Source organism: Capricornis sumatraensis, chromosome 20, assembly GCF_032405125.1.
Source record: "Capricornis sumatraensis isolate serow.1 chromosome 20, serow.2, whole genome shotgun sequence".
In the NCBI taxonomy this organism is placed as follows: Eukaryota; Metazoa; Chordata; class Mammalia; order Artiodactyla; family Bovidae; genus Capricornis; species Capricornis sumatraensis.
This window is the reverse complement of record NC_091088.1, coordinates 32,004,754-32,146,983: the sequence shown is the minus strand read 5'-3', so window position 1 is coordinate 32,146,983 and position 142,230 is coordinate 32,004,754. Positions and strand designations below refer to the sequence as shown.

The 142,230-nt window shown below is 44.2% G+C and overlaps 3 protein-coding genes and 3 non-coding genes across 15 annotated transcripts; 3 read left to right on the top strand and 3 right to left on the bottom strand.

Moving 5' to 3' along the window:
- The first annotated feature begins 27,702 nt into the window (after window positions 1-27,702).
- Window positions 27,703-84,149, top strand: CNOT1 (CCR4-NOT transcription complex subunit 1). 2 transcript variants are annotated; one of them, XM_068992683.1, is made up of 48 exons: window positions 27,703-27,917; window positions 33,563-33,670; window positions 34,569-34,667; window positions 35,013-35,081; window positions 35,169-35,223; window positions 35,678-35,881; window positions 37,770-37,938; window positions 38,954-39,080; window positions 39,223-39,333; window positions 41,880-42,050; window positions 42,456-42,583; window positions 44,777-45,017; window positions 46,681-46,800; window positions 47,538-47,660; window positions 47,831-47,982; window positions 52,495-52,645; window positions 53,824-54,025; window positions 55,009-55,140; window positions 56,194-56,318; window positions 56,740-57,026; window positions 57,896-57,974; window positions 59,910-60,140; window positions 60,456-60,596; window positions 61,644-61,823; window positions 63,268-63,384; window positions 63,714-63,824; window positions 64,169-64,246; window positions 64,425-64,602; window positions 65,366-65,496; window positions 66,122-66,418; window positions 67,103-67,243; window positions 67,342-67,446; window positions 68,034-68,153; window positions 69,486-69,677; window positions 70,252-70,394; window positions 70,747-70,855; window positions 70,952-71,121; window positions 71,768-71,999; window positions 73,951-74,199; window positions 75,268-75,431; window positions 75,614-75,731; window positions 76,851-76,952; window positions 78,608-78,781; window positions 79,660-79,809; window positions 80,486-80,666; window positions 81,965-82,097; window positions 83,413-83,547; window positions 83,724-84,149. In XM_068992683.1, the coding sequence occupies exons 1-48, from the start codon at window positions 27,816-27,818 to the stop codon at window positions 83,800-83,802; spliced, it is 7,116 nt and encodes a 2,371-aa protein (XP_068848784.1). In that variant the 5' UTR covers window positions 27,703-27,815; the 3' UTR covers window positions 83,803-84,149. The 2 variants fall into 2 exon arrangements, with proteins under 2 accessions (XP_068848784.1, XP_068848783.1); XM_068992682.1 differs by having other exon boundaries at window positions 55,009-55,155.
- LOC138097240 (small nucleolar RNA SNORA50) lies at window positions 52,933-53,068 on the top strand. The gene has a single exon (XR_011146446.1). It is a non-coding gene; the product is annotated as a small nucleolar RNA SNORA50 (small nucleolar RNA).
- On the top strand, window positions 62,339-62,477 carry LOC138097239 (small nucleolar RNA SNORA46). Its single transcript, XR_011146445.1, has one exon. It is a non-coding gene; the product is annotated as a small nucleolar RNA SNORA46 (small nucleolar RNA).
- A 949-nt stretch (window positions 84,150-85,098) lies between the features above and the next one.
- Window positions 85,099-88,903, bottom strand: SETD6 (SET domain containing 6, protein lysine methyltransferase). Its single transcript, XM_068992786.1, has 9 exons — window positions 88,852-88,903; window positions 88,538-88,630; window positions 88,313-88,457; window positions 88,098-88,239; window positions 87,767-87,961; window positions 87,526-87,646; window positions 86,334-86,514; window positions 86,073-86,215; window positions 85,099-85,914 (listed from the first exon to the last, which is right to left on the bottom strand). Exons 1-9 carry the CDS (start codon window positions 88,876-88,878, stop codon window positions 85,612-85,614), a joined length of 1,350 nt encoding a protein of 449 aa, XP_068848887.1. The 5' UTR covers window positions 88,879-88,903; the 3' UTR covers window positions 85,099-85,611.
- A 3,238-nt stretch (window positions 88,904-92,141) lies between these two features.
- Window positions 92,142-113,759, bottom strand: NDRG4 (NDRG family member 4). 9 transcript variants are annotated; one of them, XM_068992319.1, is made up of 16 exons: window positions 113,673-113,759; window positions 107,853-107,901; window positions 100,114-100,269; window positions 99,722-99,842; window positions 99,571-99,633; window positions 99,356-99,416; window positions 97,965-98,051; window positions 97,597-97,653; window positions 97,128-97,231; window positions 96,224-96,280; window positions 96,070-96,121; window positions 95,062-95,109; window positions 94,880-94,915; window positions 94,714-94,765; window positions 93,064-93,102; window positions 92,142-92,296 (listed from the first exon to the last, which is right to left on the bottom strand). In XM_068992319.1, exons 1-16 carry the CDS (start codon window positions 113,742-113,744, stop codon window positions 92,142-92,144), a joined length of 1,209 nt encoding a protein of 402 aa, XP_068848420.1. In that variant the 5' UTR covers window positions 113,745-113,759. The 9 variants fall into 9 exon arrangements, with proteins under 9 accessions (XP_068848420.1, XP_068848422.1, XP_068848421.1 ...); XM_068992321.1 differs by having other exon boundaries at window positions 100,114-100,219; window positions 107,857-107,901; XM_068992320.1 differs by lacking the exon at window positions 93,064-93,102.
- Window positions 113,760-126,105: 12,346 nt separating this feature from the next.
- On the bottom strand, window positions 126,106-126,178 carry TRNAG-CCC (transfer RNA glycine (anticodon CCC)). The gene has a single exon. It is a non-coding gene; the product is annotated as a tRNA-Gly (tRNA).
- Between the last annotated feature and the right edge of the window lie 16,052 nt (window positions 126,179-142,230).

Sequence of the window (142,230 nt, the reverse complement as noted above, 5' to 3'; positions counted from 1 at the left end):
CTGTGTAACAAATCTTTGTTACTCAATACTATGGAAGAGAATTTATCTACAGTAATTTAAATTGGATGCCCAGATTTTTCAAGACACTTATTTTTGGTAAGATGTTTATGATTCTTGAATTAACAAAATTTGGAGAAGGCAGTGGCACCCCACTTCAGTACTCTTGCCTAGAGAATCCCATGGATGGAGGAGCCTGGTGGGCTGCAGTCCATGGGTCGCTAAGAGTTGGACACAACTGAGCAACTTCACTTTGACTTTTCATTTCCATGCATTGGAGAAGGAAATGGCAACCCACTCCAGCGTTCTTGCCTGGAGAATCCCAGGGACGGGGAGCCTGGTGGGCTGCCATCTATGGGGTCACACAGAGTTGGACACGACTGAAGCGACTTAGCAGCAGCAGCAGTACCAGTCATAAACTTGGTTTGTTTGTTTGTTTGTTTGTTTTTGGTAAGAGAGCAAAACTAACTTGTAAGTCATTAAAAAAATACTGGTTGAAGCATTTCTTAACTGGCCCTCTTTCCAAACTGAACTTCCTGTGGGGAAGTTTCAAAATGGCATCCTACTGAGTCTTATTTTAAGACCTTATATAAAGAAAGATCATGCAGTTCCTTTCCTATTTGCTCACAATGTTTAAGAAGCATAGTTCAAAGCTAAAATGGGCTCAAATCCTTCATCCTTTTATGTACACAATAGTTAATTTTAAGGTACTTTTCATTCATGTATTTGCAAGAATGTAGCAAAGCAGATAAAACAAATTATTCATTGAAAAACTCGTTTGAGAAGTCAGTAGAAGTGTAGACTTAATTTGAAATCCTGTGTTGAGATTTGAAGGAAATACAGCCTTTGGGAGTATGGAGTATAGGTTTGAGAAATGCATTTCTGGAAAAAAAAAATGCATTTCTGCCTCTAGGCTAAATTAGAATGTTGAAAGAGATGTTAAAGTGTCTGCAGTGGAGGTGTAGGTTTTGTTGTTGTGGGTTTTTTTGTTTTTGTTTTGTGGTGTTGGACTAATTATATGAAATGTAAAGTGAAAGCATTATTTTGAAAGATACCATTTTATTGCTCTTAAGCTTCCTATTAAGAGCTCAACACTTCCCCTTTTAGATAATTAGTTTGAAAGTTTGTCACCTTGGATTTAGAGCTCTTAGGTTTGAAATGCAGTGGTACTGTTAATTTTTTTGTGAACTCATAATCAGAATAGTTACTTCTTTGTTTCAGACAGACCCTGTCTTTTTTGCATTAGCTTTCTAACTGATCTCCAGTGTTTTTTGTTTATTGGATTTCTTTATTACATAAATAATACATGAAAATGTTGTAAATGTAAATGATTCCAGGAATGTAGTTTGTTTTTTATATTAAAGACAAATTGTCTACCAAGTCATTGGTTTGAATCTAGGCATTCTGTACTCAAGTTTTTCAGTACTTTGACCTACCACTGTGTAAGTATTGACCCCTCTGTACTCAAAGCAACAGGTTACTAACTTATGGTGTAGTTAAAAGGTTGTTGCAGAGTGGTTCCCAAATGCATTTTTGCCCCTATTATCTGGAGTGTCATCATCTGTAGTTAATAAAACATTACCATTCCAATTTATATCCACATGTACTGTCTATAATCTTTTCCCTGATTTCCCTAAGCAAAATTAATTTCTTCTTCCTCTTGGCTAGTTTCACTTACCTGGACCATATATTGATTTGTAAGTTTTCTATTCTACTTTGTAGTAGGTAAGGAGTCTCTCATCCTCCAAACATACAGTTGTCCTGAGTTGTAATTGAATAGTGCTTCCATTTGTTACACTTGGGTAGATTTATTGAACATGGCGTTCTTGGAAAACCATACACCCTGGTGTTTGTTCTTTGAGGGCACAGGCTGTTTCTCTTCGAGCTATATATACTTAAAATTCAGTTGACATCTTTTAGAAAGTTAAACTTTGAAATCTAGTCATACAGAATTAATGCTATGTTTAGAAAATTGAAGCCCAGGAAATTGAAGTGACTTCCTTAGATTAGTGTTAGACCAGATTTTCTTACTCTAGCCCACTGTTGGTTCTGTCTTGCCATACTACTAAAGTACAAGGAAAACTTTGATCATTCATCAAAAAGGTGAGGATAATCTATGATCAACCACTTATTTTTGGAGGACAAGATACAAAATTTGAGTTTTTCATCTCTTCAGTGTGAAAAAATATAAAACTCAAGTATGACAGAAAAGATAGTCTTTTCTCTTACAGTTATTGAAAGTGGGCATTACTGAACTTCAGTGTAGTAAAGTTACATTTATTTCTTTTGAGGCCTTCAAAGGATGAGTGGCTTAAAAAAATTTCTTTTTTTTACTTAAATTTTAAAATGTTCTTCACTGTAAATTGAATTGTGACAGACACTTGAGTAAGTTTTCTCTTGGTGTAGTTAGTTTTAAGGTATAGCTCTAAGAAGAGTTCTCTTATTTTTTCGCAGTCTTAAATATATGGCATAGCTTTGTAATTTTGCACATGTTACTGGGAAGATGCTTCTGAATATTTGATTTCAGATCAAGAACTGATTCTTTTCTGATTTTGGAGTAAGCATGCTTTTTGAGCTCTTCACTTTTTATAAATAAATTGTTATTTGCTAACACTGAATGAACAATTGTTTAAAGTATGCTGATGTATGGATTGTAGTCTCTTAAAAGTGTGAAGAGACTTTCCTGGTGGTCCAGTGGTTGAGACTTTACGCTTCTACTTTAGGGAGAGCTGGTTCAGTCTCTGGTTGGGAAACTAAGATCCCATGTGCTGCATGGCCATAAAATAAAATTGTGAAGCTATCCACACAAGGCTATTAAATGTTTTTTAAGTTAGTATTAAGGTTCCATTGCCTTGAGTAAAATTGGCATATTTGAAGTAAGTCAACTCTTGATCAATTTGTTTTTATCCTTGGCAGAGCTTTCATTTCAAACCAATTTATTACCTGTCGACTCTTATGCCCTTGAATATTTCCTTATTCCTTGCCAGGTGGGTTCTCAGAAAAAGTTTTACACTAAACCTTTCTAAGCCTGGAAATACATAATTTGGGGGTGTCCACAATTTGAATTATTCATGCTGGTGCTCTTTGTTCTTTAGGTAATGAAGAGATATGTATACCATGTATAGTCATTATTATGACATGAGTATTTTAGGAATAATCCTCTTCCCTTTTCAGACAGTTATGCTAGATGTTACAGAAGTTGAGATTGTCTGTCCAAAGGTAAACTTTAAAAATTCCTTGAAAGTATTTGATTTTTGTCTTCTCCAATCAAAGCCCTCAAGGACTGGCAACTACAAAATGTTGGTATGATAAATTGCTTTAATATACTAACCTAGTTTTGGGATATGTGTATAGCTTTTTAGAGTTCTTCTGTGTTTGGGGTTCAGTCACTAATTCTCTTAATGTGCTGTTATCTACTTTGCTTTCTACCCTTGGCTCCCCTATGGTTTATTCTCATCTAGAGTGATTCTTATATTTTTATTTTATTTATTTATTTATTTTTATTTTACTTTACAATACTGTATTGGTTTTGCCATACACTGACATAAATCTGCCACGGGTGTACATGAGTTCCCAATCCTGAACCCCCTCCCACCTCTCTCCCCATATCATCTCTCTGGGTCATCCCAGTGCACCAGCCCCCAGCATCCTGTATTGAACCTAGACTGGCAATTTGTTTCTTACATGATAGTATACATGTTTCAATGCCATTCTCCCAAATCATCCCACCCTCTCCCTCTCCCACAGAGTCCATAGAGTGATTCTTATATTTTTAAAACTAAGGTTGTGTCTTCTGTTCAAACTGTTCATTGATTCTCCATTTGTCTTTAGTAAAAGCCAAAGAAAGTCCTTTCATCATTAGCCCTGCCCTGTATCTTCTCATATATTCCACCTTCCCCCGCCAACTTACTCTCTCCCTCCCTAAGTTTACTTCAGCTGCAGTTGACCTACATGTCTTTCTTTTCACACATTTTTCCTCTCTGAGGAAGCCTTTGCATTAACTGACAAGTCTCTCTGCCTGGAACATTCTTTTCTCAGATGTGTTCATGGCTAACTAAACCCTTCAACTCCTTAAAATCTGCTTAAATAACTGGTTTCTCCATAAGACTAACTGACCACCCTACTTTAAAATCTATGGCACCCTACACCCCCTTCCAACTTGGTTCACTTTACTTTGCTATTTTTCCATAGTATGTAGTGTCTTTTAAAATATGTTTGATAATTTTTTATGATTTTTGTTTCCCTCCCACAGTGGGAATGCAGGGATATATGGCTGTTCACTGGTGTAGCTCAAATACCTGACACATAAACTGTTTCTTGGATAAGTTTTGGTAGCCACATCACATTAGCCATATACTATTTCCTACCACTTGGTGGATATGAGTTGTGCTTGACTTTATGTCGACTTTGTGGAAAGCCAAACTTGAGGTGTTCACATTCTAGGGCCCACCCCGCAGAAAGTGGATGGAAAGCTGTTTTTTGAACAAGGGCACTATTTATGTTTGGGCAAAATAGTTTATTGGTGGTGCTGTTCTCCTTTGCAAGATGTCTACTGCATCTCTCCTTCGCACTGAATTCCAATGACTGTCTCATTCACCTTTCAAAATGCTTTTGGAGACAATATTGCTTCCTAGTTTATTCCAGTGAATACCCTTTTGGGGTTCAGGTTTGTTGTCAGGGTTATTTTGCTTACTTTGTATTCATACATTGTTGGGATAAGTCACAAGTTTACTTAAAATTAATTTTAATTTTAGACTGGCATATGTGAAACACTACATATAGAAAAGGAATACCATGTTTCACTGATTCTAAAACATTTTTAACATTTTAACACCTCTGGAATTGAGATGTATCATGTCAGAAGAAATATTACCAAATAAACTTTGTAAGTGATAACATAATGATCACAATTGTTATCACAATTGAAGACAAACCAACCTAGAATGAGATTATGGAAAATTATCTCCACCTTTGATGGGTGATGAAGGTGGAAGAAATGCAAATTTTTAATACATTTTATTTCCTGATAAGTCTAGTCAAATTGTATTTTAGAAACCTAGAAATGGAATACTGGTTTTGGACTTAGAAGGGTTATGGAAAATTTTTGCTGCCCTCAAAGCTAGTTGTTTGGTTAGGAGTGGAGGCAAAGAAGAGATAGGAAGCAAACCCAAGGTCTGTCCTCAGGAACTGATGAAAAGATAATACACATGAAACAATAGTGAGCAATGTGATTAAATTTTAACAGTACGCAGCATGCCTACTGAAGGGAAGGGGAGATGGGTCAGCACTTCAACTTGTAGACCATCTGATGTATTTGGAAGGGTTTGGAGGGACTGGGGCTTGGGCCGGGCCCTGGTCTTATTACCTAATGGTTTTATCCTCTTTATGGAGGAGTCTTGGCCTGTCTCCTGGTGACCACTAATGTCCCTCTCATGGAGGTCATTAGTGATCTCCTAGTAATTTTGATAATTTACAATAATTTCTTTTTTATGCTGCCAAATATATGTCATAAAACCCCTTCTCCATGGTTTTCATAGACTACTATTGATGTGTTGTTTATTGGTTGCTACACGATGAGTTTAGAAATAGCTAAACTCCCAAATTTACCTATTTTTAAAAAATTTTTTGGCTTTTTATTCAGAGGCACAGCCTGGCTAGATGCTTCTGACAAAGTGTTCTCACAAAGTTGCAGTGCAGGAATCCATAGGCCGTAATCATCTTGTGCCTGAAGGATAGTAAGAAGGGTCTGAAGGGTACAAGCTTACTCATGTAGCAGTTGTCAGATCTCAGATCCTTGCTGGCTGTTGTTTAGGAGGTATCAGTTCCTCGCCGTATTGCCTCTCCACAGGGTTACTCACAACATGACAGCTTGCTGCTTTCTCTCAGAGCACAGGTTTAGAGAGGTAAACAAAGCTGAAGTCAGTCTTCATGTAACTTAATCTTGGAAGTAACTTTCTAGTCTCTTATTTTGAAGTCACACTTAAGGTCCAGCCCACATTTAAGGGAGCAGATTACTTAAAGATGTAAATATTAGGCAGAAAATATTGGGGTTATTTTACAGGTTGCCTGCCGCAGTGGACAGATTCTTCCTGGGAGCTCTCTTACGGATGTTATCTGTTGCTAGGTTTTAGTTATTACCATTAAGTAAAGAACTCTCCTTGGTTTCTGATATTAACAACTCTCAAGTTTCTTCCACCTCTCTGTCCACTTGTCCCTTTGTGAGTTCCCCTCTTTTTGTCCTTATGGAAGTATAGTTGAGTTATAGTGGTAGTCTGTTTCAGATGTACAACATAGTGATTCAGTATTTTTATGGGTTATACTCTATGTAAAGTTATTATAAAATATTGGCAATATTTCCTGTGCTGTACAGTATATCTGCATAATAGCTTGTACCTCTTAATCCCTTGTCCCTATCTTGCCCCTCCTCCCATTCCTCTCCCCCATTTAACCGCTAGTTTGTTCTGTGAATCTGCTCCTCTTTTCTTATATTCACTTTTTTCCCCCCAGATTGCACAAGTGGTAACTTACAGCATTTGTCTTTGATTTTACTAGGCATAATACCCTCTAGGTCCATCCACATTGTTGCAAATGGCAGAATTTCATTTTTTTTTAAATGGCTGAGTAATAGTCCATTATATATATATATTTATATATGTCCATTATATATGGGTGTGTCTGTATATATGTAAATGGACACATCTTTATCTGTTCCTCTGTTGATGGACATTTAGGTTGCTTTGATAATCTTGGCTATTATAAATAATGCTGCAGTGTGCATTGGGGTATATGTTTCTTTTCAAATTAGGGTTTTAATTTTCATTTGATACATACCTGGGAGTGAAATTGCTGGATCATATGTAGTTCTGTTTTTTAGTTTTTGAGTTCTTTTTTTTAACCTTTCCATAAGTTCTAAGCTTCCTTAGGACTCTTTGTAGGCCTGTCTTATGCTCATTTCTGTAATTCTCCTATGCTATCATCGAAAGCATCACAACGAACAAAGCTAGTGGAGGTGATGGAATTCCAGTTGAACTATTAAAATCCTGGAAGATGATGCTGTGAAAGTGCTGCACTCAATATGCCAGCAAATTTAGAAAACTCAGCAGTGGTCACAGGACTGGAAAAGGTCGTTTTCATTCCAATCCCAAAGAAAGGCAATGTCAAAGAATGCTCAAACTACCACACAATTGCACTCATCTCACTCTCTAGTAAAGTAATGCTCAAAATTCTCCAAGCCAGGCTTCAGCAATACATGAACCGTGAACTTCCTGATGTTCAAGCTGGTTTTAGAGAAGGCAGAGGAACCAGAGATCAAATTGCCAACATCCGCTGGATTGTGGAAAAAGCAAGAGAGTTCCAGAAAAACATGTATTTCTGCTTTATTGACTATGCCAAAGCCTTTGACTGTGTGGATCACAATAAACTGTGGAAAATTCTGAAAGAGATGTGAATACCAGACCACCTGACCTGCCTCTTGACAAACCTGTATGCAGGTCAGGAAGTAACAGTTAGAACTGGGCATGAACGGACTTTTGGACTCAGAGGGAGAGGGAGAGGGTGGGATGATTTGGGAGAATGGAATTGTTAACATGTATACTGTCATGTAAGAATCGAATCGCCAGTCTATGTCCGACGCAGGATACAGCATGCTTGGGGCTGGTGCACGGTGATGACCCAGAGAGATGTTATGGGGAGGGAGGTAGGAGGGGGGTTGATGTTTGGGAACGCATGTACACCCATGGGGATTCATGTCAATGTATGGCAAAATCATACAGTATTGTAAAGTAAAATAAAGTAAAAATAAAAGACAAAAAAAAAAGAACTGGGCACGGAACAACAGACTGGTTCCAAATAGGAAAAGGAGTACACCAAGGCTGTATATTGTCACCCTGCTTGTTTAACTTCTGTGCAGAGTCCATCATGAGAAACGCTGGGCTGGAAGAAGCACAAGCTGGAATCAAGATTGCCGGGAGAAATATCAATAACCTCAGATATGCAGATGACACCACCCTTATGGCAGAAAGTGAAGAGGAACTCAAGCCTCTTGATGAAAGTGAAAGAGGAGAGTGAAAAAGTTGGCTTAAAGCTCAGCATTCAGAAAATGAAGATCATGGCATCTGGTCCCATCACTTCATGGGAAATCGATGGGGAAACAGTGGAAACAGTGGCAGACTTCATTTTTTTGGGGTCCCAAATCACTGCAGATGGTGATTGCAGCCATGAAATTAAAAGATGCTTACTCTTGGAAGGAAAGTTGTGACCAACCTAGATAGCATATTGAAAAGCAGAGACATTACTTTGCCGACAAAGGTCCGTCTAGTCAAGGCTATGGTTTTTCCAGTGGTCGTGTATGGATGTGAGAGTTGGACTGTGAAGAAATCTGAATGCCGAAGAATTGATGCTTTTGAACTGTGGTGATGGAGAAGACTCTTGAGAGTCCCTTGGACTGCAAGGAGATCCAACCAGTCCATTCTAAAGGAGATCAGCCCTGGGTGTTCTTTGGAAGGAATGATGCTAAAGCTGAAACTCCAATACTTTGGCCACCTCGTGTGAAGAGTTGACTCATTGGAAAAGACTCTGATGCTGGGAGGGATTGGGGGCAGGAGGAGAAGGGGACGATAGAGGATGAGATGGCTGGATGGCATCACCGACTCGATGGACATGAGTCAGTGAACTCCGGGAGTTGGTGATGGACAGGGAGGCCTGGCGTGCTGTGATTCATGGGGTCGCAAAGAGTCGGACACAACTGAGTGACTGAACTGAACTGATCATCTGTATGTTGATTCTGAGATCTGTTATTTGCATCCCACACTTGCTGTGCTCCTGGCTGTAAGTACAACTGTCCAGTGGATTTTATCTGTATGCCTCACTTCAACAATCCTCATTATCTTTCTTGCCCTTCACACTTTCTTCCTCAGTTGTTTCATGTCAAGAGTAAGTGGAACTCAGGTGCTTAGTCTAGAAAGGTGAATATTTGATTTTTCTGCTTTCTTCACTGCTTTCCTTACTCTCCACAGTTAAGAGTCCTTGCAGTTCCCTCTTGAATGTATTCACATCTTTTTCTCACTGATAGCCTTAATTTCTCTGACTTCTTCTCAATTTTTCACATTGTCAAAAAGTAACTTTTAATTTCACCCATTCATGTCTGTTAGTAGACAGAGCAAGCTAAGATTGTAACTAATAACCCCAAGATATTAGTGGCTTAGCAGGGTAGACATTTGTATCTTTCATTGAGAGTGTTCATTTAGGTTACCTTCTGTGTAGTAGTAATTGAAGAACCCAGGCTCCTTCCATCTTGTGATGCCACCTTCCTCTAGGTCCTGGGAGTTCTATTCATTCACCTGGCAGTTGGTAGAAGAATCAGAGGATCATGCGTATGAGGTTTTACGGACTGGCTCTGGAAGTGGCTGATAATCATTTTTGGCCTACATTTCATTGGGTAGAGCTTAGTCTGTTTGCCACACCTGTGCAGGGGCCTGAAAAATAAGTCTAGCTATTGAGCCAGGAAGAGAAAACAGATTTGGTGAGCATTTAACCAGAATCTGTCACTTCCTTCTTCCCTAAAACATAGTTCAGTCACTCAGTCATGTCCGACTCTTTGCGACCCCATGAATCACAGCACGTCAGGCCTCCCTGTCCATCACTAACTCCCAGAGTTCACCCAAACCCATTTCCATCGAGTCGGTGATGCCATCCAGCCATCTCATCCTCTGTCGTCACGTTCTCCTGCCCTCAATCCCTCCCAGCATCAGAGTCTTTCCATTGAGTCAGCTCTTCGCATGAGGTGGCCAAAGTACTGGAGTTTCAGCTTTAGCATCATTCCTTCCAAAGAACACCCAGGACTGATCTCCTTTAGAATGTGCATATCTAAGCCAATCTGAATAGCTTCCAGAATTGTCTTTATGATAAAATGTAAAATTCTCAAATGGATTCTGCACATTCTAGAGAAGAGACCCACAAATTGAGTCCACTTACCTTCAGAAGGCATTTCTTCTTGGCTAGTAACAGAATGAATGTGTTGGGAGGTGGGTGCCCAGTAATTCTGTAGAAAGACTCACAGGACTTGGCATATGGCTCTACTCAGGGCTGTGATTTATTACAGCAAAAGGATACAAAGCAAAATCAGGAAAGCAAACATGCCGAAGAGTCCACCTGTCAGTGCAGGATATGCAGATTTGATCCCTGGATCAGGAATATTCCCTGGAGAAGGAAATGGTGACCCATTCCAGTATTCTTGCCTGGGAAATCCCATGGACAGAGGTTGGAAAAGAGCTGGACACAACTTAGTGATTAAACAACAGCCAAGGAAAACTAGGGCTTGTTCTCCCGTGCCTGAGCCTCTCCCAGTGGGAGTCACACAGGACTCACTTAATCCTCTAGCACTTGTGACAACACATGTGTATGAAATGTTGCCTGGCAGGGAAGCTCATAGAGACTCAGTGCCTCGGTTGGTTATGAAGGCACCTTCTGCCTACCACATAGAAAAATTTCAGATTCCCAGAGGGAAAACAGCTGTTCAGCATAAGCCACATTTCTGGGTACAGTTTAGGCACAGTGAGCCTCATTCTGGGAATGGCAGTTCTCTCAAAATCCAAGTACTGACAACAGCCAAGAGCCAACCTGGCAAGTCTTCCTAAGGAGAACCGATCTCAGGCCTTCTCTGTTAAATTAACTCTTTTCTGCACAGGGAATGAGGTTCAGACCTCTGTAGATTGGGATTTCTATATAGAGAATCTTGGAATATGCAAAAAAATTTTATTGACCTTAACTTTTGTTTTTGAAAATTACTTTTTTATCAGTGGGGATGAAAAGGTTAATTGCCATCTTAGCTTCTCTCATCTAACTTTTCATGTATGGTTACTGTTTGTATTCTTCTAGATAGTCCACATATAAGGATATATACACACATGTAGCTTGCTTTTATCCCCTAATAGATATTTCCAGTCTTTCTAGGTAGCTCTTTTTTTTAGTATTACATAATATTCCAGTTTTTTATGTGCTTAACCAGTGCCCTTTTGGTGGATCCCAGGCAGTTCTCAGTAAGGTTTTTAAAGAGTTGGTCATTTCCTGGATGAAGAAGGAATCAATTAAAAGACAAAGTGCAGAGATAGGGGGCTTAGGGCCCTAAAGCTCTTTTTTTTTTTTTTTTAATATGATGTATTATTTATCTGAAATTCAAATTTAGTTATCTATCCTACTTTTTTACTTTCTGGCCACACTGCAGCATATGCTCTTATTAGTCATCATTTTCTGTAAGATTGGCGATACTTATATCAGGAAATGGCATTAAAACAATTAGATTCTTTAAAATACTTATTTGGAAGTTATAATGCAAGTTGTGTTTTTTAAATCCTGTATCTAAAGAAATTAAGGAAACAATTCCATTCACCATTGCAACGAAAAGAATAAAATACTTAGGAATATATCTACCCAAAGAAACTAAAGACCTATATATAGAAAACTATAAAACACTGATGAAAGAAATCAAAGAGGACACTAATAGATGGAGAAATATACCATGTTCATGGGTCGGAAGAATCAATATAGTGAAAATGAGTATACTACCCAAAGCAATTTACAAATTCAATGCAATCCCTATCAAGCTACCAGCCATATTTTTCACAGAACTAGAACAAATCATTTCAAGATTTGTATGGAAATACAAAAAACCTCGAATTGCCAAAGCAATCTTAAGAAAGAAGAATGGAACTGGAGGAATCAACTTGCCTGACTTCAGGCTCTACTACAAAGCCACAGTCATCAAAACAGTATGGTACTGGCACAAAGACAGACATATAGATCAGTGGAACAAAATAGAAAGCCCAGAGATAAATCCACACACATATGGACACCTTATCTTTGACAAAGGAGGCAAGAATATACAATGGAGTAAAGACAATCTCTTTAACAAGTGGTGCTGGGAAAACTGGTCAACCACTTGTAAAAGAATGAAACTAGATCACTTTCTAACACCGCACACAAAAATAAACTCAAAATGGATTAAAGATCTAAATGTAAGACCAGAAACTATAAAACTCCTAGAGGAGAACATAGGCAAAACACTCTCCGACATAAATCACAGCAGGATCCTCTATGATCCACCTCCCAGAATTCTGGAAATAAAAGCAAAAATAAACAAATGGGATCTAATTAAAATTAAAAGCTTCTGCACAACAAAGGAAAATATACGCAAGGTGAAAAGACAGCCTTCTGAATGGGAGAAAATAATAGCAAATGAAGCAACTGACAAACAACTAATCTCAAAAATATACAAGCAACTTATGCAGCTCAATTCCAGAAAAATAAATGACCCAATCAAAAAATGGGCCAAAGAACTAAATAGACATTTCTCCAAAGAAGACATACGGATGGCTAACAAACACATGAAAAGATGCTCAGCATCACTCATTATCAGAGAAATGCAAATCAAAACCACAATGAGGTACCACTTCACACCAGTCAGAATGGCCGTGATCCAAAAATCTGCAAGCAATAAATGCTGGAGAGGGTGTGGAGAAAAGGGAACCCTTCTACACTGTTGGTGGGAATGCAAACTAGTACAGCCACTATGGAGAACAGTGTGGAGATTCCTTAAAAAATTGCAAATAGAACTACCTTATGACCCAGCAATCCCACTGCTGGGCATACACACCGAGGAAACCAGAATTGAAAGAGACACATGTACCCCAATGTTCATCGCAGCACTGTTTATAATAGCCAGGACATGGAAACAACCTAGATGTCCATCAGCAGATGAATGGATAAGAAAGCTTTGGTACATGTACACAATGGAGTATTACTCAGCCGTTAAAAAGAATTCATTTGAATCAGTTCTGATGAGATGGATGAAACTGGAGCCGATTATACAGAGTGAAGTAAGCCAGAAAGAAAAACACCAATACAGTATACTAACACATATATATGGAATTTAGAAAGATAGCACTGACGACCCTGTATGCAAGACAGGAAAAAAGACACAGCGGTGTATAACAGACTTTTGGACTCAGAGGGAGAGGGAGAGGGTGGGATGATTTGGGAGAATGGCATTCTATCATGTATACTATCATGTAAGAATTGAATCGCCAGTCTATGTCTGACGCAGGATACAGCATGCTTGGGGCTGGTGCATGGGGATGACCCACAGAGATGTTATGGGGAGGGAGGTGGGAGGGGGGTTCATGTTTCGGAACACATGTAAGAATTAAAGATTTTAAAATTAAATAAAATATTAATTAAAAAATAAATCCTGTATCTCCTACCCTATTTTTACCATGTCTTCATAATTCTTCTACTTAGTAGCTGCAAGTTCAGCTATTTCTCTTTAAAGTTGGGATAATATCTTCCTCAACAAGTTACCAGATTTAAATAAACTGACATAGTTGACCCTTGAACAATGTGTGAGCTGGGGCACCAACTCCATTGCGATAAAAAACTCTTGGGCAGCTTTACAGTTTTTATCTGTAGGTTCAACCAACTTTGGGTGTGGTACTGTAGTATGCATTTATTAAACAGAAATCCACATATAAGAGGACCCTCCCAATTCAAACCCTTGTTTAAGGGTGAGCTATAGGTAAAATGCTTAGAATAATTCTAATATTAAAGTATTTGTTGTGATTATGCTTCTGTAAGTTATCCTATTATGTACACGGTAATTATAACTAGAATTTTAATAAATGAGCCAACATTTTGGATGAATGACTTGGAGCTGTACACAGTAAATTTAGAGTCCCTGCCTACTGGAGAAGTATTAAACATCAGGATATATATTTTAAGTTAGGGCGGGTTTGATCCCTGCGTTGGGAAGATCCCCTGCAGAAGGAAATGGCAACTCCAGTATTCTTGCCGGGAAAATCCATCGCACAGAAGAGCCTGGCAGGCTACAGTGAATGGAATTGAACAGAGTTGGACTCAACGTAGCGACTGAACAACAGCAATAAGGGTTTAGTTGGTCATGAAGTGAGCTCTTGTAAGGAAACCAAAGTGAAAAGGGGGACATCTGGGAAAATTAGTATTGGTTGCTTCTGGATGCAAGAGTAGATACTTGCTCTGATTCATATGGGCCATAGCACTTTACAGCGTTGTCCAGTATGGCTGGTCCAGTGTGGCTGCCCACATACGGCTTAGTGTGGCACAGGGGAACTTCGTTTCCCAGCCAGGATCAAACTTGAGCCCACTGCACATGAAGTGCATGATTTTAACCAGTGGACTGCCAGGGGAGTCCCTAATTTTGACTAAGATTAGTAAAAGTTAAGTAATATTTTAGAAATTGAGCCTTTTGGTCACTAGTCACATTTCAGTAGCCGCATGTTTGTAGCTGCCATATTGAACTGTGCAGTTGTAGAACATTTTCATAATCGAAGGAAAGGAATGAGAAAAGAAGGCTCAACTCAGCCTCTTTTAGTCAGAATGCTACTTTTAAAGACTTAGTAAAGAGAACAGACTTGTAGACACAGTCAGGGGAGGAGAGGGAGGGACATTTGAAAGAGTAACATTGACACAAACCTTTGTTGTTGTTCAGTCCTGTGGGATTGTTTGCCACCCCGTGGACTGCTGCATGCCAGGCCTCCCTGTCCTTCACCATCTCCTGGAGCCTGCTCAGACTCATGTCCATTGAGTTGATGATGCCATCCAACCATCTTGTCCTTTGTCATCCCCTTCTTCTGCCTTCAGTCTCTCTCAGCATCAGGGTCTTTTCTAATGAGTCAGCTACCATATGTAAAATAGCCAGTGGGAATTTGCCGAATGATGTTAACTGGTGCTCTGTGACAAACTGGAGGGGTGGGATGGGGGTTCAGGAGGGAGGGGACATATATGTATCTGTGACTGATTCATGTTGATACATGGCAGAAACTAACACAATATTGCAAAGCAGTTATCCTCCGATCAAAGGCTATCACAGGCAGAGCCTAAAAAAAAAAGACTTAGAGAAGAATTTTCAAGGTCAGACTTTGGTATTAGTAGAGTATACCTAAGAATTCTGTGTGTTTTTAATAATGGAAGTTGGGGGTTCAGTAAACCTGATAGTCTTGGGCCTAGTCTATTTGGCTTTTTTCGGGGGGGAGCTTCTCAAAGTACCTATTGATACCATATTTAAACCTAGAGCAAGCAAGTTAGGTGATACTGTGAAGGTTGCTGGCCTCTGCTATGAATAACCAAATTACCTTTACAAAGATGTCTCTGGTCTAGCCAAAAAAGGAATCAGTGGGAGGGACTTTCCTTATGTTACAACAACAGACTGTGTCAAGTTATACTTTTCTTAAACTAATCCCAGAGCTATTTGTAAAATCGGTGGTTTTGTAATTTTAAAATTCACAAAAACCCATCTCCAGAGTTTAAAACGTAATGTTCTGTTCTCTTTGCCCAAAGATTTTGACGCTTTTGGTGTAAGGTAATGTTTAGGAATCATCATTTTTGGCCAAGCCATGCAGCTTGCATGATCTTGGTTCCCTGATTAGGGACTGAACCTGGGCCCACAGCAGTGAAATCTTGGGAGTCCTAACCACCGGACTGCTAGGGGATTCCCAGGAATCAGCTTTTTAAAAAAGAATTCCATTTATTTCTGGCGTGCTGGGTCTTCCTTGATGTGCGAGCTACTCTGTAGTTGTGTGCAGTCTTTTCATTGTGATGGCTTCTCTTATTGTGGTGGCTTCTCTTCCATGGAGCTTAGGCTCTGGGGTGTGTGGGCTTCCGTTGTGGCATGTGGGCTCAGCAGCTGTAGCTCCCGGGCTTTAGAGCACAGGCTCAGTAGCTGTGGCAGATGGACTGACTTGTTTCTCGACATGTGGGATCTTTCTGAATCAGGGATGTCTCCTGCATTGGCAGGCAGATTGTTTACCATTGAGCCACCAGGGAAGCCCCAGGAATCAGCATTTTTTCCCCTCCCACTCCTTATATATGATTGCCTTGTTGCAAGCATCGCAGTAAATTCTGTATTCTGTTAAGCCCCTTGAGGTCAGTGTTTATTTTTATGTTTTCTGTAGCATCTAAAGTATGCACATGGTATATGGTTAGGCTCAACTGTGAATTAATAGGAAGGCCATCTCTAGAAGATGATTCTTATGGTATAGTATAGTGGAGTAAACTGCAAAAGTATCATTTGACATTTTGTATAATCCTGATAAAAAAGGAATAATAATAGTGAAACTTTACAATTAAAAATACTTTCAAAGTTTAATGAACTTGATCTTGTTTCTGTAGTAAGATTTATGTTGGTTTTATGCTTGAAAGAGCTACACATACTTTAATCTCCAAATTATTGACAATCATCATCAGCAAGAAGTTTCACTTACATAAATATATGATACATTCAGAGCATTTTTTTCAAGACATTAAAAATTTTTAAATTGAAGTGCTTAAAGATAAAGGCTTGTCTTTTTTATTTAGTACTGACTTTTAGAAAAATGTGAATGTATTTTGAGCCCAACATTAAAAATAATGATGTAAAAGTAAAGATGTCGCTTTAATTTGAGAATTTGTGTGCATAGCAGCATTGCAGCTGTCTTGGATGCCATTTGAACAGAGAAGACAAGAGATTTAAGGGTTTCAGTTGCTCCTGTGAGGAGCCAGCGACTCAGCTTTACCATATCATCATGGAGACCAGTCAGTCACAACTTGGTCTGCCTGTTTACCCTTCTTGGCATGTGGTATGTAAACTTCTCCAGCAGCTCCACCAAAAAGATTGACAGTTGCTTACTTTTCAGCTAGCTGTTAAAGCTGATGTTGAGGTGAAAGAGCATCATCTACTGTGCTTGTGATGGGTACCTTCTGTTGTTCCCATGAGGGCTCTGGAAATCCTTATTTCTGCTATACCTTAAGGATAAACCCTTTTGGGAAGCTTTGGTATAGCTGAGAGATTCCCAGGTGGTGCAGTGGTAAAGAATCCACTTGCAAGTACAGATGGGGCTTCCATCCCTGGGTTGGGAAGATCCCCTGGAGGAGCAAATGGCAACCCACTCCAGTATTCTTGCCTAGAAAATTTCCATGGTCAGAGGAACCTGTAGTCCACAAGGAGTCAAACAACTGGAGAGAGAGAGCGCAGGCTCAATACTTGGAGCAAATGGACTTAATTGTTCCTTGACAGGTAGGATCTCCCCGAATTAGGGATTGAACCCATGTCTCGTGCATCATTGGCAGGCAGATTCTTTACCACTGAGCCACCAGGGAAGCCCTAGGAATCAGCATTTTGAGTACTGCAGATAAACGCACACACGGTATAGCTGAGGCCTCATTTTACACATCGGGAGGGGGAAGCATATATGTTTAGTCACTTTTACACATCGGGAGGGGGAAGCATATATGTTCAGTCACTTATTCAAGGTCATTTACCCTTTACTGGTCTTAATGGTTTTAAATTTTGAATTTTTAAAAATAATTGCTTAAACTTACCTTAAAATTTTTACTTTGTAAAAATTACCATGTACTTGTAAAAATTTATTTATTTATTTATTTTTTTGGTAAAAATTTAAATACAACTTGAGTACAAAGTCAGTTTTTGGAAATCTCATCATATGGTAGTAATTCCTGCTTATAATGATGAAGGTAATACATGCCCCCATCCCCAGTTTTGTTAAGAAAAATTCTTTCACATGTACAGAAAAAAGAACAGTACAGTGAACAACCCTGTAACGTCTTCCTAGATTCAAGTTAACATTCTGCCATGTTTATTTTCTCTACATTTCTATATTTTTACTGAAGTATTTGATCACAAATATTTCAGCATGCATCTCCTACAAATTAAGACTTTCTGCCATATGCATGTGTACATGCTCAGTTGTGTCCAATGCTTTGTGACCCCATGGACTATATAGCCTGCCAGGCTCCTCTGTCCATGGGATTTTCTGGGTAAGAATACTGGAGTGGTTTGCCATTTCCTTCTCTGGGATTTTCCTGACCCAGGGATGGAACCTGCGTTTCCTGCATTGCAGGCAGATGCTTTATTGCTGCGCCACTGGGTAAGCCTTATACTATTGGTGGTTCTTGCCTGAATTGGTTTTTATACTGGGCAGCGTTATTACAAAATGGCAACTTAATCTTTTATACTTTTAAAATTTGTTAGCCAGTACCTTTCTGTACGAGGTACATCTTGTCCTTCCTCTTTAAGTGTAATCATGGATTCAGGAATTCTCATTCACTGTGTTACAGTCATAGGCAATTTTTTTTTACCCTGTGATTTATTGGAAGGAACTTTTACCCATAGTAGCTTACTGCAATTACAGGTTGGATAATCTTCTAACTATGTCAGAATGCTTAACTGCTTAACTGTTTGGATTTTATTTTCATCTGCACACATGAAGAACTTAGAATTCATAGAAAGAAATTTGTGGCTGCCAAAAGCAAATTTGATCACCAGGGTGGATTCAGAAATGTGTGTTCGATGTTCTGTTCCCTCAAGCATTTCTAAGTGATGTGGCATTTGGGGTAAATTATAGAAACATTGTTCGTAAGTCCCTTCTAGTGCTCAAATAGACCTAGCATCAGTAACAGTCCTTTTAATTGGCTCTTGTGTCTTTCTGACATTATCCCCCTGAAACTTCTGAGTGTTTCCCATTTTTGTCACAGGATGATCCAAACTCACCTTGGGTCTTCCTTGTTTAAAAATCCTGGAATTAGTCATATCTCCAAGGAATCTTTATTCTTTTTAGTATTTAGAAACCAAGATCCAGAAGTTAGATGAGCTCCTTGCTTCTGGGGTATCATTGTTTCTAGGACTTGTAAAAAATTGAGACAGAATTGATACATAACATTGTAAGTTTAAGGTGTATAACATACTGGTTTGATACATTTATAATGTAATATGATTGCCTTTGTAATGTTAGCTAATACATCTGTCAACATCATATAATTATTTCTTATGGTGAGAACAATTACTGTCTTAATAAGTTTAATGTTTATTATACAGTTTTGTTGTCCATAATCACTGTACTGTGTATTAGATCCCTAGGACTTATTTGCTAGTTGCAAGTATGTACCTTTTAAACATACATTCCCTCACCCCCTGGTAACCACCATTCCACTGTGTTTTTTCAAGTTTGATTTTTTAACATTTTAACTTATTTTTTATTGAGTTATACTCAACATAATAGTTTCAGGCATACATCAAAATGATTTGAAATTTGCATATATTTCAAAATGATCACAAGTCTAAATGTTTATTATTACACATAGTTGTTAAATCTGTTTTTTTCCTTTTTTCCTGACTTCTCAGATTTATTCTATTAATCACTATAGTCAGCATGTTGTATATTATATCCCCAGGACTTAAACTTCATAACTGGAAGCTTGTACCTTTTGACCACCTTCACATACTTAATGCATACACCTCTGGCAACCATCGGTCAGTTATCAATTCTCTGTATAAGTTTGATGGTAGTTTTTTTTTTTTTTAAGATTCCACATAGAAGGGAAGTCATAGTCTTTGACTTATCTCACTTAGCATAATGTTCTCAGACCCAACCACATTGGGACAAATGGCAGGATATTTTTCCCCCTCGTGGCTGAAGAGAATTCCATAGTATACAGAGTTGACCCTTGAATGATATGGAATTAAGGGCATGAATTCCCATGTATAACTTTGTAGTTGGTATCAGCATGTGCAGTTTGGCATCCAGCCACAATCATATAATGCCATAGTACATATTTAGTGTAGAAACCTCTGTGAAACCTTCGTTTGGTGGACCCACTCGGTTCAAGCCTGTGTCTTTCAAGGATCCATCGTATGTACTACATCTTCATATGTTCGCCCATTGACAGAAACTTACGTTATTTCCATATTGGCTATTGAAAATAATGCTGCAGTAAATACAGGAGTACAAATATCTTTAATAACCTGTTTTCATTACTTCTGGATGTATATGCAAGTGAGATTGTTGGCTTGTATGGTCGTTTTATTTTTAATATCTTGAGGAACCTCTACATTGTTCTCCATAGTGGCTGAACAAGTTTATAATTCCACCAGCAGTATATAGGGCTTCTTTTTTCTCCACATCCTTGCTAACCCCTCTTGTCTTCCTGTTGATAGCCATCCTTATAGATGTGAGGTGATACCCTGGTTTTGATTTGCATTTCCCCCAAGGAGTGGTGATGTTTAGCACTTTAAATGTTGGCTAGCTGTTTTGGTGTCTTCTTTGTCCACTTAGTTCCTCTGCTCATTTTAAAATCAGGTTTGGAACTTACCTGGTGGTCCAGTGGCTGAGACTCAGAGCTCCCAGTGCAGGGGTAGGGGGTTCAATCCATGGTTGGGAAAGTAGATTTTAGATGCTGCAACAAAGAACTCCCACAGTCTAAATATTTTTTAAGTCATATTTGTTTTTCTTACTGAATTGTATGAGTTCTTTATAAACTTTGGATATTAACCTCTTGATACATGACTTGCAGATATTTTCTCTATTCTATAGGTTGTCTTTTCATTTTATTCTTTGGTTGTACTGAAGCTTTTAAGTTTGTTGTGGCCTGATTTTGTTCTTTTTTATGATTGCCTTGGCTATTCAGGATCCTTTGGTTACATAAAAATTTTAGAATTTTTTCTTTCTATGAAAAAGGCCATTGGAATTTTGATATTATGTTGAATTTATTGATCACTTTGGGTTGCTTGGACATTTTAACAGTATTAAGTAACACTGTCCTTCCTGTGTTTATTACTATTTTTCTGATGCTTGCTTTCAACAAAGTCTTGTAGTTTTTGTTGTACAATCTAATATATTTTATTAGACTCAGGAAATTTTTCTTTATTTGGCTGCATTAGGTCTTAGTAGCATGTGGGTCTTAGTTAAGACCTAGTGGCGCTAGGTTTTAGTTTGCAGCATGTGGGACCTAGTTTCCTGACCAAGGATTGAACCTGGGCCCACTTTGTTGGGAGAATAGAGTCTTCAACCACTGGGCCACTATAGAAGTCCCAGAAATTTTTCAAATGAGTTCCTGTTGATACTTAAATGTCAAATAAAATATTTCAGGTTTTAAAAACTTTTATCTTTTTTAAAAATTTATTTTTTAATTGAAGGATAATTGCTTTATGGAATTTTTGTGTTTTCTGTCTAACTAAACTTTGATCTTTACTACATTGATCTGTAATGATTCTGGATGCCTATTTATTTACTTACTGTATCCAGTAATATATAAATGTAGCATAAAATTGCAGTAAAATATTAACTGCTGAAAGTAAACCTGTTAAGTCAAATTTCTTTGATTTCTTTCTGTCCTTAAAAATATATCCCACTCTACATCAAGAATGTTCAGGATACTGTGTTAGTTGAAATATTTGTTTTTACTGTGTTCTTTATTATCAGCTTGATACTCAGGTTCATTTATTCTTTTTGTTTGTTTTTTTCTTATTAAATATCAAAGATGTAAATAATGGTTCAGAAGTCAAAACCATATAAAAGGTATAATCAGTGAATTTTTGTTCTGATTCCTGTCTACTACCCACTTCTCACCCACTCCAGTGTAGGTAGCTTTTTATTAGTTAATAGCTGATCTTTCCATGTATTTTTTGCAAAAAAAAAAAAAAAAAAGGCAACTGTGTTTATGTGTGCATATATACAAAATAAAAAGTAGCATTTATAGAAATTAAAGCTTTAAACAAAGAGTAGAATACTTTGTACATTATCCGAGATGTTTGTTCTCCAGTCACCAACTCATGACCATTCCTTTGCTATGATAAATATTGCAGTGAATAATATTGTGTATGTGTTATGTTACATGTGTGACATGTATAGATTTCTTAGTGGACTTTTAAAAAATGGAATTTTAAATGAAAGCCTCTCTGTAATCTCTGTTAATCTGTAGCTTGTTTTCTCTGCACATGTAAACATAGGTGTGTTTATGCGATGGCATCATGCTATTCAGAGTACTGCAGCTTTTCACTCAGTGTCATGAATATTCTTTTATGTTAACACTTAAAAGATTAACTGTAAACCACAACTGCCTGGTATTCCTTAGATTGGATAGTCAGGAAACAATTTTTAATATTGTGTAGTGTTTTTCAGTTAAAATGTGAAATAATTTTATATAAGTTGGACTTCTACGTACCATTTTATAAGCTTTTCTTCATTCTGCACTGTGTAGTGGATGTTTATAGCAGAACTACATTTTAAATGTCTATTTCACATGTTGGGTGGGATTCCATTGGATGTAGGTAGATAATCCTTTTACTGCTATATGTGTGTGTGTGTGTAAAAGATACTATAGACAATATACATATATACTTTGAGCAATATATATACATATGTAATATATACATATATTGTTTCTAATATCTTTAATATTAGGAAAAATACCAAGAATACACTTTAAAAATGTTTGTCTTCCAAAGTTGCTGTTTTAATCTTTACATAGCCATATCCTTGGTAGATTTTTAAAAAATTAATTTGCTGTTTATTTGGCTATACCCAGTCTTAGTTGGCAACATGTGGGATCTACAGTCTTTGCTGCAGCATGTGGAATCTTCTAGTTGTGGCATTTGGGATCTTTTTTAGTTGCAACATTCAAACTCTTACTTGAGGCCTGCATACTGTTAATTGCAGCATATGAGATCTAGTTCCCTGACCAAGGATTGAACCTGGGTCCCCTGCATTGGGAGTGTGGAGTCTTAGCCACTGCAGCACTGGAGAAGTCCCTGAAGTTAGTAGTTATTTAGCAGTTTGAGTCCCTGATATATATGGAGACCAAAACTAGGCACTGGGTATGCACATGAAATGCTCCTGGGCCACAGATCCCTTACAGTTGAGTATCTTAGACTCTCAGATTTAGTGATCTTGAAATAATTTAACATCTAAACATTTTGAAGGAAAACTGTTGGAAGACACTTTATTGTTTTGCACTTATCTATTTCAATAAAGATGGCCTATAAAGACATTGTGACCCAGTTTATATATACATCATGATGCTAAAGGTTAATTGGAAGGGTCTTAACTTAATAGTGCAGTTACTGAGGCAGTTAAATTAAAAATTATCTATCATTTACTCGCATGTGATTGTACTTCTGACTAGGAAAATTTCAATGGATTGTCATACCTTTTGGTAGAGTTGGAATATAAGTGCAAAATCCTAAGCTTCAGTTTATAGTTTTTCAGATATGCAGTGAACTAACTCCTTGTATGGGCCATGTAGTGCTTGTAATAAGTTGATGAACAGTATAACAATTATGATCACTGCTTTCGTGGAACTTTCATGTGAAGGGATAGGCAAATATGTTACCTATGTTTGGTGATATTTGGTGGAAAGAAAAAAGACTGGTGCGGAGGGCGGGGCGGGATTGCAATTTAGACAGGGTAATACTCACTGAGAAGGTGACATTTGTGTAGACTTGAAGTAGTTAGCCATATTGGCATCTGGAAGAAGATGGTTCCAGGCAGAGGAATCTAAGGTAAGAGTATGCTGGAGAAGCAGCCAGGAGGCCACTGTAGCTAAAGGGAACTGAGCAGAGGGGAGTGAAGAAGAAGGCTAGAGCAGCACCAGTGGCTGGGTTCCCTCAAGCTGTGTTTATTCATAGGCCATTGTAAGGGCTCAGGCTTCCATTCTTAGTAATTGGAGGGTTTTGAGCACAGGATGACCTGAGTGTTTTATGTTTGAAAAGTCTTTTTCTCGTGTTGAGAATAGACTGGTGTGGAGCAAGGGTGGAAACAGGGAGACTAGTTAGGAGGTTAACATAGTAATCCCAGTGAGAGGTGATGATTCTTGGTTATAGCTGTGGTAAGAAATGAATAGCTTCTGCATATATTTTATAAGTGGAGCCAAAAGAATTTTTTGACTGATTACAGTGAATGGGAAATCTAAAAATTTGGCCTGAGTAACTTAAGGAAGGAGTTGGTATCAACTGAGATGGGGAAAACAGGTGCAAGGATCGAGCCCATGCCCCTTGCAGTGGAAGCATGGAGTCTTAACCACTGGACTGCCAAGGAAATCCCAGGGGCTCAGTTTTGAACACGTTTTTCATTAGGAAATTATATAACACAGTTTTAGATATATGAGGGAAATTTGGGTTGGAGATAGAATTTATAGAAGTTATTGCTATATATAGTTTCTAACATTGTAAGACTGAAGTATATCAAGAAAGTAAATGTAGAGAAGTCCAAAGATTCCAATACTGTGAGGTCAGAAGAGGAAGTGCTGGTAAAGGAGACTAAGGAAGAGACCAGTGACATGGCATTTTAGAAACAGATTAACACAAGTGTAACTTGGACAGACGGATCAGTTTCTCTAAGGCTTCTGGATGGCTAAGGTGATCACATGTCGTAGTTTATACCTGTTGTCTTGGTGTAAATTGTTAATGGTACCCCTTTATTTTCAGAAGCATCCTAGTTTGGTTAATAAATGATGTCACCCTACTAATAGATCTCATAAAGTGAGGGCTCAATTGGGCATTAGTTTAATGCATTAACTTGCTTATGTAATGAAGACTGACTTGTTGAAAAGTGTGTTAGAGTAGTATTTTTATCCTTTGCAGTTCTTTTTTTTTTTTGGCCATGCCTTGCAGCTTCAGGATCTTAGTTCCCAGACCAAGGATTGAACCCAGGAACTGAACCCTGGCCTCCGGCAGTGAAAGCACCAAGTCCTAACCCTTGGACTGCCAGGGAACTCCCTCCTTCGTAGTCTTTAGGTGTTAATGCGAAAAAGTTGTAACCCTTGTTACAGAGCTCATGTCAGAAGAGAAGATATAGTTTGAAGTGCCAAAGTAAGCAGGAATTCATTTTATTGGAAGGTCAGTGAACACTTACTTTGCTGGATTTGTGCTGTACCACAGGTAAACCTGCTTCCCAAGTGGCGTGAGGGGTAAAGAATCTGCCTGCCAAAACAGGAGATGCAGAGAGAGACACTGGTTTGATCCTTGCATTGGGAAGATCCTCTGAAGTAGGAAATGGCAACCTGCTCCAACAGTCTTGCCTGGGAAATCTCATGGAGCTGGGTGGGCTTCAGTCCATGGGGTCACAAAAAGATTTGGACATGACTTAGCAACTAAACAACAATACAGTGTAAAGTAACTACTGTTCATACGAATACTATACTTTGAATAATACAAATTTAGGGTTCTTTTTGGCTCTGCTGGGTTTGCATTGCAGCTTAAGGGCTTCTCTTGTTGCGGAGCACAGGCTCCAGAGCGTGAGGTCTTGGTAGTTGCGGCGTGTGGGCTCTATAGTTGTGGCTTGAGGGCTTAGTTGCCCCATGGCGTGTGGGATCTTAGTTCTCTGACCAGGGATTGAGCGTGTGTCCCCTGCATTGGGAGGCAGATTCTTAACCACTAGACCACCAGGAAAGACCTTGAATAATACAGTTTTAACTGAACACAACTTATAAAAATTAAAAATACTTTGATTTATACTTGCCACTAAAAAGAAGCATTTTATTTTACTGTTATTATTATTTGGCTGTACTATGCAGCTTGCAAGACCTTTAGTTTCCTGACCAGGGATTGATACTGGGACCATGGCAGTGAAAGTGATAGGTCCTGACCACTGAATTGCCAGAAAAATCCCCCAAAATGAGCATTTTAGATTTTTAATAAAGAGGTCTTCTTTTGACCCCTTTTATTCACACAGTTCTGATGATAATGTTATCTGAAGGCATCTTAGCCAAGGACTTTCTGACTTAGAGTTTTTATTTTGAACTTGGGAGGTTATTGAGTGGTTTCTTGGACACTTTTTTTTTTTCCCCCTGGAAATGACCTGTATATAAGCTGCCTGGTTTAGCTTGGATGTGAAGATTCTTGAAACAACCAGTGGTATATATGTGTAGCTCTGTTCATTTTTCCTCTAGTTCCTTTGGCTGATATTTTAGCAAAATCTCAAGTAATCTACTTATTCTAAACTTACCTACCCTTCTGATGGGTTTTCCCCCCGTTTCTTTGACTTTTCTTTAAACATTTCTTTGAAAAAGAAAGGTGGAAAATAAAATACATACTTATGTGAAAACAATGTTAGAAACTAAAGAAGATATAAAAGGCAGTCTTCCACACTTTACCTTCTTACTCAGAGGTAGCTATTAAATACTTATTCAACAAAAATTCCTATGTCCTCATCCCCACCTGCAGGATCTTAGTTCCCTGACCTGGGATGAAACCTGGGCCTCTGCAGTGAGAGTCCTAACCACTGGCCTGCCAGGGAATTCCCATCTGTGTCCCTTTTTTTTGTCTTAATAAGTGTCTTTCCTGCACAGTTTTGCTTCATTTCTGTTTAACAGCTGCCTTGTTTCAATATACCATAATTTATTTCTTCTTGTATTTCTTCATATTTAAGCAGTTACTTTTTGCTCTACTTTTTCTATTTGCTGTGATACACAGTATTTCACTGAAAATCTGTTTCCTTTGAGTTCTTGAGGTAATATACATCAAAAGATACAGTCTTACTGATGGAATTATGGTTTCCGGAGTAATGCAAAAATCACTTTCTACAGTATTGCCAATTTGAGTTTCAGAAAAGGTTGTACCAGTTAATAATGTTAACAGTCTTGGTGAAATATGCCATCATCATAATATGAAGGAAACAACTTGCTCTAAGAATTTATAGCAAGCATGTTAGTTACATATAATGGATAGATAGCATCAGTTTATCTTTGACTTCTTATATGGCATTACTTTAGAATAAACAAAAATGCCTTGCTACGTCCCCAAGATTCTCTTACTGTTTTTTTCTTTCCCCAGAAAGATGTAGAGAAGAATAGCATAGGTAGAAACAAAACAGAACAAAGCAGGGTAGGCTTTCTACATTGTTAAGAAGTTATTAAAGGTTTTAATGCCCTTACCAAGGGGATTTTTATTTTTATTTTTTTCCCAAGGGGATTTTTAATCTTCATGAATTTCCTTTACCTTACGTAGTAAGTTCTGATGGTAATGAAGTTATGAGCAGATTTCTGATGGTGAAGCTGTGGATAAGCTCAGCTCCTTGCATTCAGAGATTCTTGTGTCAGCAGTGGTACTTGGTGAATTCTTAAAAACTTGGAGTGGGGTGTGTGTGTGTATGTATATGTTGTGATACAGAATAGCCCTGTGTGTGTTGTGATACAGAGTAGTTCCTGACTCAACAGGTGGTTGGAATTAATAAAATGATAAGCATCCTGTCATTTTAGCTATATTGCTGCTTTGAGTTTCCTTTCTAAATTCTGTTACTGAGAAGTTTGAACAGTGCAGGAAGAAATTTGGGTTCTAGGGCCCTTAATTTACTTTTAAGTCAGCTGTTCAAATACTGAAACATATATCCTAAAATACAGCTTTAAAACCAAACTACTGTCTGATTCTGAAGCAATACATTAGTAGTAAGGTGAATAAATGGAATCTGTAAATAAGTTGTAGACAGTGTGGGAAGAGGGATTGAGAATGTCAGATGAATGTTTCTTTCCACGAGCCCTAATTTTAGGGTAATACTTTCTTGTGGCTTCTGAAGGATGTAGTGTAAATTATCATTGAAATTGTTAAAGGAGAAGCCTCGTGTTATAGGACATCTTGCTAAAAATACAATCTTTTTTGAAGAGGATGGATGTATTTTCTTTTTATACTGCCCCTACCTAATTTTTCAAACTTGGCATCTTTTTATCAGTAACGGTTGAGACATCATAATTTTTTAAAAGGTCCTTGGTGGTATTTCAGGTCTTAAGATGGAGAGTTATTTAACCTCTTTTAATCCTAATAAATTACCTAATTAAATTTTTTTTATTCTAAATAGGTACCATGTTTCAGAACAGAGTAAGACTCCTGGTAAAAAAGAACTGAAGACACTGTACAGACACCAGATACAGGCTGATTACAAAGAAAGCAGTAACCTGCCTCTGAGGTGACTAAAGGGGAATAATGGTGATTTTGCGCCGGGCTCGGCCGCCTGCTTCCGCCCCAACCAGCAATGAATCTTGACTCGCTCTCGCTGGCCTTGTCTCAAATCAGCTACCTGGTGGACAATTTAACCAAGAAAAACTACCGAGCCAGCCAGCAGGAAATACAGCATGTAAGTAAACTAGTGAGAAAGCAAGCATCATTAAAGGAATGAATGAAGGAAATGAGTAAAGGAATACAGTGAAGAAAATTGGAAATTTATGTGGGTATGCTGCATGAAAAATAACTTTGTCTCTTATTTCTAGTGATTTCAGATTAATATATAGAGGAGATCTTACTTCATTGCTTTTTTCCACATTTTAGGATTCACAGATTTTGATTTTTCTATAAAGCTTAGGAATGTGGTCTGTTTCATTTTAGTCGGTCCCGTTTTCTTTTCTGCCTTAAAAAAAGTGAGATATACTTCACAAACTATGAAACTGCTCCTTTTAAAATGTAAAATTTGCTAGTTCTTAGTATATTCATAAAGTTGTTTGGCTGTTGCCATCTAACTCGAGAATGTTCACATCACCCCAAGAGGAAACACCTGAATCCATTAGCAGTTGCTTTCCATTTCTCCCTACCTCCAGCCATTGGCAACCACCAACCTACTTTGCCTCCATGGGTTTGCCTTTCTGAACATTTCATATAAATGGAATCATACCATATGAGGCATTTTGTTTCTGCCTTCTTTCACTAGCGTAAGTTTTCAAGGTTAATTCATGTTGAAGCATGCATCTGGATATTTAGGTTTGGTTCCACTTTTGGCTGTTGTAAATATTGTGGCTGTCAACATTCATTTACACGTTTTGGGTGGATGTTTATTTTAAATTTTTGAGAGTATATACCAAAGAATGGAATTGCTGGGTCATATGGTAATTTAGGAGAACTGTGGTGGAAACTCAGTAAAAATCTTGGCCAGCTCCACAGGGAAAGCTGGAATGGATATCACAGTGGTCCCCTGGGGGTCCCAGATGGCTTGGCCTTTGTATCCGTGTTGTTGTATGAGGGCTGCCTCAGAAAGACCATGTGTTCTTGGGTAATACGATTCAGCTTAGACGAACACGGAAGGAGCCAATTGCAGGGGTACCTACAACTTTACCTTGAAGTGGGAAATATGGTGGCACTGCCTGGATTTCCCCCAGCAAGGCTCAATGTGGTCAGCTTAATAGTATATTATAATTGGTTTGATCGGCTTCTCTACTCTGAAGACCTCAAGGTGTGGGACTGTCCTTTAGTCTCTATCTCCTATACCTAACCTTTAGTGTTCAAGTGCATTTGAATTGAAATAAAAGAAGGAATAAATTATTTAATAATTAATTTTGAATGTCGATGCTAGAATGTTTGGTGTTAGCCTTGGGCTGAGGTTTTCAGTGTGTACAGATTTTCTTAAGACAAGTGTGGCCTCACTGGTACCTTTCAGATAACCCCCCTATTTTACTTTGAGAATGGTAAGAAATTTGGAACTGGGATGGGAATAGGGTTCTAGTTCTTGACTCTGGATTTCCTTTGGTGATAGGTAAAGGCTTACTGCAGTTCTTAGCTGCCTAGTATTTATTTTTATAAACATTTAGGGGCTTCCCTTGTGGCTCAGACAGTAAAGAATCTGTCTGCAATGCAGGAGACCCTTGTTCAGTCCCTGGGTTGGGAAGATCCCCTGGAGAAGGGATCTTCTCCAGTATTCTTGCCTGGAGAATTCCATGAACTGAGGAGCCTGGTGGGCTGTATAGTCCATGGGGTCACAGAGAGTTGGACACAACTGAGTGACTAAGACTTTTCACTTGTTGTGGCTTAAATAGGTTGACTGGAATTGTGTTCCGTTTGTTTTCTTCTGCTGACAAGTAGGAAGAAGGAATATTTATCAGATTTTCTTTAGATGTATGAAATCTGTAAACGTGAATGAGCTGGCTAGTATTACTATGCTATAGGTGAAAAAGCAACTTGAGAATTTAATTTGCCCCCTTAGTCAGGATTTTACAATGTCCCTTAGAGAGTAACTCCTATAGTTGTTATTTTCTTTGAAAATATTTGTTGTCATTATTAAAAAGATATGAGGACTTTGCTGGTGGTCCATTGGCTAAGACTCCACACTCCCAACGCAGGGGTCCTGGTTCGATTCCTGGTCAGGGAACTAGCTCCAACATGCTACAACTAAAGATCAAAGATCCCTCATGCTGCTGCTAAGACCCGGTGCTGCCAAATAAATTAGTAAATATTTAAAAAGGTACTATATGAGTAAAATATAGAAAAATAAAATCAAGCCTGATTTTCCTACTCAGCTTTTTAATACTTGAGTAATTTTTGGTTTGCATTAAAAGTATTTTTATTATAAAAACATTTTATACTGTTCTTTAAATGATAGTCTCAATAAATTTAAAAATTTTATTAAAATTTCAATTATTTCATTTATAAAATGTAATAATACAGTTTTAAGATTTTATTAAAGATGATCTCAATCACACATGAGTAGGTATAATAGAACCCCCATGAATCTGTCATCTGGTTTCATTTACCATAAACCTAATCTCAATACCATTATCACATCTTTTTTTAAAAAGCTAAGTAAGTTTTTTTTTTTTTTAATGTTATTAGAGTATAGTTGATTTACAGTGTTGGTTAATTTCTGGTGTACAGCAGAGTGATTCAGTTATGTGTATGTATATTATTTTTTGTATTCTTTTCCATTATTGTTTTATTACAGGATACTGAATATAATTCTCTGTGTTGTAGAATAGGATGTTTATCCAGTAGGATGTGTTTATCCATTCTGTACAATAGTTTGCACCTGCTACTCTCAAATCCCAATCCTCCTCCAAACACTTCCCCCCCGGCAGAATAGTTCTTAAGCATCAAATATCCAGTTAACATTAGCATTTTTTCAGTTGCCTCATTTAAAAAAATGTAAAAACTGTTGACTTGAGTCAGGACTGCCCCCCCATAGTTTGTTGCATTTTTATTAAATCTCTTTTAAAATCTATGGTTAATCCTTCTCTTCCCACCCCCTGCAGTTATTTTGTTAAATCAGATTGTCCTGTAGTTACCCACTGTCTGAATATTGCTGATTACATTCCCGGGGTGATATTTTACATGTTCTTTACTTTCCTATAAATTGATAATTAAATTTGGGAACTTAATCAGATTAAGTTTTTTTCCTCCCTTAGGACAATTTTATGGGTGGCAGTGTATATTTAATTAGGAGGTTCATAATGTCTAGTCTCTATTTTTGTGATTGTCAGGCATTGTTCATTGACTGGATTTCATTGATTATTAAGGATTGCAAAGTGGTAACATTCTAATTGTTAGCATTTTTTATTAGTTGAAATAATTCTGTAAATGGAAACTTGCCCTTACCACCTGTAATTATCTGGTTGCCTGAAGTATGATTTATATAGAGGAAGGGCTTGATTCTGTTTGCTAGTTTTCAAAATGACTTATTTCCTAGCCTCCAAAATAAGACCAATGAATGATTTTTTAATATTAGAAATCTGCATATTTTTTTAACATATTTGATGTGTTTGAATCCATTGAAAGGATTCTTGATATTCATCCATTATCCTTCTTGGCCAGTGAAAGCTTATTCTTATTGGCTTCCAAGTCCTTTGACCCTATTTTAAATTAAAAAAAAAAAAATTTCCTCCTTCCTTCCTTGAGCCTTCGCTGCTGCATGGAATTTTTCCAGTTGCAGTGTCCCGGCTTCCCACTGTGGTACTTCTCTTGTTGCAGAGCACAAGCTCTAGGTGCACAGGCTTCAGTAGCTGGGGCACATGGTATCAGTTGCTCCATGACGTGTGGGATCTTCTGGGACCAGGTATTGAGCTTATGTCCCCTGCATTGGTAGGCAGATTCTTAAACCACTGGATGGCCAAGGAAGTCACTGAAGGTTTTTTTTTTTTTTAATATGAGAGGCTAGAATAGGAAAAAAGTAGTCTTAGTTCCACCATCTTTTACTTAGGAGTTTGACAGTTTTGTCCTTAAATTAATGTCTTTTGTGTTAAAAGTAATCTTTTATGTCTCCTGCAAAAATTTTTCATGTTCTTTTCAATATGTTAAACTGTTTGAATAGGTGCACTGTTTTTTATAAAGTAATCCGAAGCATTCATACAGATAATACACTAAAAACCCAGAACAAATCTTTTGGTTCATGGAGTCTGTTAATGTGCTGTTTAATAGACAGATTATTACTCTACATATACATTGTGCTAAGCTCTTTTCAATAACCTCAGATATGCAGATGACACCACCCTTATGGCAGAAAGTGAAGAGGAACTAAAAAGCCTCTTGATGAAAGTGAAAGAGGAGAGTGAAAAAGTTGGCTTAAAGCTCAACATTCAGAAAACAAAGATCATGGCATCTGGTCCCATCACTTCATGGGAAGTAGATGGGGAAACGGTGGAAACAGTGTCAGACTTTATTTTTTATATAATCACTGCAGATGGTGATCACAGCCATGAAAATAAAAGATGCTTACTCTTTGGAAGGATAGTTATGACCAACCTAGATAGCATATTCAAAAGCAGAGACATTATTGCCAACAAAGGTCCGTCTAGTCAAGACTGGTTTTTCCAGTGGTCATGTATGGATGTGAGAGTTGGACTGTGAAGAAAGCTGAGTGCGGAAGAATTGATGCTTTTAAACTGTGGTGCTGGAGAAGACTCTTGAGAGTCCACTTGGACTGCAAGGAGATCCAACCAGTCCATTCTAAAGGAGATTAGTCCTGGGTGTTCTTTGGAAGGAGTGATGCTAAAGCTGAAACTCCAGTACTTTGGCCACCTCATTCAAAGAGTTGACTCATTGGAAAAGACTCTGATGCTGGGAGGGATTGGGGGCAGGAGGAGAAGGGGACAGCAGAGGATTAGATGGCTGGATGGTATCACCGACTCGGTGGACGTGAGTCTGAGTGAACTCTGGGAGTTGGTGATGGAGAGGGAGGCCTGGTGTGCTGTGATTCATGGGGTCGCAAAGAGTCGGACATGACTGAGTGACTGAACTGAACTGAAGATCTTTTCTTGACTAGATATGACATGAGCACAGACACATAAATTCCCAGTTCTCACTTATAGTCTAGTGAGCCGTAGAAGATAGAAAATTATCTGGTGATTGTAAGTACCATGGAGAGAAGTAAAGCAGGGTGAGGGGTGATGATGGCAGGTCATATTGCTATTTTAGGGAGGGTAATTAGGAAATCTCTCACTGATGAAGTGACTTTAGAGCAGAAACCTAAAGGAGGTGAGAAGACAAACCATTTTTAGATACCTGGAGTTTTTTTAGTTAGAGGGAATAGCGTTGGTAAATTTCAGCAACAGCCAGAAGCTCAGGGCTAGTACTAATAATCAGATCAGTTCCTTTAGGGCTGTTCCCTGTGGGCTATTATTATAAAAGTTGCAGTTGTGTTAGATTTCAGGTTATACTCTTTAGGGTAAAAACAACAATGGACAGAAAAAGTGAGGCTCCCACGAGTGCAGTTTGTTATAAAATTGTTGCCTTACAACTTCAGTGTGTCATTTGTGCTGTTTGATATTTTTGGTGTAGAGGGGAATCAATGTACACAATTAGGTGGGGCTAATTCCTGATAGTTTCTGTTTTTCTTTCCTTCTTGCTAGTGCCTGTAGGAAGCATTTTAAAAATACGTAATCACAAAATATTGGCACCTCCATCTCAATTCCTAGAACTCTTATTCCAGAATGAACAGTTATGTAATTTGGGATGTTGTCCTAGAGGTGAATTAAAAAAAAAAATCACTCAGTTTTGACTACAAACTCGTATTTTTGGTCTTTTTAGATTGTGAATCGGCACGGTCCTGAGGCAGACAGGCATTTGTTACGCTGCCTATTTTCGCATGTGGATTTCAGTGGCGATGGTAAAAGCAGTGGCAAAGATTTTCATCAGGTATTTGGGGCTTACACAGTATATATTTGCTTAGATCCAATTGTTCCCTGAGTTGCATTTTGGGCATAGTTGCATAGCAGATCACACATACAAATAGGATCCAGAAATAATCTTAGCTGAATGGCTTAAAGATAGAGGGACTTCTCCTTTCCTTGTCCTTCTCTTCTCTTGCCTGGCTGAAGAAGGCAATGGCAACCCACTCCAGTACTCTTGCCTGGAAAATCCCATGGACGGAGGAGCCTTGTAGGCTGCAGTCCATGGGGTCGCAAGGAGTCAGACATGACTGAGCGACTTCACTTTCACTTTTCCCTCTCATGCATTGGAGAAGGAAATGGCAGCCCACTCCAGTTCTTGCCTGGAGAATCTCAGGGACGGGGGAGCCTGGTGGGCTTCCGTCTCTGGGGTCACCCAGAGTCGGACACGACTGAGGCGACTTAGCAGCAGCAGCACCAGCAGACCATTATAGCTACACAATTCAGGCTTAGAGAACTGGAAATGAGACCTGCTTGAAGGAAGCGGGACTGTAGGGCAGTCCGCAGAAAGAAGATCTCTTGTCCTAGATCGAGTTCTATGGCTTGATTCTTAATCTGGGAGCAGTTTGTCATGATATTATGGTGACCTTGTCAATGGACTCTCTCCTGCAGAGGTTTTGGTTAACACTTATTGTTAATAGACTTTGGTAGTTTCAGTGGGATTTTTTTTTGCTTTGCTTTTTTTTGTTGTTTGTTTTTTATTTTTATTTTTTTGTTTTTTCAGTGGGATTTTTAAAGAGCTGATTTTGATAATGTAGGAACAGTATACAGTATCAGGTTACCCTTTAATATTCTGAGCAATACTGCTTCTGTTTATGCAAGATAATGACTGAGTGCTAATGAAATTTTATTTTTTATTTTTAAAGACTCAGTTTCTGATTCAGGAGTGTGCGTCACTGATTACGAAGCCAAATTTTATCTCAACGCTGTCCTATGCCATTGATAATCCATTGCACTATCAGAAGGTTGGTATTCCTTTTAGTAGCCCTAAGATGTAATTTCTTATTAGATGTTGTAAAAAACCCTTAATCCTTGATCTCGTATCATATTTTAATTTAAAAACTTCAAATACCTACTTTGGGGGGTTTTATAGCTTTCTAACAAAGTCAGGGTAGTTTGATAATAATTAGAACCTTAATAAAACCAGGTCATATCAAGGCTTAAGCTTGTCAGAACACAGTTCCACAACTGTTGCCAGCCTCACTGCAAGTTTGTCACTCCTCTGCAGCACCATCATTGGGTGAACAGATGCTTTTATAGATCTGAAGATTGTATGCTCCTATTTTAAAATAAAGTTTGGTTTGTTTCAGAGTTTAAAGCCTGCACCCCACTTATTTGCCCAGCTGAGTAAAGTTCTCAAGTTAAGCAAAGTACAAGAGGTAAGTGATTTAAGAAAAGAGATATGCAGAATTAGCAATAAAACAACTATTTGTACTCTTTGGTCAATCTGACCCTTCTTGTTTCAGGTAATTTTTGGCCTTGCCCTCTTGAATTCTTCCAGCACAGATCTCAGAGGTTTTGGTAAGTTCTTCTTTCCTGTAGTGAGGTTAGAGTCTTTAAAATCTGTGGATTTCTGAATCTTGAATTTCCATAGTTTAGAGAGTATGATTATTTTTGTTTGATCTCCTTTGTGTGTATAGTAAAAACACATTAAAATTTGCCTTCATAACCATTTTCAAATGTATAATTCAGTAGGGTTAACTGTTCACATTGTTATGTAGTGGATGTCTGGAACTTCTTTGTTCTGAAAAACTCAAGCTCTGTACCTGTTCAGAAATTCTCTACCCCCTCACCAAACCCTTGGCAATTGGTCTTTTGTTTTATGTCTGCCAGCTAGAGCTGTGAAAACACAGAGGGTGAAGGGTGAGTTGGTGAATGAGAACGATGGTCATCTATCTACATTTTGATGGTATGTGACTTCTGACCTGTTGTGGTGCAAAAATAACTTTTGTTTGTTTGTTTACTTCCCTTCTAGCTGCCCAGTTTATCAAACAGAAGCTTCCAGATCTTCTGCGTTCTTACATTGACGCAGACGTCAGTGGAAATCAGGAAGGTGGCTTCCAAGATATAGCAATAGAGGTCCTACACCTCCTCCTGTCCCATCTCCTCTTTGGGCAGAAGGGAGCCTTTGGAGTTGGACAGGAACAGATAGACGCCTTTCTTAAGACGCTGCGCAGAGGTAAAAAGACTGTCTGTAGCCTATAAAAGATGATACAAAAGATGGTTTTTTTGGATGAACACACATGGCAAAGGGATTTTAGAATACAAATGAAGACAGTGATTTACCTTTCTGTTAAGTTGATAATCTTTGAGAAGGAAGAGAGTATTTTATAATTTAATATACAAAAGTGATAAAAGCCTTGTTATAGAAATAGTATAATGTGAAGAGTACTTCACCGACAATCTTGTTGTCTAAGTGCCACCTCAGTTTGGGCTTGGTGTATTTCCATGTGGTCAGATTTTTCCCTTTAATGGGAGACAGAGACTGCGGTATTGTGGCATGTTCTTTTTGGTTTGAAAGAAATTGATCACTCTTGATATACCCACTTTGGCTCTTTGGCTGCTGGCATTGTGCTCAGATAACTCCTGGTTCTGTTGTTGCCATCTTCCTTTCAGAGATCTTTAAAACAAATCTTATAGTGGACTAGCCACTATCCATTTTTACTGTTATTATTGTTTTCTTAACGTTTATATAATTTATATTAAAATTTATATAATTTTAAACTGCATTAACTTTCTCAGTAATAGGAAGTTTTCCACTTGTCAGTGAAATGAAGAGACATGGATGTACCAGTTGTTTCTGATGCCTTCCTTGCATGGGAATTGATAGCTCTGTGTGACATTTTAGAGTGATATATAGGGTGTGAAGTATATAGTGATATATAGGAACAACAGACTGGTTCCAAATAGGAAAAGGAGTACATCAAGGCTGTATATTGTCACCCTGCTTATTTAACTTATATGCAGAGTACATCATGAGAAAACACTGCGCTTATGGAAGCACAGGCTGGAATCAAGATTGCTGAGAGAAATATCAATAACCTCAGATATGCAGATGACACCACCCTTACGGCAGAAAGTGAAGAAGAACTAAGGAGCCTCTTGATGAAAGTGAAAGAGGAGAGTGAAAAAGTTGGCTTAAAACTCAACATTCAGAAAACTAAGATCATGGCATCCAGTCCTATCACTTCATGGCAAATAGATGGGAAAACAGTGGCTGACAGTTTTCTGGGCTCCAAAATCACTGCAGATGGTGATTGCAGCCATGAAATTAAAAGATGTTTACTCCTTGGAAGGAAACTTATGACCAACCTAGACAGCATATTGAAAAGCAGAGACATTACTTTGCCAACAAAGGTCCGTTTAGTCAAGGCTATGGTTTTTCCAGTAGTCACGTCTGGATGTGAGAGTTGGACTGTGAAGAAAGCTGAGTGCAAAGAATTGATGCTTTTGAATTGTGGTGTTGGAGAAGACTCTTGAGAGTCCCTTGGACTGCAAGGAGATCCAACCAGTCCATCCTAAAGGAGATCAATCCTGGGTGTTCATTGGAAGGACTGATTTTGAAGCTGAAACTCCGATACTTTGGCCACCTGATGCAAAGAATTGACTCATTGGAAAAGACCCTGATGCTGGGAAAGATTGAGGTCAAGAGAAGAGGATAACAGAGGATGAGATGGTTGGATGGCATCACCGACTCAATGGACATGGGTTTGGGTGGACTCCAGGAGTTGGTGAATTGCGTGCTGCAGTTCATGGGGTCGCAAAGCATCGGACACGACTGAACTGAACTGAACTGATAGGGTGTGACTTGGTCAATAGATAATGGGATCTAAAAGAATTAAAAATATACTCACGACAGTTATATATGACAAAGGAACATTCAAATTTTAGAATTGGTGTTGAAGTCATAGTTTGGACTGGGCTAGCCGGGTTGGAAAAAACTGAATAAACTTTGCTTTGAGTATGAACTTGTCAAAGACTCAGGTTTGAGGGACTTTTAAAGAGTAAAAGAGGACAGTTCGTTTTTAATCAATGTAACAGTTATAATTATCTTCTTCCTTTTTCAGATTTTCCCCAGGAACGCTGTCCGGTGGTGCTTGCACCACTTTTATACCCTGAAAAACGGGACATTCTAATGGACAGAATCCTGCCTGATTCCGGAGGGGTAGCTAAAACCATGATGGAGAGCTCTTTGGCTGATTTTATGCAAGAAGTGGGCTATGGCTTTTGTGCAAGGTTGGTAGTAAGGCATTTTAAACCTCTGATTACTCTTAGGACAAGTACAATGTCATTTTTTAAAGCAAGTTCCTGATGATTCCTTGATGTGTTTTCTTTGCCTCTCAAGAATTTTGCTTCTAAATTCAATCTTCCACATATTAGTTTTGCTGCCACCTATTAGTGTTTTGGTGGCTAAATTTCTACTTCTCCACCCCCCTAATTGCTCACATTTATGATTCAGGGGTTCCTAGCCTAGTTGGCATGTTAGGCATTTTTAGCTTTTGAGAGAGAAAGGGCATTGCAGCAAGTGTTAATGGGACTGTGTCCCATCCAGCATGCCTGATTTGCTCCTGCCTGCTCCTACCCTCAATTTCCTCACTGTGCCTTGATTTTTACAGTCTTCCTTTTCTGGCCTTTCATACCCTGCCTCTCAAATATTTTCCCCACCTGCCAGGGGCATCAGAGGAAATTGCTTACCCTAATGGTAGCACTTAGACTGTTAAACAGTGGATCATTAATGTTTCTTCTGAGAATATATTATTAAGGGCGTTTATGTGCTTTAGTTTGACTGTAAGTGTAACATTTAATATTTTTAAAACTCATGTAAATCACATTTCCACTTAACGTTTGAAAGTGTATTTCTTATGTGTATGTATGTGCCTGGCATAAAACTTCTGTTGGTGCAAAGTGAAAAAAAGTACATTTTCAAGGCTTTGTACATATCAGAATAACCCTTGATTGGTATAAATCAAGTTACTCTTTAAAATACTGTTATTCAAAGATTGAGGAGGATAATTTTGTTTCTTTTTGAAAGATACTACTCTTAATTCATAGTTCCTTCTTTCATCAGTATTTTAAACTTTTTTCTTAACTGGGCATTTTTTCCATTACTTGCTGTGTAAAAGTAAGAAGAAATGAAGTGTATTACTCTATGTTAGTAAAACTAGTGATTTCACTCAAAGACTCAGATGAGTGTTTATCTTAACTTTGGTGTTGAGGGTGCTATTTTTCTGAAGTTAAATTTTTGTTTCAGTATTGAAGAATGTCGCAATATAATCATGCAGTTTGGTGTTCGGGAGGTCACAGCTGCCCAGGTTGCAAGAGTTTTAGGAATGATGGCTCGAACTCATTCAGGATTAACAGACGGAATTCCATTACAGGTAAGTGTGTCAATCAACTATTTTACAAAGTGAATTAATGTCCTACCCTTTTTATTTTATTAAGTCAGTATGATTGTTCTATCAATCTGAGCTGAACACATGCAGTAGTTGGCTTTGTTTAATTCATTTTTTACTCTTACAGAGTATCTCTGCTCCTGGCAGTGGAATCTGGAGTGATGGAAAAGATAAAAGTGATGGAGCACAGGCACACACATGGAATGTAGAAGTCTTGATCGATGTTCTCAAAGAACTGGTGAGTGCATGTAATGTTGTATATTTATGATGTTAGCAAGGTATAGCCCAGAGAATGAAAATTTTAATGAGTAAAGTGCCTAGCTGAATGAGGGCTGCACTGTTCTGTAATTTCTGACTTCATTGGCTTAAATGTAATGAAACATCAGAAATAATTATGTACTGGAAATAGCGCATAGTCAAACTCTAGCTTTGTTCATAATAAATTGTTGCTATGCAGTTCTGAATCACACTGATGAGATGATTTGCTAGTGGTTACTGTGTGGTTTTTGGGGAAGGATGAATTTGTTACAAAGTAATGATTATATGAAGAATTATTGAGGATAAAGTCTGAATGTTTTCTGGAAGGTGTAACAAAAACCCTGCCAACTTTGTTTATGGTGGGTAGGAATAATAAAAATCAATACATCTCGTACTAGTTCCACTTCTAGAATATCCATAACTAAATAATTGGCTCCCAAATAAAAAGTACTTCTCCTAAAATAAAAAGTACCTCTCCTAAGATGTTGAAATGTTAAATAAAAGGGTGAAACTTCTAGTTATTAAAAGGGAGTGTGGAGTCAAGATCAAGATGTAATATTCCAGGCTTGTTCATAAAATGTCAAGAAACTACATATAAGGCTAATGACTACACACACACACACATTACATTCTTGGTAAGGTGTCAGGTCATTTATTCCATATTTCAGTTTTAGTTTTCTACATATGTACTTAGAGGCAGAACTGAATAACAAGGAATCGTACCATTCTCTGTATGACCTTAATGTCAAAGGGGTTTCCTTTTATTTTTCTTAATAGTAAATGGGTTTATGGTGTTCAAACCTATTAAAAAAATAACTTGATCATAGCAGAAAATTTGGAAAGTGAAAAGAAAGAAAAGCAAAATAAAATCACAGTTTTATCACTTATGGATAACCAGTTATTTGTTCTTAACCTGTGGTTGTCTATAAAATGAAAACATGCTTTTCTCTCTGTTTCATCGCAGTAGTTTATTGCCTTATTGACAATACTCTCTTTTTAATTGTAGACAAGGACAGTGTTCCATGTTATCTGAACCTATGTTGTTTTGATTTCAGAGTGCAAAGGCTATAAATTAAATACCTTCAGTGTGGATTTGAATAGTTGAATTAGTAATACTTTCCTCTTCCTTTTTCTTCTCATATATTTGAGTTTCTGTACATTTTTTCGTAGACAGGGAGCAGAGGACAATTTCAGACACACATAGGGTTAATAATTTATTTGTTTTTGTTGACTACCCAAGATGGAAGGAGGAAACCATAGGGGTACACCTGTGGACTTCCCAAACTTAACCTCTTTCTAGGAATGCTATTTAATAGTATATTTATGATTCTGTTCTGTCACATTCAGTCCTTGAAACCAACTGTAGAAAAAAATCTCAACTCTGAATGCTGTTGTTGCCTTAGAGTGAATATCCCAACTGAAGTTTACTCTTTGTACTGTATACAAAGCAAGTGTTCAGAGAAGTCTTCAGAGAAGTCACCTTAAAGCAAAACTAAACTGGATATGATGCTTTGGTTGGAGATTTAATTTTGAAGTATGCACATCCTTTTCTTTTCCCTTTCAAGCACAAAATATTCTTTTTTTTTTTTTTTTTCCATTTTGGCCACACAATGTGGCATGCAGGATCTTAGTCCCCCACCCAGGGATCCAACTTGTGCCATGACATTGGGAGCTCAGAGTCTTAACCACTGGGGCACCCACTTGGGACACCAGAGAAGTCCCAAGCACAAAATGTTCTTATTGCTTGGTGCAGAGTGTTTGGTAAATGATCTTCTATAAACTTGTTTCCTGTGCTTTGTGTTTCTTTAAGGAATCTCATCATGCTTTTATGAATACTTTCTCATAAAACATTTTTGAATAGAATTTTTTAGTCATTTTGACAAAGAATTTAGATCATTTTTCCTAATGCATACATTGAGATACTTTTAGGGAAGCTCTTTAAGATTGACATTTGGGATAATTGATTTATCTTTGCCACTTTGTTCCAAAGTAATGAAATCTTACTGTAAAGAAGAGGCATTATTGGGATGGGTGTGTTCATTGCACTAAGTAGAGGAAGAGAGATTTCCCCATTATGTCCTCAGATGTATTCAGAAGTATATCATGAGCTGAAAGGTTGGAGTTGCTTGCTGAAAGATTGGAGTTACTTACTAGTAGAGTTGGTTTATTTTTAATATTAAGAATTTGCTTTTCTGAGACTCCCCTGGTGGTTAAGAATCTGCCTTGCAGTGCTGGAGATACAGATTCGATCCATGGTCACTAAACTAAGATCCCATATGCCGCGGGGCAGCTAAGCCCATGTGGTGCAATGAAGACTCAGCACAGCCAAAATAAAAATAAAAAAAATTTTTGAAAAGAATATACCTCTTGTAAGACTTTTTGGTAATGCCAGAAAGATTTAGATGATTTTGTATCTATAATTAGACCATCTTAATTGAGCTAAAGATTTAATGTGACTCTTTGGATAAAGCAGTCAAAATATGTGCACTTTTGTTCTTTAAATTTTGAAGTGCTTTTCTTTTTTAGAACCCGAGTTTGAATTTCAAGGAAGTAACTTATGAACTGGACCATCCTGGGTTTCAAATTCGTGACAGTAAAGGACTTCATAATGTAGTCTATGGCATTCAAAGGGGTCTGGGTATGGAAGTGTTCCCTGTAGATCTCATATACAGACCTTGGAAACATGCAGAAGGCCAGGTAAGTGAATAGTGTTTAGCTATAGAAGAGACACAAAATAACAGCTAACATAGTGACATCTATCGTTTGATTAAAATATTGTTTTAAAGTAGAATTTGTTTTGCATTGCTCAGAAAAGCAGAGACTCCTGTTAATTTTGAAGAAACATTATTATAGTTTAATATCAGACTCAGCTGAAGTGTAGCAATCAATCGGTTTTCCCAGTATTTTAAGGATGTTTGTCTCCAGGGTCGTCATGCACCTTATTTTGTCTGAATTACCTGTGGTTTTAAAAGATCAAATAATTAAGATTTTAAAGGGAAATTTCTGATAACCTTAAGATTGAAATTAGCCTTGTTAAAATGTTTCAGTTTTTTAACATCCACAGCCATTTATGGTAGTAAGGACTTTTTTCTCTTTTTCCAGCTCTCCTTCATTCAGCATTCCCTTATAAATCCAGAGATCTTCTGTTTTGCCGACTATCCCTGTCATACTGTTGCCACTGATATTCTGAAAGCACCACCAGAGGATGACAATCGAGAAATTGCCACATGGTAAACACTCTTCATCTAGCTTTTCTTGAAAGGATCACTTCTACTTTTTTGAAATATGATTAATAGTTAGCCAACTACGTAGTTAAAGATTTAAATGAAATAGTACTTTTAGCAAGCCTGCTTACCCTAAATTTTATATAGTAGGATGTTCTTGGGTGAAAAAATCTCTATTTAGTCCCCTTATCACTAGATACATCTTTCTTCTTGTAATATCTGCCATTGTATATTTTCTGAAACTATCAGACACGTTGGAAGGAGATTTGCATTTCTCTGTTAGGGTTAAATCCCTTCCTTTTCTCTGTAGATTTTGCTTGCTTGCTTTTGTAAGTGGCTCAAAGTGGCCAACTCATGAAATCTCAAACTTTAAGTTAATTATCTATTTTCTTTGTGTTTCAATTCCAAATTTCTGAGGGAGAATCTGATTGGCTGAGTTGGTTTCTCCTGAAACTTAAGTCATTCCTTTCTGAGGGATGGGTGTGCATTACTATTACAATACACTCATGGCTATAGGGAGTGGGCATGGGCTGTTTTGGTCCTCAAAGACATCTACTTTATAATGTTTTTTCCATTTTTTCCAACCATACTCTACTGGGACACTTTCCCAACATGAACAGATAGTGTCTGGGGGGAGAGGGGAGAGAGGAGGATGTGTTGTGGCTGTTAGTTTTAGGACAGTATAAAGCCCTATTGGGCTTGCCAGGTGGCACCAGTAGTAAAAAACCCTCCTGAGAATGCAGGAGACTTAAGAGATGCGGGTTCAGTCCCTGGGTTGGGAAGATCCCCTGGAGTAGGAAATGGCAATCCACTCCAGTATTCTTGCCTGGAGAATCCCCATGGATAGAGGACCCTGGCAGGCTACAGTCCATAGGGTCACACAGAGTCAGACACAAGTGAAGCGACTTAGCATGCATGCACGCACAAAGCCCTGTTGACATCGTCTTATAAAACAAAGGATGGTAAACTGCCTGTAAAGGGTTTAACATCTGGCTTTGTAGGCGAGATGGTCTCTGTGCAACTACTTAACTCTTAAATTGTAGCACAGTATAAATGTGGGTGTGGCTCTATTCCAGCAAAACAGTATTTATAAAAATTAGGCAGTGTGAGATTGGGCCTGCGAATGTTGTTTGCTGATACCTGTTCTGAAAGAATGACCCAAGCAGTGGTCTGTTCTAAAGTGTATCGTTTCCCCAGATGTTCAGGTGTAGCCAATGTTGGATCTACTGGGTTGGTTTGTTTTTTTTTTCCTCCTGTTAAGACTAATGTGTATAGCAGTGTTTCTTCATTTTATTTTAACAGATAAAGACCTCTTTCCAATTTATAAAACTGAAATGTCATTATACATTTAATAACTCCTTGATACACCTGTATATTCAGGTTTCCCTAATTGTCTCAAAAATGGTTTGTAACAGTTTGTATGATTGGGAGTCCAAACAAGGTCTACGTACATAGTTTCTTTCATTCTATAAGTCTTCTTCCTCCATTTTTAAAAATATAATTCTTCACCATTGATTTAATGGAAAAGTAGCATCCTATAGTCTTCCCTATGGTATAGGGTATCTATTTCCTCATGGTGTTTAATTTGATCTCTATTCCATAGTTTTTATGGACTAGGATTAGTAAGATTTGAGGCTTGACTGAAGCCAAGCACATTTAGCTTCTTAGGGCAAGAATAATTCATAGGAGGTATTGTTCACTTCTGGACTTGTATGACATCAAGAGGGGCACATAAGTTAAAACTGTGTTACCAAAGTAAGTGTTACAGCTGGGTTTTCTTTTTAAATTGAAATATAGTTGATTTGCAGTGTTGTGTGAGTCAGGCTGTATTTTTATGTAGAATGTTTCTTGTGTTTATGTTTTACTGAATTTTTGACTGTTTCTAAACTCTGATACTGTTTTTTTCACTCGAATCACAAAAAGATTTTCATGGTGAGGAGGTCCATGGTTATGCAAATGGTCAGTCACATCTGCGCCTTCATCACTTATTTTGTTAATTTGGATGGCTTTTAAAGTTAGTTTGAAAGCATGCCAGCATTATATATTTGAGATGAATCAGCACCAATTTAAATATTTTTCAAATACTAAAAGATGACAGCAACTTGGTTTTGTCTTGATAGCTGGTATCATTTATTTGGAAAATGGATTTTGTGTCCTTAGATTTTCACTGACAGATTATCTTATTTCCATTCTTGTTAGGAAGAGCTTGGATTTGATTGAATCTCTGCTAAGGCTTGCAGAGGTAGGGCAATATGAGCAAGTCAAACAGCTCTTCAGCTTCCCTATCAAACACTGTCCAGACATGCTGGTATTGGCCTTATTACAAATCAACACCTCCTGGCACACCTTACGCCATGAACTCATCTCCACTCTGATGCCAATTTTCCTTGGAAACCACCCTAACTCAGCTATAATTTTGCACTATGCATGGCATGGACAGGTAAGATATGACCATTTCTTTATCTTAATAATCAACATTAAAATTTTTTTGTTGATTTGTGTTTTGGGTGTACAGCAAAGTGAGTGTTACACGTACCCATATTCACTCTCTTAGATTCTGTTCCCATACATGCCGTTACAGGGTGTTGAGTAGAGCGTCCTGTGCTGTACAGTAGGTTCTTATTTAGTTATCTGTTTTGTACATAGTAGTGTGTGTATGTCATTCCCAATCCCCGCCCCCCATAACTATGTTAGTTTCCTACCATCTCTGATTCTATTTCTGCATAATAGACATTCTTTTGATGATGTTCAACTAGAGAAATTGTCAAACTTGGAATCCTGACTCTCTTGAGAAAGTCATACTTCCATAAAATTTATTTTATCTTTTAGCATCATGTAGGTATTAAGTATAAAACTTGAAAGAGCAAGGAGGCAGGACAATTAAAAAAAAAATTTCAGTATTATGAAAACTGTATCACTAGGGTACCAGTACAGAGCTTAATAGAAACAGGAGGTTCTCGTTTTACTTAACAGCAAATGAGAGAATATCACAGATCAATTGAATTGACATAATTTTACTTTAAATTTAAATCCAGCATTTAAATTTTATTTTGGTTCCTACTGAGTCTTCAAGCCCTTGTGCCCCTCCCCCCCCAATTTTGTAGGATGTATTTGACAAGTAAATACTCTTCTGTCCATTGATCTTCCCCTCCTTCCCAGTAGCCTGCAGATACATATAGAGGCTTTAAGAAAAAGCAGTTGTTTTCCCCTTTATACCAAGTGCTCCTCTAAGATATTCCTGCTATTGTTTGTTATATACCAGATAAAACTTGAAAAACATTAGCCTTGGTCCCATTCCTTTCCTCAGGCCACCTGCATTGCTGGAGACTGAAATCACATGAGAGATAAGTTTACAAAGTGTTTATCAAACATTTAACCAGAAGTTTGCAGCGTAGGCCTTCTTAGACTTTTCTCAGTACATCTGTGAGAGAGGGCACAGTGAAGGGACATGCATCACCACTCCTGATTAGATACTTGTTCCACTTGGGCTTTCTGTCACTCTGAGACAGTTACTGAAAAGTGGTTTAGATAGTAGTAGTAATTGCTGTTGCTTCTCTGAGAGACATTAGCTAAATTATCATTCAACTGCAAAGACAGGCTGTTTTCTGCTTTAAAAAATTTTTTTTGAATAATTATAGAAAATGAGCATTATTGTTTGTGATAATAGCTAAATTTAGGATGTACAAACTCTAGTCCCAGAAATACTGAAAAAATATGGCCCTGTGCAACATGAGAGATGATTATCTGAAACTGTTTTGTCTTTATAGGCCAGTAATATGTAATTGAATTTAAAGGATCATGTAAACTTGATGCACCTTCATGTTCACATCATATTTTGCCTTTGAAAATGTTTTATAGGACAGATTTGTTGTAGTGAGTATATGACCTAAGGGTTTAGGGATAGGCATCATTTAGAAGATGTGGAAATAATACCCCTCCCCCGGCAACACAAGTCACTGTAATCAATGCTTTATTATTTGCACTGATACAGCTCAATATTACATGAGTACAGGTGAAATCAGTGTTTGTAATAGCAGTTGCAACAGCGTATCAAAATCATTAGTAGTGGTATTGCTGTTTAACTCCCTTTTTTATTTTCTTAGGGACAGTCTCCCTCAATCCGCCAACTTATCATGCATGCAATGGCAGAATGGTACATGCGAGGGGAGCAGTATGACCAGGCCAAATTGTCTCGAATACTTGATGTGGCCCAGGACTTGAAGGTGAGCTTGGAGGGACAGAGTAACACTTTATTTATTGATGATAAAAATTCCAAGTGTCTTAGGAATAAGTCATATGTAACTCTAAGCTAGAATGGATGAAATTTAGAGTTTTTCCTTATAGGTAGAAAGAGGTTGGAAGAAGAGGTTCCTTAGAGATGTAAAAATGTTTTCATTTACATTTCACTGAGTTTTGTTTGGTCTTCTATGATACTTAAAGGGCTGTTTTAAAGCAAGTGATATTGATATCTTCTTAGATGTAATCTGTGAGATACAATTTTTTGGAGAAACTGGTTGCCTGTCTACTCTTTTACAGATTTCATCAGCATAAACGGATTCTTTTGACAAATAGTCTGATTCTTGATGTCTTTGATGTACACAGTACTGGTGTTGTAGTTGTACTTAGGTTAGAGGAAGCCTGAGTTTAGATTTTTTTTTTAATGGATAAAGATAATTTTTCATGCTTTGTGTTTTGCTTTGCTTTAGGTTTATTTGAAAAAACACAGGGTAAAGTTTATTGTGAAGGTAAAGTCATGTGTTTGTCTTTGAAATGTGATCGTATAGTTAGGGACAAGTGTTACCATTGATATACACTAAGCTGTTTAAAAAATTTTGATTAAGAAAATATTAACAATGTTTTATTTAGACTTGTTTGTGAAAATAAAAACTGGAAACAGAAAATAGGACAGAAAAGTCACTCAATTGCTTGACTCGTAGTTTCTAATATTCTTTTTCTTTAGGCTTTGTCAATGCTGCTAAATGGTACTCCATTTGCCTTTGTTATTGACCTTGCTGCACTTGCTTCACGTCGTGAATACCTCAAACTTGACAAGTGGCTCACAGATAAAATTCGAGAGCATGGAGTAAGTGGGATTGTCCGTTTATTACTGTTTTTAAGTTTTGATGGTCAAGATAACTGAAGAAAATGGCAATGAAAATGTTATTACTATATTCTGGAGTTGAGTTGTAGTGCTTAGTCTGAAATCAATTAATGATGAGTTTCAAATACACTGAAAGACTTTCTCGTTTTCAGGAGCCTTTTATCCAGGCTTGTATGACTTTTTTAAAGAGACGGTGTCCTTCTATTTTGGGTGGACTTGCCCCAGAGAAAGATCAGCCCAAAAGTGCTCAACTTCCTCCAGAAACCCTGGCGACAATGTTGGCCTGTTTACAAGCTTGTGCAGGGTAAGAGGAGTATTTAATACTGGAACTGGATTGTGTGGATAATTGTTGATTTGAGAAAGAGGGTGTGAATGATTAAAAATGACAGCATTTAAGATAATCCAGTGGGTTTTAAGTCCAAAGTACTATACTACTGAAATATGAGATCTGTTTGAATTAATTTTTTAATGTGTGGTGTGAGATAGGATCCCCAATGCATGGTTTTACATGTGAATAGTCGTTTGAAGAGACTGGTCTTTCCGTTTGGAACTATCTTCTGAAAAATCAGTTGCACATAATAGTTTATTCTGGGCTCTTAGTTCTATTCCATTGATCTGTATGCCTGTCCTTATGCCAGTACCACATTGTGTTGATAACTTTCACTTTTAAGTAAATTTTTAAATTGACGTATTGAGTTCTCCAACTTTGCTGTCTACTTCTCCAAAATTGTTTTGGTCATTCTGGGTTCCTTAATTTTCATAACAATCTTAGGGTCAGCTTGTCCATTTCTGCAGAGAAATTACATAGCCCAGTGGGATTTTGATAAGGATTACGTTGAATCTTTAGATCACCTCAGGGGATAGTGCCATTTTAATAGTATTAAGTCTTCCAATTAACAAATCTAGAATATCTTCCCATTTCTTTAGCTTTCTCTAATTTCTTTCAGTGATGTTTGCATTTCTTTAATCATGCTTTTTGCTGGATATTTGATACAAGTCATGGTATCTGAATAGAGAGGTGGTTTTTTTTTTGGGTCTAATTGTTCTTGTTTGAACCTCCAGTCTAAAGTTGAATAGACGTGGTGAGAACAGACAGCCTTATCTTATTGCTGATTTAGGAGGAAAGTATCCAGTGTTTGACCATTAGCTATAATGTTAGTTATGGGTTTTATAGTTATGTTTCACATTGAAGGGAGTTACCTTATCTTCTCTTTCTAGTTAGTTTGGTTATATGTGTGTGTGCTGCATGTCTTATTTGTGGTTGAAAGCTGGAAAGTTTAATATGGCGATTCTCAAAATCACAATTCTCGAAAACCCACTCAAGGATTTTTTGTTTTGTTAATGCTCTTTTCTGAACGAATTCAGTAATATCTGTATTCTTTGTCCTCCTTGGTCACTGATATCTCTGGATAAGCTTTGTTGTTAGCTAAGATTGGAGGTTTTGTTAAACTAAACTCTGGAATCAGTAAGCTATGCTTTACCCTGTGATTCTGTGTGCTATGTCCAGGCACATCTTTAACCCTAAGGTGGTCTCTTGACAAGTCCACTTTGGTATTCACTTGCTTCTTAGTCAGAACCTGAAGGTTGGCTTGAAGTGAACTTGGGCTTGAACCTAAGAATTTGGGCCTTCTTAGGTCTTTCACGGCAGGGGCACAGCTTTAGATGCTAGCACAACCCTACACACACACCATCATGCCTTCTAGATTCCTGGGGAAATGGGAGAGCTTTTCAGATTTCCACCCATGGGAATCATCTGAAGTTTTCCTTTTAAACTTTTCGTTAGCCTGTTGTTTGGTCAAACTGTTAGGAATGTTAACATTCAGGAAGTTAAAACAATGACCTTTAAAATGTTTTCTGCAGATAACCATGGGAAAGAGTTTATTTGCCCTGAGTCAGTTCTTAGGTCCAGTATAGACAACCCGGCCATTGTGGTCTCACAGGGAATCCTCAGATAGGTGAAATAATGATTATAAATGTCAACCCACTCCAGTATTCTTGCCTGGAGAATCCCATGGACAGCGGAGCCTGGTGGGCTACAGTCCACGGGATCGCAAAGAGTCGGACGTGACTGAGCGACCTCGCTTTTCTCTGAGAATGAACTTTAAAGATGTTTCAGCCCAGTTTTGAGTCCTCTTGATCTGGTGGTTGTTGGGTTGCTTGCTGGTTTTCACTGTGATTGTGTTTTAATTCTGAGTGAAGCGTCAGAGTTGGGCAAATTAAGATGTCATAAAGCTTGCTGTTGTTACCAAGAAGTAATCATCTTTCTGGAAGAAAAATTGCCCTCTTTTTTTTTTTTTCCCCCTTGGCCACTCTGCACTGCTCTACCTGGGTTGATCCCTGGCTCCAGCAGTGAAATGAAAGCAAGAAGTCTTAACTCTTGGACTGACAGGGAATTCCTTCCCTTGACTGTTTTAAAGCCTTTTGGTCCATTTCTAGAGTTCTGGAAAAATCAACTCCTACCTTTTTTTGGCTAGTTTTTAGTGTTGTAGTTGGTTTTATGGAGGAGAGAATATTTAGAGGTCTACTCCGCCATCCTCCCTTTTGTTCTGTCCTGTATATTCTTTTTTGTAACTTCTGAAGCATAGTAAAATGAATACCTGTGTGATTCTCAAAGGGGAAAACTAGTAACATTTCAGTAGAGAACTCTGGATCTGACATTTACAACATTAATTTATTGGTCAGGGGGTTGCCAGCTCCATTCTACACATGCCTCATGATAAAAAGCCCTTGAGAAGAACATTGTGTAAATTATGTGGTAATCTCGCTGTCAGTACATGCAAAATACAAAGTAGCAGACAAACACAATCAAGGGACATTGTATAAAAACAAAAAACTGGCTTCTACGTTTTTAAAAAAAATCAAGTTTAAGAAAGAGAAATAAAAGTTGATAAATTCTTGACAGTTTAAAGAAGCAAAAGAGATGTGACAACTCAGTGCAGTGGATTCTGATCCAAGCGGTAAAAAAGAGCGTTGAGGACATTCTGGGATTAATTGATGTAATTTCAATCTGGCCTATTTTATCCTTACCCATCTTGTGTTGGATTTCATGATTGTTGCTTTACAAGGTTATGTAAGAAAATGCCCTTGTTCTTAGAAAACAGGCAATAAAGTATTTAGGGATAAAAGACACCTGATGTATCTAATCTAAAATGTTTTGGAGAGAAGTGGATATTATAGAAAAATGGTTAAATAAATAGGGTAAAATGTAGCTAATTGGTGAGTGAAGCATTTATGGGAGTTCCTTCTACTACTCTGGTCTCTTAAGTTTGGAATTTTGTCAGCTATGGCAAGTTCTGAAATAGCAAGGAATAGTATTTCAATTAACCATTTTTATCAATCATAAGATACACAGTTTTAATATTGTAACATCTTTGAAATGATAATTCATCTCATTGGTGACCTCTTACAATTAGAATTAACCCAGTTAATTTTGTAGACCATGTAAAAATGATGGTGTGGCTTACAATTGAAGGTGTTTTGTGTTGAATACAATATGATAATTATTATCTATTACTTGTAGCCATTAACCCAGGGCATGGCATAGATATCTTTAAAACAGTTTTCCTTTTAATTTAAAGGGTGGTTTTTGTTTTTTGTTTTTTTTTTGGAGAAGGCGATGGCACTCCACTCCAGTGTTCTTGCCTGGAGAATCCCAGGGATGGGGGAGCCTGGTGGGCTGCTGTCTGTGGGGTTGCACAGGGTCAGACAAAACTGAAGCGACTTAGCAGCAGTAGCAGCAGCACTCTACTAAACAGATGTTTTGTGCCTTAGTGAACTAGTACCTATTTGTGAATGTTCAGTTTGTTTTCACTATATATCACAAATAATGTTCCAATGAATAGCATTTTGGATCCATCCTCTTTGCCATTGTATTTTCGGGCCCACTAGAAGTGGAATTGTTAGGTTAAAGGGAAATGGCATATGCAGTTTTGTTAGGTGCTGTAAAATTTTTCTCCATAGCAATTTTTCCATTTATTATAACCAGAGGAAGTTGGTCTATTTCCCCATAGTTTTGTGCTTATCTGAAAAATAATTTGTTTGTTCTGGCTGTGCCTCATGGCATGTGAGATGTTAGTTCCCCGACCAGGGATTGAACCTATACCCCCTGAAGTGGAAGCTCAGAGTCTTAACCAGTGGTCCTCCAGAGAATTCTCTGAACTGTTTAATAGAGTTTTATTTGGTACTTTTAATATCCTAATCTGTCCTCTCCCTCCCCTCAGAAACAACTTTCTTGTCTGAGTGACTGCTTTTACTTTTTAGAGTCAACATTATGATTAAGAATTTAGAGGGTAAGATCTAAGACAGTAGGAAGTTTGCATAGCATTTATGAGTGCAAGTGGTTCCACAGTTTTAGGAGACAGTATCACTCTGTGATAGGAAGGTGGATTTTCCTGTCAAACATATAGCCTATTTCACATTTTAAAAGTCAGTTTTTTACATGCTTGCCTAATACAGTTACTGAATACATGTATGGCATTTTTAAAGATTGTTTATCTGTTTTCTTTGATAATGTCCACTTTTGTGCATAATTTTTGATGAAGTAGTTGAGGATATGGAATGTTTCTTAGAGCGGTATTTCAAAACATGGGCAGCACTGTACCCAAACCTGGTTAATTTCAGAGGTATTAAGAAATATTTTCACAAGAAAGGCAGTGCTCAGAAAATCCTGGTGATTAATGACAGATGCAGAGACATGGGATATGGTGGAAATTGAGCCATAGGTTCCAGCAAGTTTTCTATTTATTAGAAATCCAGGTTTGTTTGTTTAGGTGTTCTAGGGAATAATTAATATTTTTCACTTTTTGTGTCTCTTCAGGAGTGTTTCTCAGGAGTTATCAGAAACCATCCTCACCATGGTGGCCAATTGCAGTAACGTTATGAACAAGGCCAGGCAACCACCACCGGGAGTTATGCCAAAAGGACGCCCTCCTAGTGCTAGCAGCTTGGACGCCATTTCTCCCGTTCAGGTAAATGAGCACTACATTTGGTACCTTTCCATTTGGTCATAGATTTGAAATAGAATAAACTTCTGCATCATCATTAATATTCTACTCAAAGGAGCTTTTGTCTGAATTTATTACATTTTAGATAACTGCATGTCTAGTATCCACTTAAAGGAGATCTGTAAATAGGCATTGTGGTTGAGAATAGATTTGAATCATTAAACAGACTATGAGAGGAAAGATACAAAACAACTTAGTTAGGTATATGGTGAGGGCTTCTTTTTAAAATAAGAATAACAGACTTGAGAAATAAGCACTGCCTTTGAACCTGATGTGTCTTGTTTGTAGCTTCACGGGCCAAGCAACAGTGCTAGAGCATAAGGACTTGTTATAACTGGGGCTCTTCAGCTCTCAACTGAACTGCTCTTTTAAAAACAAGGTACATTTAAGTTACTCCCTGACACCAACCACCCCCTTCTCTCTGGGAGCAACATATTCCGCTTCTATTTTCAGCTGCATTGAATGGCAGGTTGGGGTTTATTTTAAAAAAGAGCATTTAGGGAACCACTTCAGTGACCACTTTATAAAAGGCATATCATATATTATTTTCTATAGTCACAGAAGTCTGAAATAATGTCACAAACTAAGAAGTTTGGAAGTGTAGTTATTAGATATTTTATAAAATCTTTTGGTATGAATAGTATACCTTGTTTTTTGTTTTTTTAAATTAGAGCTGATCTCCTCCAACCCCAAGATTCTCAAAGTTTGACAAGATTTGTTTTGACTAGATTTCTAATTTCTAATGCTTTTGTTGTATTAAAAGTTAATTTAATTGAGATTTGTTTATAATAAAGGGGCCTATTGGAAATTATAAGGATTGCCCCATGTCACTACTAAATATTTAGTAGTACAGCCTCAGAGAACTTCATCTGAAATGTTATTTTTGAAGTTTTATAGCCCTTATATTGTGGCTCTGGTTCTTTGGCAGGGACTCTTTAAACCTGCTATATTACAGATTGTGTGATATAGTTGTGATATATTAAGAAAAATGACCGGTACACTTGATTTGGGGATTAAGCATCATCATGTTTTGCAGTTTATTAAGCATTTGAAGAGCTATTGCTAAAGATTGCTTTACCTGTGTCATTTATCTGCCTTTGCTTGAAGTGTGTTTAATACGTTTTTATAATGTTTTTCTTTAGATTGACCCTCTTGCTGGAATGGCATCTCTTAGTATAGGTGGTTCAGCTGCCCCTCACACCCAGAGTATGCAGGGCTTTCCTCCAAATTTGGGTTCTGCATTCAGTACCCCACAGTCACCAGCAAAAGCATTTCCACCCCTTTCAACCCCAAATCAGACAACTGCATTCAGTGGTATTGGAGGACTTTCATCACAGCTTCCAGGTAAGAGGAGTGGTGGGTAGGGGTACAGATTATTTGTAAGCATCATTGTGCCTTAGTGTATATAAAGTGTTCTGAGTCACTGTGATAAAGGAAAAGTGCTTAAACTAAATTGTGAAAGTTGTTTTTACATCCAGAGCTGGGAAGAGAAAAACATTATTACATTAATTTAGTCAAATTGTAATGAGGATATTTATACTTATAAATTTTTTAGTTGAGTTATTCAGTAAGGATTCTATTACCACATGATACTGTAAACAGTAACAAGTTTGTTAATCATGTTCTAAAGAACTTGGGCTTAGATTAAAACTCACAGCTTTATCAATTCATATATCAGATTCAGGTATATGTCCTGCCTTTTTGCACCTACCTTGAAAATGATAGGAAATCAGTAGAACTTTCCCACATATTTTGGCTTTTAACTTAACGTGGAAGTACAGTTTACATTTTCCTCCATAGTACTGACATGTTTCTCCTAAGCTGTTTGCACCTTTTATTGCCAGAGTATAAGTTTAGAGTACTAAAACTTAATTAGTGAAATGTTGTAATAACTTGGGCTTCCCTGATAGCTCAGTTGGTAAAGAATCCGCCTGCAGTGCAGGAGACCCCGGTTTGATTCCTGGGTCAGGAAGATCCTCGGGAAAAGGGATAGGCTACCCACTCCAATATTCTTGGGCTTTCCTGGTGGCTCAGCTGGTAAAGAACCTGCCTGCAATGTAGGAGACCTGGGTTCGATCCCTAGGTTGGGAAGATCCCCTGGAGAAGGGAAAGGCTACCCACTCCAGTTTTCTGGCCTGGAGAATCCCATGGCAGCCTGACTGGTATAGAAACTGGGGCTCTTGGACTCACTGCAGTGTAATAACTCTGTAACCTAGTTGCAACTGAGTTAACAAAAGACCATGACTTTTTAATTAAGAATTTGTGTCTTTGATAAAGTCAAGAAGATGAGTAATGATAAGATTTTCGGCTGCCTTCGTTCTCTCTAGTAGGTGGTCTTGGCACAGGCAGCCTGACTGGTATAGGAACTGGGGCTCTTGGACTCCCTGCAGTGAATAGCGATCCTTTTGTACAGAGGAAACTGGGCACCTCTGGACTGAACCAGCCTACATTCCAGCAGAGTAAGATGAAACCTTGTAAGTGGTAGTGTTGTCTGTGATTGTGAAGTGTGACTGATACATATATAACTTACATGTCCAATTTATTGTCCCCAGAGATATATGGACAAGAACATTGATTTTTGTCTTAATATGTTGTTATAAGGCCATTATGTATGTATCATGAATTTAAATTTTTAAAACAAAAATTTGACGTATTACTATTCCACCTTTCATCCTGGATTGTCAGAACAAGGTGACAGTTAAGAGGTAGCATTCTTCAAGGTGTTATCCTAAGAGTGAGGAGCAAAGTAAAGAAAAAAGACTCAGTAGTTTAAATCTATGTATATAAACCTTTTTTGTTTTTTAAACAAATCAAGAGCAGCCAGGAAAATCTCAGATTTCTGTTTCAGTTTTGCCAATTTATAAAGTAAATAACTATACTTTAATGTTATAACTTTATGATATATAAGTATACATAATTATTGCCATATATGTTAAAAAAGCAAATTTTAAACTTTTAATCTCCTTTAGTAAGGTATTTAAAACTCATAGGAGTCTTTGTAAATACATACATATCATTGACTTATAAATGTCCTTGTCATTGGGACTGAATATTCATTATCCAAGGTTTGAAAGTATACAAACTGATTGAAAATGTTAGTGTGAAAGGCTTGTCTGAATGTTGTTTTGTAGCATGCTTTGTGTTTCTATCAATGTCTCATGCATATGCATTGGTAATTCTTAACATGTAAGAGGTGATAAAGTAACCGTGAATGAGGTTGTATTGAGGGTAAGTGCATTGTAAATTTGAACCTAGTGAACTTTCATGGTGTGAAAAGTCCCTATATAAAGTACTGAGATAGAACTGTGATTGTAAGGCAGTTTTGTTAAAATCTCTTGTGTCCTTAGAGCAGTTGAATATTGAAACTTGACCCCTTTAACACGTCATTTTAGGGTGTTTTTTTTTTCTTCTTAAAATTCAAACTACATTGGTCTCTCTGGCTCTGTGTGCTTAATGTGGGGGAGTAAAGGAAGAGCCTAAACGCCCACTGTTTGCTTTTCTGTTTTTAACAGCCGACTTGTCTCAGGTGTGGCCAGAGGCAAATCAGCACTTTAGTAAAGAGATAGATGATGAAGCAAACAGCTATTTCCAGAGAATATATAATCACCCACCACATCCAACCATGTCTGTTGATGAGGTGAGTGTCTAGAATGATATAATTCTTTATGGTTTAGGTAAATCTTAAATAAATGCCTCTTTCAAAGTGAAATATAACACCTAGTGTTTTGATATGTCTCTTTAATATTTATCTCAAGCTTAGTTTATTGTTAAATATTCTGCTTATCAATTAAGAATATTTGAGGAGTGCATTCCCTGGTAGTTCAGCTGGTAAAGAATCTGCCTGCAGTGCAGGAGACCCAGGTTTGATTCCTGGGTTGGAAAGATCCCCTGGAGAAGGGAAAGGCTACTCGACTCCAGTATTCTGGCCTGGAGAATTCCACAGACTATATATAGTCCATGGGGTTACAGAGAGTTGGACATGACTCAGCAACTTTCACTTCACTTTCTTAATAATGGTTTCCTTTATGTATATCTGATTTTTGTCTTGCTTTTTCCAGGTATTAGAAATGCTACAGAGATTTAAAGATTCTACCATAAAGAGGGAACGAGAAGTATTTAACTGTATGCTAAGGAACTTGTTTGAAGAATATCGGTTCTTCCCCCAATATCCTGATAAAGAGTTACATATAACAGCTTGCCTGTTTGGTGGGATAATCGAAAAAGGACTGGTCACTTACATGGCATTAGGTTTGGCCCTACGATACGTTCTTGAAGCCTTACGCAAGCCTTTTGGATCCAAAATGTATTATTTTGGGATTGCTGCACTAGATAGATTTAAAAATAGGTGAGTGGATAGGTTTTCTGTGAAGGTTCTCTCTTTTAATGAAAGAAGAAACAGTAGCTTGCTTTTCAGCTAATTCTTCTATGCCTTGTATGTTTATTAAGTAACCTTAATGACTGTATGAAGTAAAAGGAAGAAGTGAAAACAGTTCGTTGTATTTACCAAATAAGTGGTTGGAAAAATATAAAATAGCAATTTTTTTTTGGTTTGTTTACTGAACTATACTTTATAATACGTGAAAGTCAGTATTTTAGGTTAATAGGTCTTTGAAATTCAAACAGTCATGTAACCACCACCACTACCACCACAGTCAAAATACTGAATATTTTCGTCACCCTCAAGAAGTTCCCTTACTTCCCCTTTTTTAACTTTCCCACACGTCTAACCTCTGGCAATCCCTGATTGGATTTGTCTGGGTTTTCCAGAGTATTTATCTAAATGGAGTCCTACACAATGTATATGAGTTTGACTTCTTACACTCAGCATGATGCTTCTAAGATTTACCTGTGTTACTGCATGTTTCAGTTTCTTTTTATTGCAGAATAGTATTCTATCGTGTGGGTTCATTAGCAAGCTGGTTTTCTCTTCACCTGTTCATGAACATTTGGAATTCAGCTAGCTGGAAAGATAGTAGTTTTAGTGGCTTATTGTAATCTTAAGTAAAACAAATCCTTTAAAATACAAGGTTTTTTTGAGGGTGAAGTTCACATTTTCCCTCTCTTCTTTGTTCTTCCTTTTGGCATTCTCTTCAAATAAGGTATTTCAAAGGTAGAAATGGGAGAAATGGCCTAGATTAGCTTTTGAAAAATTTGAAATTGTATTGCCTCTGTTCTTACATGAAATGGTAAATGAATAAATGTTTTTGTTGACAGATTGAAGGACTATCCCCAGTATTGTCAGCACTTGGCTTCGATCAGTCACTTTATGCAATTTCCACATCATTTACAGGAGGTAAGTATCTTCAGCACCTAAGTAATTGAAGGGTTTATCTGTTTTAATTTGGATTTATTGCAGTGGCATTAAGATTGCCTAATGATTGTTCTGACATAGGTATATATATTATTTGTTGCTTGTTTTGTGGTTTAACCCTGAAAAAATAGGAATTTTATATTTTGTGAGCAGTGGTTTTGCTTGATTTGATAAAAGGCTTTTGCTAGTTCTTTTAGCTTAATAATTATATCAAGGAGTAGAAATCTTTCACTGTTAACCAAGAATCCCTGCCTGAGTCTAAAAATATAAGTTGTTCCTCTGATTTAGATGTTAATTTAGAGCTATTTGTTTCTGTTGTTGTTTGGGTTTTTTGTTTGTTTTGGTTTGGTTTTGGGGGGCTGCTCTGTGTGGCTTGTGGGATCTTAGTTCCCTGACTAGGGATTGAACCTGGCCCATGACAGTGAAAGCGCCCAGCCCTAACCACTGGTAGGAAATTCCCCAAACCTGTTGCATATAAAAGTTTTTAAATCAGTGTTTCTTAAAAATACAGCCTTCTTAAACTATTCGTTTAAATTCCTTCGAGGTTAAAAAGGAGACAGTCTGTAAGGAAATGGACCTAGAGAATATTTTAAACCATGTTATGTGACTATTCTTGAAATTTGTAAATATTTCTTTAATGGTTGATTTTACATGATTACTAAATATTCACACTTTCATCTTACCTTTGGTCAAAGTCAGCTTACAGAGAAAAAGAAAAGAAAGCTGATTAATATCTGTTAACTTTATTTTATTTTTTTCAGTACAAAGCAGATGAACTCCTTTGTAAGATCATATTTTAAGAAATCAGATCAGAATTTGAACTGATTTTAATTCTGTAGTGTAGTTTAATCCAGCACTTTCTACCTCATTCCACTGGGTTTGTTTGTAGGAGTGCAGAGTATCATTATGATGGTTTAGCCTCGGAAACTGTAGCATGGGAGGCAGGAGTATATGCATGCCTATTGAGGGGTTTTGGAGGGCCATGCCAAAATTATGGCACTGAAAACTAGACAAGAAAGGAGAATTTGAAAAGCTTGGATGGGAAGTCACAGGCTGCTACAATCAGATGAGCAGGAAATTCAGATCTGGGACCTTGAAAGACTAGAGAGGGAGAATAAGGGAGATGGTACGAAAATGATCACACTAACAGTGATCCTGAGTTCCCACTTTAACACATTTATTACCCAGAGAAGAGGAGAGAAGTCATTCTTTATATTTCAGTTTAAAGGGCTATATTTTTCCTTCTTGAAAATGTCTCCTTTTTTTAATAAAGTTAGGTATATATACATAGGTACTAGTTTTTGGTCGGGAACAAGCTGTTGGTAATAGTATCAGGAAGGCTGTGTCAGTCTTGTAATTTGTGTGGGAGAAGGAATTTTTTTGGACTGGGAAATGTGGAGGAGAGGGATGAAACTTATCCTAGAACATTGCTTACCCTTCAGTTGGCTAGGTGGTATAAATTGTTCTTGTTTTGTGCTATTAGCTTTACTGAGAGGGAACTCACACTGCAGTGTTTTTTTAGGCTGTGGTTTTTTTCATTAGCATCCAATAGAAATCAGTTTATTATATAAATTTTAGAACCTTTAAGTTTACTTATGTGAAGGAATTTAAGGAAATTTATAGGCAAGCATTTGTGGCTACCTTTTTAAAACTTGTTTTGTTAACTGGTTCTCTTATAAATACTTAAGCATAGTAACATTTCAGCTTTATTTCTTCAAAAGTTTGTGGTATCCACTTACATATTACACATATGGGGATATGCACCAGAATGGGGCAAGATATGAGGGAGATAGATAAACCAGAAGAGTGCTCTGAAATGATTTCCAGTCTCTCAGAAGTGAGGGGAGTTTAATTCAAGTATTTCAGTTTCTGTTAAGAATTCTTATTTAATGTGTTTTTATCTCTCTACCCCTATAGTATATTGAGTATGGACAGCAATCTAGAGATCCTCCTGTGAAAATGCAGGGCTCTATCACAACCCCTGGAAGTATTGCACTGGCTCAAGCCCAGGCCCAGGCCCAGGTTCCAGCAAAAGCTCCCCTTGCTGGTCAGGTTAGCACTATGGTAACCACCTCAACAACCACCACTGTTGCTAAAACGGTTACAGTCACCAGGCCAACTGGAGTCAGCTTTAAGAAAGATGTGCCAGTAAGTAGGTCTACTTTCTTTGTTGTATTTGTTGTTGCGTTGCAATATATCCAGTAGTGAGCATGTACTTTATTATAAATAACACATGCCTATTAAAAAAGCATGAAAGATCAGCATTTCTCCCTTTACCACCCCGATTTCCCACATGCAGCCCCCATGAATAGTTCAGTACATGTTCTTGCCAGCACTTCAAGTGCACAGTTGTACATACCATATGTATTCTATATACTAAAGGAATCTGTGTACATACCCCACCCCTAGGATTTGTCTAGTAAGGATTTCAGTTTGTTAATTTTATGTATTTTATTTCTTTAGCCTTCTATTAATACAACAAATATAGATACATTGCTTGTGGCCACAGATCAAACTGAGAGAATCGTAGAGCCCCCAGAAAATATCCAGGAGAAAATTGCTTTTATCTTCAACAACCTCTCCCAGTCAAATATGACACAAAAGGTGAGTCTGAAGTAATAGTTTATATATCACTACAAATGTTTTCTGTTGTTTTTCTTGATGGATTGGGGGATTCATATTTGATATTCTCTATCCTTTTTAATCTTTAAAGGTGGAGATAATAGAATCAAAATGAAGGGAACTTGGATATATAACTAGTGGTTGTAGATTCTGTAGATGTTAAATAGCACTGATTTTATTTATTTATGCCACATGGCATGACATGTGAGATCTTAGTTCCCTGACCAGAGATCGAACCAAACTCACACTCCCTTTAGTGGAAGCGCAGCCTCTTAACCACTGAACTTCTAGGGAAGTCCCAAATAGTATTGTTTTCCAGTGAGTTACAGGCTTTTTGAAGTAAGCTTGAAAATGATTTCATGATGGGAATTTCATTTGTATTTGTAGTCCCAATTCACATCCTCCCAGAGATCATTAACAGCTTGTGAAAAGAATTGATGCTTGCCTTACAAGATTATATGCTAAGATAATACTTGGAGATGTCTGTTTTCGTCAGTACTAATTAGCCTAAACAAAAGGGTTTGAAATGTAATTTATAATGCAAGTACTGTCTTTGAGAGTCTCACCATAATTGATTAGGGGAAATTTTTGAAGCATTTTGCATGGTTTTTGGAAGAAGAGTTTCAAACTTTACAAATAATTCCTAGAGATAGAAATGTAGAAAAACATAGTTCTGGCATCAGGTTTGTTAATAACAGGTTGTAGATTAGTAATTTATCTTCTTTTGTTCAAATAGAGAGTAAGTAAGATGGGGATGAAGGACTACATATTTTTCAATCTTAAAGCTTAAAGTGATCATAGATGTTTCAGTTATAATTCCAGCTTAAGAGATGATTGACTCTGTACTTACATGGACTTGAATATACTGTACTTGATAGCAACTGTGTAAAATTGGGGAGATGTAGCATGTTGCTTTAGCATCTAATTTTGCAAGGAGCCATACACTGTAGTTGTGTTCACAGAAACGAAACATAAAACTGTATTTTATCCTCTTAATTGAATACTTCCTGTGTTGTAATGGTTGGCTAGGTTGAAGAACTAAAAGAAACTGTGAAGGAAGAATTTATGCCTTGGGTTTCACAATACCTGGTTATGAAGAGAGTCAGTATTGAGCCAAACTTTCACAGCCTGTATTCTAACTTCCTTGACACGCTGAAAAATCCTGAATTTAATAAGATGGTTCTGAATGAGACCTATAGAAACATCAAAGTAAGTGTTCTGGTGTTTCTTTTTTTAATTTATTTTTTAATTGAAGGATAATTGCTTTACAGAATTTTGTTTTCTGTCAAACCTTTGTATTTCTTTTTACTACTGTTTTTAGTTTGGAAATATTTGATTGCACAGGTGGAATTAGGGGATATTGTTTTCTCCTGTATGTTGTATTTGTTACAGTATGCAGGTTGCTTTAGGCATTGTTTCAAATACAGAACTAAGTTTTCATGAAGAATTTAGTCTTATAGACCCTACTCATTTTCGTCATTCTATACCATACCATCATTTATGTCTTAAATGCCAGATATCTCAAGATTCTTGAATGTTGTAAAATAGCCATTTAAGATTCTCAGTTTCTTTTAAGGCCAAACGTTTCCTAATGGGCTAATGCTTGTTCTATAATATCTTAAGTATTTTTCTTAGGAGGAATAATTTTTAAAGAAAACAGTGTGAACCAGCATATAGCTGAAAGCATTCTTGGCTGAAAAACTTGGGATATTGGCTTAGGAACCAGCACTATATTTAAACCTGTGAATAGGAATTTTCCCTATTCTTGGTTACGCTGTAGTGCAAAAGAATTCCTGGCTCCTTTCTATTGCACAGCTGACTTCGTGCCATTCTGCTGTTGCTGTATGGAGTTAAGGAACATAACTAAATTCAGCCTTTGTCATTTGATAGCAGGGATTGTTGGGATATGAAAATCTCCACATGATTTGGATCAAAAGATTCTTTCTTTTAGACAAAAGTATAAATTTAAACTAATAGCCATAAAAGGTATTATGTAGGAAATGAACGTATGAGTGTATGCAAGACACTGGAGTGTTGATTCTGTCTCCCTTAAGAAAGTTAAAAGTAGAGAATTGATGAAATGGATTAGGTCTTCTCGAAGTGTGTAAGCGATATTACAGTGTATTCCAGAAAGTAATCTTAGTTGTTTCCAAAGATAATGCTAAAAATCACAACAGAGCACTGCAGTCTTCTTATACTCCTTAGTATGCCTGCTGTCTGGGAAGGACTTAAAAATCATAGCGGTAGTCTTCATTTGAATTGAATTTAGCTCTTCAAAACAGATTTGCAGTTGGGTCACTGCTTCAAACTTAGCTAAAATTTTCAGTTTTAAAATACTTTGCTGTGGGACCATACGTGATACGTGGTGTTATTTCACGTCAATATGATGTATTTTATATTTTTTACCTTCTGTAAAATTTAGTTTTGTAAATTTTTTTTTACTTTTTTTTAAATGTAAAGACGTTTGAAGGTAAAAATGTCACTGAACACAACAAAATATTGCAGTGATAACGTGGACAGGATCTACCTTGGGGCATGTTCTCAGTATTGACGGCTTGTTTTTAATGTAGAATAATGGAATTCTTAAACATTTAGTTGAGAATTTTTTTTATAAGCGCATTTTCATGCTTTCTTTAATCCTACACTGTTTCAGGTACTCCTGACCTCTGATAAAGCTGCAGCCAATTTCTCCGATCGGTCTTTGCTGAAGAACTTGGGACATTGGCTAGGAATGATTACACTAGCTAAAAATAAACCAATCTTACACACTGTGAGTTTTAACCAAAGGCTCATGTAAAACTTGAGAATGTTCATACAGCATATTCTACCTAAAAATCTTGACGTTATTTGGGGCTGTTGTGACGGGTTGTCTGTGAAGGTTTGGCCCATGTTTTGAATCCCTAATTGCATGCCCATGGCCTTAACAATGTTTAGCAAGATAAACAAAAGGTATGATTGTTACCCCTGGCTTTTCATAAGGTGAGGGTCAATTATTGATTCCAGTTTTGGGGATGAGTGTGGCAGAGTATAATTGGGGATGTTGAATAAGGAATTTTCTAATATATTCCCAGCATTTAAAAAATGTGTTTGTTTTTCTAGGACTTGGATGTAAAATCTTTGCTGCTAGAGGCTTATGTTAAAGGACAGCAAGAGTTGCTCTATGTAGTGCCCTTTGTTGCCAAAGTCTTAGAATCTAGCATTCGTAGTGTGGTGAGTAAATTTTAATATTTTATTGAAGACTGATTTGAGTCATCTAATGAGAGTTCGTTTGTTTTGGCACAAGGTCAAGAGGCTATATCCTCAGTTCTTAGCAACATAGAGCTAGTTCAGTTAGTTTTCTTCAGGGAAGCTTGGGATTTCCAAATTGAGAGGCTCAGTAGTATACAGGACTCAATTTAATGGGTGGCTTTGGGTTTTGGTGTTTTTCTGAAATATGATTTGTGGGAAGGCTAGGGATTTTATTATGGCCACATGGGTGTGAGTGCTTAACTGTTTTAGATAATACATATTAAAGAGTGAGTTTGGAGCAAGCTTAACATAATGGTTTTCTTCAGGTTTTTAGGCCACCCAACCCCTGGACAATGGCTATTATGAATGTATTAGCTGAGCTACATCAGGAACATGACTTAAAGGTAAGTTTGTTGCTCTTTATCCTTAGGAACACTGTCTTCCTTTACATTATTAAAATTTACAGGAAAAAGAGGGTATTTAGTGGGGGGAGCACTATGACAAATGGGTGAGAATACTGTCTATTATTATGAAGCTGGATATTCATTTTTAATATTCTCATTGAATATTGGAATTACACAGTTAAACTTGAAGTTTGAAATTGAGGTCCTCTGTAAGAATCTTGCATTAGACATCAATGAGCTAAAACCTGGAAACCTCCTAAAGGATAAAGATCGCCTGAAGAACTTAGATGAGCAACTCTCTGCTCCAAAGAAAGATGTCAAGCAGCCAGAGGAGCTCCCTCCTATCACAACCACAAGTAAGTGTGATAATTAACCCTCTATTTATCATTCTCTTCAATGGTACATTTGCATGCATACAGCCAATTGTAATTTTCTATGTAATGTGGGGTTGCAATTTTGTGTATTCTGGTGAGCCTTCTAAATTTTTACGGAAATGTTAGTAATGTCTAGGCATTGTCTTAGTGTATCTGTCTGGTAATTCTGTCTGTGGTATTTGTAACTAATATCATTAATCAGTTGTTCCTCATATTCTCCTTCAGCCAGACTGTTACATTGTTTGAGGTCTTAAGAGAAAGAAGTGCTCTGGCATGAAGACCTGTGTTATTCCTTAAATCTGGGGATGGCCAGATTGGCTCAACCCATTAGGCGAGTGGGTTATTTAACCTGCATTAAGAGAACCTGGGAGCTTTAGGAGGTGTGGTTAGAATAAACCAGCTTTTCTTTTTTCTCAGCCTTCAAGAATCCCCAGGTAAAACTAGGAAACAGAATAGGTTGAAAATTGATATACATTATATATAGATAATGGGACATGGTTTGTGCCAGCTAATGTGGGAAGACCCCTCAATTCATTCCTGTGCCCAGGTGCACGGCCAGTGACTGAGTTTCACATGCTTTGTTCAGATTGTGATAATTCAGGGTGGGAAAATGTGACCAATGCCACCCTTCCACCCCCATTCAGTCAGTTTAGTTAGATTAAAACCACATGATGCCCTGCTGATTTCATAGTACAGTCAGGAAGTGTGCTTCTTTCATTAGCTTTTATTTTTTCTCTACATTTAGCAACTTCTACAACACCAGCTACCAGCACCACCTGTACAGCCACCGTTCCACCACAGCCACAGTACAGTTACCATGACATCAATGTCTATTCCCTCGCAGGCCTGGCACCACACATTACTTTAAACCCAACAGTAAGTAAACTGTTACTTTGTGACGAGGTCAACTGGTTAACTTTCCCTTTCCTTTGTTACTTCCTTATCTGGATTCCTAAGTTATATGTAGGCTTTTGTTGCAGAGAGTAGGAATTGCTATGTATAGTATAAGTTCATCATGAATATTTTTTAAGTTTCTTAAAAATTCAGTAAATACCCGTAAATAGTCTTTCAAGTAAAGCAAAATATTTCAATGTAATATTTTTTTAATAAAATGCTTGCTATTTTGAAAATAATAGTTTTTGTAGAAAGCCTTTTTTTCTATTATCTTGATTATTTTTGCATTTCCCCATGATACTAAAGAAGTTACTTTCTTTAGGAGTACTCAAGCCACAAATTTTGACTAACCAGGGTAGTGTCTTTAAGCATCTTGTAATGAACAGTTTGCCCATTAAACTTTATGTGTAATCATGTATCACAAGATACAGTGACTACTGTGCTCTCTTTGGAGCCCAGCTTCTGATTTCTGAGCTTTTCATTATTTAAAGTAGAAATTGGTAGTTCATGGTTAACTTGGAAGTAATTCAAAGACAGGGGTGTGATTACTGATAGAAATTTGGTTGTTTTATTTAAACAAATTGTTGACTTCTCTTTTCCTCCCTAGATTCCCTTGTTTCAGGCTCATCCACAGCTGAAGCAGTGTGTGCGCCAAGCAATCGAACGGGCCGTCCAGGAGCTGGTCCATCCGGTGGTGGATCGATCAATTAAGATTGCCATGACTACTTGTGAGCAAATAGTCAGGAAAGATTTTGCTCTGGATTCTGAGGAATCTCGAATGCGAATAGCAGCTCATCACATGATGCGGAACTTGACAGCTGGAATGGCCATGATTACTTGCAGGGAACCTTTGCTCATGAGCATATCAACCAACCTGAAAAACAGTTTTGCCTCAGCCCTTCGTGTAAGTTTACTATTTTCTTGTAGTATAAAACTCATTGCTTATCTGAAAAAGCTCATTTTCATGTAGTGAGCATTCCACGTACTCTTAATAGTCACCATATGTGTTTGATGTCTTCCTCTTAGATTTGTCAGTTCTGTCAGGTGGTGGTTATTTTTGTTTATTTTATCCTCAGCAGTGTTTGACAAATAGTAGATACTCCAGATACTTACTGGTTTAAAGAAATGAAGGATTTTTTGAAAACTGCCTAGGTTAACACTCTTGATTCTGTTTACCATGAAGAATTTAGATTTAAAGCACTTTGGAGTAGGACAGTACAAAACAGTTTAAAGTGACTGTGCCGGCGTGCACACATATATAAGCACATAGTCTCTTCAGATAATTCAGTTACTCATTTGGGGTCTCAGATGTCATGGTTAATAATACCTTTGTTTACTGCTTTATTGCTTTCATAGTGTTCACCATCTTCGTAACAACCTGGTAAGATGTTTCAGTTGAGTAGTGTATCATCTTACAGATGAAGATGATTGTTAGATTACTTCATGGTCACAGCTAATAAGTCATAAGTAGAGTTGGAACTTCTAAAATTAATTTGCCCAAACATTGCATTTTACATTATCCCATCTATCTGTTTTGTCTACCCACAGAAAACTTTAAATTTTTTTCTGTCTCTTCTCCTCCCAATAGACTGCAAGCCCACAACAAAGGGAAATGATGGATCAGGCAGCTGCTCAGTTAGCTCAGGACAATTGTGAATTAGCTTGCTGTTTTATTCAGAAGACTGCAGTAGAAAAAGCAGGCCCTGAGATGGACAAGAGATTAGCAACTGTAAGTGTTTAGCATTTGCCTTTTAAGTATTTGTTTTTCCATTTAAGAAAGTGCCTCATAACAAGAACCTCAGTGATTTTTTGTTTGTTTGTTTGCAGGAATTTGAGCTGAGAAAACATGCTAGGCAAGAAGGGCGAAGGTATTGTGATCCTGTTGTGTTAACATACCAAGCTGAGCGGATGCCAGAGCAAATCAGGCTGAAAGTGAGACTTGGGGCTGTGTCTCTCTCTGCCCTGTCTTTGTTTTCTTTCTGAGGACTAGGATAGGGGTTAAATTCTGTTTCTGAGAAAGCATGTTATTTCTCTTAAAGGCTGCCTGTGGGGAAGACAAAGAAATAGCTTAGATGTATCCCCTACCCCTATTGTTGAAGTGCTGCTGTTAAAAGTTCATATGCCTTCTAGTTTTTGTTTCTGAGCTTGGTCTTCCCTTCTGATACTTGACTTTTTATTACTAGTTGCTTGTTGGTGAGAAGACAGTGTTGAGAAATCTTACCAATTTTACAGCTCCATTGGAGAACTGCACTGGCTGCATGGTTCTACTTGAGGCATTTGCCAGTGGAAAAAGTCTTTATAAATGAGGGTGGCTCTGACAGGTCTCAGGGAAAATAGGAAACACTGAACTGTGTGTGTGCACATGCATGCCTGTTCAGTCATGTGTTAAATGTTGTATAGACTCCTGTGTCCCTTCTCAAAACCCTGGTGCTTACTCCTGTGCGAAGTTTCCACTTTGATAAAAAGGTTTCCCTTGATTGTGAAGAGGATCCTGTTAAAACAGGTTTTCTTTTTCCAAGGTTGGTGGTGTGGACCCAAAGCAGCTGGCTGTTTATGAAGAGTTTGCACGCAATGTGCCTGGCTTCTTGCCCACAAATGATTTAAGTCAGCCCACAGGATTTTTAGCCCAGCCCATGAAGGTAAGTACTTGTCTTGGATTAAATTAAGGAATTTACAGTTTAATTTGAATGTTTCTGTCAGTTAATCTGTCACTTGTTCCCAGGAGCTTAAGTTACAAGGAAAAAAAATTACCCACAGCTGTTGCATTATGGAGTGTAGCTCCCCTTTGTATCACATCAGCATGGCATTCAGGAATTTTTTTTTAATCCATGAGGTTGATTTAACCTTCATGTTTGACATTACTAAAGGAATTTACTTGGTGACCTCATGGTTTGCCCTGTTCTTTGTAAAAAGATTTTCTAAAAATTTGAAATGTTATAAAAGTTGAAAATGTGAGGAGGAAACATTTTCTTCTGAACCATTTGAACATAGGTGCTGTCCTTGATGTCCCAGTCACTCTTGTATCCTTTAGTCTGTGTTTCCTACAAAGACATTCTATGTGACCATAGTAAAACCATTGAAATCAGAGTTAACACTAATATGTTAATATCATCTAATCCTTAGACCTCATTCAAGTTTTACGAAGTGTCCTAATATGGTCTTTTTATAGTAAAAGAATCTAAATCAGAATCACACACTTCAGAGAATTCCTTAGTGGTCCAGCGGATAGGATAGGACTCCTCACTGCCACTGCAGGGCCCCGGGTTTTGTTTCCTGTCAGGGAACTAAGGTCTCACAAGCTGCATTCCCCAACTCCAGCCCCCCAAAAAGAACTGCATTTCATTTACTTGGACATATTTAAAATTTTTCCCCCAAGTCAGTCTAGCCTAGCTCCTTTTCTCATCTTCCATGGCCTTGACACTTTGATTACAGGCCCATGGTTTAGTGGAATGACCTGATTTGGGTTTGTACAGTATGTTCTCATGAATAGATTCAGTTAGGAATTGAATCTATTAGTTAGATTCAGATTTGCTAGGAATAGCACAGAAATGATGCTGTGTTCTTATTCTCTTACTGAGTTTTAACAGTTGGACTGAATACTATATTTTCCATGGTTTGAATTACTTACTTTCATAGGCTGCAAAGAGATTATTAGATGCTACAAGGGGTGCTGCCCTCAGCCTATCTCATTGTTTATCATGTCATCTTTCATCACTTGTTTGTGTTGATGTTTGCAAAGCTTTCCACTATCAAGTAAAACCCCCACCCCACCCCAGTGCTTATTTTGCACTGCCCCACCTAACAGCATCAAGAAGAAATAGTGCAGGAAGGGAAATGAAAGAGCCCTTCCATATTTTTGATGAAAAGAAATTAAGGGTAGTAAACATACCCAGTTTTAAATTACTGCTTGTGCCAGTGAAAATCTTTTAATTCCGCACCTCCCCTCCCTTTTGGTTGTTTCCTCAAAACAGCAAGCTTGGGCAACAGATGATGTAGCTCAGATTTATGATAAGTGTATTACAGAACTGGAGCAGCATCTTCATGCTATCCCGCCAACTTTGGCCATGAACCCCCAAGCTCAGGCCCTCAGAAGTCTTCTGGAGGTTGTAGTATTATCACGGAACTCTCGAGATGCCATTGCTGCTCTTGGATTGCTCCAGAAGGTTAGTGTTCTTAATCTGTTTGTTTTAGAAGATGCTAAGTTTGTAAATATCTGGTGATCTGTATCAGTATCTACTTTATGGGTAAGATTTAAAAAAATTAATATAAAGCAGGTTCTGTTCTGTAGTAAGCTGGTGATTTTCTCCAGAATAGAGTGTTACAAATAGTTAACAGATTTTAAAGTGGGAAGTCTTCTTTTTTTCCCTATAAAGGTAAGATTTTCAGGAATTATGATTATTTAAGAAACTTTAAAAGATATTCCCTTAGGTTTTGAGGAACAGTTGATCTAAGTACTGGTTGGGGGGCAGAGTGTGGGGCCAGAATGGGTTTTGGCTCTGCTGGGACAGTAAAGCCTTTTCTGACAGTGAGGAATGTAGTAAGTATAAACTGGAAGGAACTGGGAGAGGGTGTGTGTGAGGCAAGTGGAAAGGGTTTTGGTGTGTGGGGAGAGATTCTTTACTGAGGCTGTAGAAGATACATTGTACTTTGTATTGAGGTTTGGTTATTGACTTTGATTATTGGGCTGAGTATTGTCTTTTCCATGAGTCTGAGTAAATGTTTTTTTTCCTTCAATAGGCTGTAGAGGGCTTACTGGATGCCACCAGTGGTGCTGATGCTGACCTCCTTCTTCGCTACAGAGAATGTCACCTCTTGGTCTTGAAAGCTCTTCAAGATGGCCGGGCATATGGGTCTCCATGGTGTAACAAACAGATCACAAGGTCAGTCCCTGTCTTAGAAGAGTAAGATTTATTCAACTGCCTTCCCACACACCACATGGCCCTGTTTGTAAAATTCAAACATACAGAATTTCTAATTTTAAGTAGTGAGAATTATATGTCTTAAATGGAATGCTTTGTTTTCGAGACTTAGCAAAACTTTTAACACTGGGTTATCTGTTCTCCTTAGTTATTGGTTATTTTAAATCTTGGAAACTGATAAACTGATTTTCAGTTGGTACTCAAGGCATCCTTAATTTGGAATAAGTTAACACTGAATGAAGCAGGCCCTTTATTTCACCTGATCCACAGTATGGGTGAGCCTTTATGAATAAAGGAATACTGACTTTCCTAGGTGCCTAATTGAGTGTCGGGATGAATACAAATATAATGTGGAGGCAGTGGAGTTGCTAATTCGCAATCATTTGGTCAATATGCAACAGTATGATCTTCACCTCGCTCAGGTATGGAGAGAATTAAGCGGGAAAGGAGACTGGTAGCTGGGAAGTGTGTTTCCTGTCGGTGCTATCTTTCTTACATTGTGCTTTCTGTGTTGCCAGTCAATGGAGAATGGTTTAAACTACATGGCTGTGGCATTTGCTATGCAATTGGTAAAAATACTGCTGGTGGATGAAAGGAGTGTTGCCCACGTTACTGAGGCAGATCTGTTCCACACCATTGAAACCCTCATGAGGATTAATGCTCACTCCAGAGGCAATGCTCCTGAAGGGTGAGAAGGAAATGTTTTGGGGTTGTTGTGCATTCTGCAGTTTTAGAAATGAGTGTGTAGACTTACTAACGTTACCGTTACATAACAGCTTTACCTACAACATATGGTAAGCTTTGGTGAGGCCTAATATTGTCCCTTGAAATATGAAAGCTTAACTAACTGCTGCCAAGCCCTCTTGCTGCAGACCAGTACATACAGCACTAGGTTTGGTGTCAGAGTCCTCTGTTGAAGGCCTGGCTCAGCTGCTTAAAATCTGATTTTAGACAAGTTGACTTATCCTCCCTAAGCTTGTTTCTTATATAAAGTGGAAATAATATCTTGAATAGCTGTTGAGAATTAAGTACTACAAAGCATGCCACATAGTGGGCATGCAGTGAATAATTTTTTGACCACGGACATCAGCTCCATTTCATTGGGCGTTTTTTGGTCAACAAGTGAGTGACTTAACTGAAGTCAGTCATTTTGCACATTTTGTCCTCATGGGTAAACAGATACAAAGAAAACCGAGGATAGTTTTGTTTAATTATGGGAATGGTAAATGATCATCACTCTTGTGGTTTCTATTAAATAAGCAAATTTCCAACTGTATGTCTTTGAAATCACAACCATGAGTAGACTGATTTTCATTCTGGATTTATTGTACTAGATTGCCCCAACTGATGGAAGTAGTGCGATCCAACTATGAAGCAATGATTGATCGTGCTCATGGAGGCCCTAACTTTATGATGCATTCTGGGATCTCTCAAGCCTCAGAGTATGATGATCCTCCAGGCCTGAGGGAGAAGGCAGAGTATCTTCTGAGGGAATGGGTGAATCTCTACCATTCAGCAGCAGCTGGTCGTGACAGTACCAAAGCTTTCTCTGCGTTTGTTGGACAGGTAGAGCTTTTGGAAAGAAAGGTGCTTTTTATTCAACATAAGTAGGGTGTGATGCCTCCATTATTAAAGCTCAGTATTATGTACCTGTGGTCAGTTACCTCCATACTCATGTAAACCAAAAATGCCTTCATCATTACTCAGTTAAATTGATACTGTTTATTTTCTCATCATTGGTCACTAAGCAGTAAAGTCAGCATTTGCTGTCCCCTTTAGTACTTTTTATCTGATTTCAGTTGTCACAGCTACAGAATACAGTGGGCCAGATAATGAATAATAAAACTGCCAGATGTATATAGTAATTTTACCAGCTTGATTATCAGCAGTGATGAGATTATGGGCTAAGTAAAGTTCTGTAACAGCCCATGTTTAAAAGTAAAATAAGGAGTCCCCTGGTAGTCTTGTGGTTAGGATTTGGTGCTTTCACTTTGGTGTCTCGAGTTCAGTCCCTGGCTGGGAAACTGAGATCCTGCAAGCTGCGAGACACAGCCAAAAAAAAAACAAAAAAATAGAAAATTGAAAATATAACAGAAAAACTTAAGTATTTAAATGGTAGTGCTTTTTATCTTTCTAAATTAATTAGATTAGCTGTCTCCTAAAATAGCTTATTTCTGCATTTTGACCATTGTATTTCTTCAAACTGAGACCAAAACTTAGGTGTGCCACCAAAGAAAGATACAAATTAACTTTCATTTTTATGACAAATGAATATGGAAGAGCTGGTTTGAATTTTAGAAGTTGTTAGGAATTGGATTTACTTTTCAAGATGATTATTTTTTTTAGTTACATCATAATAAGTTTCTCCCTTAAAAGAATCCAAGGAATTATCAAACATACCCTATTGAAAAGCTGCTACTGCATGCTTAGAGTTTGATTTCCAATTTGGATGGAGGAATTTCAAATCAATTGGTTTTTGTGATCATTGATATTTCATGGGTATGGATGTGGCACCTGTCTCGGCTCTTCCTCTTGGCTTATTTGCTCTTGTTTCTTCTCTTCATTTGAAAAAGATAATATATTTTTCTGTGCTTTTGAATCTTTTTGAGAATTCCTTTCTCCTCTTATGCTCCCTCTTGATCATAGCAGTCTGTCCTCATTTCTTCTCCCCACTTAGTTTTTTAGATTTTATTGTACAGAAGTCCCTTTGCAGGCCATCTGTTTTGCCTAGGGTATTATTAACATCAGTTCAGCTGTGTTAATTACTTATCAAGGGACAGTTAACTTGACCATTATCTTGGAAACTTTTTAAAACAAGTTTTCATTCTGGGCTTGGTTTCATTGCTTAGTAAGCACTGACCTCCCTCTGCAGCCTTAATGTTTTTTACACTGTCTTCTTTTTCTTCTTGTACTAGCCAAATAACTTCTCTGCTTAACTTCCAGATTATGTCGTAAAATTTGGACTTATCCTTTCTTTTAAATAAACTTACCCTTTTCACTTTATTTTAATTTACATTAAAATAGCTGGGTATGATCTGTGAGCATTTTAATTTGGTACCTACTTACTGTATAAATTATTACTTGATTTTCCTAGTACAAGTAGTTGGAATTTCAAAGATTTTGTTGTTTTTGGTTAAGTCAGATGGATGGAAGAAATTACCTTAAATTTTGTGAGGAAATAAAGTATATGTAACTTAATCTCTTACTTGGGGGAAATACACATTGACCATAATGTCTTAATATGACTTAATGGGTTACTAAAAAGGTGGTTTAACTTGCATAGTTAACTTTTGAAATTATTGGCTATGGACTGCTTGTTTAAAATTGCCCTGTTATTATCTTCTCATTTTCTGTCAGAATTGATGGAATTCTGTTATGGGTTCTACTGTTTTACAAAGTAACAGTTAGAAATGTGACAATAGGATTAAATGAGAGAATACTTCTTAGCATGAAAATTAAACGTTTATTCATGTGTGTTATCTCATCCTGCCTTCTAATGTTTTTGTTCCCTTGGTAGATGCACCAGCAAGGAATCCTGAAGACTGATGACCTCATAACAAGGTTCTTTCGTCTGTGTACTGAAATGTGTGTTGAAATCAGTTACCGTGCTCAGGCAGAGCAGCAGCACAATCCTGCTGCTAATCCCACCATGATCCGAGCCAAGTGCTATCACAACCTGGATGCCTTTGTCCGACTCATTGCACTGCTAGTAAAGCACTCAGGGGAGGCCACCAACACTGTCACAAAGATTAATCTGCTGAATAAGGTCTGAAATCCTTTCTTGCCTTAGACTTTTGCACACTTGAAGTCTGCATCAGTGGTTCTCAACCCTACAGGGCCCTCAAAACATTTTGTACTATCCCACTTTCTGTCCGGAAATTAAATTCATAGATAATAAGTAAACATAATCACCGAATTTTAGAAGAGTATGGTGCCTTAACTGAAAGACACCCTCTCTCAAAACAAAAAGGTATATGGTATTTTCAGTGTGTTACTGTTTGGTAATGACTACATTAGAAGAGACTTAGGGTAGTATAAGATTTGCCCCCAAGTACAGAGTTAACTGTGAATGGGATGGCTAGACATCTCCATTGATAACATAAGATTGACAACTCAGATACCATGAGTGACATTGCAGTTGTCTTTGATTTTCTGAAAAAGAACAGAGTTTTTCTTTGATTTCTGCAGTAGAATTCCTGGTAATTTGAATTTTAAGATAGTACAAAAATGAACTTAGACTTTGGTCTTGGGTAGTTACAAATGGGTTTCACGTCCCCTGCTCTTCAGTGGTGAAATCAAGTGGAGTGCAGGATAGTTCTGCAATGTTTCTGCAACCTAACAGCATATCTGACCTCCCATCTCCTAAATGCCAAGAGAAGTATACATCATTTGCCTCCTGTAAGCTTTATAAGTGAAAGTGAAGTCGCTCAGTCGTGTCCGACTCTTTGCGACCTGTGGACTGTACCCCACCAAGCTCCTCCGTCCATGGGATTCTCCAGGCAAGAATACTGGAGTGGGTTGCCATTTCCTTCTCCAATGTCAGACCAGAAAAATTAGGTTGGTTGTGTAAACAGGATAAAATATGTACCATGCTGACTTCTAGAGCTTTAGAAAAATTTGTGTACATGTCTGGTCCATGGTTATGGAAATTCAGAGAAAACATATAAAAGTACAGGGCAAATCAAACCAATGTGTGGTCCCTTTGGCTACCAGTATATAATTTTCTATTTACTTCCATGTGAGGCATAAGAATGAAAGGTGTGAAGCATGACTACAGATTGGTAAATGAACTGTCTTCATGACTTACATGCTGTATAATCTATGTGCCCTATAGGTCCTTGGTATAGTAGTGGGAGTTCTCCTACAGGATCATGATGTTCGGCAAAGTGAATTTCAGCAACTTCCCTACCATCGAATTTTTATCATGCTGCTCTTGGAACTCAATGCACCTGAGCATGTGTTGGAAACCATTAATTTCCAGACACTTACAGCTTTCTGGTGAGTTATTGAAAATAATAATGTTAAGGATTGCTGTTTTAGTGTCATAAAATTTGAGAAGAACTCTGTGGGTTAGAAGCATGTTGATTCACCATGCAGCTTGCATATTGTCTACTTCTAGTCTTTTTTTTTTTTTTTTTTTAAGTTGGACTGTGCTTCTGACTAAGGTTTTCTTCTTTCAGCAACACATTCCACATTTTGAGGCCTACCAAAGCTCCTGGCTTTGTGTATGCTTGGCTTGAACTGATCTCCCATCGGATATTTATTGCAAGAATGCTGGCACACACGCCACAGCAGAAGGTGTGGCTGCAGTTTATCTCCTACAGATGAAGACTGTAACTACCTGGGACTTATTAGCATTCTTAGTCATTCAGTGGTCACTGTACTTCTTTCAGGCTTAGTTGGGAGTCCTTACATTTAGAGTCGAGTCAGGTCACGGGGAGAGGCATAACAGGTACTTGACCTGAAAGCCATTCCTCAATGATTAGCATACGGCTTCTCCAAGTTGTCATGAGTCACCTTATGTCAGCCTTGTAAGGGATTTTCCAAAAAATGTTGAGACCCTAAAGCCCCTCTGTAGACAGTTCTATAAAACTCTTGAGTAATGGAACTCGGGAACCTGCCACTTTTACAAGTTCTTACTCTAAATACTGAAGACTCATACATTCAGGGTTGAGGACCACTGGTCTCTACTATATTTGAAGAATTAAGATAAAATTTGAGATGAGTTTTTCATATAATTGTGAATAAACACAGTTATATGATAACGTTTCTCTCTCATCTTGCAATTAAATGGCAGATGAGTCTAAGGAAGTACCTTTGATTGACCCTTCAGATCAGAAGACAAATGTGACTGCTATGTGTTTGGTTTTTTAAAAAAAAAAAGGTGAAATAATCCTTAAATGGATTTGGTATTTGGTGAATAAGTGTGTTCCAGGAGGAAGAACAATACTGAATAAAATCTACCCAAAGTGCACATAATTGGTATAACTGGAATATGGTAAGCAGGCCAAATTTGGGTGAAAATAAAGGATTCATGTTGTAAATTGGATGAGGTTATTTGCTAAGAGTTGAGGAATTGAACGTGGGAAAAATAAATAGTTGAGATCCAGGACTTGAAGAAATTAAGAAAACGTGAGTTTCTTAGTTGGCTGGGTGATTTGTGTTCTGGCTGAAACATCCTTCCCCTATTTGGTGCAGGCAGAAGGACCTATATATCCTGGAATTTCTGGAGCCAGTTTGTTTCAAATATCATTTCCCATTATCTGCATTATTTTGCTTACTCCTTTTTCATGCCAGTCAGTCTTTAAGAGAGGTTTATGAAGAAAATAATAGTCACAGTGTAGTTGCTTGGGCAACCTTTTTGGTGGCAGGACAGCAGCTGAGTGTGATTATGACCCATATGTTTCTTTCTTTCAGGGATGGCCTATGTATGCACAGTTACTGATTGATTTATTCAAATATTTAGCGCCTTTCCTTAGAAATGTGGAACTCACCAAACCTATGCAAATCCTCTACAAGGTAATTAATTTGAAGTTATAAAATTAGAATAATTAAAACCTAACACTCAAAGCAGTTTAAAACACTTGAAAAATACTTCAGCTGGCAGTATATGAGGGCTAATTTTGGTTTTATTAAGCTTTTAAAGTATAACACATATTCAGGAAAGTGCAAAAGTTGAACGTAATTTGTATAACCAGTGCTTGATGTTTATATATCAGTGTGTGCACCAGTTAACTCTTCCAGAATCGCATTAGACTGTTTCTCCCCATACTTAACATACTTGAAATTGTCTGTTTTTCATTTTAGTCATTTTGGCAGTTGTGCAGAAGGATCTCATTGTGGGATTTAATTTGCATTTCCTTGATTTCTTAATAAGATTTTTGTGTGTAGATTGGCCAGTTGGGTATCCGCCTTTGATGATGTACCTCTTCCATCCTTGTGCTCATATCCCTTTGGGATTATCTGGGTTTTTCTTCTTTTTTAGGATTCTTATGTATTCTGGATGTAAGCCATCTGATTATGTATATTCAGACATCTCCTATTCCTGTAGCTTGCCTTTTCACTCCCTTAAAAGTAATGTGTTTTTTGAGGGATGGATGCTTTAAATTCAGTGTAGTCAAACTGACCAGTTGATTTAGTAGCTGTATGATCTAGTTGACTGTGTATGGGCATCTCTCTAGTTTATCTGTTGATCTGTTCTTAGCCCAGGATCAAAAGGTCTTAATGGTAAGACTTACTGTAAAGGTAGAGTAATCAGGTAGAGCAAAATCTTGTTCAACTTTGCTTTCTTGTACTCCATTTTGGCTATTCTGTATCATTTGCAGTCCCATAAACCTTTGCAATTAGCTTCACTTGTAAAACTTTCTGGGATTTAGATTGAGATTTCACAGAATATGTAGATCAACTTGGAGAAAATAGATGCCTTAATAATATGGAACCTTTCAACCCATGTGTATCTCCATTTAGTTGTTAGGTCTTTAATTTTACTTCCCTTAGACTTATTCCCAGATATTGATGTTTTTGTGAAGTTGTATAATGTTTTTATAAATCTGTAGTTTTGTAGGTACCATTTTCTGGTTAAGGAAATGCCCTTTTAATCATAATTTACTGATAGTTTTAAAAATCATTAAAATGAGTATTGAATTTTATTGGATGCTTTCTTGAACTCAAGGTCATGTGTTTTTTTGTGAATGTTATTAGTCCATTAGTTTTCAGATTGTTAAACTGCCATTGCATTCATTTGTGGATCATTTGGTTGTGATGTATCACTGATTTCCATTTTGACTTTATGTTTTTTTTTGTTTTTAGTTTTCATGTCATCTTGGGATCAAAGTTATGCTACTTTTATTGAAGGGGTTGGAAAATCTTTTTGTATTAAGATTGAATAGTATTAATTTTTCTTTAAATATTTGTAAGGATTTGGCAGTAAAGCCAGCCCTAGAGTTTCTTTGAGGAAAGAGTTTTAACAAATATTTAACTTCTTTATTATAAAGGGCTATTCAGATTTTCTTTTTTGTTTGGGTTTCGGTAAGTTGTATTTTTTGTAAACTCTGGGTACCTAGTTTTGCCTTTTTTCCCCTCCCTTCAGTTATATTTATAATAGTAAAAATGTTATTCTTGTTCGCTTACTTACTGTGGAAACAGCCAATGTTTTTCTTGTTTTTGAAAAATAGGGCACTTTAAGGGTGCTGCTAGTTCTTTTGCATGATTTTCCCGAGTTCCTTTGTGATTACCATTATGGATTCTGTGACGTGATCCCACCTAACTGTATCCAGCTAAGAAATCTGATCCTGAGTGCCTTCCCAAGAAACATGAGGCTCCCAGACCCCTTCACTCCTAATCTGAAGGTAAAGTTCTAAATAGTTTAAGGAAAAGAAAGTTGTATGTTAGTATTTTAGTCCTTTCTCTGCTAAGAGAGGTATATGCTGCCCCCAGCACACACATACCTACAAGTTACCTGTTACAGAACGATGCTCTTTGGGGGGAAGCAGTTATGTTATTAAACCTGATAAAGTATGAGACTGCTGCTGGATATTGGTTCACAGTATTTGTCTAGTTGCTGTTTTCAGTTTTGATGTTAAATTCAGCTGTATTTACAGAACCTCCACCTAGGTATTGGGCCAGTCATTTGTTGGGTGGCCCTAGCGGCACAGCACTGCAGAATAGACACTAGTAACGCCACATTTCATAGGTGTGTACTTGCATTTTGTTTAAACTGTCAAAATAAAAGTGAGAAGGGACTGTTTTTAAGATCATACCACCCTTACATGGCTACTGTAATTTTTATGTATTTTTTACTCTTTTCTGTCACATGGAATTTTTTTTTTTTAAGTAGAGAATATGGTGTCTTACTTTGCTGGGATATCTTTTCAAAGAGTAGGGCTCTTGGTGAGCAAAGAATATCATTCTGTATTTTAAACTAGACTTCTACAAAAGATACCTATTGTGCCTTATTGTAAGAAGGATAAAATAGTATAGAATGAGAAATTACTATCATTTTGTATATAGGTACCTTTGAGTAATCTATTTCTTCTAATTAATAACACTTTGCTGTGTAACAGAAATTAACACATTATAAATTGCTGTATTTCAATAAAATGTTTTTAAACAATTGAATACTCTTCAAGACAAAATTTTATATAAACAACTTTCTGACATAGAGACAGTTTGCTATTAAGGCCCTACAAATGCTTCTGATTCTAATTCTTGTATTTGTTTGTGGCAGGTGGATATGTTGAGTGAAATTAACATCGCTCCCCGGATTCTCACCAATTTTACTGGAGTGATGCCACCTCAGTTCAAAAAGGATTTGGATTCCTATCTTAAAACTCGATCACCCGTCACTTTCCTGTCTGATCTGCGCAGCAACCTACAGGTTAATTGGTTTGACTGAAATTCTTAGTTGTGTCTTTCATAGAAAATACGTTATATGCATAGTTAGTCCTATGCATGGTCTCATTTCAACCTGCTTTAAAGGTTAAAGCACATTGTCATTTTTAATGGTTGGATGAGATTATATTGTACATTTTAGCAGAAGTACATATATTTATCTTATACATCTATAGCATAATCTTGGAAGAGGCAGCCAGGGAATGGACTGGTTTTCTGTAAGACTAGATTGCTGATAATCACTCTCATACTCTAATAAGACTCTTCTAAAATGGATTCTGATTCAGTTTGCTGTATAGAAAATGATTGATGCTGTATTATTTTTCCAGTCTTCCCATACCAAGAAACCACATCTTTTTTCCCTCTTCAGTTTTTTTAAAAATAAGTGAGATAATGCATATTTTGACTTTATAAACTTTATTTTTGTGCTGGTAACTGTTAAAGCTTTGGTTTCCCAAGGGAAATCATATCTCTCTTTATTGACGTACTCTCCTTGAGCATCTGTGTATTTGTTACATAACCATACAAAATCAAAGCAAATTTCTAAAATTTAAGTCACACAGAATATGGGGAGCAGTTCAGCTTTTCTCTGCAAGTCATAAAAAGGATTCTTAGAACTATCGGTGCGAGTAAGTCAGGAGCTTTCTGTTTTGTTCACTTAGGTATCCAATGAGCCTGGTAATCGCTACAACCTCCAGCTCATTAATGCACTGGTGCTCTATGTAGGGACTCAGGCCATTGCACACATCCACAACAAGGGCAGCACACCTTCGATGAGCACCATCACGCACTCAGCTCACATGGACATCTTCCAGAACCTGGCTGTGGATTTGGACACTGAAGGTGAGTGGAGCCAGCTAGTTCTGAGTCAAGTTTCCTGTGTATTTGGTCATAGTCTGGTCCTAAAAATACTTTAAGCCACAATAGAGAATTTTCTGTCAATATGATTATAGGTCTGGCTGATTATTTTAATTCAGTAGTATCTGTTCAATGCAGAAAACACAGAAAAGCATAAAGGGGGTAAAAAACCATCCAGAATCCTTACCACATCAGTTAATATTTCAGTATATACGAGTGTATTGTTGTTTTTTTTTTAGTGTGAAAATAAACATTCTTTTTTACTAGCCTCTCTTTAAATATAGGCTCACTTGTTTTGCTAGCCTGCTTTTTATTCCAGCGTTATTGGTGCCTCTTTGCCAGGCAGTATGTTACATATTCCATGTGTAAAGAAAGATTAATGAATAGGACTCCCCCTATCTGCTTTGCAAAATGTTCACATTATAATTTCTGGTGCAGGCTGTATCTCGCTTGCTTGAACTACATCTTGTGGTGTTCTGTATTCATTGTAATAGAGACCCATGTAGGTGGTGACCAGCTATACAGTCCTGCTTGTCTTGGCTTTTTAACTCCACTATGGATCCTTGAGAGGCTAATTTTAAGTATATACTACTTGCATATTTGTGGTTGGGGGGAGGGTCTGAGACAGCTTAAAAATCAAAGATTTAACACAGGTGAATACCACTGCATCCAGAGCCCAACAGCAAAAAAAGAGGGTAGTCTCCAAAGCAGTGTTGAAGCTGTGAGTAATACCAAGCAGACACAAACAACCAAATCCAGTTAAGATGATGCCAGTTTCAAAGTAGAGACTGGGAACCCTTGGTGGGTTATCCCCAAGGTAAACCCCTTAAAGAGGGACTGTGAGGTCAAAACTATTTTCATAATGAAACATTTGCTTTTTTTCACTCACTCATTTTGTTACTAGTGTACAGTGAAGGTTTCCAGAGGCTACATGAATGAAATACCATACTGGAACAGACTGAACAAAAGGGCAGAAATGAGAATCCAGCAGAATGTAAAACATTGACACTCTATAATAATAAAGTTTTTTGGGGGAAAATACTTAAATTTTTTATTAACATGTTAATATGCAATAGTTCTCAAAATAGTTTTCAACTAAAAAAATTTTTAATGTGGAAAATAGTGATGTAAAACCCACAGAAATGAAAACTCTTTGGGTCCAAGTCCCACTGGTTGAAACTAAAGGATAACGTGAGAGCCTTTATCAGAAATCCAGACCCTAGCCAGTCAGAATGATTCAGCCTTTGAAGAACAAATTCTCGCTATGCTGTCTTAATTTCTAGGTCGGTATCTCTTCTTGAATGCAATTGCAAATCAGCTGCGGTACCCAAATAGCCACACTCACTACTTCAGCTGTACCATGCTGTACCTTTTTGCAGAGGCCAACACTGAAGCTATTCAAGAACAGATCACAAGGTAAGACAGAAGTCTGTTTTTTGGAGTTTCTAAATGGAATCTCTTCCCTTTTATTATGAATTCTGAGTGTTTTTCTTATGCATTCCATGTTCACTGAGTATCTGTGTTAAATACTTTTGTGTTCAGGCATGTCTGATTCTTTGAGACCCTATCTGTAGCCCACTAGGCTGCTTTGTCCAGACAAGAACACTGGACAAATACTGGGATTCTCCAGACAAGAATACTGGAGTGGATAGCCTTTCCTTCTCCAGGAGATCTTCCCAACCCAAGAATGGAACCCACATCTCTTGCATCTGCACAGGCAGGCAGATTCTTCACGGTTGAACCACCTGAGAAGCCCATGTGTTAAATAGTTGTGAACAAAAGGACTTTGTTCCTGCCCTCCTGAAAATTAGTCTGATGGGCACCAAAAGAAAAAAAAAAAACCACACACACAGAATTACTAATCATTGTTGAAACCGAAAAGTAGTTTTCAACACAAGGTACCATTATTTTTATGGATTAGGGATTTTTCTCAAGTGTTGTTAGCTTATTTAACCTGAGTCCTGAAGCATCAGGCCTTTCAAAGTTCATGTTAAAGAGCTTAAACTTGTCTTTATTACCTGTAGGTTGTAAGGTTTTAAGCAAGAGAAGTAACAGGATCATACTTGTGTTTTACTAACAATAGTTAGGCATCTATTGCAGATTGCTTGGACTATACATAGCATTTGCAGATTAGGAAATGGGTACATCCTAGTGAGAGAGATACAGGCAAACTTAAAGAACTGAACCAGACTTGTTAAACCTGCCCCTTCACCTATTATTAGCTTCTAGGTATTAATATTCCTTAGTTTTATATACTAAAAATTAGTATTATTAGATGTTCAGATGATAAAAGTCCTTTTAGTGATTATATATAAAGCATCAGTGAACATCCTTGTACTCACGTATTTGTTCCTGTGCTTTATTACGTCTTTAGGATAAATTTAGAAGTACAGTTGGTTAGGTCAAAGGATGTGAATATTTAAGCCAATACTGACTGCCATTCAGAAGAATCATCACCCCCAGTTTACATGTGTACTAGTAGTATTAAAATTCTTTATTTGAGTATGTATTAAGTGATTATCTTCTCTGTGCCATGTAATCTATTTACCTTAGTTTTCTAGGCTCAGTAATGGGAAGAGGTGGGGTTCAAACCTACTTTATGTAATTCTAGGATCTATTTATGCTAACTATTCTGTATATCCACCTTCCTTTTCTAAGTGGTCTAAGTGGAGAAGTGGTCATGATCTGGTGTTTTCCTGTGCATTGATCAACTTTTTCTTCCATTCTCCAGGGTTCTTTTGGAACGGTTGATTGTAAATAGGCCACATCCTTGGGGTCTTCTTATTACCTTCATTGAGCTGATTAAAAATCCAGCATTTAAATTCTGGAACCATGAATTTGTACACTGTGCCCCAGAAATTGAAAAGTGAGTCAAAAGTAATTCTTTTCATTGTTTCAGTCTTAAGACAGGAGAAATAATCATTTGATGGCTTTAGCTTGGGTGGGTGATTAAGAAGGGAGTAGTAGCCAAAATTAGTAAGACACAAGGTTTCGTCAAGCCTGAATTTTTCTCACCAGCTTGTACTTGTCTTCATTCTTCAGGTTATTCCAGTCCGTCGCACAGTGCTGCATGGGACAAAAGCAGGCTCAGCAAGTAATGGAAGGGACAGGTGCCAGTTAGATGGAACCACATCTCTGTTGTAAATGTGTCTGCCTGGAGGTCCCACTGTACCAAGTTCATAAACTGGCTGAAGATCCTTTCAGCTCTTCCTGACTTTGCCGGCCCTTTGGTTCTTGGGTATCTGCCCCAATTACTGTTTGGGTCAGCTACCTGTCTATGTGGACACGTTCCAAAGTTTAAATGCATTTTTTTTGACTCTTGGCCAAAATTTAGAAGATGCTGTGAATATCATTTTGAACTTGTGTAAATATATGAAAGAGAAAACCTTTGTCTGAAACTTCTTGGGTTTGTGCAAAATGTGTTCAAGGCAAGTAGGTAAACTGGTACCTGCCCAATTTATAATGGAAGGAGCTGCTGATGCCATGCACTTGTCTGGGGGTGGAATGGGGGTGGGGCACAGCACCATTTCTTCTGACATTCCAGGTGTCCCAAAGAATAGCAAGAAAGCCAGTTTAAATATTGTGTAACTTTAAAAATATATACAGACAGGGACCTTGAAAATCACCCAGTTTTTAAAAAATGTGGATGTGTAGAATCTGGTATGCTAGGAACATGTGCAGAGTTCACATTTGAGATCCCATGGGTTTTTTATTTTACCTCTTCCCCACATCTACAGCTTGCTGCTGGGAGAGCATCATTTTCTCTATCCTGCTGGAGAACACACCCTCTTGGGCCCTGTGAGACACTTTTTATAAAGGGAAGCCAAACCAGGCCTAAAGCTCCCCCATCTCTCATTACAGTAATTGTGCAGAAAGGAGCCAAATAGTATGAATTGCCCTTCCCCATTATCCCAATGAATGGCCATACAGGCTGAGTTCAACAACCAAGTCAAAAGGACCAATACAGCCCCTTTTGTAAGGATTTTGAATGTTTTGTAAGTGTATTGGTCCATGTGTTGTATTTTGTAGCCTTTCTAGTTCCTGGACTTTAGCCTCCCTACTTCTTTTATGTGTATGCATACTGTAGTCAAATATTAAAGTTATGACACACACGAGTCCACTGTGCCTTTCTCAGTAGCAGCCAGTGCTGGTGGTGAGGAGGAAAGTGGACCACCCAGCCTTCCCATTGGGGAACACCAACTTTTGCTGAATGCTAGGTTCCACTCCCAATGTAGCATCTTTAAATAAGGAAGTGATTTCTGTGTAGTGTTTTCCTTTTCCTTTCTAAAAGTTAATTGCACCAGGTTTCTGTGGTTAAATTCAAAATGCCAGTTTTAAAAATAGACCTTCATGGCGTTTTGATATAATTTTTAAAAGAAAAGGAATAGGAGTAGGTACATATTTTATATTTATCCCACTTGAAATATATACAAGATAAATAGAAATCTTACATGGGGGCTTGTATGTCACTGGTATCTTAGGCTGCTAAGGAATTAAAATAACTGCTCAGAGTTCCAGTAACATAGCTTACTCAATCCTCCAACAGGAAGTTTTGTAAAAAAGGGAAAGTGGCTGCTCAAGATGGACTTACCAGGTCTACTTTCAAGCTCCCTGTCATTAAATGCTAGACGGCAACAAAATGTGTCACTGTCACATTTCTGCTTTGGTTCAAACTTGATAACAAAACAGTTACAAAGTTTATCAGTGTTAGCAACAGCAGCAATTCACAAGTCTGCTCCTGATCCTTCAGCTTGTCACTCTTACCTTGGAGTTCATCCTATTTTGTTAACAATTTTGCTGCTTTTCCTTTTGGTATTAGTACAAAACACAAAGCAAAAGATCCAAATTTTACTTCTTTCCAAGCATCAGTGCATACTAGCTTAGCATGAAGTTCCTCTTCGGGATACTCCGTCAGGCAGAAGGGAGCCTGCTAACGTGTCAGCTCCAACAGCCGGTGTAGAATCATCTTCTGACCGTAACGCACCTGTAAGGCTTGCTGTTCCCTCCAGCTAAGTGCCGCATAGACCTCCTTGTTGCTGAGTAAATCTTGCTCAGTTTTCAAGTCTGTGGCATAAGTTTGCAGGGTCAACAAAACACTGTCCCGAAGAAGCTGTCTCCATGATGCTTTGAGTTTGGGGATGTCTGTAATTGTCAGGCTGTCTTCGCTTTTATCATCTTCCCATCCATTCTGGTCTTTAAACTCTCTGAATTCCTCAGCAGACATGCACAGTACCTAGAAGCAACCATGGGGCCCTTTTAAGTAGGATGTAATACTTGCATGTTTCTGAAACTGATTCAGAGAAGCTGGCCTATCCCGGCAGCATGTGCGTGTATTCTGTCCAGGCCACCTTTCCTCTCATCTAGCTCTAAATACTCATTTTGAGCATTTACCTTGAGTGTAGCGGCCAGTTCCTCTTCAGTCAGTACCTCTTCACGCCCAATCACGAAGGCTCCCTCTTCCCCTACCATCTCCAATTTGCATAAGAAATCCCAGCGTTCATACAGTAGGAGCCTTTCAGCTTCAACTTTTGTTCCTATAGATAGAAAAGTACCGGTGTGAAAATCTTGGTAAACCCAAAACCTCATTTCTCCTTAGTCCACAAAAAGTGGGCAAGGATAGACACATACACCAGCGTGAGCTAAACCACTCACCCTGTAACGCGGCTTCACGAACAGTCACCATCTGAATGTCAGCTGTGTCATTCGTGTTGTCAGGATATGGTTCAGCAAAACCATACATGTGAATCAGTTGCCAGTTAGCCATTTGCCCGTAAGTGTTGAAGATCTCATGGCCTTTAGGAATGGGCTGAATGGCCACCATCCGAAGGCAAGTCTGGGGTGGAAGGGTTCAGAAGCTGGGGTCAAGCCCTTTCCGGGCCACCCCTAAGAATATGACTTCACTCCTAGGAAAGTATAGTTCCTCCAATGGGTATAGTTCAGCGATGAGACTGATGCTGTACCTACCAACATGCTACTATTAGTTAAGATCCTGTGCTGTAGAGTAAAACAAATGAGGCTTGTAAAAGTCTAAACAGCCCAATGCTTTAGTAGGTGAAACCTCTGCTCAGTCATCTCAAGCACTTCAAAAAGTTGCTAGCTTTAAAAAATGAATTAAGGATTTCCTGGTGTCTTAGTGGTTAAGACTCCAAGCTTCCACTGCAGCAAGGTATGGGTTCCATCCCTGCTTGGGGAACTAAGATCCCATGTGCCGCACAGTGCAGCCAAAAAAAAAAAACCCAGATCAAAGGAAATTCACTGGTGGTTCAGAGGTTAGGACTCAATCCCTGGTTGGGTAACTAAGATATGCGCAGCTCTGCAAAAAAGCCAACCCAGCAGGAACAGCAAATGGAGACAAGGTTTTAAAAATAACAGCCATTTCCTAACTTTTAACTCCGTAAACTTACATCTTTTCTTGCAACTTTCCACTTAGCAAATAGATATAAACACAGTCCTGGTATCATCTTGAACCCTTTCTTAGGAACATCCCCTCTTCTGAAAAGTACTGACGCTATGGCTGTTCCAGATTGTTGTCCACAGGGCCCTGACACAATCCCAGCTCACTGGCACTGCACAGAACAGACCTAAAGCACCAAAACAACGATGGCGCAGGTTTAGCAGAGGATTAACCCCAACTTTCTTTGAGGGTTTTAGTGTTCAGAGAACTTCACTGTAATATGCAAGCAGAGTACATAGCGGAGGAACTAATTTCACCTACTCATTTCTAGTATGAGGAGAACTGAGCCCATTTGGCTCAACTGCCAGGCCAGCATGAAGAAGACATTGGTTCGATTCAAATGCCCAAGCATCAAGGCACAGAAACAAGAACTGGGAGGGATCCACTCACTGGAGAGTATTCTAGATTGGCATTGTGATTGGCTAAATGGTTTAGTATGTCTGCAGCAGGCACCATCAAAGGGGAGTTTGGCTCCTTTTCATCCTCCTCTTCCTCCAGTGGTTCCTGAAAGCTGCCACAGAGAGAACTTGGCTAAAGCCCAGTGTTGGGGTGGGGCTCACTGTTCTTTCCCTTCTGGTCACTCAACAGAGTTCTAAAGAAGAGAGTCCTTTGCAAGGCTCTACTCACTGACCTGTAGGCCATCACAAGAGCCACGAGCTGGCGGTAGAGTTCCAGAGATCGGACCCTGGGGCTGAAAAGATCGGCGTGGGCGTCCATGAAGGGCAGCACAATGGAATAATACTCGCTGCGGATGTTGGCCAAATCCTTCTCCACGGCCTCAGGTACGCCTGTGCCCTGCAGCAATCGCCGGCGCTCCTCCTCTGGCCTGCAGTGACACCCCCGCCCAGGTTCTTCACCCAATCTACCGAGACTAGCGCTTGGCACCCGTGTCCCAAGGGCAAGCGGTTCGAGCCAGGCAACGTACGGTGTTGGCGCTCCCCAGCCCCTCCTACGGCTCTCACCAGAACATGGGGTGCTCCAAGCGGCCCAGCTCGGGCCAGAGCGCAAAGTAGGGGCGCCAGAGCGAGGCCGGGGCCTGCATCTCGTGGAGTAGCGCCAGCAGCAGCGGCACCCAGCCCGACTGGCTCTGCAGCGCGCCTCGCTCTGGGGGAGACACGGAGATTAGGGACCCCGCGGGCCCAACTCAGCATCTCTCCACCCCTGTCGGCGTGCCCACCTCGTTCCAGCACGCCGCTGATGGAGCAGGTGTGCTGCGACAGGAGCGCGGCCCGCGGCACCGCGAACAGCAGTTCACCGGGCTGCACGCTCTCCCGGGCCACCATGCCGTAGCCGGCCACCGTGCCCTGCCGGCTCACCGCCACCTGAGCAGAGAGAATGGCCGCTCAGAGCTGGCCCGCGCCCGCTTCCCCGCTGCACCCACCTCCCCCAGGTCCCCTCTCACCTTGGGACTCAGCTCCAGTCCCATCCGCTGGCACCAGCTCAGGAAGCTGGCCACCGGGGCCGGGTCTTCGTCGCTGCCCGCAGGCCCGGCCACCTAAGACAGGCAAGCGCAGTGGCGCGGCCCCGCCCGGGAGAGCTCGATGAGGGCGGAGAAGACGGGGGCGCGCGCGCGCGGAGGAAGGCCCGGGGTTGGGGAGGAGACGCGAAGAGCGGCGAATAACTCGCGGCACGGCGCAGAGTGCGCGCGCCAGGAGGGCGGGAGAGTGGCGTGGCGCGGCGGAAAGGGGTGCACCGCCGCCGCCCGCCGTGACTTACCCGAGGGCGCTTCGCCTGGGTCGCCATGGTCCGAGGGCACGGAGCCTCCCGCGTCTGTAGAGCCGCACCGGCGCTTCCGGCGTCCGGGGGCTGGACTTTCGAGGGCGGGCCCTATGTCCCCGCCCCGGACCACGTGACGTTCATTTCGCCTTCGCGCGGAAGACAAGCAAGGATTTGCACTCAGCACGGAGTCGGACACGACTGAAGCGACTTAGCAGCAGCAGCTTTTGAAATGTGCTGGAGAAGACTCTTGAGAGTCCCTTGGACTGCAAGGAGATCCAACCAGTCCATCCTAAGGAAATCATTCCTGAATATTCATTGGAAGGACTGATGCTGAAGCTGAAACTCCAGTACTTTGGCCACCTGATGGGAAGAACTGACTCATTGGAAAAGACCCTGATGCTGGGAAAGATTGAAGGCGGGAGGAGAAGGGGACAACAGAGGATGAGATGGTTGGATAGCATCACCGACTCAATGGACATGGGTTTGAGTAGGCTTCGGGAGTTGGCGATGGACAGGGAGGCCTGGCTTGCTGCAGTCCATGGGGTCGCAAAGAGACGGACACGACTGGGCGACTGAACTGAACTGAACTGATATCATCCCCGCTGAAAGCATCTTTGAGGTCAAGTGTCCGCAGCTGGGTTTAGAAAACGTGCGGTTGGGTGCATGAAGGCGTGTCCTTTTGCCGCCTTGAGCGTGGTCTGAACCAGGCACAACGTTTTCCCGCTTAGGTCTCTGACAGCAGAGGTAAAAGCCCAGTTGAAGTGCAAAATCTGGTTTCTGGATGCGAAGGGAAGGCCTCGCGAGAGGTCGTCTGGGAGCGCGAATAGAGCGGTTTGCGCAGTTTCGTGGGGAGTGCGCGGGGCTCTCCAGACTAGAACAGACCTTGTCTTGCTTCTGCAGAGCAGGAGGGGTTTGCTTTTATTTACTTGGTTCTTTCGTAACTGACAAACGGCAGGATAGTGAATGAATCAGAAATGGTGGTTAAACACGGGGAAATAGCATGTCGTTAAATTTAAGAAATTAAAGGCAGCAAACAGATTACAGATCTGGGTTTTGAAGTCAATTACTGCCAAGGTTCAGCTCCCACTTTGGTCTCTTGTTAGGGCAAATTCAGTTTTCTCAGCTGTGAAACTAGGGTAATTAATATCTACCTTGTGGAATGTGACAAGATCTGGAAATACAGAGACGGATGGAAATGCCTGTCTTCGCTCTAAACGTTCAACCCTACCTAAAACCCAGGAAGCACCAGCCTCACCAGCTTATTCTTCCTCTTTCAAAGCTTCCCACGATGGGCACAGCATCACCATACTCAAATTCTTCTTATTACTTTATTAGTTTTTCAGCACAGTTAACTCTTTCTATGTTGACAAGGGGTTTTGTTTTACATTTTGTCATCTCAAAGTCTCACGACATCAGCCACCAGAATACACAAGAGTAGGCTCTTCACTTTGTACAGAGAGGAAAATAATAAATTCCATTAAAAGTTCACTTTGACCAAAGAAGACACAACCTCCAATGGAAAGCCACACGCGGGGGTACCCAATATACATATATATATATAATGTATAGGTATTTATAGATATCTCATCTGAAAGAACACAGAAAAGAAATCCAAGTTTCACAGATCTATCTACAGTAAGGGATTAATTCTACCAGCTTTTCAAACAGTCACATTTGATATTCAGAGGAAGCACGCGAGTGAACAGAACTGGGGGCAGACTAACACTCCAGTGGGCTCTAGAGCAGTGTAGAGTGATGGCTTAAGAGCATAGAAGGGGGTGACGTGTGCAGAGGAAATGTGGATGCAGGCGTCCCCTCAGCCCCACACGCACCCACCCCCCTCCACAGTCCTGCATTTTTCATTGCCCTCTCCTCTTCTCTTTGCCCATTTGGGGGCTTATGGCAATTGATTTAGGCTCAGAGACAAATGGCTTCTGGTTTCCGGGCCAGGAGATTCTACCTGGTAAGGTGGTGGATAGGAAGTATATGGCACAGTCCTGGGCTTCAGGTGACAGGAAGGGGCTGGGGTGTGTGGGGAGCCTCGCTCTTCTGCCTGGCCCTTGTTCACTTCCAGAAACGTTACCTCCCACCCCTGGACCCAGCAAGCCCCAGCCTAGGCCTCCTCCACCTGGCTAAGACGGTGATGTGGGGCTACCTTGGACAGTTTTCTCCACATGAGCGTGGTCAGTGATGCCCGCGTGAAACGCTGGCAGAGCTTGATGAGAACTCTCTCTAGAAACGTTTCTAGTGACCTTGGCCACGCTGCTGCTGACTGAGCTGTCTTCCATGGAACCTGGAGGCACAAAGGGGGGTCTCTGAGGGAACTCTATGGGAACTCTGAGCCGCCACTGTCTGCAGGCTTCCAAAAGCAGTCACCATGAAGTTCTCAGAAGTGCACCCAACACTCAAAGGCTATCCCAGCCTTTAACCTCAGCCCCAGTCAGCTCCCTATGGAGGCAGAGGACCAGGTGACGTTCTGCCTTGGGGCCTTGGCTCAGCAACGGGCCAGGGCCAGGAGGTGGCCGAGTATGGGGCTGGAAGGGACAGTCTGTGGGGTTCCTGCCCTCCAGGTCCTCCGTGTTCTGTCTTCCTCAGGTGAAGCAGCCCTCTTCAGCCCCTGCCTGCCTGGCTCTACAGCACCAGGCCTACCAGGAGAGCACCCGCTAAACTGCTGCCTGGGAGTGGCGCCCCCTTGTGGCTTCTGTTCAGACAATTGTCATAGGTGCTAAGACCAGAAACAGACGTGCTTGGTGTTGGGGCTGCAGGGGAAAGGGGCTGGCTCCTGGTTTTCACGCCAGCGCACGAGCTGGACTCCATGTTCCTGCTGGCCCAGCACCCACCACCTCAAAACCTTCTCCCCATCTTCAAACCTGCCTGGCCCAGGGGGTCAACCCATGCTTTCTTTGACCCAGGATGTTACCCTGGATCCTGGTCAGAGGAGGACTCTGAGTCTTTCCTGAGCTAATCCCCTTCCCTCCCTGGAACGGTGCCCTTACTGTGCCTGGGCCTTGGGGAGTCGGAAGAGAGGGACTGAGTAAGCCAAGTTAACGAGGTGCGTGAGGGGAATGAGGTGGGGAGGAGTGAGCCCCTCAAACCATCTGGAGACTGTTCCGCAGCAGCTTCTAGACGGATCCCCTCTTCTTTTTAAACAAAAGAGAAGTAACCCCATTTCCTCCCCTTCGCCCTCACAAAAATAAACTAAAGGGGAAATGAGCTGTGAAAGGGTGGCCATGGGACGTCAATGTGGGTGGGGGGGGCGAGTGGGCGTCTTCGCGAGACCTGGGGCTTCAACAGGACACCTCCATGGTGTGGTTGACCTGGCCCAGCCCCTCGCTGCTCTCCGAGTGGGTGCAGGCCTGTGGGCGGCCGCCGTCCACTGAGCTGGCGCTGGTGAGGGACGCGGTGCGAGAGCGGGCAAGACGAGTCATGCTGGCCGAGGGCACTGCGGACAGAAAGGGCACCGGGGATGAGGACGGGCCAGCGGGGCAGGCACGGGCACGTGGGAGAAGGGAGAAGGATTTACGCAAGCAAAGCAGCCAGCGAGACCCGTTCTTCCGACGAAGGCACGGAGGCCCATCCGCAGCCAGGGCTCTACGGTCATGCAACGCCAGTGACAGGGAGTGCGCCCAAGGGGCGGGGGCCACAGGGGCTGGCAGGACCCTCCTCACAAGAGTGGGCCAGAGCTGTGGCCCAACAGGGCAGCAACTGATGACCGACCAGGTGTCCTTGAGCCCGGGGAAGGATGGGACGTTCTTTCTAATTCTGCTTCCCTCAAGAGGACAATGGGGCCGGGCGGGGGGAGATCAGTTCTGTAAAGAAGGGCAAGGTGTGGTAGCCTCAGACGGCCCTCAGTCCATTATTCAGAGAGTCACACAAGTGAGATAAACTCATAGGGAGCAAATGCTTCTGTCCTGACCTCTGCCAGCCACCTGTCCAGCTCAGGTGTGGCTTGCCCCTGACCCCAGGCCTGACACCTCTGGGAGGTTCTGGCCCCAACTGCCAGGGCTCTGGAAGCCATGGGGCCCCAGGGAACCTAGAAGCACGACTGGTCTAAAGCCTGGCCACTCCGGAGCCCTAAACGGGATAGAGCCCACAGAAAAGCGGCGAGATGCGGCTTGGCTGCAGCACTGCATAGAGGGAGGAGCAGAGGGGCCCGGGCGATGGCGGCGGGCGGGGGATCCATGCATCAGGGGAGGGGCTGCGGGCTACCTGCTCCTCCACTCAGCCTTCGGTCCTTCAAGTATGCAACTAAGAGAGAAGACAGAGCCAGGGGGCGGGGTGGGGAGACACAGAACACGGGTGAAGAGGAGGTCGGGCGAGGCCCGGGCGTTGAGATGGGTCAGAGAGGAGAGGAGGGTACAGAGAGGCTGGGGGCAGGGCTGGAGCCTCAAGGGCCCCCCTCCTGCCCCCTCATTACTGCAGCGGCCCCAGAAGGAGCCACTGATGTCAGTCTGCCCCGAGGAGCCCAGAGAGCAGGGTGGGGTACTCAGCAGCCTCCGCTTCTCCAGCCTGGGCTGCAGTCCTGGGGTCTCTGCCAACAAGGCCTTTGAGGACACCTAACCTGTTCCCGCACCCTCACCACTCCGCTGGGCTCAGTATCCCCGGGGATAGAGGCCCATGGGTGCGTGCTCAGTCGTGTCCGACTCTTTGTGACCCTGTGGACCATAGCCCGCCAGGCTCCCCTGACCATGGGATTCTCCAGGCAAGAATAGTGGAGCGAGTTGCCATATCCTCCTCCAGGGGATCTTCCCGACCCAGGGATCGGACCTAGGTCTCCTGCAATGGTAGGTGGATTTTTTTCCCACTGAGCTGCCTGGGAAGCCCTGGGTAGAGGCCTGTAGAATCTCTCAAATCTTCCCAGGTCTTGAGCTGCATGATGGTATTCCTCCCAGGGCCCAGGGAACAGGTCCCGGCCCCGACAAGTACCGCTTACCCACCCGTCCCAGCCGTGTTCTCCAGGCACCTCCGCAGCTCTGTGTCCCTGCCGGGTCTCACTGTGGGGCTTGGCCTCTCGTTGCCCCACTTGTCCCCAGACAGGCTGGCAAGGGGCCCAGTCCCCTGGAGGCCAGGAGGAGTTCAATTCCTGGCTGGACCCCCCCGGTCTTTCCCTATAGGCCTGTCCTACCAAGGAGACACAAGCTCCAGAGACTGAAGTGGAGGCGGAAGAAAACAAATTCAGGGAGAGGAAGTCTGCTTCTAGGAGGAGAGCCAGGCATAAGGGGGAGACGGGAGGAACTCAGGGGATACGCCTGTGTCACTGAAGGGCTGTGTGTGCATGTGGGAGAGGCTCATGAGCAGGGTCTCACCCCTGCACGAGGGGAAGCTGGAGGTGGCAGGGAGCCAGTTCCACCCACCCACAGCCCCTATGACCTCAGGGTCTTCAGGTCTGCTGCCCCCAGGCATGGCTGCTTTCAGCTCTCCTCACACCCAGATGCCTCCCGTGCCTTCCCCAGTTCCCAGACTCCAGGCCCGCTTCTCTGCTGCCCCTCGCACCATCCAGCACCTTCCCAGCCCTTCTCGGGTGCTGGAGGTCCAGCTGGGGGCATGGTGTGGATGACTCACCCCCAGGCAGGCTTCCCTGGCAGGATTCAGCCTCAGGCCTGGGTCCCCTAGGGCTGGGAGAACCCCCCCCCCACCTAACAGGCCCAGCCCTGCCATGAAAACAGTGCCCCAAAGCCTCCCTCTCCAAGGGCACAGGAGGGCAGGGATCGGCCTGGCATCACCAACTTAACAGTCTAGGCGAAGATGCCCTAGAAGTCCCCAGGCACAACATCCGGCCCTGGAAAAGGACTCGTGCTCACAGGCCCACCTGCTGCCTGCTCCCTAGTCACTGGGGTGTGGTGGGAGGAGTACACTTACTGTAGCCCATGCCTTGCAGGAAGTATTTGAAGGCTTCAGTCAGCTTCCCAGGCTGCAGGACAAGGGACAGGCACAGGGTCTGATTGGCGGCCTGGGATTCGGGGAGGGGGGAGGTCCCACCCACCCTGGGTCAGGTAAGGGATGGGAGGAGGGCCAAGAGTCTCACCTGTGTGACCTGGGGGAGACCCCCGGAATCTGCCATCTGCAGGGAAAAGAGGGGGTGAACTGAACAGGGGCCACCTCCCACCACACCTTGCCTGTCCCCTGATCAGACACATCATCCTGCTCCCGCCTTGGCTGGGACCCCTCCCTGCGGGGGGGCCCATGGAGGGGAGGGGGAGGCCTCACCTTCAGGAAGGTCGTGGTGGTTGGATCCAGTTTGGAGTTGCACTCGACCTGGGGACAAGGAGCAGCTTCAGCATGGTGAGGCACCTGAGGGTGTCAGGGGCACCCCCTGCCCCAAGTGCTAAGGCAGATTCTCTCCCAGGGCTGGGAGACAGGGAGGGAGTGCAGGGGGCAGACACAGGCCAGCCAGCACCTCCCTGGGCACCTTCAGAAAGGTCAAGGCCCTTGGGATCTGGAAGCGGCTTCCTGAGGGCCTGAGACCCTCTGTTCCACTCACCACTGCTGGTGGGGTGGGGGCTGGGCCCAGTCCTCACAGGGAGCCAGGGCCACCTCCACAGGAGAGGCTGGGAAAGCACCAGGGACCCCAGGAGTCAGAGGTCAAGGTGAGGGAGGGCCGAAGGTCAGCAGGAGACCTGAAGCCTCTGAAACTCTGGCCCTGCCTGTGTTAAGACAGCAGGCACAGCCCTACCCCATTCCCCCGGCCCCTGGGCACAGTCTAGGTGCACACTGGGCAGGGGGGCTTCCCTGGGCATTCCTGAACCCCGGCTTTCTGTGCTAAGGGGGACATGAAACCCCCAGGCTGCCTGCTGTCAGAGTTCCAACAGGAGAGGTGACACATGGTCCCAGATGTAATGGGGTATGCGCTCCTGTGCTCACAGATTATTTCATAACCAATGAATCAGATTTTAGAGAAAAGAGAGATCTTAGTCTCTGGGCCTAAAATGGGTCGAGACTGCAGAGGGGCTGCACTGCTGTGGGGTGGGCAGAGGGAATAAGCGGCCTGATCCTGCCCCCAGGGCCCTCCTGTCTCCAGGCTTCCCTCACCTGAAGGATGGGGTGGCTCCAGGCAGAAGTGCATGGCAAGATGGGGGGAAGTGGGATGAGGAGCCCAGCAGCCAGGGCCCACCCCGAGGCTTCCAGGGGCTGGGTCAAGGATTGGCCTTGCGGGCCAGGAGCCAGTGACCCCTTACCCTTGCCTCCCACCCGCACCTGGGCACGATCCTCACTCACCACGCCATCCTCGGCAGGTGCGTTATCCCCGACTACCAGCATCACGGGGCAGCTGCAGGCACAGAGGAAGAGGGCCGTCTGGCCTGGGCACCGGAGCAAGGTGGGGGGCAGTGTGTGCAAGGGCCAGGTAGGCTGGAGGGGGAGGGCCACTCACCGGAGAGTCTTGGCATTGGGCACTGTCCCAGGCCGGTTAATATCTAGGTCTCTGCGGCTGCAGGGGGAGGCAGAGGCGGGCATCCCATGATGGGATCCCGGGGCGGTGTGTTGGAGCATGTCCAACCTGACCTGCTATATTTCAGCCATACCCAATCCCTCCACATGGCAATTACGGCCCAACATCCCTCCAGGTGCCGGGCTGGTCCCAGACTTGGGGCTCACGCTCTGGTGTCTCGACTGTGAGACAGATCCTCACGGATGCCATTGGTGAAATGGGGAGACAGGGACCTAAGGGCCTTAGGGCCCCCCGCATGTGACTTCTTCCCAGACTCTCCAGCTCATGCCAGGTGGGCCCTCCCATTTGGCTGTCATCACGGGCTGTGACCACCATTGTGCTGGGAGTCCTGGGCCTTAGAGGGAGGCCGGCTGGGGTTCCTCTCCCTCTCCAGTGTTTCTCTAGCACCATGCACATAGCAGGGGCTCAAGAAATATTTGCAGGAAAAAAGAGAAGGAAGGACATGCCAGTAGGAGCTGCAGGATACTCCCCTGCAGGACTAACCCAAGGGGCTCCGCCGAGCACTTCATCCCTCCTCCTCTCCACTTTTGCTGGCTGTCAGCACTGAGGCTCAGGGTGGTGGGGGCAGGGGTGGTGCCCACATTCCCCACTGCTCCTGCCAGCGATGCCAGGGGTGGAGGAGAAGTGGACAAGCCCTGCTCGCCCTCTGCCCCTCCAGGGGTGTGACCCCGGGCAAGAGGTCACCCCTGTCGGAGGTTGGATAGTCTGCTCTTCTGCCAGCCGGCCAGCGACTGGCCTCCTCCCTCGGACGGCTGAATCAGGGATCCCCCAGCTATGTGAGCCCTCCCCTCTCGGTGCTGCCATCCGGCCCCCCGGCCGCCCATACCTGTTGTACATGTTCCAGAAGAGCTGCAGGTTGGCCTGGTTCACCACATTCGAGATCTGCTGCCGGTAGCTCTGCACCAACTCTGTGTTGCTCACCAGCTCCTCCTGGATTCCGGGGGACGGCAGGAGGGGAAGGGGGCGGTGAGAGGCATCCACAGAGGGGAGCCACAGACAGGGACGTCAGAGTGGGCATCGCAGAGCAGCCCTTGCCCCACCCCCAGTGATGGTGGGGAGAGGGAGGCAGCAAGACTGTCGTGGGGAGCCCATGACCTTCAGAGGCGAGGGAACCCCTCCCAGTCCTCGGTGCCGCAGTCTCCTGGCTCACCACAGGGCAGGGGTGCGGCAGCTCAGCTCAGATGCTACATCCACTGCCGATCCCGCCCCACTCCACCCCACCCCAACCAGGCTCTTCGGGAGGCTCCTAGCCCGCCCACCCCACTCCTGCATGAGGTCGCCCCGCACACCCTTACCTGGCTGAAGAGGTGGGATAGCACCGTGTCGGGTAAAGTGCTGGTCAGGCCGGAGAGCTGCAGGCCGGGCGGAGGCCAGTGTAAGTGACGCCTCGCACGACCCCCGGCTCCGGCTCCGGCCCCGCCCCCGCCCCGGCTCCGGCCCCGCCCCCGCCCCGGCTCCGGCCCCGCCCCCGGCTCCGGCTCCGGCTCCGGCTCCGCCCCCGCCCCGGCTCCGCTCCTGGCTCCACCCCGCCCCACCTCCGGCTCCGGCCCCGCCCCCGCCCCGGCCCCGCCCCCGCCCCGGCTCCGCTCCTGGCTCCACCCCGCCCCACCTCCGGCTCCGGCCTGCCCCCTGCTCCGCCCCCCTCCAGGTGGATCGCGCTCACCTTGGTGGCCGCCCAGTCGATCCAGCCTTTGCCGTTGGGGTCGATGTTCATCAGCACCAGCCCCTCCACCAGGTCGGGGAAGATGAGCTGCCGTGACAGGGAGACAGGACTTGAGGGGCGGGACGGGGTGCAGGGAGCCCCTATCTTTCCACTAGAAAACGGACTGTAAAGTTCCAACCCTGCCTGTCTCGTGGGCCGTGGGGGGTGGTAAGGGTCTGAAGAGGAGGACGTGTTCTGTAAGGGCTTCCAAGGTGCAATCGATGACCAAGTGCCTTCAGCTGAAAACCTGCGCCCCTTCCAGCCCTGCTCATCCTCCTCTCCACCCGGAACTTTTCACAATCCTTTTATTTGGATTCTATGCCTATATCACAGTTTTTCAGCTTTTAAATATATCTTTGAAGAGGTTCCCTCATAGCTCAGTTGGTAGAGAATCAGTCCGCAATGCAGGAGACCCCAATTCGATTCCTGGGTCGAGACGATCCCCTGGAGAAGGGAAAGGCTACCCACTCCAGTATTCTGGCCTGGAGAATTCCATGGACTGTAAAGCCCATGGGGTCGTAGAGTTGGACAGGACTGAGTGACTTTCACTTGAAGAGGTTACTATTGCAACACTGAGAACTAAACATCTTCAATAAAATACTGTCTCTTTGCTTTCATAGAAAAAGCCCTAGTGATGTGAAGAAACTGAGCTTTCCAAAGCCTGTTCTGTGTTAGACATTGTAAAAGAGACTGGAGTTTTCCGTTCGACTGTCTGCCCGTGTTTAGGAGAAAATGGTAATATATACATACTGCGGTCATGTCAAGGTTGTCTGGGGTGGCAGGGAATGACTGACAGTTAACAAGGTGGTTAAGTACTGCAGTCAAAACTGGAGTTGAAAATTCTTGGTCAGGTTTTTTGTTTTGTTCTTTGTTTTGAAGAAAGAAATACTTTGAGTCCTAAAGATTAAGGTTTTCTTTTTAGAGATGGAAAGCTTGTGGGCTCCTCCTGCCTGACATGATGTTTCTGAAATCTGACTTTTTTAAACCTCAAAACTTAACGTAAGTGTAATTTTTGGTTAAAAAATGATTCATGTTTAAGTATTACTCTAATTAGTGAATGAGGAATTAAGATAATCCTTACTTAGTGGCTCATTAGTTGTATAGCTTGTTGGTTTTGGATAATGGTTTGAGCAACTTACAGAGTATAGTGTTTTAAGGAAATGTATGAAAAAATTAACTTTTTTTTAAAGTTAATTTCCTTGGAGGAAAGAAAGAAAAAAGGACTTTTCTAAGTGAAGAGGAAGTAGAGGGAGGAGGAGAGGAAGAAAGAACTCAGAAAGTTCCTGCAGGTTGCCCCTGGGGGGACCAGTCCTGGGATTAGCTGGGCCTGGGGTGGTGGTGGGTAGACTTACTGCAAACTTGGCCAGCACATATGCTCCGGCTCCCACTCCAATGCCAATCACGTACTTGAACCTGACAGAGAGCATGCTGGTCACTCCAGGGGTTTCTTTCCCCGTGATGGCCATCCAGTGCAGACCTAGCCATAGCCCTGAGCCCTCAGCTCGAAGCTGCTGGCCCTGTGGTGGTGGTGGGCACCTCTGGGGTGGGAGACTGGGCAGGGACTCACCCAAAGTGCTGTACCACACTGGGGAGCATGGCGGCCAGCTGCTCCATGGAGGGGAACTGGTACCTGCAGGTGGAGCAGGAAGTCAGGTCTGGGGCAGCTGGAGGTAGGGGGGCCTAGAGAAAGCTGGGGGCAGGGCATTCCTGGTACCTACCCCTGAGGAAACTGGGACGCCCCCACCTGCTGACCGGGGGCATCCACGTGGCACACCACGAAGTGCTTGGTGATCTCCTGCATGTCCTCAAAATTGAAGAAGGTATTGAAGCACAGCTTGTCTGCAAAGACACAGCTCTCAGCTCTGGCTGAGCCAAGGAACCGCGGAAGTGGGAGGAAGGGGTGGGGGGACGGGGAGGCCCATGAGGCCCATGGATGCTGGGAGGGAGGTCAAGGCAGAGGTGATGATCAGCCTCATGGTTCAGCGGGGAAACCAAGACCCACATGGCTGGAGGCATAGAGCTAAGCGTGAGTGGGGATCCACACAGCCCTGTGGGGAGGGAGGGGGCCTCACTATTCCGGCAGACCCTAGGCAGAGGAGGGCACACTTACGGTTGAGCCCCACGTCATGGTAGGTAAGGATAGCTGGGCGGTTCCCTTTGGGGGAGCCCCGGATCACCACGTGCAGAAGGCCGTAAGGCGTCTCGATGTCATGTTCCTGGAGGGGAGAGACCGCGCTGGACCCTCTGGGCAGCCCCTCACTCCTGGCTCTTCTGGGAAACGAGGCTGGGGAGCAGCCTGGGGGCTGCTGGGCCTATGGTGGGACCTTCACCCCTCCCCCCCATAGGGTAGGCATCCCCTTTTCATCACCCCCAGCAGCCCCCGGAGGGGACAGACCAGAGGGTACGTCTCTCCCCATGGGTGTTCAGCACAGGGGCAACATAAACTGGGCTGCACATGAACATTCCAGTCTCCTCCGCAAACCAGCCAGTGGGGCGGCCCAGCCCAGCAGCACTCAGCCCTCCAGGGTCCAGTGAGGCCCATTTTTCCCCATCTCACTGCAGCCCCTCTGGGTCAGCTCTGCCATCCCCACTGAGTCCCACCCTCATCATGTTCCCCCTGGACTCAGAACCCTGCAAAAGGGCCGCAGCCCACCTAGAATCCACGGTGAAGACCCCATGCCAGCCAGTCCAGCCACCCACCCCCACAGCTGTTCATTTCCACCCCCAGGCTCTCGCTCCTGCCTCTCTGAGATCCCCAAGGCCTCCCTTGGGCAGGGCCAGGCTAGACACCATCCCCTCCCCCAAAGGCCTTCTGCAGTGGCGGCTCTGGGCTCCTCCTGGGTCAGCCCCCTTGGGTTTGCTGCTCAAGGTCATCAGTCCTTCAGGAAGCAGGAGCTGAGTGCTGCAGGTTCAGGACCCGCTCTGCCCCTTACTGTGTGACTCTGAGTGGGACACGCACCTCTCTGTGCTTCAACCACCTCTTTCTGAGCCATCTCATGGGGGTTCAGGGAGAACTAGATGAGCTGATACCTGGCCCCAGAAAGGGGGCTGCCATTGGTGGGCGCATCCCCAAGCCCTGCTGGCTGGTCTTTCTGGGAATTGGTCCCTCTTGGCCACTCACAGGCAGACTCCCAGCAGGTCTGTCAATGCTGAATAAACAGCCCTGCCCTCTCAGGGAGAGTCTTAGGGACAGCAGGAGGTGGGTGGTCCCTCCTAGGGAGTTGGAGGTCAGGCTAAGGTCAAGGAGAATCACCATGTGACTGAGCACCTACTGTGTGCCAGGTGTTATGTGAGACAGAAGCAGCGCTTTTCCCCACCTTTTAGTGGAGTACACTCATATTCAGAGAGAAACAAAGTTTCTGCCTCCGACAAGAAAGGGGAGCCTTAGGTGACCGGCCTTCTTGGGTCAGGGCTCAGAGGACCACTGCCTGGCCCCATCTCCAAAAGGGAAGGACTGGTGGTGCCAACCCTGGCGCCCAAGGCCACACGCCGGGAGCCACACTTCTGGGTCCACCGCAGCCTCTGCACGGCCCAGGCCTGTCCTTCAGTAGCACTTCCTGCTCACTGACCACTGACCAGACACTTTTCATGTACTTTCTGTTCACTCACAGAGGAGGAAACTGAGGCTGGCCAAGGAGCACTGACTTGCCCAAGGTCAAGCTCAGAGAGGGCAGGCAGGGTGGATCTTGGGGGTGCCTCTCTCAGGCTGCTATTTCTGAGGAAGCGATCCAGCTCCACCTGAGAGACTTCTGAGCAGACCCCTCCCCATAGCTGCCTGTCCCTGCTGGAGGGCCCTGCCTCATCCCCCCCCAACCCCGGCCATGCTCTCTTGGCTCTGGAGGGCGGGGTAGGAGGCAGGAAGGGTGCACGGTGCTATGGAGGGGGCTGGGAGAAGGAGCTCAGTTCTATGAAGGGCAGGGAGCAGGGCAGGAAGGATGCCCGGTGCAATGAAGGATAGAGGCTGGGGCAGGAAAGACCCAGGCTGCTATGGAGGGCGTGATGCGGGCAGGAGAGGTGCACAGTGCTATGAATGCTACGGGGTAGGGTGGGTGAGCAGAAGGAACTCAGTTCTGTGAAGGGCAAGGAATGGGGGCAGGAAGGACGCTCGGTGCTATGGAGGGTGGGGGCTGGGGCAGGAGAGGGCCCCCATTGGCACTAGAGCTGCAATGCGCTGCCTGCGGCAGTGGGGTCAGCTCTAGCCCTGCAGAGCACAAGTCAGGGCCAAGAAGGGGTCTTCGCAGCTCTCCACCGCCCCTAAGTGTGTGTGTGTGTGAGGGGGTGCCTGCCCCAGTCTCGGTGTGATTGCCTGGGTCCCCATCCCCGCCCTGACCCACCCCCATCACCCCAGGACGGCGAGACTCAGCGTGGCGCTTGGCCCACTAAGGCTCAGCTCCCAGGGGACGGGAAGGGCTGGGGCTGGGCACGCCGACGTGGGCGCCGGCCCGGTTGCCCAGTGACCTTGGCTGAACCCTCCGCCGACCTCCCTGCACCCGCTCTGAACCAGAACTTCAGATCCAATTCATCCTGATAGAGGCCAGACGTCCCCAAGAGGGGCGTCCCGAGGGCCGCAGGCGGGCGCGCTCTGAGCCCCCAACCCTCAGGGCCGAGGGCTCTCATTGGCTCCCGGTGACGTCAGAGCCCGTCCCCGCCTCCAGGTGGGCGCCAGCGCCAGGCACTGCGGCAGTCCGGGAGGGGGCTCTGATGTCCTCTCTCTGCCTGTCCCGCTCCCCTCATCCATGACCCTGAGGGCTGGGGCGGGGAGTGGCGAGGGGAGCCCTCCGACTTGGGCTTCAGGACGCGCGCCTGTGGGGCTGGTTGGATTCTTCCCGTCAACGCATCAATAATTCAGAGGACCGAATCTGCAGCGGCGAGGAGGCGCTGACGTCGCTGCTTGGGTGCGGGTGTCAGGGGTGGCCCCATGGCTATTGGACCCCGCAGGGTAGGCCCGGGAGTAGAGGGATGGGTCTGCCCCTGCCTCTCCTTAGAGTTAGAACTGCACGGATTCAGGGCGCCTGCTGCCCCAGGGAGGAGGTGTCCTGTTTCCCCCCCCCCTCCCCCCTCCCGTCTCCGCCCCCGCCCCGCCCCGCCCCCCCAGGTCCTTACCCTGCTGGCTCATCGCCCCAGCATTGCCCTCCTATGCGCAGAAAATACAGCACAGAGACCCCCTTCTCGAAGCTCCTCACCTGCAGGGACCCCAGCCTGACGGCCCAGTTAAAGCCACACACAACCCAGACTTCTTTGCTTCTGCATGCTGTCCCCCCCAACAACCATGACAACCCTCGCAGGGTCAGGTCAGACACCTGCAGGTACGGACCCCCCAGACGCCGCAGGGAACAGCTTCTGCAGCGCTGAAGGGGTCACAGGCACCAGGCAGAGCTGGGCACGTGCCAGGCAGAGGGCACACTGTCAGTGGGATACACACACGCCCGCACACCCATCCACACGGGCTGACAGACAAGTCACAGCCCTTCTCGATTTCCGCAGAGATTTCAGTCTTCCCCGTCCTCCCCCGCGGACCCACCAACATTTCCTCCCAAGCACGCAGCGGACCAGGGTCACCAGGAAGCCTGGGACCCGCTGATCTTGCCTTGTGACCCCCAGGGTGCGCCAACTGAAGGCAGAAGCACCGCGGGACAGAGGCAGAGCATGCCCCCGCCTCCCCGCTGACCTCGCGGTCCCCAGAGTCCTCACTCACCCCATCCCAGCACTCCGGCATCTTGCCGAGGGAGGCCACCCGCCTCGACCAGGAAGGGCAAACAAAGGCCTGAGTCACCCGAGTCCAGAGGGAGGGGGCTGCGCAGGTGGGAGACCAGCGGCTCTATGGTGGGGCCCCAGCTCGCGGGGCCATTTATATGGGGAGCTGCCTGGCCTGGCCTGGCCCCTCCTCCCTGCGGGGTTTGTGAGCAGCCACTCGCTCACCCGGAGCCCCTGCTCCTGGATTGGCTTTCAGGAGACAAAACTTGGTTCCGATTGGCTTCCACGGTCCTCGCTCACCGGCTTCTGCTCCTCCCACCCCCAGCAACACATCAGTCGGGATGGTCCCCAGCTCCGGCAACCCACTCACCCCCCCACCCACCCCCGCCCCGCACAGAGGCTGGGAACCGCAGCTGCACACCGGGTCCCCGAAAAGACGAGAGGCCACATGTATAGGTGCGCCCGGTGGCAGGTACAGATTAGCCTCTCACAGCAGAGCAGGCCAGGGTGCCCTAGACAGCACAGCCCTTGACCCATACCCTGGGAGCAGGGAGAGTCTGAGCGGCTCCCAAGCCCAGCCTCCACATCAGGAAGGCCTGGATCCTGTCACCTGGAGAGGTGTGGGGAGTCACTGCTGCCTGCGGCAACTTGGGCTGTGACTCTACCCCAGAAGGTTGCTCCTCCTCTACCCCCAGGGTCTCCCCTTGGGCATTCCCCAATCTGCTCACATGTATGCCCGGTGCCTGCCCACTGGAGAAGGGAAATGAGGGTTCTGGGGCCAGGGGGCCTGGAGAGATTTCGGGACCAGGGATGTGGTGGGCATACACCAGCTCTGTCCTCCCGCACCCTCATCCTGCACCCAGGCCAGAGTCCCCCTGGAGAGAGAGGAGGTGGAACGGGGGCGGGGCAGCTTGTCCACGTGGACATGCCCGTCTCCCCATAGCCACACCCAGCCTTCTTTTCTGGGGTCACCCAGCCTGGGGCTTGGCTCTCGAGTCTCTGGGGAGCAGGACAGGTGCTGGGGGTTACGTGGCTCAGGATGTGGAAGAAGAGCTGGCTGGAGACAGGCAGGCAGGGCACTCAGATGAGAAGCAGGAGGCAAAGGAGAACAGAGGAGAGGAAATAGGCCAGGGAGGGGCGCAGAGGAGGGAGCCCAGGGACTGAGAGGAGCAGGAGCAACAAAGAGGGCGCGGGCGCCTGTGCCCCCATTCTGTCGCTTTGGTGAAGGAACCTGCCACTCGCCCCAGCTTGTATGGACAGCCGTGCATGCTGGCCAGCTGCCCTGGGGAAAGGCAGTCACCTCCCCGTCTCTGGGTGCCTGGTGACCTGGTCAGCACCCATCCTCTATGCTATTCCAGGCCACGTCCTCTGCCTGCGGGGAGCGAGCATCAATAACTTCCCTGCCCCTTTCTGACCTCTCGCCATGTGGACCTGGTGCAGAATGCGGGGGCCTGTGCACTCCAAGGGCAGCCAGGGCCTGGAATGGGAGTCCCCCAGCACCTCATGTCCTGCCCACGTTCCCTGTTCCACGGTCCCCATCCAATCTTATGCCCACCTGAACCTCTGAGTGGCCTTCTTCACCCTTGGGCCTAGGTGACCTTGGATACTAGCCACTGCAAGCCATGACCCCCCAATTCTGCTCAGCTCAATGACTTCAAATCCCCAGACTTGAGTCAAAGTCTCAACTTTCTCATCCATTAGCTGCGTGACCTCGGACAAGATTTTTTTCACTCCTCTGTGCCTTAGTCTCTTCAACTGTCAAACAAGAATTGTGCCTTCCTCACAGAGCTCCTAGGAGGATGATAAGAAGCTACATACATCACTACAGACCCAACCCCAGGCCTGCCCAGGAGAGAAATGCGGTAATCTGTGTGCCTCTCCGAACTGTGGGTCTCTTCCCTGGAGGTTATACAGTTGTTGGGGCTGAACAAGGCAGGCTCAGGTCCTGGGAGCCAAACCTTGCTAGTCTCTGCTGTGTGACCTCTGGCAAGTCAGTCAACTACTCTGAGCCGTCATATCTTAAATGGGAGAAAGGCAGAGTAGCTGCTTGCATAAGTAGCTGCCAAGGATAATACATAATCTTCACAAGACCATATACGAGAAAGGATGAAGAATCTGAAGCACCGCGAAGTGAATTCTCCCACTCAGCGAGGGAGCAGTGGAGCTTACCAGTACCTCACATTATTATTACCTTTTATTATGTTTAAAAATTTTGGCCATACCCTGAGGCACATGGGACCTTATTTCCCTGACCAGGGATTGAACCCCAGCCCCCTGCACTGGAAGGCAGAATCTTAACCAATGGACCACCAGCGAAGTCCCATGAGGTCACATTATTGAGAGTTATAAATGCTTAGTGCCTTGGTTCTCTAGCGTGCCAGACTCCTATCCAAATGCTTTGCTATGTTACCTTATTTTGTCCTCTGAACATCCACTTTAGAAACAAGGAAAATGAAGCACAGAGAGGTCCTGCCCAACATGACACAGCCAGAGGGCTCAGAGCCAGGGGCTGCATGGAGGCCACTAGTCACAGTCAGCCCAGGGACGAGGGCACCATCATCAAGCCTACAAACACCTGGGGTCTGAGCTGCCTCAAATTTGACCTCCAGGTTTGATCTGGAGGTCAAACCTGCCAGGGTCTGGCTACTATGAATGAGGTAGTGAGCTGTGCTGGTGGTAACATGGCAGGGTCACAACTTGGACCAGGTCCTTCTGCCTCCCCCAACAACTGGGCCCCCTGAGGCCAGGGACTGAACAGGATAAAATCCTTGGCCCAGATAAGGACCATCCTGGCAGCTGCTTTACTTAACAAAAAGCAACCTGTGTGGAGTAACCAGAGCAGAGAGTAAGGTGCTTTTTAATACATGCTGCCCTCTACCAAGCAAAGATCTTGAGAAGCAGGGTCTCACACACATGGGGTGGCCCACCCTGGCCTGGGCCCGGTATATGGGTGCAGAGGATTCCAGGATTCTGTCACCTTTCACCCCCCAATCCACCTCCCAGGATGTGTGTGTTTTGGGGGCTGGCAGCACAATTGGCATCTGAGGAGTCCCACTCAGGGTCAGGCAGCGGCTCGTTGCCCTGGATTTTATTTCAGTAGTCCCTCACACAGGAAAGGGGCTGTGTGTTCACACTCCTCAGCCCTCACTTGGAGCAAGGAGGACAAAGGGCACTCTGGCTGGCCTAGGCTACCTTGTGGACACATCCCTCCCCTGCCACTGGCTCCTGGGTCCCCACTCCCCCAGGCCCCATCCTGTCCTCCCTAGCAGCAGAGGCCTTTGTGATTGGAGTCGGAGCTCCCAGCAGACAGGAGCATGTGCCCAGGCGCTGCTCTGACGCCTCCGCTGTGTCCTTGAAGGGGCACGTGACCCAGGGTCCAAAGCCTGGCTCAGATCCACATTCTCAGAGCCATGCTCCTGGGGGAGGAGTCTGCAGGCCGCTCCACCTCCCACGTCACCCCTGCGTCCAGACCACGAGGCCGAGGCTGTCATGGGGCTGGGAGACTGACCTAAATTGGATGGTGGCCTGAGGGCTAGCTCCCGCCAGGCAGGAGGAAGGTCCCAGAAAGGTCTGACTTTGGTCAATAGGTTTTAATGGCCAATGAGGGCCCTGGAACCCCGTGAGGCTCCCATTCTGTCTGCTATCGCGTGTTCTCCAAGACCCAGAAATAAATGGCCACCTTGGGACTCACAGGGGAGAAATGGCGGGCCAAGTGAGCGAAATCAGAAATCATCATGTGGAGGAATAAACACAAAGACTGATTTCAGTTTTCCCAGGGAAGCTGGCATCAAACTGAAGAGGACATGGTTGTCCCGAGCAACTGCTGCCATGGAAACAAGAGCTATTAGGAGCATCAACCTGGCTTTCATAGGAGGAAAGTGCTGATTCAGATGACAGCATCCTCACTCCCCCAGACCTCCCCGCCTTCCCCTGTCCTGTTCAGGGAGGGAGGGGGCATTTCTCCATGGGGTAGGGGGCCAGGCAAAGCTGCTGTGAGCAGTAGGGATGGTTCTGAAGGCTGCCAGGTGCCCAGTCCCTGTGGCTTCAGGCTGGGGGCACTCAAAAAGGCTGTGACCCTCGTCTGAAACAGGCTGGGTCGGGGGGGGCGGTACCGGCCAGCAGTCGGTCCCCTATCTGGGGAAGCTGAGTGGGGACCTACCTTCCAGTCTGTGTCCACAGCCAAGAGGAAGGAGTCAGAGTTCTCCTACAGGAGGGCAAACAGAGAAGGGTGGTTCGTTAGGCCCCAGGCTGGCCAGGCAGGGAAGGGTGACCAGAAGGGGCTCTGCCTTGAGCAGTATCACTTGCTGTTCCCATCTTTTTTTTTTTTTTTTTTGCTGAGCCTTGCAGCATGCAGGATCTTAGTTCCTAGGCCAGGGATTGAACCCACATCCCTTGTGGTGGAAGTGTAGAGTCTTAACCATTAAACCCCCAGGGAAGTTCCTCCCTAGTCTATCTTAATGTGAACAAAAGTGACCCAGGGCTTTCCATGCACCAGGTTTCAAGCCATTAAGTATGTGACAGATGAAGCTACGAGCAGCTACACACATGGATTTTTACCTCCTAGTGTTTTTTTACCTATTAGTTTAAAATGTGAAGATTTCCACTTTGCAGGTGAGAAGGCTGAGGCTCAGAGAGGCTGAATCACACGGCGAGAAAGTGACGGAACAACCTCTGACCCCAAATTCTTGCTGTTCATCACTCTGCCCGTTGGCCCCTCAGATGGTTTTCAAGGTCGACCATCGGGGCACAAGATCAGAGGCTGGGGGATGAGGGCGTGACTGTCACAGCCACTGTGAGGATGGGGAAGCCGAGCCCCACACCCTGAGGGAGAAGTGGGCTTTGCTGATCTGCACAAAGGCACTGCCTGGGCTCGTGCCATAGCTGCCCCCACCTTTTCAGACCCGCCTCTCAAAGGCTGGCTTTTCGGCTCATTTCTGCTGATGGTGTGCCCATCTGATTGGTACCTGTTCTTCCCACTGGACTGTAGGTACCCAGAGGGGGTGGACCGTGTCTGGCTCAGCTCTCAGCACCAAGCGTGGCATGGACCAGGCTCCTCAAGCAGCCCCGGGTGAACAAGTCTGACGTCACAAGGAGGGGAGCAGGGTTCAGATATACCCAGTGCTTAAAAGGTGGTGGAGGTGGAGAGCGGAGTGGGAGCCCAAACCCCCTGTGTCTGAGTTGCCAGGCTCTCCCTGATGCAGCCTGCAGGCCCCTGGACAATCGGCACCCTCTCTGGGACTCTGTCTGGGGAATGAAACCTCATGGCGGGCGGGATCCCACATATCCAGGAAGAGCAGAGATCTGGGGCCTCTGCTCTGCCTTCTCTCGTGTCTGCCGAGAACCCTCGCTGCTCCCCTCTGCTCGCTGTGGGCAGGTGGCTTAGCCTCCGAGCCTCAGTGTCCGTGAGGCTTGACTGAGGGCAGGGAGAGCAGTCATTCCGTCCTGGCACCCCTGCACTGGGCTCCGGGTGCTACAGAGGCTGCCGCGTAACCATGTGGACAAAGGAGACAGACTAGAACCAGGATGTCATGGGAGGACAGCAAGAGAAGGGGAGGGTCCCCGAGCACAACAAGAAGGAAATGAGCCCGCTTTACAGGGAAGGGAGGGAAAGGGCGAAAACCAGCAACGCTGATGTTCTCCTCTCAAAACGCAAAGTCCATCCACCTGCATTCTGGCAGCTGGAATGGAGGCGTGGCAGACAGAATCAGAAGGGCCTAGAGGCTCTCACAACAAAAAGGAGACCAAGAGGCTTCCACCTGTCTCAGGTGACATCAACAACGGCCGTCCTTCCCCTCCTGTTCCCCCAGGGCCAGGGTGCTTTCTCTGCATGGGGAGGGGAGGAGAACACGGAGGCAGCCACTCCTGGACCCTCCGAGGAAGCGGGCGGGGCCCTGGGGGAAAGGAAGGAGGCTGGATATTCACGAATTTTGTCACCAGAAGACCTGGCCCGGCAAGGGGGGTGGGCAGGGAAAGAGATGCATGCAGGAGATTTTCAAGGGAAGGGACAGGACCCCAAACCAAGAAACAGCAGGAATAACACAAGCCAACCCGGAGATGCCGGAGGCTGGGAGGAGCCACACGACCATTTCGAGGAAGACAGGTGGGAGAGAGGGCCCAGGTGGGGGGAGGCGAGGAGGCCCGGGGGCAGCCTAAGGAGATCCAGGTGGGGGATGCAGGTACGGAGCCCCGGGCACAGCAAGCAACGACTTCAGAGTCTCAAATAGTGGAGGGATGGTGGTGATCACATGGACGCATTCACTCCTCAGTAGACCCAGGGAATTTACACCTGGCAGGTGGCGAAAGATTTTACAAAGTGCAAAAGGACAGGGGACAGGTACTGTCATCCCATGTAGCTGGACAGGGGGACTCTGTGGATGTAACCGCCTGGGAAAGAGGCCAAGAGCAAGGCAGGCAGGACTGTACCAGCTGTCACTGAAACCTGGGAAGGCCACGCTGAGAGGACGGAGGAGGATCTGGGGGGCGGGGGGTTGAGGCCACTCATAAGCAGATGTGACCAGTGACCAGGTCCACTGCAGAAAGGGGAGAAACTGAGCTGGGGATTTGCAGCCTCGGAGGAGAACAGACGCGGACCCTCGTGGGTGGGAGGGGTTGGGGGTACAGGCATATTCAGGTCCAGGTGGGATGAGGGGAGACACCAAGGGCAGCAGGAAGAAGGCAGAGCCCAGGGGCTGGTCAGAGGGACTCCGACCAGGGAAGGAAGGGGCAGCAATGTGCCAGGCAAGACTGGGCAAAGAAGGGGTGTGGGGCATCTCCTGGGGTGTCCTGCCAAGGCGAGAAGTGGGAGAGACGCATAGAACGTGTGAGGCCACGGTGCCCTCATCTCTCTGTACCACCCACAGCTGCACACTCTGTGTCAGCAGGCAGCCCCCCTGCCCCTGAGCCCTGGTGATGGGTGCAGGGGTCCCTGAGAGCCACCATCGTGCCCTCACACGAAGGCCGGTCTCTGCCTGCATGCCTAGAAAGACAGGCTGTTTGTGGGCTGGAGGAACTTTACAGAGAGTTCTGGAAAACTTCTTTCTTCTGAAGCACATCGCAGTCTACAGCTTCCACCTGGCCCAAGTCTTTACTGAGCACCTACTGGGTACCAGGTGCTGTGCTGGGAACTGAGGGGATCAGGGAACAAAACAGACAGGGTCTCTGCCCCAGGAGCCTGCGGGGCAAGGCCCAAGAGTGGCGAGGGCCAGGCCTGGAGGGTGTGCAGGGGGGTCAGTATTAGACCCTGTGGTCAGAGAAGGCCTTTCTGAGGAGGGAGCATTTGAGCAGAGCCCGAATAAAATGAAGGGCCAGCTCTGCAAATTCTCCAGCCAGAATATCCCAGGCAGAGGGAACAGCTGGGAAGATGATCAGCTGGGTCATGGAAGAACAGTGAGCCCAAGAGACAGGAGAGGAGTGGGGCGGGGGGAGGTCGGGGGTGGTACAGAGCATATGCTGGTCCCAGGGAAGGACTGTGGCTGTAACTCCGAGAGCAACGGCAGCCGCTGGGCAACAATGCGGAAAATGACAGGGTATGTCTTATTTATTTTTTGGTGTATGCAAAAAAGGATAAATTTACCCGAGTCCCTTACCAAAGCCAAGAACAATAGTTAAAAACAGGCCTCGGGAGGGATGGTGGCCAGTAATAGAAATCAAATCTTGTCGGCCTAAGCAAAAAGGGAAATTTATAATTAGGATTCAAGGGTGACTTACCAAGCCCAAGGGCAGGACTCACAAAGGGCTGGAACAAGGGCATGGAGCACATTAGAATGCCAGGAAGGACATGATGGACTTTAAAAGGTGGACAGAGTAGGGAGACCAGTGGGGCGGCTTCTCCAAGCAGAAAGAAGGGGTGTGGGGGCATCTCCTGGGGTGCCCTGCCAAGGGGAGGAGTGGAAGAGAACATGTGAGGTCAAGGTGCCCTCAGCTCTCTTTGCCACACATAGATGCACATCCTGTACCGGCATGGAGCACCCGGAGGAGACGATGGGGGCTTGGAACAGGGAGGGAGTGGAATCAGAGTCAAGAGTCTACCGTGTCCAGGAGAGGGTGGACTGTATGGAGAGAGTAACATGGAAACATACATTACCATATGTAAAATAGCTGAGTGTGCTTAGTCGCTCAGTCGTGTCCGACTCTTTACGACTCCATGGACTGTAGCCCACCAGACTCCTCTGTCCATGGGGTTCTCCAGGCGAGAATACTGGAGTGGGTTGCCATGTCCTCCTCCGGGGGATCTTCCCAACCCAGGGATTGAACCCAGGTCTCCCGCATTGCAGGCAGATTCTTTACTGTCTGAGCCACCACGGAAGCCCATGTCAAATAGATAGCCAATGGGAATTTGCTGTATGACTCAGCAAACTCAGACCAGGGCTCTGCTACAACCTAGAGGGGTGGCCTGGGGAGGGAGGTGGGTGGAAGGTTCAAGACAGAGAGGACACATGTATACCTATGGCTGATTCATGTTGATGTTTGGCAGAAACCAACTCAATACTGTAAAGCAATTATCCTTCAATTAAAAATAAATTAATTAAAAAAAAGTCTACAGTGTCCAGCTCACCAGTGTTTCGTGACCATTGCTGGGGGCTGCCCTCAGGCAATCAGACCTTAGAAGTTAGCTCAAGGTTCTGTCTTAGAGATGGGGTAGGGGAGGCAGCAGAGTTTCCCAGGTGGCTCTAGTGTAAATCTGCCTGCCGATGCAGGAGATGCAGGTTCGATCCCTGGGTAAGGAAGGTCTCATGGAGTAGGAAATGGCAACCCACTCCGGTATTCTTGCTTTGGAAATCCCAAGGACAGAAGAACCTGGAAGGCTCCAGTCCATAGAGTTAGACACGACTGAGTGGGTGAGCATGCACCCAGGCATGGGGCAGAGAGGGAATACATGTATATTGATGGCCCGTCCATGTCGTATGGCAGAAACCAACCCAACACTTAAAGCAATTATTCTCCAGTTAAAACTAAAAATTTTACAGTGTGCCCTTCTCTGGGGCAGGACTGCCAGCCTCATGCGGCTGGCTCCCTGGGGCCTGCACAGCCACTCTGTCCCCACACACGGTGCTCAGCGGCTCTGGGGCTCACCTCCTTCTGGAGAGAGGCTGCGGGAGGTGGGGCAGGGCAGAAAGGGGGTGTGCTGAGCACCCAGGGACTGGGCTCCCGGCTTCCCCATCTCCAAAGTGAGGGGGCCTGGCAGCATAACCAGCACACAGCTGCAGCTATGCTGCCCCAGAATTCCACAAGCAGTGGACCCCCAGGCTTTCCTTGCAGGGAGGGAAAGGGGAGCCATGCTGGAAGTGACCATTACTAGAAAGTGCGGGCAGAATTAATTCTGGAATCTGAGGTCTGGAGTCCTGATGAGGGCCCTTTAGGGTAAAATAGCAACCTCCAGTGCCTTGGGCCCACTCCTCCTTGGGGCTCTACTGGTAATGCCTGCCCACCTATCTCAGAGGCTTGTGAGGAGAAAAGAGAAGCTGCCTGCCTGAGGGGGCTGAGCGAGGCGGGAAGCATGAATCTGCTGCTGGAGGCAGCACTGGCCAGCGGGGACCCTGTTGGGGTCCAAAGGCCGCCCAGGACCAGGGGTTGAATACGGCCTCACTCCCTGATAGCTCTGTGCCCCTGGCCAAGTGAGTTACCCTTTCTGTGCCTCAGTTCTCTCATCACCGAAACGAGAATAACTCTTCTAAAAAGCCTCCCTGCCTCAAAGACAGCCAAAGCCCCAGCGAGGCTGGCTGGATGTTAGATGCGTGGGCGCTCAGCCCGGGCGGAACTCTCTCCCGGCAGGGACAAGGCTTCCCAGGATGGTCTGAGGATTCCTGGCGCTTGGCTTGCGTCGCGGTTCGGAGGGTCAGCTCCTTGCCATCGGCCAGACTAGAAGGATGGACGGCCAGCTGCTTGCCATCAGACCAGAGAAAAGGCGCGCAGTTTCCTTCTTAGCCACGAGGTGGCGCCCTCCGCCCCCAGGACCGCGAAGGCGCGACTACTCACCAGCTCCGCGGCGTCCTGGCCCCGGAGCAGTGGCTTCTCCTCGGGGAATCGCAGCTCCTGCAGGCCGGCCATGGTCACGTCGTGGAGCAGGAGCCCTGGGAAGGGAGGGCGAGGGGGTTAGGGCCTGGTGCGGCGGGGACGTCTCAGCCCGGCGGAGAGGACAGCGCCACCGCGCACTGGGACAGGGGCACCAGGCCCCACCCGACCGCTCCGCTCCATCCCCGGATCGCGGTCGCCAAGGGCAGGCTCAGCTCAGCGCTTCACCCGGGCAGCAAGGCTCAGGGGAGGTCATTACATTATTTGTTCTTAAAACACGTTCCCCCAAGCACCCGAAGAAAGGAAGAAGGGGCAAAAAAGGAAGAAGGGGCGAAAAGGGAAGAAAAGAAGGGAGGAAGGAAAAGGAGAGAAGAAAAAAGAAAGGAAAAACAAAGCGACACGATAAACGATGACCCTTGAAACAACTTCAAGTGAATTCCATTTATTAAGAAGCAGGGGGACACGTGTGGGGAAGCCCCCGGTGTTCAGAAGTGGACAGTGGGGTCTGGAGGACACGGAACTGAGCTGAGCTCAGTGCTTAGGACAAGCCTGGGTGAGGGGGGCTCTGAGGGGGAGGGGGCTGGCAGTGTGATACTGCAGGAAGGGGTGCCAGTCACGACACACCACCAGCAGGGAGGGGTGACACCGTGACCCCTCAACCACAGCCACCAGGCGGAGGGGCCCAGGCCTAATGGCTGCAGGTTCTGGGGAGACTCTGGGCCTCTGAGCCCCAGGAGAGGAAGGGTCATATGTACACATGTGTATGTCTGGAGGAGCCAGTTTTGGGGGAAAGGCAGACAGAAAGGGTGCCAAGACCTCACAATCCATCTAGCCTGGCACCACCATTCTTCGCTGGGACTGTAGGATGGCATAAATAAGAATGCACCAAGAGAAACGCTAGTCAGGGATACGAGCTGAGAACTCATAAAAGAATTACAATTAGCCAATAAATACAGGGGGAAATATTAAAGCGCACTAGACATCAAAGATATATATATATTTTTGGCTAATGGAATTGGTACGGTTTGCGGCACTGGCAAAGATGCACCAAAATGGGCACTTTCCTTATACTGCTGTGAGTGTATAAATTGGTACGTCTTTCTGAAGGGCAGTTTTACAGAACTGAATTAAAATCATTTAAAAGGTTCTTACTCTTGGACTCAGCAGTCCTCTCCCTGGGAGAAATTTCCTAAGGAAACCATATGCTTTCCTTAGGAAAACTAGCATCTAATGATTTATCTCTAAGAAAGCTCACCCCAGTGCCATTTATAATAGGGAAAAAAAAAAAAACTAAACAAAAGGAGCCAAGTGTCCACAAATAGGGAAGACAATGACTTGTAAGGTTATTTAATAACATGAGAAAATGCTTGTGTTATAATAGATTTTTAAAAAGAAGTTATAACACACACAATATTATCCAAATTATGAGAAATATGAATAGTTTCACCAAAACAACAACAACAACAACAGCCTGGAAGGCTTTTTATAAAGTTAACAGGTATTATCCCAGAGTGAAGGACAGAAAACTGGCGCCTACAGTCTGAAGTCAGGGAGGAAAAAAAAACCATTAAGAAAGACTACCTGAAGATCATTAACAATTCTTTATTCTGACAAAGCACTCCATGGCTCCCAAGGCACTTTCCTGTGTTGTTAGATTTCACCCTGATGGGAAATGCGATGAGATAACCGAAGCTCAGAGAAGTTCCACGGCAAGCCCAGATGGGGCCAGGCCTGGAAATGGAGTCTTTGGATTCCTCATCCAGCCCCATGCTGGTTCTGTAACACTGTCTGTCCTGGAAGGACGGCTTCCTATTCTTCTTCCCAGCCTCCCTCCCTCCCCTCTCCTTCCTTCCCAATTCTGTTATCAGTCTTTCTTAAAGGTGAAGCCGTCAGACTTTCCTTTCTGCCCTGAAAGGCTGACCATCCCACTAGCTGGTTGGTCAAGAAGGTGCCCCCCATCCTTGCCCACCCTTGCTCCTTTGGCTTCTCCCTATAGAAGCTCTAGTGATGGGGAGTGGGCACAGTGGTTGCCTGGACCCAAGGACATCTGCTGGAACTCATTTCCTGTGGGCGGTCCTGAGACCAGGTTGCAGCTCCAGACCTCCCCTGGGCTTCCTTCCATGCTATCAGAAGCAGGAAGCATTAGCCCTCAGAATGTTGTCAAGATGGTGCCTTGTGATTGCATGGTGGTCCCCACCCCAGTCTAGTCTGGGGTTGAGATGCACTAAGGCTGGGCTGGGCGCTGCTGGCCACCCAAGCCTGCTGGAAAGTTAATCCAGCTCTGTGCCGCCAACCCTGGCAGAGCTGGTCCCCAGCACGGAGAGACCAGGCAGGAAGGCCCCTGCCCACCCAGGCGCCCAGGTCCCCGCACCTTGTGCCACCCTGGAGCTCTCTGTTCCCAGTGGTTTCCAGGGAAACCGGCTAACACAATGCACACGGGCTGTATTTTTAGAACGGCGTCCTCTCTCCCCTCCCCCACTTTCTCTTCCATTCTTTCTGATGTGTGCACATTCATCCCTCCATCCGGTGGGGAGCTGAAAGAAGGGCCCCCACCCTGGAAGTCTCTTCCCCATTAGGGCATCTTTCGCCTCCAACCTCCCTGAATACCCGACTCAATTAAACGCCTTGGCAGGACTGGGATGTCCCCGCCTTCACCCAGGTCTGTTACGAAACCACCCTGGAGACCCATCCTCCCCAAGGACGGTGCTATTAAAAGGGCTGAGAGTGGGCAGTGCAGGGACAGATGGCCTGTGAGGGAGGGGGTGGTGGGGAAGGGGGCTGCAAAGAGAAACCTCATACTCCAGAGAACCGGGGATGTCTCAGCCCCAGGAAAACAGGGACAGCCCACGGCCCAGCAGGTGGTGGTGTGGGGCTCCAGAACAGAGGCCACAGCAGGCATTCCCACAGGGTGGTGGCAGTCAAGTTCCTTCCTAAGAGAGTTGTGATCGGGAGAAAAAAGGCAGGGTTTCCCTGGTGGCTCAGAGGTAAAGAATCTGCCTGTCAATGCAGGAGACGTGGGTTCGATCCCTGATCCAGGAAGATCCCACAGGCCACAGAGCCGCTAAACCCGTGAGCCACAGCTATTGAGCCTGTGCTCTAGAACCAGCGAGCCATAGGTGCGGAAGCCTGGCGCCCTAGGGCCCGTGCTCCACAGCGAGAAGCCTGTGCTCCGCAGCGAGAGAAGCCCCCTGCTCCCTGCACAACCCAGAGCAGCAACAAAGAGCCAGCATAGTCAAGAAAGAAATGATTTCTAAAAAGTAAAAGACGGCAGCTAGACAATGTTACAAGAAAACGAGATTCCTATCAAATCAATACATTGTATACCTTAAACTTATTATATGATGTTATATGTCAACTTTGGTATCTCAATAAAGCTGGAAAAATGCTTTCAAAAAAGAGAGTGAGATTCCTATCAAGTCCTGCAAGGAAGCCTGAGTCAGGTCTGTACAGAGTCGGGGGCACAGAGCAGGGGGTGGTGGGAGGTGCCCGGGGGGGAGGGGGTCTTGGAGCCATAGCGATGGGCCTTTTCACTCTGTCTTTCCCCTCCTCTTAACCCCCATGTCCCTAAATGCAACACAGAGTGTTAGAAACAAATGGGCCTGGGATGAATTCCAACCCTCAGCTTCTCAGTGGTTAGGCCTGCAGTCACCGGAATCTCTTCTGTATCACTCACTGCCTAGCTCTATTTTGAGCGAGCCACTAACAGGATTGCTTAGCTGCAAAATGGGAGTGGTAGCCTCCCTTTGCCCACCTCCGAAAGCTTTGAGGTACAACAAAGACAACAGATAGAAATGTTTTTGTAATTTTTAGTATTTTTACTATATACCAGGTGTTCTTTTATTTTTTTAAACTTTTTTTTTCTGTATTGGGTGTAGCCGATTAACAATGTTGTGACAATTACAGGTGAACAGCAAAGGGGCCCAGCCATACATACACGTGTATCCATTCTCTCCCAAACCCCCCTCCCATCCAGGCTGCCACATAACATTGAGCAGAGTTCCCTGTGCTATACAGTGGGTCCTAGTTGCTTATCCTTTTTAAATGTAGCAGTGTGTACATGGCCATCCCAAACTCCCTATCCCTTCCCCACAGTCTTCCCCTCAGCCCAGGAACTATAAGTTTATTCTCTAAATCTGTGAGTCTGAGAAACATGCTTTTAAAATAGAAGATTTCTATACCCATTTGGATGGGACAAAAATCACAGAGTTGATTGGGGTCCTCCTAACCTTCTTCTGCCTACTTGGAGGACTTTCTCTTTCTCTTGTCTCCTGTTTGAGAAGGGTACATACCTGCTGGCAGGGAGGCTCTGCTGATGTTTGCAATAAAAGGACAGGAAAGGGATGAGGGAGAGAAAGCAAGGGCTCTTTGGCTGGGTGACGGAAAGGGGCCCTAGAGCAGAGTGAAGGTGGGTGAATTCTTTAAAAGGAATTGCATTTCTTTTCTATTACTTTTGGTTGCTGATTTTGTGCTTCTTTAAATGTGATTCTGTGCTGAGACCTGGGCCATGTGAACCCTCAGACTTAACAGGGTTTGAAATGTAAATGATTACTATGATCGTTCCTGAGGTGTGTAGTTGGTGCGTAGTCACCCAGTCATGTCCAACTGCTTGTGACCCCATGGACTACTGTAGCCCGCCAGGCTCCTCTGTCCATGGGATTTCCCAGGCAAGAATACTGGAGTGGCTTGCCATTTCCTTCTCCAGGGGATCTCCCCGACTCAGGGATTGAACCTGTATCTCCTGCATTAGCTAGGTGAGTTCTTTACCACTGAGCCACCTGGGAAGCCCGGAACCTATTCAATAAATGCTTCAATTAAACTGATCAGTGGCAGTTACGCATCCTATGGAATAAAGCCATCATTGAGGAGAAGCCCAGCTCAGTCAGTAGTAGGGGGCATCTGGAAATACATGCAGGGATTTGAGCTTGTCAGCAACCGGGAGGAGAAGGCAATGGCAACCCACTCCAGTGCTCTTGCCTGGCAAATCCTATGGACAGAGGAGCCTGGTAGGCTGCAGTCGATGGGGTCGTATGACTGAAGTGACTTAGCAGCAGCAGCAGCAAGCGGGGGCGCCTACAGTGGTTAGGAGTCAGAGGCAAGGAAGGCTGCCTGGGGACACCGCAGCACAGTGGAGCATCGCTCCCCACCCCAAAACGCCTTGAGCTGCCCCCCTGAGAGACACAAGAGCTGAAGGAGAAGGAAGGCCAGACACCAACAGGGTGAAGTTAGCGTATGCAGGTGAACCAGATCTTGTGGGACAGGGAGAAAGAAAACTATAAAAGAAGTGGACTTTCTTGTTTTTTTAGTCATTGGAGGGAGGGCGTCTCTGCCAGGTCATGGCCAGGATCTTGGTCCAAGGCGCCCTGTGGTTGCTGCACTCCTGAAAGTCCTAGTTATGACATCCCGTTACGAGAAGAGCCTCGAGCAAATGGAACAAGGAGCAGAGCCAATCTGACCTGGGCAGCTCCGCCCTGGGGAAGGGTCCGTGCCACAGATTGAGAAGGAGGTCGCTTAGGGCAGGTTCAGACTCACGTTCAAGCCTGGGCACCTGATGCCCTTCCATCTACCCACACCACGCCAGCACTGTGGTTTGAAAAGAAGTCCCAGAACTCAGGGAGCCAGAAATCAGGAACTTTGCTTCCAGCTGCACTGTGTAGGGGATTGAGAGCTGTCCAAGTAGCTGGCCCCTTGTCATATCACTCTCACTGTCCAGACGCTGACCTCAGAGGCCTGGGATGGAGACAGACCTTCCCTCAGCATCCCCATCTCACAGGTGAGGCAAGAACAGGCGCATGGAGGGAGTGACTGGTACAAGTCCCCTGTGGCACATCCAGGGAGCAACCCCAGAGCCCGTGCTCTTAAACCCGGCTCTAGGGAATCCCCTGGTGGTCCAGTGGCTCAGGACTCAGTGCTCTCACTGCCAGGGCCCCAGGTTCAATTCCTGGTCAGAGAACTTAGATCCTGCAGGCTGCATTGTGGCCGACTGCCCCCCCACCCCATAAACAACAAACAAACCCTACTCCACACAGGTTCTGTTTCCCTGGGGTAGATGGCCTAACAGGAGGCTGCAGGGAACATGAGCTCGTGTTCTGGCCAGCCTCCATTCCCTCTCCCATTACAGCCCCTTGCTTGATGCTGAACTTGACCTAGACCACGTCTCCTGCTTCCTCCTTGATTTGGGCTCGTGAATTCCTATCTCTCCACAACCACCGCCACCCTGCCAACACACAGACACACACACAGACACAAACACACACACACAGACACACAGACACACACACAGACACACACACACATAGACACACACAGACACACACACAGACACACTCACAGACACACACACAGACACACACACAGACACACACATGCACACACACAGACACACAGACACATACTCACAGACACACACAGACACACACACACGCACACACACAGACACACACATGCACACACACAGACACATACAGACACATACAGACACACACAGACACACACACACGCACACACACAGACACACACACAGACACACACATGCACACACAGACTCCCACTGTGCTGAAGGCAGCCATATTTGGATGCCGACACTCACAGCTAAAGACCCCGGCTGACTCAGTCGGCCCATTACTCCTGCAGGAAGCACGTGCTTCTGTGCATGCTCTTCCCTCTGCCTGAAATGCTTTTCCCCATCACCTGCCCACAACAATGACAACAGCAATAATAATGAAAATAAATTGTTAATATTTTCTGACACGATGTGTGTTTGTTGAATGGCATGAAATGAATGAATGAATGATTCTTTGCTCAGACTGTAAAGTATTAAATGATTGGTAACATTCAGTGTCAATGAGATTGTGGGGAAACAATACATATTCTCATACACCACTGGCTGGACTGCAGTGGGTTCAACTTGATTTGGTGGGCAAGTTGGTAGTTTGTAAAAATGCAAATCTCTCTCAATAATTTTGTTTCTAGGTATTTATCCTGAAGAAAAACATGAAGAGGCTATGCACAGGGGTGTACTCCGCAGCGCTCTTTGGAATAGGAAAAACAGTGAAAAGAATCATCACAAGGAAAATAAATGTCAGGAGAATGGTTAAATAAACCCTGGCACATCTATACCCCAGAGCACCACACAGCTATTTAAAAAATGAAGCAGCTCCACTCAAACAGATAGGGAAGGCACTCTAAAATAGGCAGGTAAGAGAAAAAGTCATGGCACAGAATAATAAGTATAAATAAATAAGCCCACTTATGTGAAAAATACACGCATGGAACAGGTACATTTATTTGCAAATTAAAAAAGAAAAAAGGTCCTCGAATGAATCAGGGTAACTATAACAATGCTCATTTCAGAGGAAGAATATGTATTTGGAAGAGTCTAAAAGGAGACTTTTATTCTACATAGCAGATCTTATCAAATCTAAGATACCATCAATTAGAGCTGACACTAACATTTTATGTACCAATAGAAAAGAAAAAAAAACATTATTGATGACATTAATACTGCCCCCTACATTTTAACTTTTTATTTTGAAATAATTTCAGATTTATAGAAAAATCACAGAAAAAAAAGCACAGAAACTTCCCACATACTCCTCATTCAGCTTCCTCTAGAATGTCACCATGCTACAGAACCTTAAACAATTAGAGAAACCAGGAAAGAAAATACTGATATAATCCAGTGATGCAATCTGCAGACGGTCACTGAATTTCACCAGTTTTCCAGCAGTCTCCCCATCCAGGATGCCACCCTACCCTTAGCTGCCACGTGGTCCCCTCCACTCAGGGACAGTTCCTCAGTCTGTCTTTTATGATGCTGACACCCGAGAAACACTGAGTTGTTAAAATCTGTAGACTGTCCCTCAGTCTGGGTTTGTCTCTCTTTTTTTTTTTTATGATTAGACCGAGGGTTTGTATTTTTCACGAGAATACAGCAGAAGAGATGCGCCCTTGCCACTGTGCCATTTCACGGGGTACAAGATGTCTCATTACTGGGGAACCTTAAGCTTGATCACCTGACCCAGGTTCTGGGGTTTCTCCAGTGTAAAGTTACTATTTTCCCCTTTGTAACTAACACGTATCTCGTGGGAAGACACTTTGAGACTACGCAGACATCTTGTTTCTCATCATACTTTCCGCCCACTAATTTTAGCAACCGTGGATGAGGCTTGCCTACAGTTATTACAGTGGAATTTTCTTGATGATCGTTTTCTGTTTCCTTCATCCCTTCTACATTTATTAATTGGATTTCTCCTGGAAGAAACAGAGTCGTCTCCTCTTCTCCATTCACTGATTTATTCAATTACTTATTTTATTCTATGGGTTATAATCCATTTCCATTATTATTTTATTGTTCTGATTGTGCCAGATTTGGCCATTGGGAGTTAAGTTGGCTCTTGGGTCCTTTCACCATTCACTGTCTTTTAAAATTTTTTAGTAGCTTCTAATTTACTCCAAACTCATCTTATATTTTTTCTGCCTCACACACACACTTTTCTCCATCTATGTATGTATCTGTATATCTGTTAAAAATCTGGAATTTATACTGACATCTCTAATTCCAATTCAATACCACTCAGTTTATTCTAACCTCCCCCTTCCATTATTTGTAATTGTTTTTCTTCCACAGTGAGAAACCTGGCTATCATCATCCCCAGTATTTTTGTTTATTTGCTCATTCCTACTATACACACAAAGTAACTGCAGAACTGTCACTAACATAATGAGTTCCTATCATTCAGAACTTTTGGTAATTAATTTTTAAAAATATTTTATTATTTTAGACTTAGACCCACATCTATCACTCTTATAAGTTTTTTCTTTTTAAAAAAATTGAAGTGCAACAATGGAATATTACTCAGCTATTAAAAAGAACGCATTTGAATCAGTTCTAATGAGGTGGACAAAACTGGAGCCTATTATACAGAGTGAGTCAGAAAGAAAAACACCAATACAGTATATTAACACATATATATGGAATTTAAAAAGATGGTAATGATGACCCTATATGCGAGACTGCAAAAGAGACACAGATGGAAAGAACAGACTTTTGGACTCTGTGGGAGAAGGCGAGGGTGGGATGATTTGAGAGAACAGCATTGAAACATGTGTATTATCATGTGTGAAATAGATGACCAGTCCAAGTTCGATGCATGAAGCAGGGCACTCACAGCCGGTGCACTGGGATGACCCTGAGGGATGGGATGAGGAGGGAGGTGGGAGGGGGGTTCAGGATGGGGGACATGTGTACACCCATGTGTACATTCATGACAATGTATGGAAAAACCACTGCAATATTATAAAGTAATGAACCTCCAATTAAAATAAATTAAAAAAAATTTTTTTAGAAAAATTGAAGTATAGTTGCTGTACAATGCTTGTAAATTCTTGAAATAGAAGTGAAAAAAAAATAGAAGTGAAATAAACTGCATCAGTTCTTCCTAAAACTTCTTCACATTCAGGATCCGATGTTTCTGAATTGCTCTCTCTTTTTGGCTGTGCTGGGTCTTCGCTGCTGCAAGAGGGCTTTCTCTAAGGGGACTACTCTCTAGCTGCAGTGCGAGGGTTTCTCATTTCAGTGGCTTCTCTAGTTGTGGAGCACAGGCTCTAGAGCTTGCTGGCTGAAGTAGCTGTGGTGGGCTTAGCTGCTCCTCGGCATGCGGAACCTTCCCTGACCAGGGATTGAACCTGCATCCTCTGCGTTGGTAGGTGGATTCTTAACCACTGGAGCACCAGGGAAGTCCTACTCTGTCTTGAGGTTGTGGCTGGCTGTGCTTTCCCATGGAGTCCCAGCTCCTCTGACATCAGGAATGTCGCTGGTACAGCATTTCCCAAGAGGGCTCCGCTACCACCTCCAGGATTTCCCACCAGACTACACTTCTGGTGTACCGTGATGGCAAAACAGTGGTCCTGGTGCCCGCCTCACCAAGAGAGGATATATGTCAGAGATGTCATTAAGAAAATGTGTATCTGAGAGTTGCCGTAACATAGCTCTTTTATAAAATTTTCTTCCGTTGAGGCACAGCACCCATGTGTGAACTCTGTTTCTGTACACAACATGGTTCCAGACATTAAACACAGACATAACAAACCTCCAACCCTCAGACCAAGGGCAGACAGAATTGGAATCCCAACAATATATTCCATGTAAGCGGCTTCTGTATGGAGCCAGGAAAAAGTCCTACTGGGGCAGAGACCATTAATTGTCCCCCAGTATCTGTTCTCCCCTTGATACTCTTAATACTAGATCCCTAAATTTTAGATGAGTATGTAGACAAGGGAATAAAGCCTATTTATGACAACAATCAGCCAGTTAGATATAAATGGAACCATGTGACTTTGGGATAGTGGTCTTAAAAGGAGGAGACATGCCATTCTTCAACCCTTCCTTCTTTTCGCTGACTGGAATACAGATGTGATGGTGGGAACTTGAGCAGCCATTTTAGACCCTGAGGCTGGATACTAAAGGTGCTAGAGTGGCACTATAGATAGCGTCTAAGTTCCTGAGAATCATGAAGCCACAGTTCTGGATGGCCTATCTCTAGACTCTGCTTATAAAAGAGGGAAACTTTTATCTTCTTTTATCTATATTTTAATTGAGGCATATTTGATTTACAATGTAGTGTTAGTTTCAGGTATTGAGCAATGATTCAGTTATATATATATATTTTATATATTACATATATATTTCAGATTCTTTTCTGTTACAGGTTATTATGAGATATTGAATATGGTTCCCTGTGCTACACAGTAGGTCCTTGTTTATCTATTTTAGAGTAGTGTGTATCTGTTAATCCCAAATTCCTAATTTATCCCTCCTCCCACTTTCACCTTTGGTAGCCATAAATTTGTTTTCTATGTCTGTGTGTTTCTGTTCTGCTGTTTAATCCATTATTATTATCCTTGGCTTTCTGTCACATACCATCGAAGCTAATTTAAACTTGGGACATTTTTCTTGGAGTCCCAGCCTAACATGCTAAAGGAACCCAAAGAAAAGGAACAGGATGGGGCCTGCCCAAGGGGACACAGGGAAATTCCAGGCCCGCAGATCCTCTTTGCAGCAGGCAGCATTCTCACTTCAGAGAGTGAGCCAGCCCCTTCCAGACCACCCCTCACAGGCTCACAGAAGCTGCATCAACACTGCTAACCAGGACCCACATTCAAAAGTTAAAAAGTTAAAAGTCTGGCACTTGGGGCCACAAATTCTCAAGTTTCTTCAACACAGGTGCCTCGATTCATTTCTTTATCTTTGTCTAATTTGGCAAACGCCTGGAAACAAAGATACTGGGTGTTTGTGCAAGGTTCAAAGTGGGGTAACACAAGGCAACAAGTCTCCCCCAGCTCGCAGGTCTGCAGGAAAAAGAGAGCCTGAAGGAGCAGCTTTCTGACTGCGTATTTCTCTCCCGGAAAGCCCCCGTCCCCTCTGAATTGCCTCTTATATTCCTGTTTTGAGGAACAACACACACCTGGCAGGAAATCACCCACTCTGAGCCACTCCCAGGGTCTCCCCGTGTCACATACAGTGTCTGCAGAAGTGGGGCCATGTGTCAGTGCCACTCAGCCCAGGCCATTTCTTCTCATAGCAGTACCTGGTTGGGGAAATGTCACCCGCGCCCCATTCTCAGCCCGTGGTACAGGAACGACCACACTCTCAGGGCGGCCGAGTGGCTCAGGTCTACGTCCTTCATTTATTCACTCATTCATTCAATCGCCAAATACTGACCTCCTATGTGCCAGGTACTGTTTCAGGCACCGGAGATAAAAGACTGATGATTACAGACAAGAAGCCCTACATCTGGGGAACTTTCAGGAGAATTCCAATCAACAAATCCAAGTAAACACACGGTGTGCCAGACATGCCAGGCACACCAGGAAGCAACTTCACAGTAGAGGGAGGAGTGAGAGGCTGTGATCTGAAACAGAGTGTAAGAGTAGGCCTCCCTGAGAAGGTGATGAGAGCAAAGGCATGGAGGAGCTGAGGGAGGGGGCTGTGTGGATGCCTAGGAGAGTGCTCAGGGCAGAGGGAACAGCAAGTGCTAAGGCCGTGAGGCAGGTGTTTGCCTGGGGGCTTCCGGTAGATGTGAGGAAGGCAGCCAGTGAGGCTGGAGCAGAGTGAATCGAGGGGAGCGGGGAGGGAGGGGTAAGGACCACGAGTGAACAGTGGAGGAGGCATCAGATCACGTTTCATCTAGAAGGTTTGTTAGAATAACTCTGGCTTTTCCTGAGGTACCTTAGAGGTTTTGGTTTTTTAAAAATATTTATTTATTTGGTTGCACTGGGCCTTACTTGTGGCATGTGGGGTCTTTGTTGCAGTATGTGGGATCTTTTTTTTTAAGTTGCAGCATGCAGAATCTTTAGTTGCAGCATGTGGGAGATTTTAGTTGCAGCAGACGGGATCTAGTTCCCTGACCAGGGATCGAACCTGAACCCCCTGCATTGGGAGTGCAGAGTCTTAGCCACTGGACCACCAGGGAAGTCTCTGCCTTGGAGGGTTTTGAGCAGCAGGATGATGTGATAGGATTTCCATGTTAAAGTCTCCCTTCTCCTGCTATGTGTGGAGCAGACCTAGGGCATGGGGGTGGGAGCAGGGAGACCAGTCATTGCAGGAATCCAGGAAAGAGATGCTGAAGGCCTGGGTGGAGGTGGTGGCCCAGTATATTCTGAAGGTAGAGCTGGCGGGAGCTGCGGGTGGATAGGATGTGGGGCATGAGAGACAGAGAAGAGTCCAGGGTGATTTGGGTTTGTCCTGAGCCACTGGAGGGAGAGAGCTGCTGTTTATGGGTCCAGAAGGCCTTGGGAAAAAGAAGTTGGGGTTGAGGGGAAAGCCCAGGCAGTTGGCTTAAACTCGAGCCAGGGGGTGCTGTCAATGGGGTGGTCCATCACCGGAGAGATGGGGTCTGAACCCAGAGCTCTCACCTGATGGGTGAGGAGCAGGTATGTGCTCAGGTGGGACAGGCCAGGATTCTCACTTGCCCAGGACTGGAGCATCACCAGGCACACAGGGCCTACGCTGCTCTCCCCACCCCTGCCCCAACATAAACTGAAAAAAAATCTCGGTCCTCAAAGGACCTCAAAGGTCCTCAATAGGTTATGGGGCTAAAGACGTATGGTCATTTTGGTCAGTTTGGTGTTTAAAGCACCTTAGGATTGGGACTTCCCTGGTGGTCCACTGGCTAAGGCCCTGCACTCCCAATGCAGGGGGCCCAGGTTCGATCGCTGGTCAGGGAACCAGATTCCACATGCTGCAGCTAAGAGTTCACAACTGAAGTGTGAACTAAGAGTGAGCTAAGAGTGCTGCAACTGAAGACCCCACATACTGCAAACAAGGTCTGTGTGCGCGTGTGCGCAGCCGTGCCTGACTCTTCTCAACCCCGTGGACTGCAGCCCACCAGGCTCCTTAGTCCATAGGATTTCCCAGGCAGTATACCAGAGTGAATTGCCATTTCCTCCTCCAGGGGGATCTTCCTGACCCAGGGATCCAACCTGTGTCTCCTGCATCTTAACCTGCTGAGCCATCAGGGAAGCCCTTCTGGGAATTAGGATCATAATATATTTGGGGGCTAAAATTCACCCTAGCACGTGTGTAAACACACACACACACACCCCAGCTGTGTGTTATCCACTTTGCTTACAATGACTTCCTCCTCTCTATACTTATGGAAAGGCAAGTTCAATGTCTACCGTCATGACCCTTCCTCCCTAGAGTTTTCCAAGAACATACCCTCTCCACAAAAGCAGAGTTCAGACCGCTTTTAGAATTCCCCCAGGAATTCTGGTTTCATCAGACCCCTAGAGCTTTGCACGTTCCCCTATGCATTTGTTAATTTTTCATTTTTAAAAATAGAACTTGAATGTCATGCAATACACATTCACTGAGAAAAGTCAGAAGAGCAAAAAGAAGTAAAAAATCACATATGATCCTAGTAACCAGAGGAAGCCACTGCTAACATTTTTGCTTATCCCCTTTCACTTCCAGTGCTAATCTGTACATTTAAAAACAAAAAACACTGTTCTGAAATATCTTTTGGACTCTGGAGCCAGATCTCCTGGTTGAAATTTCAGCCAGTTACTTGCCATCTGTGTGACCTTAAGCAAGTTACTTAACTTCTCTGGGCTTTGGTTTCCTCATCTGTCTAAAAGGAGGAAATAACAGCACATATTTCATAGGGTGAGTTAACATATAGAAAGTGCTTGGGACTGTGCCTGGCACACGACAAATGCCAGAGAAGTGTGAGCTGTCATCACGTTATTATATGTATATCAGGAGACATCTGTTCAGGTGGGCAAGTGACTTCCGGTAGCCTAGTTGCAGCTGCCTGAGCTTCCCTGCTGCGAGTGTGCTCCTGTTTATTTAGCCTCCCCTACTGTCAGGCGTGTAAGTTGTCTCCAGTTGTTTTTCTTTCCTTTCTATAAGCAACTAGGTGATAACATCCTTGAACAAACACCTCTGAACACATCTTTATTTGTTCCTAAAAATTCAACTGCTGAGTCACAGACCATACATGTTTTTGAGCTTTTGATACATCATTGCCATCTTGCCCTTCACAAAACTGAACCAGTGGAACAGCTTGCCCATCTCCCCACACCCCGTGTAAGTACCGGCTCCTCTCCCACCTGGTCCGGCAGCCCACGTGTCCCTTCACACCTGACGCCAGCACCTGAGTGAAGCAGTGAAGGTTACTAAAAGGGATGGGCTAGCAATGAGGATTCAGGGTCCTGGCAGGGGGGGTGGTGGTGGTAAATCTACACCTCAGTTTCCCCCACATATAAACAAATGGGTCAGAGATATACCTGCCCACAATCTAACACTATTTAAATACACATTCCACACGTTGAAATGATACCAAAATTCCAGACTGAACTGGCCAAAGTTCGGCTTTCTAATCACACATCAAGCATATTTTTGAAAGTTTCCAGCGTCTAATACTGAGGCTCCCAAGGGACCATTTTTCAGAGCCTTCAATCTGCCATTTTAGAGCTCTGACTCCAAACCCTCCTAGCGACAGACTGCTGGAGAACAAATGCACGAAAACCATCACCTTCCTGCTTGCAGACAGACAAATGTCCCACTTTCCCCATCTCACTAAGGAACAAAAAAAGGCACCGAGCGTCTGTCCTCTGAGGCCTCAGAGAGCTTATGCGTGGGCAGGACGGAGTCCTGGGTCCTTCTTACCACGCTAACGAGGGAGGGCCTTTGTTCCCATTTTATTGATAGACAGATGGAGACTTGGAGAAATTAAGAATATGCTCAGGAGCTGAGAGCAGAGAGGAGACTCTGACATTCACACCCTCTGATTCCTGAATCCCTGCTCTCGCTGTGCGGGAGCACCTTGGAAGGGCATCTGGAAACTAGGTGCTGGCCGCCTAAGCATTGCTCAAGGGCGAAGGACCACCCCCTCTTCTCGCTGAAACAAAGAGACAGGCTCAGGCTGCCCATAACAATTCACGGGCATCCTTCCAGCCCCATAAGTGAGGGGGACCTAGCTTTCCCTACCTTGTGTCAGAGCTGTGGGCATCAGACCAGCAGGACCCAACCCTAGAAAATCATGTCTCCCCTTCCCATGTGACGGGGAACCTAAGGCTGAAGCAGAGTCCCCCAGAGGCACATCTCAGGAGGCCTGGATTGTGTGGAGAGTCCAGAGGAAGAAAGGAGCTGGAAATTCCCTGAAGAAGGGATCCGGTGACTGGAGCACAGAGGGAAGGGGAGGAGACCCCAGGACATAGCTTAGGGACAACGGCCCCACCTCTGCCATTCACTGCCCACCTGCCAGCTGCTCTCAACGTTTTACACACAGTCTCACCACTGTCGGCGGCACCAGGACGAGCCCATTTCACAGATGAGGAAAGTGAAGGGTAGAGCAGCTGTGAGACTGGCCTGGAGGAGCCAGGCAGTTAGAAACGCATAGGATGGCTCAGGGCTCAGGGCTCAGGACTCAGGTTCGAAACAAAGCACCACCTCTTCTCAGCCATTTGACATGAGGCAGACACTGGCCTCACTGGTAAAATGATCACAATAATGAAATGGGAGAGTGTGAAAACTATAAACAGCTCAATAAACATCAATTGAACAGCGGTTCAGTGAAATAATTTCCTAATGCTGATGTGCAGGCAGGGAGTTGGAGACCTCTATGAAATTATCCTGGAGATGTTGCTGAGCCTGGCTCAGTCAACAATTATTGAGCGCTTACTGTATGCCACCACAAGAAACCAGCCACCACCTGTGACCTGCTCATCGGCCAGTGGAGCAGATGGGTCAGGTTTCCACAGATGCATGCGACAGGGATAAAGCGGGTGAAGGCAGATCCAGACTTCCCAGTGGCCAATCAGCCAGGGCAGCTGGATTCTCCATCACAGGGACAGCTAAGACCAAGGGACCTGAGGGGAGATGAAGCCCGCGAGGTGCCCACCAGGGGCCAGGCCCCAGCCAGGAGTGTCTCCTGTGCCATTTCAGCAAGCTCCACCCCAGCTTACAGAGGGAGGGGTCAACAGTTTCACCTCTAAGATGAGAAAACTGGAGTCAGAGAGGTTAAGCCACCTATCTGAGGTCATGCAGCTGGTGAGACCAGTAAGAGGATGGGAGGGAGTTGGAGAAAGAGAGAAGGCTGGAAAAACCACTGGAGCAGAGGCATGCCCTGTCTCCCAGGGCCTGGTGAGAGAAAATGGCAATGGGACCCAGGACTGAAGACAGTGACCGAGGGAGCCCTGTTCCAGCCTGGCCGGGGCACAGAGTCTGCAAGAAGTGGGCAAGTCTGTCTGATGAGGGAGGAGGGGCCCTAACCTGTGTAGCCAGAGGATGAGGGTACACTGTATTGGGACCCCAAAGCCTGGAGCCCCACCAGAGCCCCCACACATGTCTCCCACCAATATTCCTCCTCCAGGCCCTTCTGGGGCTAAAGGAGAAGGATCCAGGAGTTCTGTCCTGCGTGGGGAGCTCTAAAAACCCACCCACGGAGTGGTGAAAACTTTCGCTCAGGGGGATTAACAAGTCCAGCCACCTGTGCAATTCCCTTTGAAGTCGGGAGGACTGGCCTGCCTCAGGTGAGTTCTACAAAGAAAATAGGCAGGGAACTGGCGGGGGAGCTGTTGGCTAACTGGGCTCAGATCTTGCTCTTCTGTATGCTTGGTCAGTGTTCCCAGCGCTCCAGGAACAGCGCCCATCTCCTCTTCTCTACGAGCCTGGCCTGAGCCAAGGAGGGCTCACTGTTACTTGAACCCATACCCACAACTCCAAACTTTACCTACCCCTCCCCCGCACTCCATCACACACGCTCCAGCCCTCCAGCCTCTGCTTAGTTCAAGCCTCTCTCATATCCCAAGCCCTCTGCATATGCTGGTCCCTCCATTCTTCAGCCTGTAGCACTGCCTCCCTCTCCATTAAGAGAAAATCTGTCTTTTAGGGTGCAGTTCAAATGCTGCCACACGCTCGCATCTCTCCTGCCCTTATCTCCCACATCAGGCTCCAGCCTGCTTCCTTAGTGCGTCCCCACACCAAGCCCCCTTCCCTGTCCTGTCCTCTGTCCCCATGCACCCGGTGGCAAGGCCCTCCAGGTGAGGGACTGAACCTCCCGGGTGCCAGAGGACATTTTCTGGAACCCATGTGTCCTTGCAGTACACGCTGACTGGGCACCCCAGAGCCCGGCACCTGGGGGCATCTGGACCTCCCTGCTGTTCCCAGCCCCCATCCTCCTGTTTAGGTCTCTCTGCACCTCTCCCCTGGGGAGACCACTGGAGCCACCAGTAGGGTTGGCCCTTCCTGTCTGGGAGAATGTCTCCACCCTTCAGACCCCTTGCCCGTCTCCTTCCTCTTCTCCAGAGCAGACCCAGTGTCCTCTTTTGCTTCCAGCCACTGCTCCCGGGATGTGGTTTCCAGAAGAGTGGCTGGCCACTTCTTCAGAGGGGCCCAAGGCTGAAATTTCCTGGTCATCAGGGTCCAGTCTGGCTCCCCATTCTCCTGGTCACTGGCCTCTACTCCCAGCCAGTAACTTCTCCTCCCAGGGAGGGCTGCTCAGATTGCCACAGGGAGCCGGAAATCCGAGCCCCCTCCCTCGCCAGCCCCGAAGTCTATTGGAGCCCATGGAGCTTCTTTCTTGGGGGGAACCGATCGACACTGATAGAAGGGCAGGGGCTCCAAGCTCCCTTTCTTCTTTTGAAGACCTGACTAGAGCTTGACTCCGGCGGGCCGCTCCCCCGACCACATCCCGGCAGCAAGCGCTCTACCCACCCCGACGCCGACCGCGGAGACTCAGAGAGCAAAGCCGGGCAGGGCACCGCCCCAAGTCCCCTCCCGGGGCCCGGCTCTGCACAGGAGCCCGCAGCGCACAAGGTAGGAATGAGCTGGTGTCCGCACCCCCTCCTCCTGCGCCAACCCGAGACACCCCAAAGCCCTGGCCGCCGCCACCGCGCCCGGCTCCTGCTCCGACTCGGAAAGGAGCTGGCGCCGAGGCCGCGCCGAGGGGCGGCGGCCGGGAAGGGTCGGCGATACCTGTCAGCAGCTCGATCTTGTGTCCCAGCACCTTCATCTCGGCGTCCGGCGCTGCCCGGCTCGCGGCTACGGCGTCGGGGGAGTGCGCTCGGCGGAGCCAGGGACAGGAGCGCCGGAGGCGAGGAGGGAAGCGGCAGGAGAGCGAGGGGCGGAGCAGGAGGAGCCGCCGGGAGCCGGGAGCGCTCTCGCCGCCCCCCACGCCGCGCTCCCCCCCTCCAAACCGGTATAAAAAAATCCACCAATTGCACAACCGCGCACCCCTAAAAGGCGCCCGCCGCCACCTGGTCCGGGTGAACTCCGGGAGGCGGAGAGAGAGCGCGGGGTGGGCGCGGGTGACACTCCGGGAGGCGACGGGAGGGGGCCCCTCTGCCCGCCGCGCGTACAAAAAGGCCCTGCCGCCCCCGATGTCGCGATCGGGGAGGCGCGGGGGGCGAGGTGCGGCGGTGGCCCTGGCCGGGGTGGGGGGGGTCCCCGTGTCGGGCCGGGAAGGCGAAGAGGAAGAGCCCTGGCGGGGTGGAGTGGGGTGGGGAGATGCCGCCCTCCTCGGCGAAGTGTGGCCCGGCTACAAGGCGGCCGGCTCGCGGGTCTGGGTCGCGCGCGGGGGCTGCACCGAGGCGGTGGGGCCAGCCGCGGCTGCAGTGGCCGGGGGGTGGCGGGAGATGGGCCTCGGGGCGCTGCCGACTCACCTAGAGAGACGCGAGCAAGACAGACGCGCAGGCGGGGAGCCAGGCCTCCGCGCCGCCGCCGCCAACGCGCGGGTGCAGGTGCGGGCAACCCGGGGCCCCTCCGCAGAGCCACCGCTGCTGAGGGCGGGGGCCGGGCGGGGGCCGGGCCGGGGGCGGCGCGCCGCGGGGGGCGTGCCCACGAGGGCGCGGGGAGGGTGGGCGCTTGTCCCGGTGCTGCGCCGGGCCTGGGGGCTGGACCCGGGAGGCGGTTCCTGGGCGCGCGGCTTCCGCCTCCCGCAGCAAGCTAGACACCGGGACACCCGAACCCAGCGGAGAGCCCGGCTTGATCGGCCTGCTCCTCACCTCCTGCAGGAGGCCGGAGGAAGGGTCCCCGCTGCTCCGAGTGCGCCGGGAGCGGTGGGAGGCCCCGCCCGCCCTGCCCGTCCCCTGGTCACCGCGCCACGTCGAGCTCCCGAGGGAGGAAGCGGTCTCTGCCCTAGTCTTTGTTTAGATTCCCCGGGAGCCGGAGGAGACAGCACCCCGCTCCGCCTCCCCTGTCGCTGGGGGACAGTCCTGGGGGGAGTCTGAAAGAGCCAGGTGCTCAGCGGGGCTTTGGGTCGTCGTCGCCTGTTTGCAGAGCCTGAGGGTTTCCTTGGGGAAACTCATGCGGGAGTAACTCCAGGCACAGGTGTTTGGGGCCCTCAAGTTCCCCCTCCCTACCCCCAGAGCTTCCTCCCCACCCCCCTAACAGAATTTGTCCAAGTCCCTGCTCTCCGCCATTCACCCTCTATCATCTGAGCCAGTAGGAACCTGGGGACCCCTTTGGTCCTCACGCTCCTCTGGTCAGGCCCAGGGACCTTGCTCTCACCTGTTACCCCAGGAGAGGGAGCGCCAGCGTCCCCGGATGGAGTCCTATTGTAGGGAGAATGGGAATGAGATGACCTGAGAAACTTTACTTGGGGGAGGGGGGCAGTTCAAGTGGAGGGCTCCTGGAGACCAGGGTTCTACCTGGGTTCTGCCACTGACTTTGGGCGGGGCTCTGCCCCTCCTGATCCAGCCTTTTGGGGGCACAGTGACTGTATGGGACCAGGTCATCTGGGCAGTCTGGGATGTTTCAGGCTGAGAGGTCAATGTGATTCTTCAAGGTCTCTCCCCTCTTAACTGGATCTTTATCTGGACTAGTTTGTAGTCCCATCTTTCCCTCAACTCCAGGCTTCAGAGGAAGCTACTATGATCTTGAGGTAACCCACTCACCAATGTTTAGAAAGCTGGTAAGACTTGGTGGCCTCAGATGGGGTGCATATTCCTGCTTGGGGTGCAGTATATAGACTGCAAGCTTGGGTTCTCCTTACAACCCTGGGACTCACCTTGGGGAAATCCTTGCCTCTCAGTTTCCTCCTTTGCAAAGGGGATGCTGAGGGGAGGTGGTGACAGAGTAAACCTCTATATCCAAAACACCCAGGAAGCCGGTTCTATAGATACAAGTCTGGAGCTGGTCCTTAAGAGCACAGGCTGGTTCTACAATTTCCTGGTTGTGTGACTTATCCTCTCCGAGGCTTCATGTCATACTCTGTGAAACTGGGATGATGCTGACCTCAGAGGGTGCCTAAGAATTCACTGATGGCATAAAATGCTTTAGTATAGTGCCAGACACACAGTTGAAACACTCAGTAAATAGTCCCTATGATTACTGATGATAAAACTGTAATTATTGTATTAGAGATTCTTTCAGGGCTTTTCTGAATTCTACCCTTTCCAATAATTTCAGAGCTAGTCATTGAACAAAACTGAATGCTGATGTTCTAGTAACATAATTCACAAGGCCTAGCCTGTTCTAAATTCCCTGGAGGGAGACAGGCCCCAGGAGGATGTAAAAGACTGCCTGATAACAGATTTGACGCTGTGACTCAACTGTCTCTGTGCAGAATGCTGTCTGCCAGGGACTTGAAGTAACGTGGACAACCCACCTGGCTCAGAATGCATGAACCCCAATGGGCATTCAAGGGGTCAGGTTGAGGGTATGAAGTCCTAAGAAAATGTAGCGATTCAACAGATGATGAAGCAATGTGATTGTACGAATACTGCCCTCGTCGGGGCCTATTGCATCAAGGAAAGTTGCTTCAGGTATAAGCAGGGAGGGGGGCTCTGAGCCCTTCTGGAAGAGTCAGTCACGCTGGGCAGAGGAGTCCCAGCTGAGTCAGTAGATGGACAAGGGCTCCATTCCTTTTTCTCCAGGGCTCTTCTTCATCCTTGTGATGGAAGCATGGTGTTTGGAGGCAGGTTGGGTGGCAGAGTTTTAGACATATATATATATTTTTAAAATTTTTATTTACTTATTGGCTGTGCTGGGTCTTTGTTGCTGCACATGGGTTTTCTCTAGTTTTGGCGAGTGGGGGCTACTCTCTAGTTGTAGTGTGCGGGCTTCTTACTGTGGTGGCTTCTCTTGTTGCAAAGCACAGGCTCTGGAGCGTGGGCTCAGTAGCTGCGCCACCTGGGCTTAGTTGCTCTGCAGCATGTGGGATCATCCCAGACCAGGGATGGAACCAGTGTCCCCTGCACTGCAAGGCAGATTCTCAAACCACTGGATCACCAGGAAAGCCCCTGGCAGGGTTTTTAACAGAGGAAAGCAGGGTATGGCAGATGGCCAGGGTGTTGACTGGGAGAGGGGGCCTCTAAGACATGTCCCTCAAGCCTCACTCCTCATTATGAGAAAAAGGCTGTGAAAGTTGCTGCCCTCTCTGGACTTACCTTTTTCCCATTTGTAGACCAGGGAAGAGACTGCCTCAGCTGCAGACAAGATCCAGCCTATCTGAAGATCTCTCTGGGCCTTCATTTCCCTATCTGGAAACTCAAGCAAAGATATCAGTCTGGGTGGCTGCAGGAACTAGAAACCTACTCTGTCTGGTGTAAGCAAAACAGAGCTATGTTAGAAAGATGGAGGGCAGCCCTGGGGATCTCAGGATGCAGGCCCAATCCCGAAGTATCGATGCTATGCCCCCACAGATGCTACCGCAGCACCGCCCCTGGGCAGGGATGTGGGATAATAGCATCAGACCATGGCTGCCTCTGAAGCAAGAAGTGCTATGGCCACTTTGTCACTAGGATGAATTGTTCATATGGTCTTGGCTTTCTTATGTTACCAGATTCTAATTCACAGACAAGAATGGGATGTGTGATTGGAGGTGCCTGGACCACGTACTCTGTTAAAGCTGCAAGGGAGGCTGGGAAAAGGTATTTTCAGTTCCTCTGGTGGGAGGTGGACCCTGCCTCATAGGAAGGGCATGTCAGATGCTGGTGGCCGAAAGAGTGACGGGTGCCCACTTCAGATAATGATGGACTCGTGAAACTGCTGTGAGATGACGCACACGGGCACTCAGCTCCGAGCCTGGCATGGAGGGAACACAGTATCCTAGGTCGTTGAAAGTCATATCACACTGCCAATCTACAGTGTCAGGCAAGGATGCTCCTACATCCTTCAGTCTTTGATTTTTCAGCAGGTGAAAGACACAAGGACCTTGAGGACAGTATGGCTTGCTGCCCTTCCAGATGCAGAGGCAGCTCTGGTCCCGCTGCCAGGAGGACAGGTGACTGTGTTTTTCCATTGTGGTGATGAATTGGGCTGAGTCACCATCCCTCTCCAGTCCCCTCGTGACCATGACTGGGAGCAAGTGAAAAGAACCAGCAGGTGGGGTCAGGGGCACAAAGGAGCCTGGGGCCATGGAAGCGTCCTCTCTTAGCAAGGGGAGGGTGAGCAGAAATGGTACCCCCCCCCAAACACACACAACTAACCCTCCCTACTCGCTCATCGTGAGTCAGACGGCCTCAGGGAGAGAAGAGAGGATCCTTTCTCCTATTTTACAGGCTTGGCTGAGTGCCTCTTTGGTGCCAAGATCTGTGCTGAGTGCACTGGAGAGACCAGAGCAGACCAGGCCCTGAGTTTGCCTTTCAGGTTTGTGCACCAATGCAGGGAGCCAGCTCAGAGTCCCATAATCTGGGTTCTGAGCAGACTCTGCTGACATGTGCAGTTGAGGTTCCTGTGCAGTACAGTGGGGGCCTGGAGGGGTCAGCAAGGGCTTCATGGAGGAAGTGGCATCTGAGCCTGCAGAGAGGCGGGTCAGAGGATGGAGATAGAAGAGGGGGTGATTGGGAGAGATGATCCCTGAATCCATCCATCCATCCAACACTGGGTCAGCCAGGCCCTGTGATAAGCTCCGGGAGGCAAAGAGCTGAGCATGCTGCAGCCTTGCCCTCTATCAGGAGCTCCTGGATTGACGTGGAAAAGGCCGGGTATGCATGAGCAGATGATAAGGAAGCTGAAATGAGCAAGTGGGCAGCGGCAAGTGCCTGATCTCAGGCACTCTGGAATTTCACCAGCCACCAGATTATCTGCTCCCTGCTCCTGGGCCACCCTGGACTACTCACTGGCTATGTTGCCACCTCCTTTTTCCCATAACATGGAGCAACACCCCCCCCCAACCCTGTCCCCCGCCGGGGGTCCACCCTTTGCTCTCCAGGAAACTCCAGACACCTTACTCTGTCCTCCCCCATCCCAGAGGACAGCAGAGCACCCACCAGTTCCCTTTGAGAGTGCTCTCCATCTCCCCGGAAGCTTTACCAGACATATGCAGCCCCAGTATATGCCGAGTCCAGCAAAGGGGTGATCTGATAATATATCTTTAAAATTCCAAAAGTCATCTATGCTCAATGCAGAACATTCAGTGCAGAGGAAAAAATTAAAACCATGCATAATTCCATTGCCTAAAGATAACCAGCGTTCACCTGTTAACATTGGGGAGGGGTACGTCCTTCAGCACTTTGCGTTTTTTCCCCAAGGAATCATACTGCATATATTTTTGCCACTCTATCTTTTTTCACTTGCCAGTAGATCATGAACATTGACCCTGATCAAATTACTCTTCTGCAATGCAATTAGAAGAGCTACACTGTCTTTATTGTGTGAAGTGAAGTGAAAGTCGCTCAGTCATGTCTGACTCTTTGTGACCCCATGGACTATACAGTCCATGGAATTCTCTAGGCCAGAATACTGGAGTGGGTAGCCTTTCCCTTCTCCAGGGGATCTTCCCAACCCAGGGATCAAACCCAGGTCTCCCACACTGCAGGTGGATTCTTTACCACCTGAGCCACAAGGGAAGCCCATTATTGTGTGGGTGCTGCATTGTTTTCTGAGCTAGTCCCACAGTGTTGGGCATGTAGGAATGTTTCCAATTTTTCAGTTAGAAACATTGTTGCTAGCAATTTATGCCAAGATGCTACTTTGCTCACATCTCTTGGATGACCTCCTAAGGCCACCGTGCAGCCTCCTTTTGCCTGGCTGCTTGACCTCTGCCCTCTCTGACCTCTGCCAAGGTTCGCCCATCTATCCTTGACAGGAGACCTATATTGTGGTGCCCTGATTGGCTTTGTACCTATGCAGGTTCATTCAAGGATCCTTGGGGGAAAGTGAGTGATTATCCCACCTTCCCAATTGTGCTAATTTCATTTTAAAGCCTAATTTTTTTTTGATCTTGTAAGGTGTTACCAATGGGGGAAACTGAGCTAAGGGTACACAAGACCTCTCTATAATTTTTCTCAACTTCCTGTAAACCTATCATTACTTCCAATAAAACTTTAAAAAAACAAACAAAGTTCAGGTAGTCCTGGAGGGATCTATTTGGCCCCAGTCTCAGGAACTAATGTTTTTAAGTCTACACTTTGTCACAAGAACCAGAAATAAGAGTTCCCTGTTTCAGTTTCCCCTGAAGGGTGGGAAACGTCCCAGGGAAAGACAGCTCTCCTGGTGGGTGGTGGGTGGCTCTCCAAGCTTTCCTGGATCTAACTCTGCTGCTGAGCTTGATCGTGAGCTTCAGGGGCCTGATCAACCCTGCTTGCAGTGGGAAGGGAGAACCAAGAGGGCAGGGAGGAGGTACAGCTTCCCCCACAGACCCCAGGGAACTCCTGGGTAAACAGCAATTTGCAGCAAGCAGACAGAAAGCCAAAACTTGCTCTTTGGAGGATAGCTACACCATTCTCCTTCCAAAGAGGACACACAAGTCTGGAGAAGCCTCTGTCCTGAAGTTCTGGAGAGAATGGCCTACTTTCTACAGGGTGATCGTCCCAACCTCACCCCAGACCTGAGCAAAAGCCATAGGCTGAGCTGGGGTGCCATGCCCCACACCTGGGTTGGCCCCCAGGCTGAGCGGCCCCGGGCACTCTGCCCTCCTGGGGGCCACAGTGTTCCCACAGTGTCCCCGGCACCATGATAACAGGGCTGGGTGGAGTCAGAGGTTCTCACCAAGTTCCCAGAAAATAGAAACTGAGGAACTGACACAGGCTGCTGTGTGGAGGGGTCCCAAGACCACCCTCGAGCTTGGTTTACTAGAAGGACTCACGGAACTCAGAAACGTCACTTCCCTCATGGTCACCATTTACTGCAGTGAAAGGACTCGGGTCAAATCCCTAAAGAGAGAGAGGTACATGAGCAGAGTCTGGGAGACTCCAGGCGCAAGCGTCCAGGTGTCTTTCTCAGAGGAGTCGCACACAGGCACGGTCATTGCTTCCAGCACCGGTAGGTCACATCACAAGTGGCGTATCCACCAGAGGTGCGCACCTGAGCCCTGGGGCGCAGGGTTTTAATTGGAAGTCAGTCACATCAGCACACAGTACCAAGTGACTGACCTAAGCTACTCAGTCTCCAGGGCCCCAGAAGTGAAACTGACAGTGTGTCCCAGGGCCACACAGGCTTTCCCCAGAGGTCACAATGTGAGCATTCACTGTCTGATTAGACCCTGCAGTGTGGCCCAAGGCCTTAGACACACAGGAACACTCCTGTCAGGCATTGAGATCACCAAGGGCCAGTCCTTTTTGGGGGAAAGAACAGGATTTGAGCACCCAAGCCTGCTGAGTTAACCCCTTATGGCAATGATGACAATCACTTATTTTGCCACTTACATATGCAAACTGTCATCTGTTTTCACTGTGATTTCATACAAGGAAGGAGGCTGAACTGCAAGAAGGTAGTCCGGACCTCCTGGCGTGATAGGGGCTAGCGCTCCCCAAGAGAAGATACGTGGAATCCACATGGTTAGTTTTGAAGGTGAGAGAATGGCCATGATCCACGAGTGTACATCAGGAATGTGATATACACGCTATTCTTGTTTGTCCACACAGTTTTGTCCCCAGTCAAGAAACAGATGAACTGGGAAGCTCCCTCTGGCTCCCATGTGAGCTCGGGTCAGATGTCCCTGCTCTTGGAAAAGAACAGGCTCTGCTGAGGGTGGGAGGACTCAGTCTGGGACCCTCCCTGAAGTGTCCAAGCCCAGTTTGTCCTTTCTTATCTGGAGCCTTGCTGGCGTTGCAGCTTATCCCGGGAAAGAGAGGAGCCCGTTCTTTCTAACAGTCCCTACCCTGGCCCTTAGCCCAGACTCCAGGCACCCCTAGATCAACTCTAGGGTAGACCAGATCTTCTTCTAAGGTCCCACTTCATCCCATCTCCTCATGGTCCAGCCTCCACGCATGGAGCTGAGCCATCAAAGCCTAGGCTGTTGGCCTGAGCAGGCCTCGAGATGGGGAGTCAGACAGCCTTGGGTTTCACCCACTCCGTAGTGGCCTTGGGTAAAATCACAAACCTTCAGAGTTTCCTCCTCTCTCAAACAGGTCTAACATTAAGCAGTAAGGAGTCATGAGTTGCTGACTGAAGAGCCCTCAGCCCAGGGCCTAGTTGGGGCCCATTGACTAGTGCCGCTTAGGACAATGAATTTTGTGGTTCCCGGCACAATGTATGGGGGTGGGTGGGATCCCTGTGACGAGAACAGCGGGTGCAATGACACATCCTGCTGCCTTGGAGCTGGGTGTTCATAAGCCAGGGGTCCCTATGGTTTCTGGACTTTGGGAGTAGGAACACAGCTCATGTACATAGCAGGAAGAGATCTGATGGGCTGTTGGGGTATCATGAGGATGGAGAGGCCTGCTCACCCCAGGGCCTCTGCACATTGCATTCTGACTGCCCAGGGACCCCTTCCTTCCACTTCCTATACCTCCCTGGGCTAATCCTGCTCATCCTTGGGGAATTTCAATTTAGACTTCACCTGATTCCCTTCCTCTGTGCTCCCATCATATCACATTCTCAATAGTAATACCACTAATCATCGTATACCATTTAGGAAGCCCTTACTATGTGCTAGGTATAGTGCTAAAGGCATTACCTACATACAGCATCTCATTTGATTCTCCCAACATTTTAAGAGATAGGTAAATCTCTTGTTTTTCTGATTTTACAAATGAAAAAACAGGTTCAGAGAAGTGAAGTCATTGGCTTCACTGTATAATGGATGTCTGTGTGCCAGCCCATCTCTGCCCTGGACTATGAGCTTCCCAAGGGCAGGGGTTGTGTCTTGTTGGTGGTTGAGCCTCAGCACCCAGCACTGGGCTACTTAGGATGGGCTCAGTAGGTGGGAGTCTCCAGCAGTATTTGTTGAATACGTGAGTGAATGAGTGAATGCTTGCAAAGTACTGACGCAGTGCTTGGCACACCATGGATGATCTGTGGTTAGCAGAAAAATGCCTTCCCTCAAATACATCCGTGTCCTCCTCCCTGGAGCCCGTGAATATGTTACATGACTTGGCGGAGGGAAATGAAAGTTGCAGATGAAATGAAGTTGCTAATCTGCTGCCTTGATAGTAGAGAGATTATCCTGGATTATCTGGGGGGACCCAACACAATCACATGGGACCTTAAAAGTGGGAGAGGGAGGCAGGAGGGAACCAGAGACATGGCAGCATGAGGACTTGGCTTGACCGCATTGATAGCTTTGAAGATGCAGGAAAGGGCCACGTGCCAAGGAAAGCAGATAGTCTCCAGAAGCTGGAAAAAGCAAGGAAACGGATTCTCCTCTAGAGCCTCCAATAGGAATCTGGCCCTGCCAACATCTTGCTTTTAGCCCAGGGAGACCCATTCCAGACTTCAGACCTCCAAACCTATAAGAAAATTGGTGTGATTTTTAAGCCACTAATGTGGTAATTTTTCACACCAGCAATAAAAACCAGTATGGTGCCCAGTGCCTGACACCAAGGATCACACTTAGTGGTCACTTATTAAATGACTTGAGCTGAATTGGATTATTACTGTATGTACTTCACTATCAGGAAAGATAGATAAGAAAAACGCATTTTTGTATATTTTGGATATATTGCATCAGAGGCCTATTAGAAAAGATCCTGATGCTGGGAAAGATCGAGGGCAGGAGCAGAAGGTGGTGGCAGAGGATGAACTGGTTGGATGCCATCACAAACTCAGTGTATATAAGTTTGAGCAAGCTCTAGGAGATGGTGAAGGACAGGGAAGCCTGGTGTGCTGCAGTCCATGGGGTTGCAAAGAGTCAGG

What these genes read in the sequence shown, in the direction of transcription:
- SETD6 (XM_068992786.1), bottom strand. Translation starts at nt 88,878, where the DNA reads ATGGCGACCCAGGCGAAGCGCCCTCGG. An exon ending in CCCAGGCGAAGCGCCCTCGG is followed by an intron (nt 88,631 to 88,851) that starts GTAAGTCACGGC and finishes TGCCTGTCTTAG; the next exon opens with GTGGCCGGGCCTGCGGGCAG. An exon ending in GCTCTTGTGATGGCCTACAG is followed by an intron (nt 87,647 to 87,766) that starts GTCAGTGAGTAG and finishes TCTCTGTGGCAG; the next exon opens with CTTTCAGGAACCACTGGAGG.
- CNOT1 (XM_068992682.1), top strand. Translation starts at nt 27,816, where the DNA reads ATGAATCTTGACTCGCTCTCGCTGGCCTTGTCTCAAATCAGCTACCTG. An exon ending in AGACCTATAGAAACATCAAA is followed by an intron (nt 61,824 to 63,267) that starts GTAAGTGTTCTG and finishes ACACTGTTTCAG; the next exon opens with GTACTCCTGACCTCTGATAA. An exon ending in AGATTAATCTGCTGAATAAG is followed by an intron (nt 74,200 to 75,267) that starts GTCTGAAATCCT and finishes TGTGCCCTATAG; the next exon opens with GTCCTTGGTATAGTAGTGGG.
- NDRG4 (XM_068992319.1), bottom strand. Translation starts at nt 113,744, where the DNA reads ATGGCCGGCCTGCAGGAGCTGCGATTCCCCGAGGAGAAGCCACTGCTC. An exon ending in ATGTGCTGGCCAAGTTTGCA is followed by an intron (nt 98,052 to 99,355) that starts GTAAGTCTACCC and finishes CTGTCACGGCAG; the next exon opens with CTCATCTTCCCCGACCTGGT. An exon ending in TCGACTGGGCGGCCACCAAG is followed by an intron (nt 97,654 to 97,964) that starts GTGAGCGCGATC and finishes CCCGGCCTGCAG; the next exon opens with CTCTCCGGCCTGACCAGCAC.